Consider the following 120634-nt stretch of genomic DNA (forward strand, 5'->3'; position numbering starts at 1 on the left):
AGTTCGCTTCGTTTACGTTCGTTGCATATGCAAATAAATGGCTCGTCGAGTAGGACGCGAAACACGAAAGATACGGTTCGCGATGTTCTTGTCCGTAACTTCCGTGCGCCGTTCCTAACGTCAAATCGGTTTAACTCGAGCGGGTTCCTCGCGTTCCTCGTTCCATCGAACGAGGCGTTGTCGATTGGGGACGGTAACGAGGCGGCTGCTGCACTTACCCCGACTCGGCTAAAACCCACTCTGTCCACTCGTCCAAGTGCTGTTGGTTCTCCTCTCTCTCTCTCTCTCTTATTTTATTCTCTTCGTTCAACCGAGGAAAGAGGAGATATATCGCGTCGTCTTTCATGGACCCTATTACGATTCAGGATCGGGTCGGTCCTTAGCGGGAGTCGAGCAACTCGATCTCTTCGATCAACTGAAAATTAAAGGGTGCAAGTACCAATTTCCGTCGCAAGGCGCAGCATTTTTCCGCGCAGCCGTTTCAACTTCCGCTCCAGACGTTCCGAGGCGGAACGGTAAAATGGAAAAGAAACAAAACTGTTCTCGCCAACGTTCCTCCTATCCAACGGTAGGAATGGGATGAATCTTTTCAACCTCGATCAATAAATTCTACTACTCCGAATAACGCCCCGAATAACTCCCTCTGTTATTGCCACATAATTACCAATTACTTATCATTTCAAAACTAACCTATCCTCTCCTTTTACGCGAACAATTAAGCAGCCTGAAAGAGCTCAAAGAGAACCGTGTAATCGGAGAAACGATCGAATTATCAGCCGGTTGCGGAAAGCTGATTGCTCACCCACAGGGAAATTAACACGACGTACGGTTCTTGCCGCCAATTAAACGGTTCCGTTCGCAAACATCGCTACAATCGACCATCGACGCCAAACCTTCCCTTCTTTCGTTCCGTTAAGAATTTAGAGATAGCATGTAAATTCCTATTCCGTTCGATATCCTCTAATTATTATCCAAGAGGAACGGGTTCACGAAAATTAATGGCGGATCGGAAGATGAACCAGAGGGTGACACCGCACTCTTTATCATTATTTAAAAGAAAAATTTAATCTCTCCTGTACTTGAAAAAACATCTCCGACCGCGACGATCGGAAACGGCGCACCTGGCTAAGATCGAGAAATCGTAGATTTCCCGAAGGATTTCCCAGTTGAGAGCGAACCTCTGTCATCTCCGCGAGCCCTTCTTATCTTCGGCCCGCGACTACTTACTTTCCGACTACCGCTCCCCGGATATCCGAATTCAATTTCACCTTACGATCGACCACTTTTCATTCTCGCGGTCGAGCTCGAAAAAAATTCATTTCTTTTCTCGATGCACGATATACGATATACACCTACGTACGCGTAAAGTATTGCGGTTGTCTCTCTCTCTCTCTCTCTCTCTCTCTCTCTCTCTCTCTCTATCTATCTATCTATCTATCTATCTATCTATCTGTACTTAACAATGGCACGGGAGTAAATAACGCTAGAAGACGATAAGATTAGATGGAATGAAAATTTTCAAAATAAAATGTCCGATTAAAAGGGACGTCGATATCGAGGTCATTGTGGGGCAGAGGATTAGAGTCCCGTTGGCAGTCGCATAGTGCAGTCTCGTGTTAGGTTACCACGTTCATAAATCGGTTAGAACTCGGAGGGAGAAGTCGTCGACCGTCCAGGTTGATCGAATTACTTACTTACCTACTCGCTTACTTACGCGTTTCACGATCTATCTACGTAAAATCTATTTCATCGGCAGGCTATTTCTAGGAACAGGTTCAATATTTAACTTGACATTAAAATCAGGAAAGATCTCGAAGGGAAACGAAACGTCGCGCGCGTAGAAGGCTGACGGTAGAAGCAGCAGGAGAATTCTGGCGAATCCTCGAAAGAGATCCAAGAAACGTCTTCTACTACGGGCACTCACGGGTGCGAGAAATATGAAATCTCACAATGTCGCTGCCAACAAGAGTCGTCGCGTCTAACTCTTCTCCTCTTCCTCGCGAAACTCGTGCTTTACGTCCATCTTGAAAATTCATCAGCTAGAAAATTGTAACCGTTTCACACCGGTTGTTGGATTAGCAGTAATAACCGTAAATCGAAATTCAATTTCATCCTCGATCCACCTCGAAACTCTTTGTCGTTTATCAGAAAAGTATACGCCGGGAAAACAGGCGTGTTGACATTAATTAAATGGATTCGAGTCGATAGTCACTCGGTGAGGAAGCTCGTCTCTTCTCCGCGAAGAGATCGTTTCTGTTTTCCTTTTTGCCGAACTAACGTTTCCACGATTAAACTCGTCCAATTCCATTTAATCGTCATCTATAGACATACCTAATGAATGTTTCGCCTGGTTTCAGGTAACACGCCATAACGAGTACCGATAACACAGCCAACAGATCAAATACAATGTTGTGCCATCAGAGATATTAGAGTTATCATACGTTCCAAAACAAAAGGATACGTTTCTAAGACGATCTTGTTGCGATAACATTTTTCACGCGTGTGCCGTCTGTTGTTCATTTTCGAGTGCCTAATTACAAGGTCGAGGGGAAGGGGAATTACATGCGGGACCGCCACGATGCGCGTACGTGATCGAAATTCTCCCTCTACGTCTATGTATTTTCCGAATCTTTCTCAGAATAAAAGAACGGTTACGTTCGAGCAATCTTCCGAACAATTTCCATTGTGCTTTCGATTATACAACAAGGTCGCGGTGAATTTTGACACGATAAATGTTATCTTACTCGTTACACCAACGGCACTGGGTATATAATACCGATCGAGTGATCGAAGCGTTCGCTGCGAATCGGTACAGTGCTCGCGACACTCATCGACCAGAGTCAACGAAAACTGAACATTTTACCGAAAATGGCAAACAATCAGGTAAGCGATCGCAACGAGACGCTCGACACAAGCGGCGAAGGAAATTCTCTCTCTCTCTCTCTCTCTCTCTCTTTCTCTCATTCTCGATCCATCGTTTAGAATAAACCCGATTTCGAAATAAAGGACAACGTGATCGTTGGCAAGGAATTGGTGTTTCCTGAAAGCTCACTGAACGTCGGAGAAGTAATTCTTGAAATATTTCGGAGTAAACCGGACGTTGTTGGACAGGTACGCACGCGCGCGAACAATCGTAAATGAAACGTAAACTAAACGTGTCGTTGCCGCGCAGATAGAAGCGAATACGGGTGAAACACGCACGTACAAGGAAATGATGGAGAAAAGTATCAAGTGCGCGATATGGTTAAGGAAAAAGGGAATTAAACCAGGCGATACGGTAGCAATCTGCAGCGGTTGTTTTTTCGATGTCTACGCTCCTGTATTCGCCTGTTTCTACATCGGTGCAGTATGCGCCGTTGAATATCAGCAATTGCCACTGCGTAATTACACATTATAATATTATAATACCTATCCTTGTACGCTTGACAACTAGATTTTCTTCCATTGGGTTTATTTCCAGGTGCGTACAAACACTTTCTCTCGATCTCGAGGCCAAAGTTAATCTTTCTTCACGAAAATGCGGTAAACGATTTCACCGATGCTCGAACAGAACTGAACGTGAACATTGAAACGGTGACTTTCGAAACCGGTTTTAACGAAATTCTATCGATGCGAACACCCTCCACGGAAATTGAACGATTCCGTTGCGAAAACGTCGAGAATCCGAAGGAAGTAGCTTTACTAATTCCTACATCGGGATCGACAGGGTTACCGAAATCGGCCGAGCTCTCTCACCTGGCATTGAGGACCTTGATACACCCGGCGTATACCCGCGAGACAACAAATCGGGTCGATTTATGCGCAGCCGCGGTGCGATGGATCACATACTTTATCGACGCAATGTCAGCGCTTCGCGGTAACGCGACCAGAATAATTGCCGACGATGGGAAAGACGCGAAATATTATTGCGATCTGATCAAGAAATACAAGGTGAGCGACCCTCCTACCCCCTATCGTTTCTATTAAATCCATGCCCTATAGGTAGAGACTTATGCCCTATAGGTAGAGACTTACACAGCCGATTCCAACATAATCAGGCAAATTTACAAATTCGGTTTAATCGACGATTTAAAACGGACAAACTTGAAAATCATCCGCTTCGGCGGTTCACCGTTCGCCCGTCAAGTTCACAAAGAATTAATCAAACAACTGCCGGGAGTAAATGTATTGCAGATGTACGGTACGTGCGTGCGTGCGTGCGTGCGTGCGTGTGCGTGTGCGTGTGCATCCGCGTGACAATAGTATAGAGACGGATCGATCACATTTCAGGATCAACCGACGTAGGGAATTGTATCACTAGACAAGTGCGAGGGTGTAAATACGGTAGCTGCGGTTACGTTTGCCAGGGTGTTCGAATAAAAGTGGTTTGCATGAGAACAGGAAATGCCCTGGGTCCGAACGAACAGGGCGAGATTTGCGTGAAAACAACCTCGCAAATGAACGGATACAGAGATAACCATGAGGCAACCATGAAAGCGATCGACACGGACGGTGAGTATTTTGTTATCGTTTATTCGCGTTTCGCGATTCTTCTATTATAATTTTCTACCTACCAGGATGGGTACACATGGGTGATATCGGATACTACGACGAGGATGGAGAGTTCTATATAGTTGGCAGAACGAGCGAATTTATCAAGTACAAAGATTGCTGTTTGTCGGTCCCCGAAATAGAGGCTGTTCTCGACGCGCATCCAGCGGTATGCAAGTCCGCGGTGATATCGATACCGTCCGATATCGAGGGAGAGCTGCCGATTGCCCTTGTAATTAAACTACCCAACAAACAGGTGGGTATTCCACTCTCTGACATCCAACTATCATTAACTCCGTTTCTTAACGTTCTTTTCCATTCAGGTAACGGAACGCGAGCTGATATCTTACTTCACGAAGAATGCGCCGGAATTTTATGCACTGGCGCGCGTTAAATTCATAGACGATCTCCCGTACACCGCTACGAAAAAGATTGCGAAAACCGAGCTGAAACGAATGTTCATCGATGGATTAATTTAATATTTAAGTCGTTAACTTATCATGGATAGTTTAACATTATGAATTAGCTTTATACAGCGACAATAAAACTGATATACTCTTTTGCAAACAGTAACCACTTGTCGAAAATTGAAAAATTCCTGCCACCTAACCTTACCCTCCTCGCGTCCGAATTCCGGATTCAGGATTCAGAAGCTAAACGAGAGCTAGCTTGCGGATGCATTAAACATTGTACCGAATAATAATCGCGTAAACAGAACAGGCGATCGATGGTAAGAATAGCATTGATCACGCTAATAAATCAGCTGCACACCTTTCGGCGTATGTATTTTAGCGACGCTAATCCTTTTATCATTGTTACCTCTACGTACGTGTACATATTTGGTCGTGTATACGTATGCGATCGTTTCGAAAATGAAATCAGAAGTACTAATCGTCTCGTCTCGTCTCGTCTCGTCTCGTCTCGTCTCGTCTCGTCTCGTCTCGTCTCGTCTCGTCTCGTCTCGTCCCGTCCCGTCCCGTCCCGTCTCGTCGAGTAGAGGTGTAACGTAGTCAACCATCTACATACATACATACATGCATGCATACATACATAGATAGATAGATAGATAGATATGTAGCGTAATATTCCGGTACGTCTATGCAGCAGTAGCTCCGCTAGGTACGTATGCCATTATATGTACGTACTCTCAGCCAATTACTCGCGTTATCCGAGGTAACGATTAGTTTGACGGTAAAACGTTTCGGTCGTCGTTTCAGCGTTTCCATTTCTAGGCAATCTTCCATTTAACATCAACCCGATGTTCCACCAGGAGGCAATCCTTCGAAGCTTGCTGGCAATTTAATTACATTCCTCACAATCGGGCCCGTCTCGGCCAATTAACCGGAAATTTAACGATCCATTGGTAAACGGATCCTCGGTCGCTAAACTGCGTTCAATATCGCGAGCCGTTTTAAACTCGAAATCATCTTTCTTTCAAATATATTGATAAATCGGAGAAGAGCAGCCCTTATCGGTTTTATCGACGCGTCTCTATCCATTATGCGGGCCCATTATTCAAATGTACGACCACCACCAGACTACAAATATCATTACGCGGCGGCCATCCGGTTTTCAATCCACTTGGACTTTTCCTACATTCTATCTAGCAAATAAAACTACTCGGATACTTTACCGCGTGTTTACTTTTATTACCACCCAAACAAATTTACGTTCCCATGGATCCCGAATACCACCGCTCTCGACAATCGCGCGTTACCGTGTATTTAGCCCGGCTGCTAACCGAACCGATTCTATTTCATTTGACCGAATAGCCCGGCTAATGCCGAGAAAACACGAAACGCCACTCTTCAGCGTTTCAAGTTCATCCTATTCCGATCGGATAGTTGCTTGCGTTTCGCTGCACAGTTTCGAGGAAAGCAGCCAGAAGGCTCCGTCTGGGTCGGTACCGATAACGGAACGGAACGGATCGAGAAAATCGATTCGTTCACTGCCAGCTAGATGCGAATAAGTATAGTAATATAATATAATATAATAAAATGAAATAAAATAAAATAAAATACGAGTGGGTTCGGCGTAGTCAGAGGCGAACCGTTCTCGCGGTACGAGGAGAGTAGCTCGTTCGGTTTAAACTCTATTCGAGGATCGGACTCGTGGTTCGCCGCAGCACTTCCTGCTAGAGGTTCGCGGTTCCCTCAGGAATTTCTGGTTCCCACCGGCCATTCCGGAGGGTACCGCAAGACGCCTCGCGGTACGCGACCGATGAGAGAACCGGTCGAAAAGCCGGTACGCGTTACGGTTATCAACCGACGAAAACTGCTATGTACCTGTATAGTTGTTGCGCGCGAATATAATCGGCACCCCTACCAACGTCGATATCGGGAAATGAAAACAGAGAGAGAGAGAGAGAGAGAGAGAGAGAGAGAGAGAGAGAGAGAGAGAGAGAGCACCAAAGTAAAAGATTAATCCTGTTTGTCATTTAAATCGGGAGGGACGCGTGTCACGCGACCGCGGACATTATCCAACCGATTATCGATTTATTGGACCGCGCGCGCCACGCACCGCGGCCGAGTAGAACAGGGTACGAGTAGGCGAGGCGCGCTGCAAACATACAATAGTTAATCGCGAGAGAGTGCTGCGACTCAGGCTGCGTCGATAATAATTGAAATTCGGCTAGCCAAACCGTCTGTTCGATAACCGTCGTTAAAATATTGTAAATATCGTATAATCGACCCGGAAATGTTGATGAGAAAAAGTAAGCTTCTCCTTCGATTCGAGAACTTTGCCCCTTTCCTTCGAACGCAATGGACGCGGTGACACGTCTAACGCGACGAACGGCTCGACGAACCGATAAAACGAGCAATATTCGCGCGATACGATGCTCGCGTTAATGAAAGATCCTTGCGACTCCTTGCCTCGAGAGGAGGAGAGAGCGCGAGAAGAATGATTAACTTCTGAAAATGTCTCCCGGATACGGCCTTCCTATCTCTACGTCCGTGCAGCAAGGTGTACGATTTATGACCGAACTGACTTCTTCCACTTTCATATCTTTTTCCGTCTGTTCCTCGAAACTCGCGCAATCTCCTTCACCCACACACCATCGCCGCCTCTGTCTCCTCGAGTCTCGTCCGAGACCAAGTCCCAACTAGGTTTACCTACCTAGTTTTTTCATCCCATCAAATACATATCGACGATTATTAGATAATCGTCGTATCCATAATCGTTAACAGATGGACTAAAACTACTCTTTCGTATGTAATAATATCGCGGTTTAGGCGTGTATATCTCTACGCGCGTTAAAGCCGATTTGTTGCCCGCTCGGAACAAGTTGGCCGAGATACGGCACGATTAAGGGTAAAAGTTTTCGCAAACCTTCCCACAGCCACGCCAGTTTCGTCTTGTACGTACGCGCGCAGCAGGTTACATACCCAGCTAAGCAGCAAACGCTGCGGAACGGAACGAACCGTTATTTCTTTATTTACGACTATATACTCGACAAATTTACTTTCTAATACAGTTGTATAGTTTTGAAAAAGTTTACGTCACCTAACGCGATCGAGGGACGAGAATCGCAGAGAGATGGAATTCCCCGGTGAACGAACCCTGGCTAGTAGAACACGTACACGGAACCAGGGATGAAGAGAAAGAACAAGTTGAACTCATTGGAAAAGTTGGATGAATTAATGAATCGACAGTGTATGACACGACAGGATTTATTGTGAAAGTCGCGCAATCGTTTCGCGAAACACGGTATTCGCTCGAGAATGACGAACGATGCGCTCTCGAGTCGCGCTGCTCGCTCGAGATGAACGTCGAAACATTCTAATTGGAACCTCCGAACGCGGTCTCTCCAGTTTGCGAGGGCTCCGAATTTTTCACTTCTCTTTCTTTCCTTTTTTCTTCTTTCCGCTTTTCCCCGTGTACGTTTCGGTTTCGCCGAACGTAAGCAAACGGTGCAATAATACTTCCATTCGTCCGCGTAATTTCTTTCCCTCCCAGCGGATTCTCTCTTCGGTTTCTCGGTTCGAGCAATAAAACTTGAATAAATCGCAAACTCTCGTTGAAACTTTTCTCTCTTATTATCGATACCGAAACGGCCTCGTAACGGACCGTTACCAAGCTTCTCTGGATACCGAAAAATCATCGAACGCACGCGAACAGCGATATTATGATAATCCTTGGGGGCGTTCGGCCGGTTTCTCCGGTACAACGAACAATGAAAATTATCCAATCCAGCTGTACGCGTGTACCTATACGTGTACGTTGCGAGAAAACCATTTCTACCATCTATGCCTTTTTCTTCCATTTCCCTTCGAAACCGAAAAGTAGTCTGCCGTATCGACCGTTTCCGACTCGCTGACTTTACTTGCTTCCGGATTCCAATCGCTTTCCGCTTTACGAGAAGGACTTTGGGAACGTTTACCCAGTCGGCAGGTTCCGTGTAAATAGAGGGGGACCGGTCTCGTCTATTTTTCGGATACATTTCTCTCTGAGAATATTTCACCTAACCCAACCCGAGCTGACCTAACCTAACCTAACCGAAAGCATCGAGCAACGCGCGTAAATATATACGGCGTCGAATTCGACTCGATCCAGTGGTTAATTACCGAAATAAGAAGGCTCGTATCGCGCGGTATTTAGACAACCGGTTTCGCAACTCGTGTTGCGAGGAGGGTGAGAAGGGGGAGGAGAAGGATCCTTGGGCACGGGGTTCGCGAAGCTGAACGCGAAGCTGGACGCGAAGCTGGACGCGAAGATTATCGAGCTCGCACGAATCCGGGGCTCGGTTCGGAAAAGTGGGGTGCGCAACGGGTGATTCGGCGCGACGCGGCACCGGTGGCTGAGTTTGGAACGAGGCGCAGGTTCGAACGAGAATGGTATCCGTGCGCGAAAGTTCACCGGTAGCAGCATCCAGTGTAATCGCGAACCTCGGGACGCGCGCTTCGTCCCTCGCGAGAGAAACGTTTCTCCTTCGATCGTGTTTACATCCGACTACGAATGCAGTTCGATCGGATACGCGCATCGAGCAACGAGTAGAGATCGATGGGAACAGTGCGCGGGAGTACGATACAAAGTTGGAGGTGAGTTCGAGTGAGTAACATTCGAACGTTCGAAGAAACGACCGATGAGAGGACGCTACGCGGTTCACGGTTCAGCCAGGACTTGTCACTTGAATCGTGCGACAACTACGTACGATACAAATATCGCGTCTCTTGCCGTCGGTGCTGTCCGGCAGCGAGGCGGAAACGGATACGGAACCGGGACCAAGCGGCTTTCACCGAGCCAGGTACACCTCTAGCCTTTTTTTTCTTTCTTTCTCGGACGTCCTCTCGAATCTCGAGGCGGCATCGCGACCGATCGTAAGCGAACGAGCACCGTCTCGAAATCGTTTATTTCGTTACGCGCGTACAGCTCTATCCGTTTAAAAAATTTCGATCCTTTCTTTTGTCTCATCTTTCGTATACCTTCGCGGAGCATTTATCGGTGCCGGCGATGCGCTGAATCGTTGTCAACGAACAGGAGGAAAAAGGATATTGCGAATTACGCTTTTATTTCTATTTTTGTCCGCGTCGATTGCGCAGGGAGGGTGTTGCCGATGAACGCGGGCTGAGATTCGTCCGGCCGCTGGTCGATAAAAAATAATACGTTTCAATCGGTGATGCGCGAAGCGACAATCACCCTGCCACTTGTTCGTCGTTCGTAGATTCCCGTTCGTTTCGTGTATGCACGCGTACACCTCTACATACCTACGGATCGTCCGTCCGTCCATGCGTGTTTCGTTTACTTACAGCGAGCGGTAACCACGGGATTCTCTTAATTTTAATATCGCTCGCGTAACCTCCCATTACGTTCGCCTACCGCGGACCCTTTTCGAACCTCTCTAACTAGCGGCAGATAAGTTGGAGGGAGATAGATTAGATCGGACGAAGAGTTTGAACGGTTTGAAAAATTGATATTGATTTGAATATACACTGTTATTCACTCGGGAAGGAAAGTGATCCATATACGAGAGCACAGGGGGTGGGTTGTTGAAAACAGTTTAGGGGATATTCGATTCGCATTTGGCTGCTAGGAGAAATAGAACCACCGGGAGGAGTCGAGTTCGATAAAGATCAGGGAGAGGACGGACGGGGGTCGTTCGATCGCATCTATCGCGAGAAAATTGATATCGAATGCTCGTCGAAAAATGTAGCGCGTAATCTAGTGCTGGTCCGTTCTCTGTTGACAGAAGAGAAGAGCGCGTCGCTCGGAGAAAAGGCGAACGTGAACGCCGTCGTTAGGATGGTTCGAGGGTGAAAGTGTCAAGAGAGAAAGAGAGAGAGAGAGAGAGAAGAGAAGTGTCAGTATGCTGTGGATATTGATCGCGGTCGCGTGCATCGAGCTATCGAGCTTTGCGAACGCACAGTCGAAGAAAACGACGTCTAACAGAGAAGACGCAAACAACGCCGAGGAGAAACATCCGAGTAAGTACCTATCGGAGCAAATCCGCTATCCGTCCGTAAGATCGCTCTCGTTTGCTCTCGAACGAGTAGAGATATGTACGTACATGGTGCACGCGTCCGTACACGCGTCCGGAGAGAGGGAAAACAATTTGTTAAGATTAAGGAAGGATAACCGGCTAGCGACGGCGATCTTGTCGCGCGAAAATAGAGTTGGAGAATAACAATCGGACGGCAGTAGAGCGTCGCGTTATTTCGGCGAGCATACAGATAGACGCGTATAATGCGTCTGCGCTTTATAAGTCCCGCTCGAAATATAATGTAATTATTATAGATAGGTATGGTCGTACCAGCGCCGTGGGACATGTATAATTAATGCGACGCGCTGGCTAAATGAGAAATTAATTACGATATGGAAATCGGAAGGATCCCTCGAGTCTACGCGAATACGGGAACCCGTACCAACCCGTTCGTTCACCTCTTTTCTTTCACGCGTACCCTTCACGCCTACACCTACACCTAAACCGAGATCCGAATCGTTTGTATCTGCTTAAATGTAAAAATGTTAACGAACGCGTCGAAGAACAAACAACAGTTTTCCCATGAGAACCGAAATTTACTTCACTTTCTCTCTCTCTCTCTCTCTCTCTCTCTCCCTCCCTCTCTGTTAATCGTTCGATTACACGGCAAAGTGTAAATAATTGCTTTCGCGAGGTATCATTTTTAGCACCATCTTGATACGATATTACATATACGTACCCCATCTACCCTATCGATTTTCGTATATCGCTGCTTTGACAAAGACACGCGTTCGTTTAATAATGTCTCGTTAACGCTATCAAAGGGAGAAAATATTGAAGCTCGTGCGTTATTAAAATTTGAAATTTCACTCGAGCCTTCTCCTAATCATTAATCATGCCTGTGCCTCTGCCTCCGCTCTGGTTTATTATATTTTTCGGTTTATTCTCGTCGAACCATTACCAGACTCTCCAATAAACATTCGTTTGTAACAAGTTGGCTGCGAACGAAACCAACGAATTCCCATTGAATTTGAAAGAAACAAATCGAAAAGAAAATATGAACCGAGAAGAAGAGAGAGAGAGGATGCGAAATATTTGATTCTCCTATTTTTCGAATAGAGATAAATTTAAAGAGAAGGAAACTCGGACGATTGAATCTCTCGATGACTCGCGCCTCGTCAGCTCTCTCCTATCCGTTCCCACCTGGCTTGTGTCCCTCGAGGAAAAAACGGCGCTGATCGCGATTACCGATCTCGATCGATTCCGTCGAGTTTTACGCCGTAGTACACCCCCCGTTAACTGACATCGACGTCGGGTCCGATAATCCGCAGTCAATTAACACGATAGTCAATTTCCGTCCCGAATTCTCCCTATCAACTACAGTCTATGGATATTTGCTCCTAGCACGGAGCTAGCTCTAACAAACATCAACGAGGCTACGAGAGAACGAAAGATTATTCCGCCGTTTTTACGGTGGTAAGTAAGTTCATTGATGTCAATTGGCCGGGAGGAAAATAATTTTTAACGCGGAAAACTACTCCGCGCAACTGGAACGCACGCGGAAAAGAGTAGAGTCGCGTTGAAAAAATTTGCTGAATACCTACGATGGAAATTGTTGGTCGTCAGGTGAGGGGAAGAAAGTGACGACGGTCGCTCGAAGGTAAGTTAGGTTAGGTTAGGTTAGGTTAGGTTAGGTTAGGTAAGGTAAAAGGAGGGAGGGCGAGCTGAAAATTCTGGTCCGAGTTTAGCGTTGCGGTAATTATACTCATCAACAGAAGTGTCAGGAGCAGACTCGGTTTATTATATGACCGCTCGCCGGCGCGGCATCATTGTTTTCGAAGGAATTTCATTTAAATTCCATGGGGAAAAGTCGGGAAAAGTAGAAGTAGATCTTTCGATCGATAATCATTCGTTAGAAGCCAATATCTCCTAGCTAATAGCTCCCCTTTGTTGAAACACACGACATTAACAGAAACGAACGTTGTCGTTTATCGTGAAAATGTTCGGTTACTTGGCAATTTTTTCCTCACCGTCGGGTATAAATTTCGGGCTCGCGGGTGCCCGGATGGAAAGCTAATGCGGTGTGGTACTCGTTCCACAATTCTACCGGGCAAAACGAATTTCTGCATTACCGCGTAACAGTTTGCGAAAGCACGTACCTGCATAAAGTCGTTGTAACGCGGACGTAAATGCGATACGTGTTTCCGCGCCAAAATGCAGAGGGATGAGCGAAACGTAGACGCTCGCGACTAGACGCGACCAGACGCGACGACATCGACTTAAACGAATTTCACCGACAAACTTCGCGACGACGACGACGACGACGACGACGACGTTGACATTTTCTACGGAAACTCGTTTTACGCGACCGTGCCAACGCGGATACACCATCACCGCGTAACGCCTCGAAAGATTCGCACCGTACGCGATCCACCAAATTTAATAAACGATCGAGTAACGATACCGGTTCTCTATAGAGTAGAATGACCAACGACAGCTTTCCTGCTGCTGCGAGCCAAGATTTACGAGCTCGATTCGAGCAATTAGGAGAGCAAGTTCTCGAGATGGCGACGGAGAGAAAAACCTACGAATGCGAAAGGATTATTCATGAAGCTGGGACGGAAACGGGGACGACGGGACGTCGAGTTGGCCGATAAAAATCTGCATTATTGGAGATTGCGGAAATGCTCCGGTGGTGGTGGTCGGTGGTCCCGAGGACCGGAACGTCGCGAGCGTCGCCCTAACCACCCGCTTTGCGTCCAACGAGTAACGCTCGCGACGACCGATTTCCTATTTTATTGCCTCTCGCAATCACAAATTTATATCTATCCTAGTACCACCTGCGTATCTATTCACCTGCACTCGCCTGCACCTGCTTGCTAACCGATCCGAAAATATAATATATAGAAACCGCGAAATATTTCACGATTTAGGAAATACTCGATATATTCCGTACAGCATTTTTCACTGTCGCTGGTTTAACGCCACGACCACGAAACGTACGCGGGAAATTTCCATAGTCCGCGTGATCCAAGTACGCGTTTCACCGTTCTTCCTCTCGACTCGCGTAAACGCGACCGGAAACTCGTTTCAACGCACCTCTCACCCTGTGTTGCAGTATCCATCGAGTCGATACAAGGAGTGGCAGGGCAGAGAGCAACTTTGCCCTGTGACATACAACCCCGTGAGCCGAACGACGCTGTCACTATGGTGCTCTGGTTCAAAGCGGACAGTCGCGAACCACTCTACAGGTAAGGAACCTAACAGGAAAGGATAAATAAGAACGATTTACGAGCAATATCGAACATTCGAAAATATCCGAATCGCCTTCCTTCGTATCGAGCAAGTGAACACCTCGTAGGTTAGATCGTATCCAACAATCAACGGGCACGGCCCGCTTTCTCAGATGGATACTGGACATTCCAATATGGCTGCCGATCAATCACGTTATTACAGCTGTGTCCACACGCATAAATATACATAGCAGATACGTAGCAGAGTTATACGAGCAGCGTGTATTGCTTCAATTTAAAGAAAATACTGATAATAATTCGATTGGTATTATCACTCCCGAGGATGACACGTGCTCGGCCGGTATACATAGACGCAGAAGGCGGGGCAAAGATCACTAAACTGGCGCGTACAAACTTTAATTACTTCTCACGATGAATCGGTGGATTCGTGCGGTAAACTTGTCGGAATTCGATGCCCGCGCACCTGCGAACCATTTCCGGCTCCTTTCGAGTTCTCCTCGACTACTACTCGTATACGCGTTTCCCAATTATCCTACCATTGTCCCGCGCTGTGTGTGTTACACTTTTCCTACGGTGCCGTGCCGTTATTACGGCCTATTGTTACCGATTGTCCGTTTCCCGATTATCTCCTACTCCCTGCGATCGATACTCTTTTCGCTTACAGCAACACATTTTACTAGCTTCGACCGATACATGCCCCCTACACACGCGTATAGTGTACGTCTCTATGTCTATAGATACGCGAACAGAGATCGCCTGACCATGTCCGTCCTACGACCACTGTCAGACACAATGATCGAGTAATCGCCGCGGTCTGACCGCACACGTTCCTCGACTACTACGCGCGCCTAACTGACAAAATCAATCACCGAAACTGGACTCGAATTTACACCCGTCGAACACGTACCTTTGATTGAAAACTGTTACCTTACCACCGATTACCCTTTTACCTCCTATACGTAGCTGATATAACCTAATCGTAATTAGCCGAACCGGCCGAGATTTAACGATAACACGTGCGATAGAGAGTAACATAGTAACACGTCGGTAGAGATACCGACGATGGTGGAAACGCGAACTCCTTCTCCGATCACGCGACAAATCTTACGCGTTTTCCCGGTACACGTTGACAACCGTTAAATTCACCAATAATTGCACAATAATTAATTACCATTTCCTTCTCGTGATCTCGAGATCTTCTTCCTTTACGAACCAATCAATGTACGTATTATTCGCCGATCGCAAACGATCGAAAATCTTGTTCGACGAAATGAATTTTTCTCCCGCGCCTCCTTCGTTTCTCTCAGTTAATTAATTACCGCACGACGCCGGGGACGGAAGTTGCTTTCCGTTCTCCGTTTAACCTCCGCCACGGTCTAACCTCTTCATTTCCCGTCCGTCTCTCACCCCCTTACGTTTCGTCGAGCGGAAACTTTACCTCTCCCTCTCTCTCTCTCTCTCTCTCTCTCTCTCTCTCTATCGGTAACTCTCATTAATTTCACGAAATTCCCATGTACATACCTTCTCGAAACGTTCTCGTCGATTGTCGATCGTAGCGCATCGCGCAAACGTTGCCAACGATATTCGACGTATCCGACGACAGTGCGAAACAAACGTTTGTTTGAACCGACTAAAGTTGGAAAGAAAATGCTGTCTCGATACACGGAGGATCGATGAGCGTTTCAATTCCGTTAAACGCGATTGCGCGAACGAAGCGAGCTGAAACCAGAGAGAGAGAGAGAGAGAGAGAGAGAGAGAGAGAGAGAGAGAGAGAGAGAGAGAGAGAGAGAGAGAGAGAGAGCAAGACGTCGACGGCAATCGCTATTCGTCGTCGCATCCGTCCGAAAGGAGGCGGAAAAGGAAGGAACGCGATAAAAAAAGCCCTTTACGTAGCTGCTTACGGTTTATTTGCATTCGCGCAAACACAGCGACGTTTTTCTCGTGGGGGAGAAGCCAACTCTGGCTACGCGAGCACGTACAATAACACGAATCCGCGTTATCCACCTACTATGACGATGCATACCTCTGAACGATGAATGTAAAAATCTCGGATGTTCCTTTCTTTTGTTCTTCTCATCCATTTATGCACGAAGGGAGTTAATCCAGCACCCACCTCCCCGAATGTCTACCGTCTCTTTCAACTTGTCACGAAATCGAGCGTGCGAGCCCCGCTGATTTCCACCCACCTTTCTCCCAACCTCGATACCGCCATAACGAGCCGCGAATACCTTCGCGTCAGCCGTAATGAAAAACCCGTCCTTTACGATAGATACCCGATGCCATTTTCGCCTTATGGAATAATACTTACTTACTTACATCGATCCTCGAAAAGATAAAAGAGAACTGGGAAAGTATAAAAATAATCCACTTTAAAATCGAAAGAGCTTAAAGATGGAAACCGCGAACGGAGAAGTACTCGATACAGAACGATCATCCGTCTTCCGGGATTGCCTTGGAACGAGTGCATTGTGGACTTCACCACCAATCACCAGCACCCTTCCCAACCACAGCGCTCCTTTGTCACCCACCTACTTTTACGGCGTTCACGCCTTTTGCTTTCTCTTTCTCCCTCCCTTCTCGCGTCTAACCAGTCCCCCCCCCCCTCCCCCCCCCCCCCGCCATCTGATCCAAGTCTTTTGTTCGCGTTCCTCCATTCCGCGAGGCGGATCGCGAACCGTCTATCGTAGGAGATAGTGATATGTACTCGAGTTTTGTTATTTTAATCGTACCGGGAATAAGCGGCGTAATCGGATATTATATTCAAAAATCATTTGATGAAAGTTAACTCGGGCTAATTATATTTCCCGGTCGAGCGGAAACGGAAGAAAAGTAGAGGAGGGAAAAAGGAGAGAAGGGAATCGCGACAGTGGCGACGCCGCGCCGTCTGCAATTACAATGCCTTAATTTTATGCGGCAAGTTAAGCTGCTTTTAAGAGTCCCGAGAGTGGTTAAGTCCTCTTCGTGGCCCTCCCCGCCCCCTCGTATCCTTTTCGGGTTTCTAGCTTCTCCGCGGAACACTCGTTCCGTTTTACCAAAGCTACGCATACCGTATTCATGGGGAAGGGGCGTACTCTCACAGCCTCTTATTTTTTCTTTCCTCCGTTTCCTTCTTTTTCCTCGACCGACCTTCTTTTCTCCCCCCTCTCTCTCTCTCTCTCTCTCTCTCTCTCTCTCTCTCTCTCGTCCTCTTGGAATCATTTCGCATTTCGCGAACATAGCCTCGCCTAGGTATCAGACAAATTCGCTTATCGACTAAGACTCGGACTAGACGCATACTTATACTCTTAGATGGCCGCGTGTTTCGAGTAGTCGTGGCTCGTTAAAAACTAATCCAACTTGTCTGCTGGCTACTAAAATGAGACTCCGCGGCGACCGAAACTTTCCAGGACGAGAGTTGATCGACCGTAGGACGTCTTATCGTCGAACCCGAGACTCTGCGAAACGAACTTGTCGCGCTCGATTAGACTTACCAACTCGACCCATCCAATAATAATCGATGTTCACCGGGGACGTAAAACGCGCAACGCGATAAAAACTGCCCCGACAGATTTCTCTTCTTTTCTCTTGCTCGTCCGTAATTAAAGTAGAATCGCTGCTGACCCAGAACGACGGCAACTCCCTATGGGAAGTCCGATACACCTTCTCGCACCTTCTCGATCTTCCGAGTAAAAGGTTATCGAGTTTCCTCAGAGTTGGTAAACGCTTACGGATCAAGAAGATTGCGGTTCCTATATTTCAGATACGACGCGAGAAATCGACAATTCGGCAAGGCGACTCTATGGAACGCCTCGCATGTTTGGGGAGACAAGGCGACATTTAGAGCGAGCCCGCCCGCCCAGCTCACGATACGGGACCTAAGAGAGACCGACGAGGGGATTTACAGGTGCAGGGTCGATTTTCGCAACTCGCCGACCAGAAACTTCAAAGTCAACCTGACTGTCATTGGTAAGTCTTTAGTTATTTATTTATCTATCTATATCCAGATTCGCAAACTTTCGCCAATCGAACGACCATTCCGAATCGAAGAACCAGCGGTTTCCTCTATCCGCGGTCGATTGGTTCGCGCACACAATCGTTTGTTCCGTCTCCACCGCTCGAATAATTACGCTCCGTTCGAGAACAATCGCGTTCGGCTGATTACTTTCTTCTTCTAAATTCTGTAACTCTTCTTCTTCTTCTCTCAAGCAAGTTCCTCTAATTTACTCGTCGATCGACCAATTGAATCGAGTTAAAACGCGTTCCTAAAATCTGCCGCGAACAAAGAACATTTTTACTCGAGAGAATGGACGAGGAAAGTGTTCTCTCCCAGTGAATCTTTAAACTTTCAACGGTGTCTTCCGTTTGCTGTCTACCAGGCGAAAGTGGTTCTCCCTCCAAACTGGTAAGTGTGTACGTACGCGCGAACACGGATGAAAAGGAGAAACGAGCATGCGCGTTATCCTCGCTTAAAACATCTATACTTGCGCGTCTTTTCCTTTATTTTTCCTTTTTCTTTTTCTTTCGCCTTTCCTTTTCTACCTCTTTTCAACGAAACGTAACAGGAATCGCGCGTACTTTGCACCTCGATTACTGACAAATATCACACCGAGAGTTCTCTCTCTCTCTCTCTCGCTCGCTATGCTCCTATATTCCTAAACTTTTCGCATCGTTGCTGCGAAACAGAGATCAAAAGCGAACCGCGTGGTACGTGTTCCTACGGTTATCGAACGGTCGTCGAGTTTGCGCTCTCGCATCTGTGCATTCAGTTTCTCTACTCGGTAACAGAAATTCGTTTACGGCACTCGAACGGGTTTACGCGTTCTAATCTTCCTCTAATCGCGGAGACGTCTCGAGCATCTCTCCGCCGGTAGTAACCACCACCACCTTCTTCTTCTTCTTCTTCTTCTTCTTCTTCTTCTTCTTCTTCTTCTTCTCCTTGTTCTTATCAGCCAAGCAATCAGACAGTTACCATTATCCGAGGGACGCGACAACTGGGAAAAGAAGTTGAGAAAAGGTTGTCGATAACGTATCGCGTGCCTTTCGAAAGTACACTGGCCTGGGAAACGCAAACCCGGGAAAGCGCAAAGGAATGGAAGGAGAAACACGGACAGCGTTTCCGTATTTCGAAATCGGCGTGCGCGAAATTCAACGTGCGCCCGTTGTTCCGGAGCTCTTTTCATTCGACCGGTTTTCATCGTTCTTTTTCTCGGTCGTTTTTTCGACGAAAGTTCACCGGAAAGTCGCCGGAGGGTAGCTACGAAAACACGCCGGTGCTCATTAGCCGGAAGGACGTCTGCGGGAATTTTAAAGCATCCTGTTTTCCAAGGAAACCCGAGAATCGATCGTTTCGTCGAGTTCCACGACGAGCTGTTTCGTAGCCGGCCAAACGGAAACGAATTTTACCTTTATCTATTATCCAGATAGATTCTTCTCGTCGACGTAATATACGTATCATTTTCAATTCCACGGTCCCGTCGCGACGTCTCCGGTATCCAGCCGGAAAATTGGAAATGAAACACGGTCTGTTGTTCGCCGTTGGTCGAGCGTGTTAGCCGGAACTCGGGAATCGGCAAAGCCGGATCTGTCGATTCGACGGAAATTCGTTGATTACACTCGGAGGAAAAAGATGCTCAAAGTTTCGCGACTCCTCGTCCCGGGCTCGTCGATTATTCGAGTCACGCGTAACATTCACCCCGTTCATCCCCGCTATACTAGCATTTACATTATTTTATTATCCGAAAATGAAAGCAATTAGTTTTTCTCGTTTCTTTTCGAGAAATAGATTCTTCGCTTTCATTTTCTCCGCGATCGTAAGTGGAACCTCTGCGTCCAAGCGCGGAAATGCCTCCTTTTATCGAACGAACGAGCCTGGAACGACCCTTCCGGCAGGGAAACGCGAATTACTTTTACGACGGGACGCGAACGAGGACGCGAACGAGGACGCGAACGAGGAGGACGAAGAAAGGAGACTACTCTCTACGTCTGTATGTCTGTCTGTAAGTAGTCTGTAGCGTACACGCGTCCGATGAAGGATGAGAAATTTTACGGGCTCGTAAACGATTCCGACGACCCCGTAACTCAACGCCGCCTCTGTCCCGCCTCCGCCGCCACTTTCCTACACCGAGGAATTCTTTCTTGACATCGTCCCCTACCCTCATTAATTTCCCGCGTGTGTCTCGCAAACATTCTATTTCTTTCTATCGAGTAAATAATTGTTAACGCGCGTTAGGTAATCGGTTCGACCTCGTAAGCTCGAAAGTTAACCCCTGTGCCCGCGAGCCATCTACGCGAGGTATCCGAAACCCGGACCCCGAATCGTTACCAACCCGGGATTACGCAAATATTTTCCTTCCGCCTCGTTGCTTTTTATCCACGACCTCCGCGCGATCCTCCAACCTTGACGTTTCCATTTATTTTCGTACATCGAACGGGCAGTCCGTACTGTCTAATCAAATTTCGATACGCGTTTCGTACCAAATGATCGATTCCCGATAATAGTCCCCGAGTAAAAAAGGAGTAAAAAAGGAAAGCTATACCGATTATTTCGATCTTTCTCTACCGCGACAACACGAATCTGTCCCGAAAACGGTAAGAGTCGAGAGAAAGAAACCGCTTTCTAGGTCGGTGAATCTAGCAGGCGCGGCTGAAAAATCCACGAAAGCCAACAACAATTTGTATCTCGACCCACAAAATGTCGGAATAAACACGCGCAACTCCTGCCGGGAGGCCGGATATTACCACCGAGAGGCTATATCCGGTTGCAAAGACGAGAGAGCAGCCATTTTACCTGCGGGTAGAAAAGCAGACGATCACGAACTTCCGGGTTTCAGAAAGTAACGGACCGCTAGTCTTTTTCGTTCTCGATACAAGCTAGCTAGAGGATTGCTTGTCAAACGCAAACGTTCGACGTCGCCCGGCAAGAAAAATGGACGATGAAAAGCAACGAGGAAACAAAAGGAGACGCGGGACGAGTAAAGGCACCCGAAGAAAGGAGGAAAAAAGAAGAGAAATGAACGAGAGTAAAAGGCTCGGCTCGCGCTTATCTCGAGTCCGCAGACTTTCCTAAAACATCCAATTTCCGTAGAAGGTGCGTTTCTTCCTATTCGCCTAAACACCTCTTAAATACCACATTATACGTACATACGCGCGATACAGGCTGAAACGCGATTTAATCGGTCCAAGGACGGACAAGCCGTCCGCGATTGTTGCAAACGTGACAACGCGGAATACGTGAAATACCTGAAATAGGCGAAAAATCCAACGGGACGGCAGAATTTTGATCGTCGGACGTTTCGCGGAGAATACACAAAGAAAATACGTGCGATGCATACGCGCGGTGCATGTGTTAGCGTTGCTGCGGCCTGCTGCTGCTGCTGCTGCTGCTACTCCCATCAAAATAACATTGCCTTCTCCGCACCGACGCGACAGAGTAGCAGACATTTTTCGGTGGAACCTGGATAATCGAAGCGGCTCGACCACCGAGTGCAAAATTGAATGGAAATTTTTAAATCGCTCGACGACTCGAAACAACGCGAAAACGTTTGCAGCGATACGAAAAATTTGTCTCGATTACCGTAACAGGTATCGAACCGTAATGGATACGCGGTGCGCGATTGTTGCGTAGAACGCGATCAGGCTGCCGTCGGTACTCCCGCGCGATATATTTTAATCGATATCCGGTAAAACAACGAACAAAAACGCGCGCACGCACACGAAAATAGTAGAGGAAGCGGAGACGCGACGGTGACCGAGATCGCGATCGTAACGCGAACGATAAAAAATCGAAAAAAGAGCCAAAAATCCCGCGTACCTGAAATACGGCGGCGGGGTACAGTAGAGCGATATTCGTAATTCCGAAAATATCGAGAACGTTACAAACCGTCGATAACTTGCCGGATAATCACCGTTGCCGATGCCCCGGATACACCGATACTTTCAGAAGAGAAGAGTTCGTCGAAACGAGGAAATTATTTCCTCGACCAAGTAGTTGGACGTGCATATATTTATAATGGTACCGATTCGACGGCGAGTTAAATCTCGGGAAGAACAGAGGCAGCTCGATAACGAGTGCGCGATACAGTCTCGAAGTCGATAAATCTAACGGATGCTCTGGAAAGTCCATCGAAGAGCGTAAAAGGTAGGAGAGTTCGTTAAACGAGCTTAACCTATACCGCGCCCCGGGAAACATTACTCTCGACTAACGGTCCGTGCTGCAAACCCTATTAGCAATATATTTTCTCGGACCATCGGACCACCTATACACCGGCTGTTGCGCGCTACCGTTGTTGGACCACGGTTTACACGTTGTCGTTCAAACCCGTCGCGCCGCGAGAAATCTTCCCTCTTTACCTCCCCCGTCGAGTAGTCTCTCTCGTTCGGTTAAACTTTCGACGAAGAACGAGAAAAAAAAAGAAAAGAAAAAAAACCCAAAACACTTTACACCCAACAGAGGTAATCGCGTTTAATCGTCGGAGATTCCGCCCGATTTTGTTTCTTATCTACCAGACGCGGCGCATCCGCGGGTATAAAAGTTTACGACCGAAATTCGCCCAGAGGTGGCTGGCGCTCTCTCCGTGGCGTAGAACTCACCCCCCCTCTTTCGAGGCTCGAATCGACTAGAATTTCAGCTAAACTTTTCCGGTTCCTGTCATCTTTCACCTACCAAAGTATTTTTACGAAATTTACGGAACGTAAATAGAACGAACTCTCCTTCTTCTCTGCGACCGGAATGGAAAAGTTTCGCGTTTAATTAATACTTTTTGTTCCCAGTACCGCCAGCCAAACCGATAATCTACGACGCGAAGAGACGAGACATGAGCAAACTCCTCGAGGCCTATCCCGAAGGTGCCGATCTCTTTCTCGTCTGCGAGGTGCACGGAGGTGAGTGTCTTTTGCCTTCCCTGTTAATGGGATTAACGGATTTCGTTCTAGCGGTAGTGGTGGTGGTGGTGGTAGTGGTAGTAGTGGTAGTAGTAGTAGTAGTAGCCAGCGATCTCGAGCGAGAAGATATGTAAATCTCCACGCACAAGCAATCGCGCGTAAATCACGATAGAAGGCGGCGGCGGAGGCGCAAACGTTTTTCGAATCTTGCGTACCGAACGAAAAATCCCATTTCCTTGAACCGCGCGAGTATTCACTGGCGCGAGACCAATTCCATTTGCAGCCGCGGCATTCGCTTACTCGAAGAAACTACATACACACGTAGAGAGAGAGAGACGCGCACCGACGTGAACGAGAAGAAAGAACGCGGGGTGCTAGGTGTCGGGCGGCGTCGATCAATTCTCTGGATCGAGGCCAAGTTTAATCTTAAAAATCGTCGTCATTTCCACGACGCGGGCCGCACCGCTTTCTACCAGCAATTATCAACGTTTCGATTTGGTGGTTAAAAATTAGAATAGTTGGCATCAATCGCGTGGTTCTATCGTGTAGTTGGATCGATCGGAATTAGGTAGCTGTCGCGCAGCAGCGGGTACATCGGGACCGATAAATTGACGAGCAGACGTCAACCGGTTTCTCCATTGAGAGATGGTTACTGCGACCGAATAAGGCCCGTCGGCCGACGTGATTGACGGCAGTAGTAGAGTCTACTCACTGATTAATCCGGATCCTTGAATCGTACTGTTTCCTACGGTTTACCCCAGGTAAGCCCAGCCCTCGCGTCGCATGGTTTCTCGAGTCGCGGATCATCGACGCGCCATCCGAGATACGAGAGACCCAAGGGCCAGGAGGCGAAACGAACCTCGTGACCATAACCAACGTGACGGTGAAGGGTCTCGCGAGGAATCACTACCATGCCAAATTGTACTGCAAGGCGACCAACACTAACCTGATACCGCCGTCCACCACTGCGGTCACCATCGAGATTCACAGTAAGTCTACTCTGATCCACCGTTACATGCGATACCTTCTTTCTGCCCTTCGCCGAGCCGTGAAACCCTCTCTGGACCCCGATTATCTTGATCGAACGATCGATAATTAACCACGCTAATTACCCGCGTAAAGCTCGAAATCATCGTTTCGTTCGGGGCTCGAATGTTTGACCTGGTCGCCACCGAACTCCCTCCGCTCGACCCGTATCGACCCATCGACCGAGAATATATTTTATCGCGTACAACTTTTCCAACGAATTTTTCAAAGATCCACTCGGATTCGCCGGCGTGAAATTGAAACATTTTTCAACAATCGAAACAATCACCCGTGCACCCCGATGCTCGTTAATAACGTTATTTCATTTTATCGTACACCGTAACGCGCTTTCTCTTTAACCAGAGATGGACGAAAATTCTTGGTGTCTACCATGAACGCGGTCAAAAACGCGGTCAAATTTTACTCGATACGTGTGTCTAACGACCACTCGAGCGAAACAGCGAAACTCTCTTCTGCCCCAACTTTGCCCCACGATCCTTCGTTAATTGGGATCCGGTTAGACGAGGAATGTACGCCGAATAATCGAAGAGCACTCGGGTAACAACTACCTACCTACCTACCTACCTACCTACCTGAAAGCTTCAACGAGTTTGGGAGACTAGACTACTGGACGCATGGCAGCGGACACGAATCGAGACGCTTTATTTTTTGGCGAGACATCGCAAATATCTCCAGAATGCTCCACGGAGATTAGTTGTCCGTGCTATTTTTTATTCATCTCTGGTTAATTGGAGGCACAGCCGATGAAACGTACATCGTATAATTGGAGAATTCTTCATCTCCACCGTACCAACTCGAGTGGTTTTCAATCTCTTTCATCGAATATCTCTGTATCGTGTATATGCGTGGATGATCGATTAACAAGACCGATCACGGTATGAAACGAATGCTTTAAAAAATTACGAACGATTTCCTCGTCTACGTTCAACGCGCGACAGAGATACGCCGATCTCATCGGTGCCTCGTTAATTGTTTCCATTAGGATGCATGTTTTCGAACAAGCACGCTAGCTCAGCGATTCGTTTAAGTAGGATAAAACGCTAACGAGAACGAGAACGAGAAGGAAAATTTAAGGGCGGTCTTGATGAGAACGTAACGATACGAGCGGGTTCGCGGGTTTGCCAAATAATGCCAATAATATCCACTCGAAATCGGGAGTGGCATCGGTGAAATTTCACTCGAGTCGACAATTCCCAAGGATCGGCGTATAACGGCCCGTTCTCTAATGCCCTCCCTCGTTCCACAACTAACCGACTTCATCTACAAACGAGCCGTTTCAAGCCATTTCTCTCCAATTATTCCTTTTCTCCCGTTTTTCCACACACGGTTCTTTTGAGTCGCGCCCGTTTTACGCGTCGCATCCCGTCATCCGTAAAACGTATTAACAAACACAAACAGGCTGATTTTCCTCACTCGTGTTTAAACCGCGTCGAACGTAACGCCGGACTAATCTGAAAGACGTTGCGCGAAAAAGAACGAGCTAACGACCGATGCGACGCGTGTGTGTTAGTTTAATTTTTGTTCGGACAGCCAACGAGACCGGTGTTTCGAAACACGCGAAACTGTCAGGATCAGTAAGTACATCAAAATTGTGGACAGAGGAGAACAAAAACGTTGTCCGTGGCGTAGTCTGGCTCTGACACAGTTTTCAGTTGATACCTACCCACGTACATATGTGTACATACAGTGACAGTGCTCAGCCCACCCCGCTCTCCCTTCGTCCCTGCACGTAACGCCGAAAAGTTGCCGCGCGAAATAAAAAAGGCTGAGAGAGAGAGAGAGTTAACAAGTAAATAAATAAAAGTAAAAGAAAGAAACGATGATTATTCGAGGTCGACGGGAAATTTACGCCTCGAAGAACTTTCCGCGGGTCTCGCGGAAATCAGTGGAAAGTTGGAAAATCTTGGCGTTCCACTCTATTTATATCTCCAGAGTCGAACAAGTTGCGAGAAGCGATCAAAATCTTTCCAACGGGAAAACGAACCGTTGCTTGGTAACGAGCCGGAGGTAGAAAGTTTCGCGCAGACCCGTTGCCACCAAGATATCCGCGATCCTCGAGGATCATTCGGGAGTGACCCGACCGCGGTCACTCCGCCAATGACTCCAGATAACTACGTTACTCTGATTATAATATTATTATATAATACCGCAACGAAGAAAACGGTATACCGCTCATCTGTTACAGTGAAACCGTTGAAAGTCGAAATCATAGGAAAGGACAAGATTCTGTCGGCGGGGAAGAGATACGAGACCAGATGTCAGAGCACAGGTTCGAAGCCACCAGCAGTTTTAACCTGGTGGAAAGCTTCGAAGCAGCTCAAACGGACGAGTAAGAATGTGAGTAAGAACCATTTGAACTATCGTATTCGATCATTATTATTATTATTATTATCATCATCATCATCATCATCATCATCATTAGGTATCTAATTTCCTGTGACTCGTTCCACCTTAGTAATAGTATACCTCTATAATAATACCTTCCCCGAGAATTGCCGGAAACAATAGCCGTTAATTAATTTTATTCCTCTGGAAATGGTGTCGTTGGAATCTGCCGAAAAAAGAAGAGAAAAGAAAAAAATGTAACATACACGTATGTATAGCGGATCTCGGTTTTTCCTCCATGCCACTACTCAACGGCGGAATTCGGGAATTCCCGGAAGGCAGAAACGCGACTAGATTTATCTCTCCGAGGGCCGATTTTCGAGTAATATAACGCAGCAACTACCTTTTCCCCGTGGATCTACGTTTTAAGCCCGAATTTGTCGCGTATTATTAGCTTCCTGGATTTTATCGTCGCTAGGTAGTTATTAGTCGGCGGGGTTTTGTCGTGCGAGCGTTCGTGCCAGCTCGTGAAAATTTTCACCGAGAACAAATCCCCATCACCGACAGCTCTTCGCTGGGAAATTCGCGTTTAGCAAAAGGTGGAATCGGACATGGAAAGCAATTTGCGGGAGGCATCCGGTCAACGGACAAACGAAACGAGACGAGACTCCGCGAAAATCGAGCCGATCATTAGCAATGGAAAAAATATACGAGCTTCAGCTCGTTCTACGAGGAGAAATGCAAAACAAGGAAGAATTAACGTGCCCCGAATTCCCTCGAACGGCATTAATTATCATGGAAATTTAATTCTCCATTTCCTTCTCGGAGCGAGTGGAACTGGCTAATTTTTCCAGCTGTAACAGAGAAACGTTTCCGGATGTTTTGTTCGTCTCAGTTTCAGGAAGACGGGACGAGCATCAGCGTATTGCAATGGACACCGTCGATCGAAGACGAAGGGAAATTTCTCGTTTGTCGAGCGACGAATCCGAAGCTGCAAGAGACCGGCCTCGAGGATCGATGGAAGCTAAAAGTACACTGTGAGTAGAGATGCATGTACACGCACCGCGAATACCGAATCGAACGAAATCTGCCAACTACACACAGCGTCGACCGGTAACAGGTCATAGGTGACACGAGCCTCGGAACGCTACGATACGGTACCGGCGCCCAATCTATCCTCCCAACGTTCACCCGCGCGCTACGTAAACGTAAGCCGGAAACGTCTGCTCGCTGGATACAGATATCAGCTATCGTTATCCGTTTATTTACGAGTTCGATCGGGCACTCGATGCATCCCCCATTATCCTTGTTTCCACTGTATTCCGATGCATAAATACATGTACGCGTCTACCACGTCTACACGGTATATACGATATATGCGCGGAAATTTGCCAATTAATCCGATACCGATTTATTAGCTTTTCAATCTTTCGATTTTTTATTAGCCTATTATACAATAACTATTCGAAGGGAACGACTCGAAGAAGGATGGGAGAGAAGAAGAACGGGGGGAATAGTTGGCGATGTGACGTGGTTAACGATCTGTTCGGTTCGGCACGCGAACCGTCGGAACCGTGGTGGAATGCGGAGAGCATAGCGCGTGTTCATTTGCCAGAAAGCTATTTCCTACCTTCGTCCATTACCGAACGATGCCGCCGTACCACATATTTCGATTCGCGCACACGCGCGATCGAATCCCCGGCACGCTTCGAGCTTCGCGCCTACATCTCCTTCCTCTACGCATCGATTACGAGAATAAAAGGCAAAGGGAAATTTCCTGAGGGAGGTTGTGCTAGCTTGTTATTCCGTTATGCTACTACGCGACGAACGCGACCAACTCGTTGGAGCGTGCTTAACGACATCGTACAACTTTGATTGGCTACGCAGACTTCGACTCGGTCCGCAACTTCCGGTTTACCGTCAGCCCATAGTTGCGTGTTGTTCAAACAAACGGGTCCTCCGAGTGTTCCTTCCATAATTCGCGTACGCGACTAGATGTATCGCTGGAATCAACAATGAGCTACGCGAGTCCCTGTTCCTATGTTTATTCGTCCAACGTTATATTCCATGTTCGTTAGAGTTTCCCTCCTTCTCGACAACGCGACGCGAGTATAAACCGTCTCTCGACCAAGGAATCTCCGAGTCGAACAAACGTCGCGCAACTTATTAAAACCAAAACTTATCACCTTTCCCCTTATTTCGAACCCGATATCGTAGAAACTAGCGTGCAACGAACCGCAAAAATTTAATGCTAGTCCAAGTGGAAACCCATGAAAAACAACGACGGGCTCGCGTTCCCGTCATAAGCCATTCCATTAAAACGAGAATGCTTGATACCACCGACGCATTCGAAAGCCAACAAACAAACGAATCTACGTATATTATAGTAGGCGCGTCTATGCGTGTAGGTGAAATTGATGGAAAAGCAATCGTGGACGTCCACCTATGGATTGACTTACCGGGTATCAAGCCACCAGCTACTACCGGCAAGTGTCAACAATCGAAAACAATAAAAATATCTTCTATACAACGGAAAAGAATAAACGTTACCGTTACCCCTACACCGTCGATTAAAAATATTCAATCGATAAAATATTGCATTCGAATTCTGAAGCTATGTAGCTAGAGACACGGTATGTAGGTGGTAGGTACGCGCGTACAGCCCTCGCTCATCGATCACGTTTATCACCCCGTTCATTCGTTCTGATTTTTCTTTCCCGTGGCCGGTTTTTCATTCCTTGTTGACAATGCTGCGTCCGACGAACGCCTGGGACGGACGACAACGGAATAAACGCATATAATAATATATTCGATAAACCGAACGATAAATTCTTTCACATGCCATCGATCCACGATCGCTGAACGTACATTCGAAACCACCCAATTGAAATTTGAAATCGATACGGTATCGATTATTAATCCGATCTCAAATTAAACCCCGTTAGGGGCAGTTTGGTTATTGGCTAAACCATTTAACCCAGTCCACGACTGACTGCAAATAAATTCAATTAAGCACGATCGAACGAAACCTCGCTTAATCGCCTGGAATATAGAGACTAGAAAAGAAAACGGAAAAACCCACGCGAAACAGAGCAAAAGAGAAAGAAAGAGGAGTCGCCGCCGATCACTCGATTGATCGTAAAAATAAACCGAAACGAAACTAAATTACGGTTCGCGAGACGAAGAAGAAAAGATGTGCAAATTCAGAGAGGAAATCGTGCGCGTAAATACATATGAGAGAGAGAGAGAGTTTGTCCAATCGCGGACAAAAGTCGTAGGCAAACGTGACCCACGCCAGTGAATCGAACGCAAATGCCCTTCCGATTCCGGTTCGAGAGTCGTTGAATACGTACAAATAGAAAAAAAAAGAAAAAAAAAAGTACAATTTCCCTTTCTCCAATCTTTTTGTTGACTAAAACTCCCCAAATCCCCGACCCCAATGGCGCCAATCGCTTAGAATTTTTCGATGCGCAACGGAATACGAGAGATCCATCGTAGATCCATCCCTTTTATTATTTTTAACAAAGTTTCCATTCTCGTAGTCGCGAAACACGTAGCAGAAAAGGAAAGAGAGAGAGAGAAAGGAAGTTCCGTCTTGGCAACTCGCGTGTCTGAATGTCGTCTCGACTACAACTGTTGCAGCAGCTACCCGCTGCTGCTAAATTGAACGTGACGGTTAACAGTAACGAACAACTTTGTACACGAAAAGGATGTTACCTACTCAATTCCAAGTGCTCATGCCCAAGGAACGGGTCATTGATTCGTCCCGAAGAACGAATGTAGACGGAACCTTTGCTCGTTCACGTTATGCCACGCTTCGCCCCCATTTTACACCGCGCGTTAAATATCCCGGTAAATATTGCGCGCTAAGCCATTCCGTTCGTTAAAAAAAATTCAAGTCAAAATGCCGCGTAAAACGGCATTGAATATTTCGAGCGGAAACCTTGCCTGCCGACTCTCGACCTAAAACGTACAGTTTTCCTCTTTTCCCCCGACTCGTGCCGTGCCGCGTTAACGACACGCTCCTTATCGCGCCTGTCGTCGTCGATTAAACGTTCGATCGAAATCAGCTCTGGTAAACATGGAACAATCTTCGTGCTATCCCTCCTTCCTACCTGCTTACGATAACCTGCACGCATACGCATTACACTCTCTAAACCGTTAACAAAACGGTCGAGTATAATATTTACGAATACTAATTCACAAACGATACGCGTAATCTATGTACATAGACCCCTTTGGGATAATATGAAACCGGTACGAAGAGTCGAGACACATCCGCGAGTGATAACGCGGCGAGATACGGCTCGTTAAAAGCGTTGTATTAGCGGATAATTAACGTATACCGCGTGACGTTGCTGCTCGTAGGAACGGTGATTATTTCCGCTCTAATGCGTAATATTCGATTGTCACGACTACCGATGGCGCCTGAACGCGCTTCAACCGACGCGTCGTTCGCAAATCAATAACCCTCCCTCCCTCCCCGGGGAGGTTCGTTCGATGACGGCCCGTTCGAAACGACTGATTTTTCAACCTAGCCGTATACTTCCCTTGAACCGCGCGCGCGAATGCTTTTCCGGAACTGCACATCGATCGATGACCACGAGATACGAGCCATCCATATCCTCCGCCGACCGCACACACCCGTCATCCCTTTTTCCTCTCCCCATCCCTTTATCGCGCTTTACCAACCCTTACCCTCCGTTCATCTTCGTCATCAACGTGCGGCGGCGGCGGCGACGGCGACGCACGTGTCGTTGCCGTCGTTGCTTTGACGTTGATCGAATTATTTACTCGACGTGTTTTCAAGCCAGGCCAGAATTTTCTCTCTCTCTCTCTCTCTCTCTCTCCCGTTTATTGATTTTTTCCAGCCGAGACGAAACGGAATGGAAAAAGACTCGTTCGATACTGGAGAGAAATGAAAATGTGTAGAATAATGTTTCTGGAAGAATGAACGTCGAAGAAAGGGAGGGAAACCGAAATCGCGCGTTAACGTCATCCTCGAAGACGAGAACGCCGACTAAACGATAAATCGTGGCATTGTCTTCGTACGCTGAAAAGCCATTATCGAGTCCCATTATTCGCACAGCTAAATGGCTTCGTTTCGAATCGGGCCGCTATCTGACGATTCGATACCTACGAAATACCGCCGAGGAAATTTCGCGTTCTCCGAATGGTTAAGCTCCGCGCTCCGTTCACCCCGCCGATCGACCAAACTCTAAATTCCAACTCTGTCAATTTCACGATATCGCCGTACTAGCGTTCCTAGTGTAACCGAGAATCGAGATTTGATATTAAAACTTCATTGTGTTGCCGTGTCGTCGTTCCGACGATAGATTCGAAACGTAAAAGAAATTAACCGAATAACGAGCCTCGTATCGAATATTTCGCAAAGAATCTCAAACTCGCCCCGAGACTTTGAGGCGATATTAAATCTTTCCTCCCACCGGGATTTCCTAGGACATTGCTCACTTATCGTAGAGACCGATGGAAAATCTCCAATTTTGTTCCGGTCTGGGTAACAGGCGTGGTAACGCGGCGGCGAATGTCCCCTAAGAATATTCCATTATTCCCGATCGGAGAATAGCGCGCGTGGTTCCATTCAGCAGCAGACTTTTCGAAAATTTCACGAGACGCATCGATATCAATCGAATTAATCGAGCGACGGGACCTGGGGACCGGTTCGGTCGATGCCAGTCGAATCGCCCTTTGTTTATCTTCGAGAAGCTAGAAAACTTTCCCCTTCGCGTTCCATGCAACCTCATAATAGTATATACCCGTAGACAAATATTTAAAGAAGAAAAATCGAATACCTACTCGATACTTTCCGAGATCTAACAGAACGAAACGTTATTTTCTAGAAAATACCGAATAGAAATCATATGCAACGCAATATCGTGCCTCTCGCAGCGGAGAGAATAAGAGATGTTTTATTCAGAGAGAAGGAAAGAAAGGAACGTTTACGCGACTTTCGTAACTTTGTTACGAAATGTATGCCCGCCTATAGAATTCCCGGGCGTCCCCCGACTCTCGTTCCATGCTTGTATGCTTGGTAAACGATTACCGGAGCACGGTGAAACGCATCGATTACGAGGGTTACCGGAAATTCAATAGCAATTTTTGTCACGGGAGGAACTACGCGCGATAAAACGTTTCCCGTTAATTCAACCGTGACGTTATTAAACTACGGTGGTAGTGGTTCCGATGTTCGCACGAGCGAAAATGCAAATTTCATTAAACCAGCTCCGCCCGTCTCCGAATATTATTGCATCGTCGCGACCTCTCGATGAGCTCTCGATTCATAAATTACGTTTAGCGATGGACAAGCGACACAATCGTGCATTATTCGCGCTCCCAATAACCGATTCATTTTCCCTTACAGTTGCCCCTCTCGTCACTCTGAAGATGGGCTCGCCGTTGGATTCGAAGAGCATCAAGGAGGGCGACGACGTTTACTTCGAGTGCAACGTGAGGGCGAACCCTAGAGCTTACAAATTGTCATGGTTTCACGACGTACGTCCACGCTTTCTTACGCTTTGTGTCACGCTTTGTGTTACGCTTTGTGTTACGCGCAGAGACGTTCTCGGTCGATCGAAACGAGAAAATATCGTGGAAAAACCTGCTGGCTCGCACCTCGAAAGCTCAACCGTTATCTCCGGTCACTCGAGGAACGTCGAGTTAAGCCTCTTAAGGAGGATTATGCTTTCCATCATTTTCTCTGCCGGGTCGCGCGCGCGGAACTCTCCCAAGGGGCCGCCAGGCGAAATCCTGGAACCGTCCTGCTGAACATCCATCCTCTTACTGCGACGGCATTTCGAGCTCGCGACCTCGCTTACTCCGGTGCAACATTCGATGATAACGATACGGATAAAGATTAAGATTTGAGAAAAGAAAAAAAAAAGAAAAAAACAGAACAGAAGTTGACGCGTTACGGAATTTTCTTAATTAATAGCAGGAGAAAAGCTATAATGGCTAAAAATTATGATCGAATCAAGTTGAATAATCGAAAGTTTGTAAAATCGGATAAGAGAGAGGGAAAAAGTTTTAACGATAGGACGTCTTCCCTAGTGGAGGAGTATGATTCAATGCTGGCTCGAAGAGGAAAATAAAAGAGAAATTCGGTGAATAAGTAACAGAGTTTAAAAGTCTCGGGGAAGAGTTTTCGTCTAGTAGGGGGAGAATTCTGCTCGCGGAAGGGGGAAGGATAATTTCAAATGTCTCGAAGCGTTCGGGCTTCGTACGTTCTCGTCGCTCATTCGTGTGCACTCTGTCGAAATTATTGGAAATTTACGAGCCGCCGTTGTCGCTTCCCGTCCATTCTGCGATACCCCTCGCTCACCTTCTCGCGCGCCCTCCGCAAACCAAACCGATAAATTGCCCGCGACTCCACCGACCGGAATCGGTTTATCGTCACCGTTACCGTTTACCGTTAACCTTAACGTTAACCTTAACGTTAACCCTCAACTTTCGATGTAATCGATACTTATTCAGGAAGAAGAGCTCCGTTACAACGTCACCGCTGGCATAGTACTATCGGACCACTCTCTGGTACTTCAGAGTATAACGCGAGACTCGGCTGGGAGATACACGTGCACGGCCGTCAACGTCGAAGGTCGCGCTAGTTCCAACGCGGTCAACCTCGAGATTATGTGTAAGTGGTGTCGTCTCGTACAAGATTATTTGTTGTATTCGCGTAAATATGCGAGAAAGGTTTCACCGTTCTCCGTTCCAGTCGCTCCGATTTGCAAGCGCGTTCGAAACTCGACTACGTTGCATTCGTCCTCGTTGAACGCGCACGAGAGAGTTCAGGGAGCCTCGAAGCACGAAACCATCAGTTTGGTTTGCGAGGTCGAGGCCAGCCCAACCTCGGTCACCTTCTACTGGACCTTTAACACCACCGGTGACCTCACCGACATTCCGTCCACGAAATACAGTAACGAGGGCACCTCGAGCAGACTCGATTACACGCCGTCCTCCGACATGGATTACGGAACGTTAGGCTGTTGGGCCAGCAACCTCGTGGGCCCCTCGAAACAACCGTGTCTCTATCGCGTGATCGCAGCAGGTTGGTCGGAACTTTACGCCACTAATATTTACTACTATTATTTTACTAATATTTTACTGGTTCACTGGTATTAATGTCCAAACGAGAACGCGATACCTACTTTTCAGAGTAAATTCTGAAAATATCATTTACCACCACCGCGCGCACCGGTCACGAAACAAAGCACGACGCGCGTTAAACAATTTCCATCGCGTATTACGGCAAGAGAATGCAAACGCGCAGCAACAAAGGGACAGAGAGAGAGAGAGACTACAGCGACGGGTGGAGGTCTACCGGAGTCGACTTTGAAATAAATAAAACATTAGAAAAAAAGGAACAGCTTTAATAACCGGAAGAGAATTTTGTTTTATCGTTGCTCCGCTAATCCCCGCGCCGCTTCAAAGAATATTATCCTCGTTAGCCGCGTCCCGCGGTAACAGAACGAATGCAATAAAAATCGCACGAGCATACCGCACCGCGACCGCATTGTCCACCGTTTGCGCAAAACTTTTCCATTGCCTACCATTGTGTGAATTTACCAGCGATCTCGTTAACGCGAGCGCGCGCACACCTATGGTACGATCGAGCAAAGTACAATATAATACATACACGTAGTCTTCCGCTCTTCCGAGTTACAGGGAAACCGTATCCGTTGCAAAATTGTACGGTGCACGATCGGACCGGCTCCTCGTGGATCAGAATATCCTGCGTCGAAGGATACGACGGAGGACTGCCGCAGAGATTCGTAGCCGAGGTAAACGATCAACGAGTGGAATCGGCGAATCCTTTCTGGGAGCTGGAGCTTCGCGAACCAACGACGGTCGCGCTCTACGCGGTCAATATAAAGGGATCCAGCGATCCGGTGATCATGGAAGGAGAAGCGTTAAAAGGAGTGGCTAAGTTCACCGGTGCGTAAGTACCTCTGATGCGAGCTGCACACAGGCTACTCTCTATATACAAAGAGACAGAGAAATGCAACGACCACCATCCGTTCCATAAGCCGCGCAACTTTCAAAAGACGCGACTCGTCAAAGCTCTCTAAACGAGAGGTCGTTTAGAGATGAACAGGGGTATCTCGTGTCTCTCGGTTTACCCGCAAAACTATATGTATATCTACAGCTCTAGTAGCTCCGGGTCCCATATGCGTACGTCCATCTATTTTCCTCTCCGTTCGTTAACCACACGTTACGCACGTGCATACCCCTTTTCTCTCCTCTTCTTCTTCTTCTTCTTCTTCTTCTTCTTCTTCTTCTTCTTCTACTTCTACTCGGTTTTCTTTCACGCGCAAAAGTTTGAAAAAGATCGCGCAGATATTCTCTTTGAGAGACAGAAAAGAGAAATAGAGTCGTCTCGGTGTCCTACCTTTTTTTTTACTTATCTCTTTCGCGTGTACACTCAGCCATGTACCACTTGGACGCGTGTAGGTAGGTGACGCGGAAAGACCTTGAAAACGATCGTTTTTAGGCGAATCGGTGTCTTCGGTGGACATGTCGCCTATACTGATCGGCCTGAGCGGCACCGCGACCGGTTTAGGGTTAATCGTAACTGGAGTGCTGATGGCGCTTTGGAGAAAACACGCGGCCAGCCCAGCGAAACCAAAGCCAGCCCTGCAACAACAGCCTGGTATCGCGACTTTCGCCGGTAAAGCTGACGAAGAGGAAGGAAATCCTGATCTCATACCGACTACAGCCTTGAACAACCATCTCACAGGTAGACATTTTCCTTCGAAACTATTAAGAAGCTGCGATAACGCGATAATGTTCCCAGTAGCTAGTAGAAAGTCGTTGCGTTACGGCTCCCTGCCGCGAAGGCCGCGTCAACTGGAAGGCCGAGAAATGTCCCACGACGTAGTAGAAGATTCCGATTATCCTCGAGCATCGCCAAACGTATGTAATTAATTGTCCAGAGATGCGTTTCACCGGTCAGACTTTGCGCTTTCATCCGGATTAAGGTAAATTGTTCTCCCCGCAGACGTTTTATAGTCTTCAGAGGCCACATCGGTATTCGGAAACGGTGATCAGAAGTGCCGTTATCCAGGAAAGTTGTATTTAAAGAAAAAGAAAAGAAGAAAGGGGTCTTGTAAAAAGAACGCGTCGACGAAGAGCTTGAGAGCTGTCTCGCGAATCGAAAAGAGAAACACGAAAGGGGAAGAAAAAGACTAAAGCCATGCTTATGCTGCCACTGTACACGTTTAAGCGTACGAAAACGTATTTAATAGCGACTCGATAACAGTATGCGTTTGTAAATATTGTATATAAATAAAACACATCGATTTCGTGTTACGTCTGTTTCTCCATTCTCCGTTTCTATTCCATTTTTCTAAACATTCTAAATTCTTCATTGTGACGCGAACGTTTACGGAACGGTTCACAATTCCCGTCGTAGCGGGCGCTACGGTCGATTTCTATACTTTGCTGGTAATATCGTAAACGATACATACGAGAAAGATGGTAGTGGCCTTGTAAAGCACCAATCATTCCAACCATCTGATTCGACTCTCGAAAACACGAATTTGTTCGCGATGGATTTATTTCTCTGCATCTAGAAACAGTTTCCGATATAAATTTTGCGCATTTCCGAATTGACCTATCCGAACGTACCAGTGGAAAAATAATCGTCGTGTCACAAATGAAAGGTACATTGACGACAGTTACGAAATATTTCACTTTTTCTTTAAACTCTCAAACTAAAATTTATCTTTACCATTTCTTTCATTTTATAAATCGCTTCAAACTTTTTCGTACAAACACACGAACAAACACGTGTGTAACGTGCCAAATCTATGCGAATCATCAGATAGTGGTTCTAACCTTCAACAAAATATAAACAAATGTACAATTTTAGAAAGAGCATTCACAATTTCACTTTCTTATTTTATGCCGTTAAATGAAGGAACCGGAAAAAATCGTGGATATCGCAGCAATAAAAAAAACAATTGCGACAAGGGACAAGATGGACAAGTGGAAGAGAGCGTAAATGAAAACAGTATGATTTTACAACAATTTCGAACATACGCGGCCGAATTGGACGACAAGCATGACCGTTTTGAGAGGATAGTGAAAGTTGGCAGAGATATTACTATCGAAAGTAAAAGGATTATTTTCCTTTTACACACCATCGATAAAAAAAGCAAACAAGACAGTGTTCTATGCGAAGCTGAAATCAGACTGCGAAATCTGGCCCAAAATCTGTTTAAAATTATCGCACAAGAATTAGCGAACCAAGACCCGTATCTTTACCTTAAAGCTTACAGCAACGGCTTGGAGGAATACATAGAAGCTGTTACATTCCATCGGTATCTAAGTAACGGTTACATGGAAAGTTGGCTAGAACTGGAAAAGGCATTTACTTATACAATTTCTGATAAATCTCAAACTAAAATCCTACAGACATTGGTCACCCCGTTCGAATACATCTTGGGCATTGCCGACTTGACAGGAGAACTAATGCGCCAATGTATTAATAACTTAGCCACAGGAGATAGGGCTAGTTGTTATGAAACGTGCAATTTTGTTAGGTACATGTACAAAGGTTTTCTTGGCTGCGCAACCGCATCGAATAGGAAAATAAATAGGAAACTTTGTACGCTTAAACAGAGCCTCCACAAGATAGAAAATGTTTGTTACACGATTAAAGTACGAGGTTCGGAAATACCAAAGCACATACTTGTAGACGTGATTAACGAAAAGTATACGGATAGCGACGAAGAATACCAAGCCTATTAAATATTTGGAAGCATTCAAATAAAGCTAAATAATCGCTACAAACATTTTATAGCAACTTGTTCGGTTAACAGCATTTCTATATAAATTATCTCGTTCATAAAAAATAAATCAATCTTTGTAAAATTATAGTTATCAATCCTTTATCCTTTATCCCACCCTCGTAGGATACCTATACGCTTTAACCAATCAAATTTCACGCATTAATATTCCCAATCTAAATCTAGTCCAGATTTCTAAACTCGAGCCTATATATATATATATATATATTATAAAAATAAAAATATTTAAATACGAGTATAATTGAAATGCGAACATATTCATCTCCCTTTAATCAAAAATATAGTCTGATTCCCAATTGTAATAATACTTGTCAATATCATTCGTCTCATTCGTCTGTACTTTCATCGATATCGCTAGAAAGTTCGTAATCAGATTCGTCGACGTCGCTAGAAAGCTCATACTCGGATTCGTCGACAGATTCATCCATAGATTCCTCTGAGGATAAATTTTCCATTATACCTGAAGTATCCAATATTCTTTGCGTCCTTCTCTTTTTACGGCATTGTTCATTACGTTTGCTTGTAATATTTGTGACGGTATGCTTAAATTGCATTTTATGCTGAGGATTTGTACGATAACATTTAGTGCCGTAAGGACACTCTTCTCTATTATTCAGAGCATCGTAATCAGGATCTCCGAAATGACTGAATTCCACTTTATGCTGTGGATTTTCTCTACAAAAAAATATATTCGTGCAACACTTTAAAACTAAAGCGAAATCATGAAATTACCTATAGCATTTCTCCCCATATTTGCATTGTTCTCTTCTAAAACTATTTCCTGTTGTATTAGGAGGATAGACTTTTAATTCGCATGCATTTCTCTTCCCATTTATAGAATCTTTACTAATCGGTTTATTTGCATTTTCAACTTTATGATCATCGTTCGCTGCTGGCGATTGACTCGAATCGCTCTCCATTTTTTTCTCTTCATTTTTCTTGTACAACAATTTATCTTTATTCGCTACCCCTTCTTCGATGTGTACTTTACTCGAATCATTACCGCCGTTTAATATTTCATTATCTCCTTCCCCTGATTCTGTGCAAGGCCTTTTCTCATCCATATCAGAATTTATATCCTCGCTAACCTATAACGTAACAATGGACATGGAGAAATCATTTATATTATTATCAGTCATAAAACTTTCATACTTTTCGTTTCAACGCAGATTCATTATCATTCTCCATATTGTTTGATACCGACAAAATTTTAAACCAACATTTATCTGGCAGCAACGAACAAATATCTCCTGGTTTTATTGCAACCGTAGCACCTAATTCAAGAAGCTGCCATCGCGATGATTCGATAGACTTCATGTAACATGGTGTAACCTGATACTAAAAAATCATTCCTAGCACCATGTATACCTATGCTAATAGAATAGCATAGCATAGCAGTTAACATGTTGGTTAGCTTGAGAGATTGAAAAAATCTTACCTACGGCTGTACGATTGTTCAAGAATTGCAATGCATACTGCGAGTAACAATGCGAAGAGAGAGAGAGAGAGAGAGAGAGAGAGAGAGAGAGAGAGAGAGAGAGAGAGAGAGAGAGAGAGAGAGAGAGAGAGAGAGAGAGAGAGAGTACGTATAAAAAGCTTATTCGAAAAGCAAACACATAAATAGCTCGAGAATACTAGATAATACTATGGATGTGATGAATTCAACCAATCGATTCGGTAAATCATTATCGTACAGGAAATTGGCTTAATTACGAGTATCGTCTTACCGGTGTTATGGTTAGTTCATTGACAGGCGTTACATTTATTGTTACAGCGTGTTTTATTATTCGATCATCGTTACGCTGAAATTTATATTATTTATATGGAAATTACCACGTATTCACAATTGGTAATATACGCACAATGTACAAGAAGGAAAATAATAGTGAGAACATTTTTACATATATGTACTTACTCCACCACTTACAGTTCTACCAATTATATTGTCACCTATTTTCAAGTCCACTTTCTCCACCAAATCGTTATCTACACGAAGTAGTTGTAATTTCTTCATTTCTATCGTTCATTCTATAATCTTCGGTCAATTTTCTAATAACGGTATCACATAGAAAATTTTCATGTCGTTATAATCAGTTAAAAACAAAATTGAATTTTGCTCAACTATAATATATAAAGTAAAAGGGAAACAAACAAGTCGAACCTAATCGCGGTTGGCCTCGCAGAAATGCGCGTACACATGTCCCAGACAACAACGGTGCCGTAACGCCAGAATTAGAACAGCACCCACTGCTGATACCTAACTCTTATTAACTTATAATTTAACTCTATAATTGGGGTAGTTTTATTGTAATTTATTGTGTATTTCTCGCTTTAGAGCTAACAGAGAGAGAGAGAGAGAGAGAGAGAGAGAGAAAGCTATAGGAAAGAGTGAGACAGATGATGGTGACTCTACTCTGGAACCTCTGGCGCCATCTCTGTGAAAAGTGGTCAAACTGCTCGCACACAGTTATCAACAGCGAAATAAACTACTGAACACAACTACTAGCGCCGTCACTTGGAGTAGCGCTGAAACTAGTCGGGCATTAGTTCCACTACTCTCCGCAGAGATGGCGCTAGTACTTCCTCAGCAGTTTACTTCGCTGTCGATAATTGTGTGCGAACAGTTTGAGCACTTTTCACAGAGATGGCGCCACTGGTTCTTGAGTAGTGTTACCATCATCCGTCTTACTTTTTCTAATTGCTCTCTTATACATATTTCTCTCTCTCTCTTACCTCTAAAGCGGGAAATATAATATATATTATTTATAAATAATAAATATTACATATCGTGCAATTTGAATAGGAAAGCTTTTAAATCTCTATTGTACATCATCATATTATATATCATTTTGATAACGATTTAAATGTTGGCTAACAACAATCAAAATGTTAACAAATGTCATCCTACGGTACTGGTTAAAAAAATTCCTAAATGAAGATATAACAGGCGTAATAGGCTAGTGATACGCTGGTGCCCCAGAACGTGCTACTACCGTGTGCTGTGGAAGTGAATGACTATGGAAGTGATGTCACGCGGCGCAAGTAACATCACAGTGCTCTTACTGTGAGTACAAAGTTGTGTTGTCGGGGTACAGGCGTGTAGACATATACACGTACTTACATTATTTATAAATAATCAAACAAAAATCTTGTTCCCAGAGTAATTTCGGGTAATAGTATTATATATAAAGAAAGGTATACACGAAAGCGCTAACAATTAAATTGTTTTCATTTATAATTACAAAGAATGTACATCTTTATAAATAAATAAAGTAAGATGCAACAAAGAATTGAAAATCCAACATGATACCAAGAAATAATCAATTATATTTGTATCCGCATCTTCGTAGATGTAATCAGCCAGACTAATCAGTTAAGTTAATATATACAATAATAAAATTTCTTAGCGTCTCGTTACTCGTTCTAACAATTGTTAAAACAAATTATATAAAGGAATCTTGTTCGCTTTACGAAACAAAAATTCGTGAAACACCTCGAAATAATAATATGTAATATTTACACAAATAATTAAATACCCGTACCAAAATAATATATGCAAATTTAGATAACGCGTCTATACGTACACTCGTCGAATGGAATCAATATACTACAATTAGAATGATAAATTAATAAATTTATCGTTGAAGTTATATAACTTCCAGTCTCCTTATTAATCACGAAATAAAATATATCATTTATTATGGACTCGTTATTCAGCTTACAATGTAGGAACATTATAAATCTTCGATTCAATCAAACAAACAACTCGGTATGCAACAGGCCAGCTTTCCAGCGTTTGTCGTAAACTTTTAAATAAAACGCACGCCAATATAAAAAACGTTTAAGCAGTAAATATAGCTTGAAAATGAATGTTTTCCGTTCGTCTCAACGCCATGTCGGAATATGAATGTATAAGTGGTTTATTTAGAAAAGGGCAACGTTAACCACGACTAAAACTTATCGTGTATCCCTCTTTTTAAATATTGGCAGTTATGACAAAATTTACAACGTCGTTCTCTCGTTGCAGATTGACATTTCCAAGTTTATTTAAAAAAAAAAAAAAAAAAAGAAAAAAAAAAGCTTGTTATCATTTTCTCTTACATACCATGTAAAAGCGTACATTTTTAGTAGTAGTGTTTCTCGATAATTAAAGTATAAATTAAATCTATTATGCGTTTAACAATCGCGCAATCATGTATGAATATTATTTGAACGCGCGTCGTGACAGGTATTATTGTCCAAGAAACACTAGTCCATAACTATCCAAATTATATAATTTACTAATCAACTTTCCATTTTCATAATAAATAAAGTCACCTTATAATTATGATTCTGTATTTCGTTTGTGTTTAGTCACTAAATTACTGCTAGTGGGACGAAGAGAAAAGGAAGAAAACAAAACAAAACAAAAAAAGAAAAAAACAAAGTTCATGGAAAAGGGCGAAAAATGTATCGTCATTTTCAAATTGTTGTTTAAAAATTACAACAATACAAAATGATTTTTATATTTTGACGTTAATGCTATAACGTCTCTTTAACTATCTACTTTCATAAGGTAATAAATAGTATCGCCGTACGGAATACGCAATATGAAATATCGACTATCATTAAGAATATGCAATAACTATGTATTCATATATTCGCAGTTATTCGTTTATCGCGAGAGATAGACTTTTGTATCTGAGACCTATATAAAAATATCTGTCTATTCGTTGTAAAAATGATTCATTGTTACATAGTAATAACCGACAGAACCCATGTAAAAATTGAATTAAAAGACATAATGTTTATCTTATTTACAAGATTTCCCAAGAAACTTCCCATATACAATATACGTACAAAGTTGTAAGTAAATTTGATTTTCAAATAATTATCGTGATACGGTATATACACGGTTATTGTTTAATGTAAACTTAATCGATCGTTCGTATTACCTACCATTCGTACGTGGCAAACGCTTTGTAGCTCTCAGATATAAAGTCGCTGTTTATATTAAGTTTTCAACCGATCGTACATCAACAATGTAGTTACTATAGATTTTCAATAAAGCGAACAAGTTTCTTCGAAACATATTTCTGCAACCATATTATAGAGGGTAAAAGAAAATTTTCCTTACTTAACTTACAATCTTATTAAGGCAATTCAGTTAGCGACAGTCCAATTATTATACATTCGTTATACATTAACAAGAAATGATACATGAAGGTGGAACATTGTAATATACATGTAGTTTTAATTGCTAGCTCTGAAAGTTCACAACGTAAACGAATATTTTTTATTAACGATTCGATTTAAAAGTGTAATATAACTAAAATTGTATTTTACAAATTTTACGGTTCACTAATAACGAATATGCAAATAATGATGTTGCCTCGAAACATTTTCTATTTACATATCGCTCTGACTGATTACAATAGTTGCGCTACCCGTCAAACTATACCGCGAGAAATAAACCATTTAAAACGAGACGATTGCGAATCAAACGTCGATAATATAAAAGTGTCTCACACTATCAACACATCGCGCTATTCAAATTTGCCTTTTGTTAACTAGATCTTGGATTGGAATGATTTAGTACGGTATGTAAGTTCGTACAATGGACACGCAAATTACTTATTACTTTCGCTGCATCCTTTTACAAAATTTAGACGTAGAAAGAAAATAAAATGATGGGAAACACAGGTGGCTGCATTAATGGTATGTATCAAGACTAACTTACCAAAGAAAAAAAAAAAGAAAAAAAAACACCTTTAAGCAATCGGCTATTTTATGCAGATGCTTTTGGAATTACCCATTTTTCAAACGATACTGGAATAATTTTCACTTGGCCATACATAGTACAAATGACGATGATGGGTACATGGTTGGAACTCCATTTTCGGAGGTTGCAGCGTACGCATCAACGGGACGTATTCTTCTTCGTGGTTCGAAGATCTACGAGTATCTGGTTCTGGCTATACTATGGTACCTCCACTTTCTGCGGGGCTGACTACGTGGAGAGCATTTCCAACCTGTCCTAACCCTGGCTGTAATTAAAATATCCATATTTATTAGCAATATTTGCGACGAACAACGATCGTTCGGTTTCTATCTATATAAAAATCTGCGATTCTGCGATTGTCGAAAGCATGTTGGAAAAAACATTGATTCGATATTTACTAAAGGTGCATTAAAGAACAGTGCAACGATAGCAGATCGAGAAGTATGATCGATAAAAGTATGTATAATATATTATAAAAGTATAATAACCGCGAATGCCTTAACGAGGCGCGTACTACTCTCTTCCGAGTATAACGAGCATATAAAAATGTACTATACTACTCTATCTAATGATGCACCGAACACAAGTAATAAAAAAGAAAAAACCTATAAATCATTGAATACGTACCATGCGAATAATTCTGCGAAGATTCATCCATGATTCTCTTGCATCAGCCAAAGCATGGTACAGAACATTAATCTTTCCAATTAAACTAAAAAAATTAATGCCCCATCGGCTTAGGAAACAAGCACAAGCATCTTCCGATAAAATTATAAGACTGTCACTATAAAAGAAGCAATGCATACTATATGAAAATTATCACAAACATTTTAACCGGTTAAACCGCTAGAACATAAAGGAGCGTAGGATATTTCGATGATCGAGATGCTTTATGCGAAACACCAGGAGACTGAATCTGTCACTGTAAATTCACACGTTTCAAACAACTGGATAAACTGCGCAAAGAAGATTGTAGCGCTAATGACATTGCAGTCAATTTTCATGATATCATATTAATGTATATTATATATACGCGTAGCGATTCAACGTTTTCTCTGGAGCTTCAGCATTGCATTCCGTATAAAACTCAAGCAGGAAGCAAGCAGCAATATTTCATTCAAATGTTTGCTTTATTGTACAACAAGGCAATTTATTGTTTTCAACAAAGGATTAAATGTCACATCATTATAATCCAGGACAATTTAAGTTTAACTAAATAACTTTCCGACTTTCTATCGTTTGCTAAGCTAAGCTAATAACACTTTACAGGAAAGAGAGTGTGTGTGTTGGGGGGGGGGGGGGGGGGGAGAGAGAGAGAGAGAGAAAGAGAGAAAAAAAAAGGGTCTTGAGGGGCCTGCCCTGTTACAAAATCTTGTGGGGCGTAAACAACGTTACTCTCAATGATGCAAACCAAACATACATACGTATACATACATGTGTATACATGTATGTATGTATAATATATTTATATTTATATTTATATACACCGCATTCTATTTGTAATCGTATTATTAATGGATTTCTTTAATATTCGTATTGAATATACTTTGACCAGATGATCATTAGGCACAATACAAGTGGAGGATTATACTATGAATGAATTTCTATTTTCAGCAACCTTTTTTTCTTTTTTAACTCGATCTTACACTTAATTTCAGAGTTAAATTTCGCGAAGCGATCTCGCGAGCGTTCGGGTTTCCCTTAAAAATCTAAATCGGAGAAGATCTTGTGGAATGTTTACCGACATTGTATCCTGTATTACACGCAATAAAAAGGACTAGAAATTTGATGAACGTTATCATTGTAAATTGGTGTCGATCGATTCGTTCGTTCATAGTAACATCCATCCGTACATTTCTGTAATCGATATATAATACGGACTAAAAGATATTGCTAGATCATTAATGTATTCCAATGGCACCTTTTAATATAATGTATACTGCTTTGGATTAAATGTAAACTAAGATTTAGTTTGTAAATATAGGAAAAAAATACCATTTATTCTCAAATAAAAATCTTCAAAATTAGCGTATGCAAGTATATAGTATATGTATATACATATATACAGGTATGATGCCGCAAGAACAACATTTGTTACAGTACCAAAGTCAAACAGTAACAAAATTATCTTACTTGTGTCTTTTACATTCGATAAAGTTATGCATCTAAAAGAACAATTTTTATTATTTAACATAATTCAACAGTGAATAACAGAAAATTTGTCCAAAGCGTTATCATCGTACCTTCTATTTTCTTCATTCAATGGTTGATAATGATGTTAAACTCTATTTCTATTCATATATACAAATTGAAAATTGATTTCTAAAACAAAAACCCTACTTCACAAAATTGCAATAACAATTGAAGATGGGTTACATCATAGATCGTTAGATCGCAAGGAATTAATATTGGTGTAAGGATTGCTATGATGATGTGGCCTGTGCAGAGTGCTGCTGATGGTGAGAGGACCTACCATGTGACCAGGCCTTGCCCATGTGTAGACGTATCCATCTTGACACGCCGTTACGAAGCAATCTTCCCTAAACACTAATTCAGTCAACCTCTCGTGCGCCAACTTTTTACACACCAGCGGTTCTAGCACTGGGCACTCGTCGAACCTAGGGCACCAGGCAGTTCCTATCAACCTCATAGGATCGTCCATCACTGAATTGATCTTTTTATTCGCACCTACTAAACTTCCACTGACACTGTTCAAATTACTACTCGCATTCGAGTTGGTGGTAGCTTTATCGTTACCGCTATTCTGCATTATCGTGCTATTAGATGCACCACTACCTCTCATAGTGAGGCTAAAGTTCCTTTTATGATTATCACCTTTACGTTCACCGAAACCAAGGCCTGCTAACCTTTGCGTTAACGAATTTACAGTCGACACCGCTGTATTTGTACTCGTGCTATTATTACTACTTTCATTATTACCACTCGTGTTCTCCTTGCAATTAATATTATTCAAATTGTTATGTTTAGAATTGTTCGAATGATGATTTGTCGTCGAGCCATTACCGCTGTTGACTATCCCTGGTGTAGGGAGACTACCGGAACCTGCCGTGGAAGGCCTCTGTTTTGCACACATTGGCTGCCTTAATACATCCTCCGTGATATCCCACAAACACAATTGAGTATCTTGCGACACGCTACCTAGCCTGTAGCATGTACCACCCGACACTCTCAATTCTGAACCACAAGAGTTCCTGTTCGAATGAACTCCTTGCGAAGTTGTAGACAGACGATTCGACTTTTCGTGGAAGTGATTGTGGTTATTGTGTGGTAACGTTTCGTCATCCGAACCACTGAAGTCGGGATCGTGATCTCCGTAAGATGTAGTATAAGGATCAAACGCTACTACGCTTACCCAACTGTGATGTCCCTGTCCTCGAGCTACCACTCTTTTCTCGTGAAAGCTCCAAATTGTCACAAGATCATCCTCACCGCCTACCACAACGTATCTTCCATCCGGGGACCAACATACGCACAAAAATCCACCGAAATAACTTCTAGCCGAACCCACTAACTCCATAGTATTGTAGTGAAACACACGTAGGAACCCATCCTGGGAAACAACCGCCAAGTTCGAGCCACACGGGCTAAAGGCAAATTCATTTATACAACATCCTTCTGCGCCTATTACCCATCTATACAAAGGGTTCCTTGTAGATTTCGTTTTACAAGTATATATGGCATAACCGTCTCCTGATTTAAAAGACTGATAATGGGGGGCCGTCGTGCCACACAGAAGTTCTTCATTGTATAAATATAATTGTCCGGAGCTATGCGACACCAAGAATAAATTGTTCGATCCTGGAACCCATTTTATGCACGTCACTTTGCTTTTGTCTATCAATCTCTGAAACATTGAACAAGTAATTAAAAATAAACATACGTACATATACGTATACATATACATTCTACGTACTATTAAAATGAGCATAGTTCTAACAATTATATTGTCTGCATATTGAGAGATGAATCGCTGCGGCTGTCGATAACATTACAACTATCATTAACTATTTAAACAAGTCGATAAATGTTATATAATTAATGGTTAAAAATTTAATTCTAATTTACACTTAATACATACTACTGCTAACGCGTAATGCTCTGCGATTATACATTAGTATCATATATATATATATATATATATATATATATATATATATATACTGTGTACGTTAGTCGAATACGTTGTAATGGGGGAAAAAAAAGAAAAAAAAAAAAATACATATCTGTTTATCGCGTTTGAATAATGTATTCGTATCACAGAGTTGGAAAGTTGAAAACTTTTGTATGCATTGTTTCAAAATGTTTTCTTGATAATGATGATAATAATAATAATAATAATAAATATATAATCATGACAATAGCATCTCGAGTGAAATATATTCCTATAACTTTGAGATTGTACATGCTTAGCTCAAAATTTGTAATTTGACATTTTTAATACAAGTTACCTACATCTTCATTATACAATTTGCTGAGTTCCTTTTTTATCGGATCTATCAGTTGAATTTGCCCCGTAGAAAAACCCACTAGTAACGGTGCGCTATCCGCAGTTGCTGTCGTTTGATTGAAATTATGGCAAGTAGGATTAGTTCCTTTATATAATTTCTTATCCACCGGTTTATTTAAGTCCACAGCCTAAAACATTTTTATCAAGTAAAAATATTAACTTATCGCTAACCGATATATTTAAAATAAACAACTGGTAGGTTATAATTGTTCAGTATAGTAAAATACCAGTGGCAAAGCTAATAATTGTTCAATTTAACCATCCAAGACGTATACACGCGTACCATGATTGAGATTAAGCGAAACAAACATGAAAACCACCAAAATCGACCAATTAATTAACGTAATCAAATTTATTAAGGGAATGTAATTTAATTGGGGATAAATTCAATGGGATAGAATTGTGATGCATTCAGCAATTTCGTAGAAAGTAAAAGGATTCTTTACGTTAGGTGTGGTGATGATGCAAAGATGGAGTCTTGGTATGCGGTTTCGAGGTTAGGTTTCAATCATCAATCCGTGCTCAATCGAAGATAAATAAATTAACGAACGTATTAATCGTGGGAAGAGATCGGATTACCTTTTTAACTCCTCGATAAACGTAAACGTAGAGCTCCTTGCCAAAGTTGAAACACATTCGGTCCCCAAGACCTTGCGTACCCGTAGGATCCGCTGGGTCCGGTAAAGTTACGAAAGACACCCTAACGGATGCGCTTCCTTGACTATTCGTGTAACCGACCCTATTTGGCCTTGAATACTCTGATAAAGTCATTAGCTTGTACGTTCCTTCCCGCGTGACAAACTGTGTTTTCAAGTCCTCCTTCCCTCCTCCATCCAACTGTACAGCCATCTTACCACCAGCGGTGCAACGGAGGAGCTCATCAGACACGAAAATACCTTCGTTGACTTCTATCTTCCTACACGTGCCTCGATAATCCCTCGCCCAAAAGCTTTCGGAAGTGGTTTAATCAAACACTGATCGGGCAGTGGCTTGTATTAAGAAACATTCAAAGAATTACAGCTTACCGGGTTCTATACGTAACCACTGTTAAGGGCGCCCCAAGTTCTATATCGAAACTGCCCGTGCATTTATGACCAGCAGCTCGTACTCTCAACCTCGTATAGGATAACTTTGTCTCCACTGCACACGAACATTTCTTTTGTCTCGAGATTGACACGCTTGGCGACGCACTTCTAGATTTACATGTACACGCGATTAATAATCTAAGGACAACGTTTCAAATATTATCAGAGGCGAAAATTAAAATATTTCTCCACTAAAATATCTTCTCCTAAGTAGATTTGAAAATAGATGCTTTCACGCATTTTCCATGTGCGCGTACACATTAATTACTGTACTTGTGTACGTTATTATTTTCATAAACATTATACATACACGCGTATAATATAGAATAATCTCATAATTATTTAAATACAATATTCTACAGACTCGAGTAAAAAAATGTATGCAATTTCTGTTACAGATATTAGAATTTTTTTAATTCTTTTCTTTTTTCTTCTTTTTTCTCCCCTTTTTTTTTCTTTTTTTATTTCTTTTTATTCACACGCACATATTTTACATTTACAGAATAAAGTACTAAAAAGTAAGATCAGAGAACGCACGGCACTGTCAGCGCCGTGTTGTTGTTGCGCGCGCAGCATCGTCTCTGTTCGTCTGAACTCGTTCGCTCTGACGGCTTGTCAGGAACCGGATATTTTGTAAACAACCGAGCAAAGGGTTAATTAATTTTACCCACTTTTTTCTGCTTCCTGCATTTGTCGACTATTTGCCTTGTCAAGAACACTCTAGTTTAAACCATGGATTGATTCTAAATCGGATTAATTCACCGCGCGTTAATAAAAATTATTGCTCGTTGACACTTGCAATAATGTCTCTTTGTTCCTAAATAAGTTTTAGAAATTTTATAATTGCCAACTACTCATAACGTAACGGCTTCCGTAGAACTCTAACTCGTAAGATTGAAAATAAGAATAATATATATATATGCATATATATGTGTACCTATTAAATTCATTAGTCACGTGGCCTTCAAGATGAATTGGTTTTGAAAGTTCTTTATGGCCTATCGTAACATGTATGTATATATTACAAATACAAAATATTATCTTGCTTTGGAATACGTATTTATCAGATATTAATATATCGTTTCATACACTGCCATTGCAACGAACGATACTAGGCAATTTAAATTAAGCGGTCACAGAGGTAACTAGGTCTTCCTATATAATATGCAACAAGATAAATAAGGTGTTGCGAAGTGGATATTAAATTTCATAATTTCTCATGTAAATTAAAATTATACGTAAATGTTAAATATATTTTATCCTAACGTTAACGATTTATACTTTGTACAAACGCAAACGCGTATATAACGCGTAAAGTATTCACGCACATGGATTTACTTAGATATTGATTTTCAATAGGTGGCAAGCGTAATTAAAGAAAAAGCAATCGTTAAAGTAGTTAAAATTAATTCCCGTAAGTTTTTTTGATAATGGTACGTGGTAAAAGACCAATTCGCGGTGGAAAAAGAAAATTCAACCGTCACGATGGTCGACCGAAGGCAAAGAAAGGGAAATTTAACCTAAAAGAAGCTTCGTATATAAAGGATCGTGCTAGCAGATACAAAGAAATCGAGAATCGGAGGAAAATACTTGAAGAAGAAAAATCGCAACAACAAGAATTGCAAAGTGACAATTCTGACGACGAGCAGGAAAATCCAATGCGAAATTTACTATCTACTTTTTCGAATAGTAACGATTTGCTACAACTGACCGCTAGCGAATTTAATTTATCGGAAAGTGATCATTTTAGCGAGGATGATGGTATTAAAAATAATTATTTAGCCGTACAATCAGACAACGTGCACGACGAAGCAGAAGATCCGACGTCTGACAACGAAGAAATTCAATTGAAAGAGGACGACGAAGAAGATCCTGAAACTGCTCGCGAAGATGCTGGCTATTTAAGGGATCCATTTTCGTTACACCTCCACGACGATCTGTCCGATAAACTTTACAAAGCAGTATCCGCTGTTCCGCAAATCGTAGAAACGCAGAAGCTAACGTGGCCCATTTTAGGTAATTTAATATGTCAAATTCCAAGACCTTCCGAGTACGCAAAGAAGCCAGTAGAAGAAAGTAATATTACCATTCTAGAAAATAAAAAGTTTGCCAAGCATGGCGCTGCTCCTCGCTTAATCGACAGCGTCGATTGGAACAAGTTATATGTTAAGTCTCAAATTCACGCTAATATTACAAAAGCGAATTATCCAAATATAAACGATAATGCGAAGAAGAATCTGTGCGGTATAACACCTTTACAGAAGGAGTTGTTTTCCATAATAAATAATTATCAAGATTTGTATTATCCCGAAAGGACATTTTCTAATGCCGATCAAATAAGATTTATATATTGTTTGCACGTTGTTAATCATGCGTTAAAAACACGAACAAAAATATTACATCATAATGCAAAAATAACAAAATCAGTATCTGCGAACATGGCAGAAATTCCAGACGAATATAGAGATCAGGGTTTGGTGAGACCAAAAATTTTAATAATAGTCCCCTTTAGACATTCGTGTCTAAAAATTGTGCAATTATTGATATCTATTTTAATCGGAGAAGACAAAGGTGGCTCGGTTATAAATAAAAAAAGATTCATGGAAGATTTTACCGGTAATGAACTAACAATGTCAAAGATAAATCGAAAACCTGAAGATTATGAATTGACATTTCAAGGAAATACAGACGATACGTTCAAACTAGGGATTTCCATTACAAAAAAGACATTAAAACTATATTCAGAGTTTTATTCTTCGGATATAATAATCTCATCGCTACTAGGTTTAAGGATATTAATAGGCGCTGAAGGTGAAGCGGAGAGAGATTTTGATTTCTTGGCATCCATAGAATTATTGATTCTCGATCAAGCGGAATTATTTTTAACCCAGAACTGGGACCACATGATACACGTGCTGAATCATTTACATTTACAGCCGAAAGATTTCCACGGGACAGACTTTTCACGAGTAAGAAGTTGGTGCGTGAATGGATGGACCAAATACTATAGACAGACATTAATATTCTCAAGTATCCATGTGCCTGAAATTTATGGAGTATTCAATAAGAAGTGTTACAATTACGCGGGCAAAGTAAAGGTAATAAACCCCGTTTCTTCAGGATTCATTTGCCAAGTGGCCGTACAAGTACCGCAAGTGTTTCATAGATTCGAAGCTTCGAATCATTCTCAAGCGTTGGAACGCAGAATGGAATTCTTTGTAACAAAGGTGCTTCCTCAGTACAAAGATATAATTATGAGTCATACGTTAATTTTTGTACCATCCTACTTTGATTTTGTGAAACTACGAAATTATTTGAAAAAAGAGGAATATAGTTTTGTACAAATTTGTGAATACTCCAAAGATGCAAAAGTAGCAAGAGCGAGAGATATGTTCTTCCATAATGATGCACATTTTCTTTTGTATTCTGAACGATTTCATTTTTTTCATAGAATAAGGGTGAAAGGTATAAGGCACATTATATTTTATGCGCCGCCAACTTTTCCCCACTTTTACACGGAAATGTGTAACTTGATGCAAGAAGCTAATCAGAATCCACGCGCAGGTTCTGAAAGTAATATGACAGTTACCATTTTATACTGTAAATATGATGTTATGCAGCTTTCTGCAATTGTGGGTACTGAAAGAGCGAATAAAATGGTCGTATCAGAAAAATCTATCCATATGCTTATGACTGGCGAATAAAGAATGAAAATCTTTATTCTTGTATGTTATACAATTCCACCGATATCACGTGTATATTCCGATTGTTGATGCTGTTTAAATCAATCTCCACTTTAAATATAGATATTAACAATGAAAAACATTTTTATCGCGATCGCTGAATGATACGCTTTCGACTTATGTTCAATAAATAATTGTTACTTAGTTGGTTGGACAATTATTATTTAACTGAGAATTTTCTAATTCTTTAAACTTGAACATCACATTAATTGTCATTTATCAAACAGCAACTATATATGTAGACTAGGTGTGTACTATTAATAGATGGTGTATTAGAAGAAATCTGAAGGATTTTAATCGCACTTTTAATATTCTCCTAGGAAATTAATCGGTGTTGGAATCCATTTTGGTCGATGTCTCTTTGGTTTCTACGTCACTTTGAAAATCATTTTGCGAATTATCGGACGTTAGTGGCGGCGGTGTAACACTCGAAGATGTATTAGCAACCTCTATTAGGGTAGTTAACAAGTCCTTTTGGCGTTGCGTGGTTATCATTCCTGAAAAACGACTTTGTTCATTTGCCAGGGTCACCGACTTTTTAGTCATTCTTTCCATCTGCGTTTCTGAAAAAGAAACGATGATCACTTTGAATTTCTCGCATATCCAATTGCGACCAATTATTATAGATTACGTAACGACGAATAACAGAACAATTTTGAGAGAATGGGACAACTCGATCGATTTCTACGTTTACCATTTACAGTGGAGGAAGTGGTGAAAGAATTTGATAATCTTATATTGGCACACTCGGGTGGCGTTCGCATCTTGGGAGATACGTCTTTGGGGTCCCATAAGAAGGTATAATACAACGATAGCAGGATAGCTGCCATGCTAACAAATATAACGTAGGCCACCACTGTCAATACCCGTACCAATTTCTGTTTGTGCTTGGGCTCGTAGAGCTTGTCCTTCCTTTCATCGCCCGCGAATCGGATTTCATTGCCCGTTGGTTTTTGCTCGCGATTTCCCAACGTACGACTAATGCTTGCCATTACATTTTGAGCGCTCATTTTGCGCGGCAACTGCATCCTCGCGCAGATTTATATATTATATATATTTCAAAGAGATCACTTTTACCTCGATCTCAACATAACATTTCGGCTTTTATTTAATCGAGCCGAAAGCTAAACTGAAATATTGTAATTCTAATCACACTGATTCGATATAACGTCTCGAGGAAAACATTATACCCTTTCTTCGATTCTAAAGTATATTTATAACTTATGTTTATGAACGTTTAAGTAAACCTTACAAGTTTATTACTGCTGAACTATGCGGCTCAAACTCTCTTGTACCGGATACACCCTTATGTAGGATATTTTTACATTCGACAGGTTACGTATTTCTCGAGTCGATCCTGCACCGGTTGCTTTTTTAACCAATGAATGCCGTTGCCAGTCTAAGTATAATACATCGCACGAAGCCACTTTTGCCGATTTTCCAACGTTTTCGCTAAATAAAGGAGAAAGAAACAAAAGAAACGATAAAAAAAGGACAACCAGCAGTTTAGTTTACCGATATAGGGCGTTCCCGTGCAAACACTGTACATATATATTAGAAACGGCACGACAGGGACACGTGCTTAAACATTACGGGAATTCGAAAGAAAGGACATGAGTTCTCGAGGATGTATAGACGTCACCCACTATTCTATATTCTACTATTTCTCTCTCTTAACTAACGAATCAACTGTTTCCTACCAATCCAGCTGCTAAAAAACCCACCCCTCCTATGATACCGACGAGCTTTCACTGCGCAAGCCTGAGAGTCTTGGCTTCGTTTTGCAAGCTTCGAGGGCTTCGTCGTGACGAATACCCTTTTAAACTGGTACACGTACCGGATGGTTCCTTATTTTATTCAGAAAACCTACTGTCCAACCTAATATATATTGCAATATAAGGCAACAAATATTTGTCCTTTTAAAACCTGGATATTTTACCGTTTTATTCCGAGTCATTCTAATTCAGATAATTAGAAAATCACAAGTGTTAGGAATAAAAAAAAATGTTAAATAACTTAGAGGGAAACCTCTGGTAAGGTTTGATGCGAAAATTAACTCGAAAGCGACTTTGACGATACTCTCGTTTTAGAAAGGAGCCACGTCTTTATTTTAATACCATTTATGCGTTGTCGTCTTTCGATCATCTCAACTATTACAATAATACGATCGGCAGCAAAGTTCCAAGGAAAAAAGAGAAAAAGAGGGATCCAAGCAGAAAATTTTGCTTTAACGCACAACTTTAGACTGAACTTTAAATAAATAAATTAATAGATAAATAAGCAGAGCGGTCTATCTTTTATAGAAATTGGAGAAACCATATCTTTACGATGTTTGAACGTTAGTTAAAGAAGCCATAATAGATCGAACTGACCCTGTTTCAGTTGTTACGCGAACAATACGGATAATCATCGTGAGCCGGTCGATCCAGAATTATCCTCGCAATTTCTAAGGTTTCAATCGTAGAATAGTCTCGTTCAACCTCTTTTTTACCCGCGGATAGGGTGCCCATTTTTATTTACCTTTGAAGTTCAGCACAACGTTTGTCACATTTTCAGCGGATAAATCTGATTGTTCAAGATATCCTCGATTGTCTTGCATTGTAATTTTTACACGGTTTTTAATAAACGCTTCCGTTTTTGGTTTAAAATTTGGCGAAACGCTGGTTTCGTATCTCTCTTCGTCGAAAACCGTTCTCTCCGTCAAATTCTGGTTTAATTGGAAAATATTTTTAAACGAATCGCGGCCAGAATAATTTCTGGTACTCGTAAAACGGTCATTATTCGCTTCATCTCCGGAAATAGTCGTCGAAGACTCCACTGTCGGGGATTTATCATTATTGTCGGGCATACGATTCATAATTTCAGAGTGTCTTAAGCCTCGTCCAACTAATTTCCCTGTCAAATTTAACATTTTTCCTTTCTCGGATGAAGTGTAATTTACCAACTTGGAAATAGTCCAGTTCTCTCGAGAAAAATTTCGATTCGACGATTTTGAATCGTTTATCTGCTGCTTATCTTGCAAAGCCTCTACCAAAGAATTTCTCAATAGTAACAAAGATTCGTTCAACTCTTTCTTATGTTTCCTTATGTGATCGTAATCGTTGAAGTGATTATTCGTGTCAAAATTGCGAACAGAGAACGAAATATTCGACGTATTCCAGTCTTGTCGGAATCCATTCGAATCACCTTCTACAGCTATTCGATCGCCAATTAACGATTGCATTCGAGGGTCTCCGTAAAATTGTAACGGTCTCCGTAATTGTCGTGGATTCGGTGCTTCCCAAATAAATAAATAATACGCACTCAAAACGATGGCCACGAAACTGACAGAGAACATGTATGCTATCACAGTGATTAAACGTACTATCTTCTTGGTCCCTCGATTTTCATAGACATCCGCATCTCTTTTCGCTGCATCGCTACCGGTAGTCCCTTCTTCGGGAACTTCTCCACCGTTTTCTTCCTTGCTCATCTTAATTCGAGTTCTCTCTCGTACCGAACCGATGAAATTGGCGAAAAATTAAATTTCTTTTCTAAACTTTACCTTCATGATCCATTGTTTTTTACACTTCCTCTCTCTCTCTCTCTCTCTCTCTCTCTCTCTCTCTCACTCACTCTCTCGTTCTCATGTTTTTTTTCGTGTAGTTGTCATCTCGCAGAAACATGAATTTATATCACATTTCACCACAATTTTGAAACAAAATTTCCTCGAATACGTTCACACGTCTGATCAAATCCAAGTCCATTAGAGAATTTTCCGTGCTTTCTACTATGCTGTCTCATTAGTTTCTATTTGAATGTTAGATGTTTTCACGGTACGCGTTTTACCAGGGAGAAAATAGAAAGAGAAAGAGAATGGATGTTGAGGTGCGGTTCGGCAGCGGAAACACGTAAGACTGCACAGTTCGGAACAAACGTTCGTAGAAGAACGTCTCGCTCGTTTCTTTACCACGTGTTAGAAGCGCGCGCAAGCGTCCTTAAACTTCATTTTTGCTCGAGATCTGTTAGACATTTTAAGCCTATAAGAGGCGGCCGGGGAGGCGGGGGATTTAATACGTTGAACTTTCTATTTGATTATACCGCTAATTCCAAACGCTACCTACACTTCCTCGAGTGCAAAGCAAACTTTCAACACATGTAGAACGTTTCTTTTCCGTTCCTTTTCCAATTTTGTCTCCTGCTCTTCTATCATTCGATATTTAACTGATACCTAACGATATTTATTTCTCATTTGCCCATACAGACAAACAGCACTTCATTGGTTTTCTTCTATTTAATTGTTTCTTGTTATGATTGTTCTTGTTACGATTACGGTACGGATTTCCAACAAACTATTCATTTCAGTCAAACTATATTTGTTTCCAATAATTTTCGTATAACCGAGATGGTCACAAAAGATTCTAAAAGTGTTTAAAAATGGTTTGCAATATCGTCATGTTAGCGCGCGTTTTTTATTATTATGGATTAGATATTTATGATTGAGTAGTACATGACATAAGGTAGTATTGCGAATCTAGAAAAAGAAGAAACGGAAAGGTGAAAAACGATAAAAACGTTATTGTCTATTTTATACCTTCACAATTGAATGGTGGCAGCAGCGTTAGAATCTAGCATTCTAGAAATTGAATTCCCGGCAGGCAACTGTACCTAAGGAGTACAGGAAGTATGAACGAACGTTCTTTCGTTTCTCAATCACTCGCGTGAAATGTTTCGGATCGTCACCGATAATCCCGATTACCTTCAGACGTTTGACCAATTCGTATTCTCAGAAAATTTTATTCCATCGCATATACATTCCATTAGCTTCCGTTAGCTGCTCGAACTCGGATCTTTTTACAGATACAGTTTGTACGGAAATTTTGTTTACCGTTCTTGAAAAATTTTGCTGTATTTGCAGCGTGTTTAGTCTGCGTATCATCTTCGTGTTTATCATCGGAGGTAGTAGGTATAGCGTGACGCTTCCGGTTCGTGTTTCTTGTCGAAGCTTTGGCACATTTTCACCGGCATCTTTCGATCGCCACGATAATTGGAATAATTACTTCGCTACTTTGTTTTTTTATGCCCGAAGTATGTAAACGTCAGAAAACCTAAAATTACCTTCGGAGCTTCAAACGAGTCAGCATCTCGTCGGAAAACATTATTGCCAATTTATATCCGTTTTTGGCTTTAAAACGATAAAGTAGGTTCAACATAATTAGGATAAATAGTATACAGTTGGAATATATTTCCATTCATTTATTCAGTTTTGGTGCACTAATAACGTTTCAACATGTAGATTATTGTAGATCATTGGGTTGGATGCCGAAATTGGTATCGTCGACAAGGATCAAATTGAAATCGACTATTAACTGATCGTTTCTTAAACGCCGTACCCTTGTTAATTCAGTAAGCGATACTCTATATACGCGATCAATTATCGAATAAATCCATTACGTTTTCTACGATCCCGTTGATCAGTTGTAGATTTTTTAGTTTAGGTTATGTTATCGATAAGCATCGTTTCCCTCCTTTTATCGAAAATGAACCAAAAACAGATGTTTTACTTCATAGGCATTTTCTCTATTTCAACGACGACGATTAAACATCGATTCTTCTCAATATATATATATATATAGTTTTTTATGAAGCGAACATGATAGGTATATGTGCACAAAAATTGGAATTTTTGCTCGAAATTTGTAAGAAGTCATCTTAAACTAGTATCAATAAACTATCTATGTTTGAACGCAATTGTATATGACATTTAATGGAATGAATACTCTATATGAAGATTTATTCCTTGTTTTTAGAATAAAGTTCGACGCTTCCTGTGTATATTTGTTCAGCATCATCTGATTAATGCCAGCACGCATACAGAAATGTTGCTATTTCTGGATCATTAACGTTTTATCTTCTATCAAATTGTACACAATTGTACAAATATATTTCGTTCCTGTTTGAAATTATAAACAATAATGTACAGGATTTATTTCTAGCTTTACATTTTTTTAAATGTCGATTAAAAATTTATTGATCATACGCGTAAATATAATTGTGTCGCATTCTTATCTATAGATAATATATAATATTATGTTAAAGATAAATAAGATCGACTTGTAATCCTTATTACACAATATCTACCTAATGTGTTAATAATTGGTTTCTTCGTTTTCGCCCTTCCTTCTACTACGTTCAATCGTATAGTAGTGCTACGTTCCTGAAAAAATCACGTGGTTTTGTTGCGTTTTGCTTCGCATCGAAGTCGAACAGAGGATAACTTATGCGTAAATTAAACGGTACTCAAAGTGTGAACAGTTCGTAATATGCGCTATTCTATAGATCATAACATTCTAGTCGTGTTTACTCAGAAATCTTGCTATGTATCATAAATACAAACAGATACATTGGCTTAATTTTAATCGTGAAAAGTGCCGTTTTCCCGTTTTATCTAATTTCTTATTCTGGAATGGTCAGTCTTATTAGAAATTTGAACACATCGGGTAGTGTGAGTATTACAGAAAGGAATGTCACCCACTAAGCTAATGCTTTATGGTATTCTATCCTTGTCAATCTCGATGTAACATAAACATAACCTCTTTTCATGGCTCAGCATTTACTGTTCGAGTTGTATTAACGTCATGTGGTTCCATCATAAAGTTTTCCGCGTTTGACTACTCTTACGTACATAATACTGAAAATTCATGGACTAATTTATTAGGGAGCTGTATTTTTCGATTCATCTCTCAACATGGACGACGAGGAATATCTTCAACCTGTATTAACTTCTCAAGAAGAAGAACACTTTCAAAAATTAAATACCGTACCGATTGTATCTGTTCCTCTCGTACTTGGCGTGAGTGTCAACTTTTCTAACATGTTTCCAGTGCCAGTTAGAGTATTGTTAACTACTGTTATGTTTGCTTGAAATTTCTTTCAGGTGTCTTTGGGAATTACAGGAATTATATTTGTATCTGTGTGGCCTGAAGAAAAGAATAAGTGCGATACATATTTTATATATCTGTATCTTCATTGCATTTATTGGCTGATAATTCTATTAACAGATCATTTAGTTAAAGCAAAACATCATAAGCTTCGTACTTACGGATACCTTGACTTTTATCAGTCGACGTATCAACATGTAAGAACACCTCTTTTCATAGCATCGTTATGGATAACGTGTTACTTATTATTGGCCGCGATCTTGCATCATATGCATAAAGTTAATTATGAACAATACTGTCGTGCGTCTGAATGGTTCACGCCTCTGAATTACATAGTATTTTTAACTGTACTGGAACTTGTGATTATTGTACCAGTTTATACAAATTATATCAGTAAGTCGATAAGGCATACCTAAGAACTTATAACGTATGTGTAAGCTATGAGGGATGTAAACATTTTTTGTTCCACAGAAAAAGTATCAAGGTTTAATCGATTGCGTCCACCGCCTGATGTTGCCCGAGAAGATTGGCTGTCTTCTTTTACTCAAGACACGTATGCAGGTAGCAGCGAAGTAGGTTACCATCACAGAGGATCCAATTTGGAAGAATTACTTGAAAAACAAGCTGACCTGATAAGATATTTAAGAGATCACAATGATAAACTGAGTCATAGAGTGATGTTGATGGTAACTCAACGTAGACTGGCTGAAACATAAGATTACGATCTACTTTACTAAATATAAATCTTAAACGAAGCCTGTCGGCATACAACTGTAAGATCAGAAGTAAAAGGTGAACCTTTATTTTATCTAAGTTTGTTCGTTTCCATTCTCATGACGATATATTTATTTTATTTCTATGCTCTTTGTTTCTTCTCTTTTCTACCAGAAGTGTAGTTTCTCCCTTTCATCGTGATCTACTGACATTTAACACTTTTTCTGACTTAAATTGCATAGAAATTAGTATTTATTATACCATTAATTTGAAATTTTCTTTGTCCTGAATTGGGATTAGGAAGAATGTTATGTTATAAGATATCGAAAATCACTTCTGTGATAGAAAATGTATATATCCAGTCGAATAAAGTATATTTTTTTCAATATACAATACTTACAATTGTGCAATTGTTCCTAATTTTGTGTAACATGTTCATTTCCATGTTACGAACCTGCCCCTTAATTAGCATAGCAACGACCTTTGAAACGTAACATTAATTTTTCAAAAGTATACTCTCTGCAATCAACACTTTTGTAAATTAATGACAATAAAAATAGCTATTCATTTATTCTGTATTGCATTTTTTTTATTGGCGAGTTGGAAAAATATACGTTTAGTATTAAAAATTAATTTGCCAAAGTTACACAATACACATATGCAGCGTTAATACAGCGAAAACAAACGTGGAAATCAGTGTTGGTCACATGCTCGATTTGTTACGTACGATTGCGTTGAAAAACTTTTTAGTAACAGCAACGTTAATCTATATAGAATATTTCTATTTGTATTTATATTTATTTTTACATATGCATATGTGCATACATATTCTATAAATGCCTAATAATATCTATTTGTGTACGAATGCAAATCTGATGCAACATGCATGCAGAGGCAAGAAGAATCGTACTTGTGATTCGTTGACCCTTTATATTTCGCTAACATTTCATATTTTACAACACACTGCAAAACAAGATTATCCTTAATGATAATATTTTCCTTTTTACTGTATATGACTGCACTATAAGGCTTCTTACGGAGAGATGAACACCGTAGATGATACATCACGTTAAGAACGAAATCTATTTACAGACGGTTTACGCATATTGCTGTAAGCTCAGGGTCCTACGCTATTATCTGTATCTATGCCTATGGCGTATAAAACTATTTACTTATATATATATATATATATATATGTATATGGAACACCCAAAATGTACAACACTATAAAACGTAGAAGCTTGTACTTCGTCAAGATGTACAGCATATAGTCGTGATTACGATGATTCGCATCAAAATGAAAATATTTTATAAACCACAATGTACCGAAAACATCGATGAAATCAAAGCTTCTCGCTACACTGGTTCGTTCTTAAAAGTTTGTACTACGTTTAGGCCAGTCATTTTTGCTGTGTGTGCACAACAGGCACGATAGTCCTTTTATTTTTAAATTTAACAAATTTATGCCATTATTGTCGTAAAGAAGAAGTGTTCCAGACTTCATAACGTATCCAAGTGTCGAGATTATTTCTTTGATACAATCAACTGGTGTTCGAATTAATTTTACCTTTACTGCCGAATTTTTGTTATCTATTCACGTAATCGTTCTTTGAAAACGTTAAGGACTAACAATCGCGCCTCAATTTGTTCCTCTGATGATGATCGAGTTTTAATCATACTCTCCTCTAGAACTAGAAAATAATTGAATTAAAGGTTTAATACCAATTTACTTATACACTTTTTATCGTTTCTGCTCAGAACAGTGCCCTAATCGCCCCTGTTCAAAAATAATCTGAATAAATTTTGTTTCTACGGAAATATTATAAATTAATCTGTAACGATAGAAATACGTTTGTTAAAAAAATACAGCTTTCTTGACGTTTATTGTTCTACTCTATGTTGAATTACGATTTCAGTGTCGCGTAAATACTCTTTTTTTTAGTCGCACAGTTCTTTACGGAACGTTTCCAATGTGCCTTTTTCCATTCAAATAGTCGGCGCGCATCGCCAAAGGCGCAGTGGTCCCAATCCTACGATGCTTTACACACGATAATCACAGATAGAATCAGATAGAATCACGCGTGCGTCGCTCCAACTACGTTTCCGGTCGCCGAGAGTTGCTCCTCGGCCTCCATCATCTTTAACTTTCTCACTACTTGGGCATGCTCCTCGAGTAGCCTCGCGAATTCCCCTCTCCTAGTTTCGGCTTCCACTTGCATTTGTTTAATCTTTTCTCTAGGACCACCTGGACTGTCCAAAGGAGTTTGGGACGATGAATTCTGAGAACTGCTGTCATTCGATAGGCCATCGAAATCCGAGCTGTCGCTCGATATCGAATGGGAATCTACGTCATCCACGATCAAACTGTGAATTAAGAATTACATATATTTAATGATAGAGAAATAGAGCTACGCAATATTGATATTACGGACGGACACGTACACGCGCACACAAAATGACAAGTAAAAGAGAAAAAAAAAGTTCATACAACTGTTATTAAAAGATAAACTTCAAGTTTCAAATTGTATAACGAAAATCGAAGAGAACATTGCGTTTCTCTCGAATTTTAGTTTCGTGATTAAACAGCTCAACTCTGCCTCTAAGGAGGACGTGATTTTCGTAGTTGGTCTGAACTATCGACATTCTGCCCTGCGGCATTGTAGTGGCAACAATTGCCGCTTGCGTCAATGTTACGTCATTGGTACTGGAGCACGTAGTCTAGGCTATGGATAACGGATTGATTTTACGTGAAATACTGTCTTAAAATATCATTAATATTTCAGGAACATTCAACGAGGGTACAAAGTGGATACATGACTTTTCATTATCGAAACGAAAGTTTGTAAAATTTTTTACAGCCGGAAAAAAAGAAGTGTAAAAAAAAAAAAAGAAACAAATTCGTTATCCATAACCATTAGCCATCCAAATGCTGACATTTCTTTGTTTACCACAAACTTAATGGTTAGGGATCTCGTGCATCAGATCGGATCGGGTAGGGCATCAAGATGATATAGTATAATTTCACGATATCGATTACTACCCACGCTGGTATTTCCGGTAAAGCTACAGAAAGGTCGTATTGGAAATTTACTCCTACGAAAATTCTGGAAATAACAGACTTTCGAGTGCGCGTTTGTAAACGCGTGCATGATTGGGTTAGGATAACCGAATCTATTCCCAGATACATACACGTTCCAACTGGAATCCAGGAGTTTAACATTTTTTTTTTACTTCTCTCACACGAAATACATTTCATACAACCTGCATAGATTAGTTCATTAAAAGAGATGTTTTGGATACAATTTTGCTAGCGCTTACCTGAATGCCCCGTAAATTTCTCTTCCCGATGCCATCGTCACTGCGATATCAGGTAACGACCCTGGAATAAAATTTTCTAGGACGTAAATTCGTTACTTTTGATGAACAGAAAGTCAAGTTTACAGATTTGATTCCGCGAATCAAACATGCGCACGAGATTTTTAATACGATCATTTCGTGGAGAAGACAGGGCGCGAAGTGACGTTCAATAATTTTCCCGCTTTCAATCTCTATGCCATGCTGCTACGAATACTGTTAAATCTTTCATATCTGCATGCTATTCAATTTTAATACGGATAACTTGCCCCGTTTAGCTTTAGCCGGCAATAAGATTATCAGTCGAGCAAAGTAAACCTATTAAGATCGGCCGATGATTTATATACTTTTTGGCAATCTAGTCAAAGATTATCACACATTGACTCGATTGTTCGTATTGCATCTCACGTACATGTATAACATGTGCACTATATATGATAACACGCATCACTGGCAAAGACACGAGGCGTGAAAGGAGCCTAATTCGTTTTGAAGCCAACGAGCATGAAGAAGTGTCATTGTTCGTGCTTGATATATCGGACGTGTAAAGCAATACCTCTTACAATCTTACATTTTATCACGAATTGTTTGCGGAAAGCAATTAGACACAACGGATAATCACTAATTCATATTCTTATCATTTTTATTTCCGAGTTTGTAACGAAGGATAACAAGATTTCAATCAAAGCGTGATCGATGACATTTACATTGACACGCTATCCTCTTTTCGTTTGTTATTTATACAGCCGCTGGGCCGATGTGGTTTCCAGTGATTTTCTTATGCAATTTGCAACGCTTAGTTCTATTTAACGAGGATCGATCGGCGAGCGGTAATTGTATCGGATCGTTGGTCATGAAGAAAACGATGACACCGAAAAATTATTCTCCGTTTTTCCTTTTTGGCGAACGGTTCTAATCAAAGATTAAATTGATAACCACGGGCCTGTATCAAATCGTAACGAGCCGACAACAATTTTATGTGAACGAGCGGGTATGCAAACTTGCCGCGATGCCAGCAAATCAAGTCGGGTGCATTTACACGTGTACGCTGCACGCGTCATTTCTTACGTCACTAACCACGTGAACTTCAATTATATTTTACTGAATACATTTTACCCTTGCCACTAATAGCAACGTTTAAAAGTACTACAAGATCGAAATGCATGCCTCGCGAAAGGAGGCGCATTATTTCTGGTAGCTCGTCCGCGATGGATCACGATTATCGGCGGCTAGTACAAATCTACCAAAATATGATCGGTGATGCGTAGCTAAGGTATTCTGGGCAATCTTTTTTCTAAAACAAAATTAATAAATCACATGAATTACAGATACTTTTCGTTCGCTATATCGACGATAAATCACCTTAAACCACGTTTAACCACGTTTAACTACGTTTAACAAGGGTGTTCATTGCGATGAAGAGGGTACACGGTCTTTGGTATAGTTCTTCTAACGATATACGTACAAAATGGATTCTCTTTTTCTCTTTTGACAGAATCGACCTTCGTAACTGCAACCGGGAAAGAGGATCGGACTCGAGCGGAGTCGGTGGAGTGCTCCGCGACCTTAGACAATGCGACTTACACATGAAACGTCCACGAACCGTGACCACTTTCTCGTTAGTTGAAGAAAGAGGCACCCCGGGAAGGTGGAAGATACACGACGAACGAATCGAGGGAAAACTCCCTCGCGCGACAGTTTCAATCTGAATATTTTCACACCGGACGATCAAATACACTTCCGTTTTAATTCTTTCCACCGGAATATTCATTTGAAACGCGTGCATGGAGTAGAGTCAAGTTACATATTTAAATAGGTAACACTTGAAGCACAACACCAAGCGATCCGAGTTCGACAATCTTGTAAACGTAAGTTCTACCATACCGTTTACAAGGAATAATTTACACATACCTCTGACCATTTGGTGCTCGAAGATCTCTGACGTATCAGAAACTGTACGAATCGACTTTTCTCGATTAAGTAAAAGTGGAAACCAGTGGAAACCTTGAAAAAGTTTTCTTTCTCATCCAATAGTGGAAAGCGTCAGAAGAAATAAAAAAATCCGTTAAGTAGACAGATCGCTTCGATATAAAAATATATCGAACCGAAAATGTATCCAAAAAGCCGACCGAGTACACACGACACTCACCACTCGAAAGACTCGCGCAGACTGATCAGCTCGGCCTTTATTGCCGCGTTACGAGCCACAACCTCAACTGCAGGTTACCGCTCCACCGGAGAAGGGGATGCAACCCACAAATTTTCTTTCATATTGTCCCCACCTTTTTTTTTCCTCTCCTCTCCTGTGCCGTTTTCCACCATCCGAGGGACTGTCCGGTTTCGATTTCGTTACTATTGTTTACTTACTATCTACATACACGTACCTTTACATGTATCGATGATTAATTTATAAAATTCCCCTCTTTTAAAACTGCCTATATTTCTATCCCAGTATAGATCTTGTTTTTAATTTGATCCATCTATTTTCGAACGGACGACTGGCCTTTATTGTCTTGAAATGACTCAACAAAGCATTGACGAGCATGCGTGCAGGGACAATTAACAATTGTCTATAATTGTTCCCTTTGCGACTTTATTCGTTAATCTTGCTACTAATCGAACCAGCCGAAGGGAAAAGTAACACGATCGAGAAAAATCTTCTCGGTATAACAGACTTGACGGAAGAAAGATGATGAGATGATGGATACCGGAAAGTTATTTAACTATACAGGTGACGTTTTCGTAGTGACGTTTGCGCTTCTCTCTTTCGATATACGTACATGTATCCCCTACGCAACAAAATTGTACTTTGCACAGGTAACTGGAAAACGTCGATAAGGTTGTTATTGTTGGATCGACACAAAACTCACTGAAAAGAGAGTAGTCGGAGAGTATGTCTCAATTTTACTTTTTACAAAACTCGAGTATGAGCGAACAGTGGAATTCAAACAATAGGCGAGAACATTTTCAAACGGTAAATTGTTAATAATATTTGTAGAAGAAATCCTATGCACATACATGTAAATATCCGTGTAATGTTGGGATGACAATGAGAACAGATACCTCGCGAGGGGGCCACAGAGAGAACTACATGTGTACATCGGATTTCAGGGTCACCGCAGAACGAAGACCATACAACTCTTCAGGGAGTCTCGGCGGTAAATTATTTCGGTTGGTCGCTAATTTTGTCACGGTATGCCATACCGCGCAGGGAACGCGATGGTTAACCATCGCTGCGTAGAACGAAACCGTCTGTTCGTTCTTTGTGTCCTTCCACGCTTATCTCGTCATTCTTTTTTCCCTCTCTAGCACCTTTCGTTCCTGCCTCGTAGTTGTCAGATTTTTCGGGAGCGTTTGCCGACTGTCTCCCTATTTTCGCTTCTTAAAGACAACCGTACGATGTACTATGCTTTGCAAATCATCCTCCTTCGAGTTGAGAAAAGTTTGCAGTGTCAATCAGGCGTAAATTACACGAAATGAAAAAAAGAAACTATTTACACATCTCGTTTATACTTTTCTCTACAATTCTCTCTCCCTTTCAAATCGGAAACATACTTTTTTTTTCTAATCGAGACGATGCCAAGAGGATTCGGCTCATGCGTAGTGAGTTGACCGATAAAAAGGTTAATTGCAAACACATGACATTTATTACATAAATTATAGAACACGCTGGAAAATCATGAGAAGTTAATGAACACCATGTGCGTCAGTGATGGTGATCTTTCTGAATCCGCGCGTATCTGCACATCCAATCAGAAGCGAATCAAAAAGAAATTGTAATGCCGGTTCTTTGCAGAAGCTGAAAACTGTCTGCGAGATAAGTCAGTGCGTCAATACTGATATTGTATCTTATCGAGCTATTCCGCTTTTGCACAGAATTCGCCAATCTCTGATCACTGTAGAAAAATTATTACGTCATGAGAAAGGTTCGCGTTGATTATCTTTACGCATTTGTTTCCTATAGCGAGTAATGAGTATATAAAATTTGTTCAGTTTCAATTATTACACGAGATGTTCCCTTTCATTTAAAAAATTACAAATGTCAAAGGGATAGTTTACAGTTTACACACGAATGGATGAAGGTTACCGGAGAATGAAAAGGGATTAAAACTTTCGTTTGTTACAAGGCCTTGGATTCGGAACGCTCCAGACATTTGACATCGCGGTTGAATGCTCCTCTTTTGTCACTTTTATTCGTCGTTCCGTACACAATCTGTCCTAATCAGTTGAATACGTTTTGCATCGTTCGAAATCATGGCTGCTAACTAATTTTCCTTTATTCGAGGAGATTAACGAAATGAAATGCTTGTAACATTTTTATCGCAATGACTTTGAAACTGTGTTTAAATGTGTAATACAAACATTTGCTAATAAAAACTGAGTGTGTATGAAAATCTTTTCCGGCAGATTGGAACGTCCGGTCATGCCACGACGCACGATAAAACTCTATATAAGCCGGTGAAGAGTATTTTTGTCCGTGGATATTATCGATTGCATATACCCCTGGATTCGCGTTCTCTCTACCTCTCGCACATCGAACGTATACGTTCTCTTTGTCTTATTTTTTTCCCTTATGTATGTACATACGTACCTGATTTCTAAGACCGTTAGACAAGTTTTGTATCAACACGAATCTGTTTGCATACTGATACGAGACAATGGAAAAAATTCAGGTATCGTTATCGAGTATTTTGTTTTTAACAACATTTAATTGCATCGAAATTGTTTATTTCCGATCGATCTTGTATACAGAGTTGTCACTAGAATCAGGGTATTTTCAAGTAAATGTAACAACAAGTAGATTTCGATGCAATTCGTTGATCAAATTCCATTAGGGAGACGAGGTCGGCTCACAGTTCGTAAATTCGACGGTGAGTGACGTGTCTCAATTGTGATTCACTGCAATGCGTCATAGTGAATAGAGAATCTTATTCTTGGCTCATCGAGGCTCATTGTTCGCAGTCACCTACTTTCATTTGCCCAATTGTATCGTTTGCTTCGCGTAACACTCTACGGGGGCTGTACGCACGTATCTATCTATGTAGATCTCTTAGAGCAGGAAATGTCACTCGATGTCTGGAACACGCTTCCTTGAAATATCTGTTCTTCAACTTAAACGTGTTCGCATTTTTTCCAATCTTCCATCTAATAAACGCGTAGGCTTTTTAACAAAGTTATTCGCGCAAAGTGAAGTCTACCCGAACGCTTTCAGCGGTTCGATGAAAAGTTCTTGCTCGTGATTGGCGGAATTTCGTCAGTTTACTGCTATTTGACCGCATCACGTACTATAAATAGATTAAATAATCACGTGACGCTTATATACCACGACGTACACGTGTAGTATATCGTACAGAGTTAGTTAACCATTTTCGAATACACTGGCATTTTTGTTGCTTTATATCTTAAATCGATGCTCTCCTCAGTTTCATCGAGTCGATTCCTTTCCACGTAGCCTTAAAATGTGTTTGCTTTTTAAGCGTTGCTCTTTTACACATTACCACGAATGGCACGAAGATTCTCAATTGCACTTGTCGTTTCGACGTTTTTCTCTGATTTTTACTTTTAGACAAAAAGAAGAAAAGACCTTTTCTACATGTATTGCACTGTTTCGCCCCCTTTAATCCACGAAATTGATGAGAAACATCGAATTTCTGATGCTCAATTCCCAAATGGATCACCTATTCGATGGTATCCTTCCGGGAAACACCGCGAAAATGAATGCATGCTTTACAAATGTCTACGCCACTGGGTTCGCGCTAAAGACTCGGTAAAATAACGCAGGCTGAGAGAAAGATTCGAGTGGTACGAAGTGAGATTATATAGACGAGAGAGGATGAGAGATCCAACTTCAGCACCAAAATGGCGGAGGCGTGGAGGGTTGGTGGTAGGCACGTGTTTGACAGTCTAACCCAGTGGCGTAATAATTCATTTACACAACTTTCATTTCAAGCATTTAGATATATGTATAATATGCGATCCAAGCGTTGCGAGAAAGATTAATTAGAATTTAATTAGAATTACATCGTTACGATCCGCATAGAGGTAAGAGCACGAAAGTATTCCTCTCTCTTATTTTTCTTACCCTTAAGCACGTTTAAACAGAATCCGTCACAAAACTTGAAAGTAACAAGCATTTCGCTGTGCTACGCAACAACTTTTTTACTTCGATTTATAAAAAATTAAATATCCCACGAAATATTTTTCTCGCGCTGCCTGCTGAACGCTACGCCTCTGGAACCCAACCACCGTAGGGTACCACCCCAAGTACACCCCTAATGACGTCATAGGAGTGGCACAGTGGCGCCAACAACGCCGGACTGACGTCAGCTCTGAATATTAGGCTAGCAATTCACTTCTGCGCTCTAAATTTCATAGTTCTCCTCTGCCCCGTCTCGCACGTGGAAAAAGGAAAAGGACGCGATAAAATCCGCGCCTTCGTTGTTATCTATTATTTTTCTCTTTCAATTTTCTCTTCGTGAAAAACTATATAGCCAGTACAACCAGCACACGTTGTACGTTTGTCGAGTCGCACAGCGTGAAGCAGCACCTCCGTCATCGATTCAACATGACGACAGCAATGACGATTTCAGTCGTTACTCGCCACTAGGACTGCCACTGCAATTACGCTTGTACCCGTCTAGTCGGTTAAAGCAGTTTATTTTTAAATCGAAACGGTAACGTTATTTTCGATACCGCTTATCGAATTTACCGTCCGCCTTATTACAAATCTACTACAAAGATACGTTCACTTTGTACATCTACTTGTAGATCGTTTTACGTTACGCGTACATTTTTTTTTAAATAATATTCACCGATAACGTAACATCGTTGCCTCTTACCTCGTACAGTCGATTCTCTAAGTCTAACGCGAACCAGAGTTACATTCGAGCCGTTCTTTACAAGATATTTCTATTTGTGCAAAAATAATGTACGCACGAAACGATTCGTACAATCTAACGTGGATAATTTCTACGACATTAATTTAGTCGTGCATTTTCAATAAAAATAGGTATCAGTTCAACGTTCATAGTATCGCGATTCACGTTTTTGTTAGAAGAGGAAAAGAGAGCAACGATATCGTAATTGCGAAACGATCGATACGTATTCATAAATATTTTAACGAAAGAAGCAAAATGAAGACATCAAACGAATGTTCGAAGGAAGTTTGTTGGTAGACCGAAGCGCTTACCATTGATGTTTCTTAATTGAGAAATAATGTGTTGAACCTGCGCCCACAGTATACTCGGTGTGTAGATGGGCATTTACGTACGTTACATCCGCAAGCACGATACGTTACATGCATACTTTTGCTTACGTCGAATCCCGCTTTCTCAGCGATTCACTGTCAATGATGTGCGAACGGTTAAACGAATGCGAATCCTTCTTTTTATTGTCGCTACGCTGACGTCAATTCTATCTAATAACTCAGTGTTCATTTCCGAAAATCATGATAGCACCGGTAAGTCAATGTCGAATGCTGTCGACGTACGTTCAGGACCGATCATCGGTTTCCGGATTACGACCCTCCTGACTTTTAGAAACTATTTTGTCTTCTCGCTAACCTACAGGCTCACTGTCGTTTCTCTTCATTCTATTTCTAATCGTAAATAATAACACATGATTTTCCTATATTGCCAGTGATTATCTCTCTTTGACAAGATTAAACTCTTAAATAATCAGTGCAGTTCATCCGTGTATATATCTTTACGTGCACACGGTTATTACGATATACGTTACACTGCCTAAAAGTTATACATGTCTGTACACAATTAATATCGATACGTTAAAAGTATAATATGCCTTACAGACACCTGCTGACATCTATCGGGTTATCGAACCTCCAATATCGATTGCGTCGATGCGTTGATCGGTATTATAACTGTACGCTACATCATACCCGTTCGCATTATTTTATATTCGATAACAAATTCCGTCATAAACGCTCTACCATTCATTACATTGTAGAAACTGTGATAGTTATTATTAAAACCGTGGAATATTATCATGTCTCGAATTATCATTCGGTTTAAGAGAAAGGCTAGACAGGTATAGTGCTATAACTTGGAAATCGATTATGTTGTATCCTTCCTAAGAAAGCTTGTATCAGTTATTTTCAAGCTATTCAATTTACCTTCTACAATTCATCAGTGACAATGATCGTGCAGTGAAGTGAACGATACACACGTATGTATGTACTTCGTAAGCATTGCTTCTAAAAGAGATGATTAGCCGCTATCGGTAACTATCCGGCAAGGTACCAATCGGATCGCATGCGTTCAGTTAATGCTTTCATTATCGATTCGTTTGCTCTTGATATTAACGATAACATTACGTAATATTAATCAAGATACGCTACAACTACATAATTGATTTACCTCTAAGTAATTGTTTTACCTACAAGGTTAAATCTGACCAGAATAGAATGTCTACTACATGAGTATTAAATATATATCAAAATTAACAATTGATCGATAGTAATTTGCCAATTGTACACCTATTGTTTCATTCGGCTGTCCGATTTGAACAACGTTTCTTACGAACTTCTTTCTTACGAACAACTTTCCGGGAAGATCGGTAGCCGCTGATCACAAAGGGTCTCAATCATCATCTTTTATGCCTGGGTGGCAAAAGCATGCGCCGATTATTGTGATACCTGATGGTCGCTTAACCGGTCATCGTCGGCACGATCAAAACACGTGTCGGTTCGTCTTTGCAACAGAATCTTTTTCTTTTCTCGCCCCACAATTCAATTCTTAGATTTGAAAACACTAGTGACTCTACTTACATTAGAAATGTGCCTCTAAAGCAACGAGCGTCAGAACGATACATAATGTATTCGTCGGTGTGACAGAAAATAAAAAATTTTTTCTTTTAAATAACGATAATAAGGACGATTCCCTTTATTTGAATGAAAAAGAAAAGAAATTTTACAATTAGAGCTGAACTGCGGCTTACAAAAAGTAACGGATACCTTTCGTGAAATTGAAGGAAAATCGATACTATCCTGGTTCGTAGTAAATAATTTTGAAGTAACTTATAAATATTGAACGAAGAAGGAAATAGGAGTGTATGATAATATATATTCTTTTTAACTATTCAAATGTTAATGTTTATTGATGTAAAAGTGTAGACAAAATACTTGTTATGTGAATAGTGCAATGTGAATTGAAGTATAGGAAAACTGTAAAAGACATTAATAAACGTTACATTAGTTTTCTGGTTTCTCTTCTTAGGAAAAACAGAAAACGACTACGATTGAATGTACTGCAGATACAATTATTAACCGTTACGAGATTCGAGTTTTTCGTTCAAATTGTGGTACACATTATGCATACGCTATGTGACGAGAATCAAATGTGATTAGGAGTGGCACGTTCAAAGTTATAACATCTAGATTAATATATATATATATATATTAATCTATATTAATAAATCTATATTAATAATATAGAAAAATCTATATTAATAATATATATACGACACAATGAGATGTAACAAGAGTAATTATTAATGATAGTAACAATTAATTGTGATTTACAACATGTAAAATTGCAAAGAAGAGACGCGTTTCCTGAGACGTTTTAAGCATCTTCGTTTCCCCATTGGAAAGTCCCTTCTCCACCGGATGTCACGTCTTCAATTTTTGACGATCCTTCAACAGTGTTCGCGCCAGTTTCGGGTTTGCTTTCCGCTCCTTCTGGTTCTTCGACGAACGGGTCCTCTGCCATCTCAAACTGTTCCTCTTCTTGCACATTCTCTTCCTCGATCTTTATGAGAAAGCAATACGTGTAACAAGGTTGATAATTTACATATAAGTGTAAAGTAACGACTGGGAATGTTACGACATTTACCCTTGTGTCCTCGTCTGTGATCGGATCATAGGGCCTTTCTTCTTTTTCTTGATCGGTAATGTCGCACGTTATTACTTCGTCGCAAGAACGGTCGACGTCTTGTATTTCATCCGGATCGTTAAACGTTACATTCGCCAGCCTCTCTTCTTTCTCTTCCAGTTCTCGAGCTTTTTCAAGCTCTTCTTCAACGATCATTCGCTCCTGTTCTTTCAGCAAAGCTACTGTTCTAGCTTCTGCTATCTTCCTAAAAACACATGAAATTATATTACGCGTATTCGAGAAACACACGATTTGACGTCGAAAATTACAAAACCATTGCGTAAATTACCTTTCTTGCTCGAGTATTGTCTCAGTCTCCAGCCGCTCAGCTTCGATTTTTGCCTCCTCGGCTTTCCTCCGAGCTTCAACGTTTTCTTGTTCAATGATATCATCAAGATGAGCTACACGTTCTTGTGCCACTTGCAGCGCTTCCCATGCCTTTAACTCGTCCATTTCGAGTTTTACCCTCTCTTCCTCAGCAGCCTGCTTTCTTTCTTCGTCGCTTCTACGATAAAGCGTTGAACGATTTTTACATTTCTAATATGATTGGCCTACCGACATTATCGTATATATATATATACACTCGTGTCTCGCTAATTTAAACACGATTCAACGTTAAAAGACATTAATCGAATTGTTGGATGATAATCTCGTACCAATATATATTTTGCGTGTAAATTTTAGTTAAGCTAATTAATTACACACCTGGCCTCCTCGGCAGCCTTAACAAGGTACTGTTCTATTCTTTTTACCGCTTCCTCCTTGTCTTGTCTCACTGAAACGAACATTTACACACCGTTGGTGACAGATTGCTATTCGATATAAATTTCGAAACTTAAAGTTAAAAAATTTCCGTTACGGAAAAGTGAAACGATAAGGTCCGTTCGTTAACGTCGAGCAAGGAATGATAAACGATATCATGGAACAAATACCATGCGACACGGGACATATTAGGAAACAGATATATGCAATCATAAACATTTGTATACTCATTGTATACTCGCCGATTCGTTTGTCATGCTTATCCATTATTTAAAAGTGAATTCCTACCGAATTTCTCAATCGAGATAACACATACCGTTCTTATCCGATGCCACCTTTTCGTCTGTTTCTTGTTTCGTTGGTTCACTTACAGCTTCCGCAGTTCGAGGTTCGTCAATTGCTTCCGGTGTAGATTCTTCTTTGAATTCTGGTTGGATTTCGGATGTCGGTGCTGGTTCTGGAACTGCGTCCAATTGCTGCGACTCGTGTACCGCCTGCGCCGTTTCGACAACTGTTCGCGTTTCTTCGATTGATGCTGGCTCTGTTGCGTTTAATCCCGGTTCATCCGGCGATTTCACAGATTCCGCAACTAATTCAGCTTCTTTCACGGGTTCCGGTTCTTTGGCAGTTGCCGGTTCCTTCGTAGTTTTCGGATCTGTTACGGGCTCCTGTTCTTTCACAGCTTCAACTTGTTTCACCGGTTCTTCTTTCTCGGAGGTTTCTGATTTTTCTACAGATTCGACTGCCTTTGCGAGTTTAGCTTTTTTCACAGGTTTCAACTCTTTCACGGACTTTGATTCCACAGATTCTGGCTCGTCCAACGATTCAGGTTCTCCCGTGACGTTCAACTGTGCGGCAAAATCTCCTTCAGGCTGAGTTCCTTGTACACTTTCCCACTCTTTCATTCGGGGAGCTTCAACAACTTTACCCTTTGTTTCCTTCCCGTTGTTGTCCGTTTTTACCCGCTGTCCTCCGCGCTTATTTTCTCGCTTCGACTCTTCGGTTTCTTTCTCTGTTTTAACTGCTGTAAGAAACACGAAACGACAAGAACGTCACATTTGCACGAAACATGGCCAAGGAAAGAGTTTCAAAGAAACGCCCGCGTACCTCTTCTCGGCGTTGATTCATCCAGATCAGGTTGCAACGCTCGGGCTAAAATTCGTCAGACTACGTGAACATGGATAATGAAAAATAACATAGATTTGATTTACCGATGTCAGTTAAGCAAATTTACCGACCCTTTCGTAATTCTCTTGCTGTCATCGGCTCATCTGGCGCTATGCAATACATGAAACATAAATACGTATACGGTTAACGAGACAACGTTAGCGACGGGAATTCCAGTGTCACTGCATTTCTCTATCTGAAATGAATGCAAACCGATATACGCATCGTACGTGGAACGAAGCTGTTCGTAGTTAGAAAATGTTAGCTCGTGAAATATCGAGGAAGGCCTACTACAATCCCAAAAACACATTTGTTAATCCGTTATGTCCGTGTGGTTATCGACAGAAAAGCATCGTAAACGTCGTGTGGATTAATATTTCAACGTACGATGGTGTGCGACCCAATGAATTAGCATATATTAGAAAACTTTCAGCACGATAGTTTTAAATAACACTTATTATTGTTACGACGAAATCAATTATACTGCGGATGACGATTTCCGCAGGGATGATAAATCGAATCACTGTTCTCGTACTGCTTCGATGTTGCGATAATTTCCGATTATAAACGCGATGATCGAGTGATGAGAAATTAAAGACACACACGACATACTTAACGATAACGTGTCTTCGCCGCATCTGTTTCTGCGATGAAAGTTAATGTTCGTTTGCATTACAATTTTCATTCGTAATCATGTTTAAACAGAACTCGCAGAGTGCGACTGCGATTCGTGCGTTGCGAACATTTTTTTTCTTTTGCTACCTTTTACGCAAGATTTTTACAACAATATTGTTATTATCGTTGCCATCGTGGTATCGTTGTCGATACGATCAGAAACAAAATGTCAGCTGGCCTAATTTCATTAGAAATAGAAAATCAGTAAGGAAGCTTACCTCGGAACAACGCATTCATTCACTAGAGCCAGCTCTCGTTACTTTCCAATTTTCTTATATACAAAGAAAACAGTTACGTACGGTATCATTTTAATCGTAGGGTACGATCATTTTATTTTGTTACCTTTTGATAAATTTAAACAAATTCAACGATACTCGAAAGTTAAGAAACAATTTCCGGACTTTGTTCAACTTTTCGTTTCCTGTCTTTCGTTACGTTTTGCGCGGTGGTTTCCTCGTAACCGGCGTTTACGGCGTCGATTAGAAACTGGGAGATAGCCGTTTATTATTAATAAGAGATGCCCGTTTATATACAAGTTGCGTCGATCTTGGCATTTTAGTGCGCGTAGAAATATTTTCAGATAAACATTCAGAGGTAATCGGTTTCAGAACAATGAACATGGACAAAAACATTTTCGCGTTTCTCCAAATCGGGAGGCTGAATTTTCGTAGACTTGGACAACAAAACGGTATTTAACGCGAACGTAGTCACTCCTCGGCGGGTGCCTCGTTTTTGTTTCCATCCTCGTCCGTCTTTTTGGTTTTCGTTGGATCTTCGTACAGCTCTGGAACCCGATCTCTCCACCCCTTGCCTGAAACGTTCAAAAAAGCCGAACTGGTTCTTCTGCCGTTTCTATCCGCGCGTACGTGTCCCAGTCATCTGGTTCTGCCTGACACTGGAGTCTGCCTTCGTGTAAAATCTTGCTCTCTTTTCAGTTTTCCGTTTTACGCGGTATCGTCGATTGCCTTTTACGTTCCGTTCGTATACGCACGCACACGTGTATACGACCAAGATCCGCGAACCGGAAGCAACGCCGCGAATCAAAGACGTAGAAGTGCAAAAAAAAAAAGGAAAGAAAAGAAACAGAAAAAAAGGAATGAAAAAATTAACGAAATCGTTCCGTACAGAATAGTCTCACACCTTCGTCATTACGTACATGATTCATTAGACACAATGATCAACAGATTTATACAGCTACGAACGAGAATATAAATAAAGAAGAAAAGACAAACAGGAAAGTACGTAACGAACGAGGAAAAAACGAGCCAAAATAAAAAAGTAACACAGCACAGCAAAAAATTATCAAATAGAGCGAATAAATGGCAATCCATCCAAAAAATGAGAAGAAAACGTAGAGAAACGAGCGGGAATGAAAAGAACCAAAAAAAAAAAAAATAAAGGGACACACAAGAACGGCGTCGCAGGGCCGCTTTTATTTTCAAAATTTTTCTTCAAAATATATTTAATTATGGTAGGAGCGCGAGAACAGTTGAATATCGAATAATTGGATATCGACGTATTCAACACCGTCGTCTTTCACACTGTGTGGATTTGCGAATGCGAAAGAAGTCGCTTCCGATAATTCGACGTTGAGCAATAAATAGTACATTCGTTATTAAACCTTTCTCGCTGTAACATACCGCTACTATCTCTACATGTTCGTTTTACGGTATTGTAAAAGAAAAACAGGGTATAAAGATTATCGAGGGTTTTCATAATCGTCGTAGACATCGTTTTCGTCTCAGTTACCGTGCGCATAATCGTCATCGTCATGGTAATCGTAATCGTAATCGTAATGGTAATCGTAATCGTAATCGTAACCGTAACCGTAACCGTAACCGTAACCGTAATCGTCGTCGACGTATAACGAAATTACTCACAGGCGTTAGCGGCCGCCTCACGATTCTTGCTGTAGTAACTCAACAAATTGACATCGTTTTTGATGTCCGCAGGACGTAAATCGGCAACCTTGAAGTAGGGTTTCCTGACGGATTGTGGCTTGCCGGCGACATACTTGACACACGCCAGATTACCGAAATTACCTCGGTCAGGTACGTCGTACCAGGAAACCGGTTCCAGCGAATATTTCTTTGCATTCTGCTTGCCGGATATCAACCGACGAACGTAATCCCCGCTACGCATACGTTCCGGAACTATTTCCTCCGCGAAGTCGCTAAAAATAAAAACGATCCACACGTTACCGTGTCGCTCAGACGATAGGTATATACATACATACGTAGGTATATATATACCATAATATCTTTAAATAGGTTTCGTAGAGGTTCGTCGATAAGCGATACTTGGAATCGCGTAGTTTAAATACCTTGCCACGGCTCGTGGAATGAAGACGTGAACTCGCCGAAGAAGAGAATCCACTCTTGCGCGTATTTCCCTCGCCTCGTCGTCGAAATACTGCGAAGAGAGATACGTGAAATATATCTACGACGAACTGAGGAGCCCTCACTTACTCACTCACTCTCTTTCTTTCTCTCTCCTACACGCATACACAAAAGAGTAATTAGTGGTGTTTACTATGGACAGTTTGTTATTCGGTTATTGCGACGTACGTGGTGCTTTGCGAGACTACGTATGTATACGATAGTTTCCGTGTTAAACATGCTTCGAACGTAGGTAGTCTTTGAAACGCGAAATTTCAACAGCGTGCCCGAGGAATTCTTCGGTATCATCATAGATCGATCGATCCGATAATACGTCCATAGAGAGACGACGACGCGATTCCGCTGAACCAAAGTGACGTCGAAGACGAGTTGAAATCGTGGTGAGGTGCCTGAACGAGAATGGCGTGTCGATGAAATGGGCAATGAATCGAATGACGCTGTTACCAATGATCACGAATGGCGAACCATATCGTATCGCTCTGAACTGAGATATCGCGACAGACGTAACGACAGACTTACAATGTAATCCCTGGATTGAAGATACTTTTCCGTGTACGATTGGGTCGAGGGCCTCGTCAAGTTACGTATCCTGTTGATCTCGGCTGCGAGGACGCTGGGACGTACGTGAGCATGAACTCTTATCGGTATCAGGCTGCCGCCGTGGTATACGGTATGGTACGGCATGTGGATTACAGTCACGAGCCGTTTGTGAGCCACGTATGGCATGCGAGGAATGCTTCTCAACTAGAGAGGCACGAACTCTGCTTTACCAATTTGTCGACTAATTGTTACATTCCCAGCGGCAATTAGCTTCGAAGCGAGCGTGCTCTTTTCAAGCGTTTTATCTTGCAAGCATCTGCTGTGGTGTCCTTTCTCGTCCGTCAGCTTTTCTTTGCCTCGAAGGATCAGCAGCGATAGCGTGTACGTATGGGTACAGCAGTTAACAATTGTAAGAATGAATAGCGATATATTATGTAGATGGATCCGATTAGTCGGAAAAGAGAGATGCGTGACGTTGAAAGTGATCTGTTCTTCGTTCGCTGTTAAACGTACGATACATATGTAGGTATAATGGTATGAAGCAGGCCGAAAAGCGTCGTATCGTATAGCATATGCATATAAAGCAAATAGAAAGAAACTCGCGAAAATTATAAACATTCCACAGCGTTTCCCGTCAGATTCCGCAGACGCGCTTTCTCTTTTGCTGTTGCGCTTCGCATTCGCAGTTCAAACATTTCTAAAAGTACACGTTACACAGACACAAATTATTCTCTCGTCTATCGGCGAGAATACTTACCTGAAGAATCGTAGAGATCGGTAAGACAATCGGTCGATCCTGCACTCCCGTTTTTCGTAGCAGATATTTATAGAGATGAATTTAAACGTGCGTTTCGTTTAACAGATTGCGACGATATCGGGCGTAATCCGGCGGCGACAGAGGACGAGGAGTCACGTAGGAAGCAGAATAAATAGAAAGAAGAAGAACAACACCCGGTTAGTAGTGTTCGTGGTACAATAATCGTTTCGGCACTCTCTTCTCACGTCTCTGATTATTTCATATTCTTTTATTTATTCGCTTACACACGTGCATGCTATCAAATGGCGATCCTTGGTCGCGTTCGACCGCCCTACCCTCGATAGAGAGCGTTGCCATTACAGACGGAAAGAAAAGCGAGAGCAAGTATTACACTTTCGACGAAAGGTGTACCAGAGATACGTATATAAAAATGCCTCGATAAATTTTCGATTATCCGCGAACACAAGGAACGTGGCCAATTGTCGCGTTGTGTGTCTATCGAGATGAGTTTACTATTGTTAGTCACGGTTAGTAATTCGATACACGTCTTCTTTACCGAGCAGGGTGATGTACGAAACATAAAATCGAACGCTCGCATCGTATTGAAATGTATATTTTGCTCTTGATGACATAACAATCAGTACAATGTGACCGAATCGCTCAAATTTATTTCTAATTTCAAAAAGTGTTCACATCGCGTTCTTTCTAATCGAATTCGCGTTATCATTGCGCACGCCAGAAGAAACGTAAGTATGCTTGCGAGAGTACTAAAGTAGTCTCAGTTCGTTATGCGAAAGCGAAAAAACAATCCCACACGCATAGTCCATAAGTGGAAAGAAACGGAATACAAACGAGGTCCTACGTAAAACAGATACAGCGGAGAATATTAATAAAAATGTAAACAAAAAATATATTTGCGGCACAAGTAGGGCTGCACATTCGAATTTGATGCAATCGTTCATACAGGTACTAGCAAAGATCAACGAAAACATGGCTACAATATTCATATAATTGTCGATACAATACAATATCCTGTTACTTAAGGTGTTCAATGTTTTCAACCATTTTCAATGATACACGATAATTGGCAAGACTGTAGTTTGGAAACGTCTAAATGCACAGGTATAGAACTCATTTCCACGAAAACATGTATTACAACTGGGTATTGCGTACAGTGGCGACTCGGATGCTAACAACAGAGGAAAAACGCGAACCGTCTTCTTGTCACTTCACTTTCGTTCTAACTAAAAAGAAAAGGAAAAAAAGAAAGAAAGAGAGAAACAGAAAAATGAAAACGGAAAAGAACGATGCAACGAATAGTTGTCGGAATCAAATTCAATCGGCTGTTTCGGTTATCCGGTCCAGATAGATAGACGGTTTTATCGTTTCATCGAAATCAATCCCCGTTCGTAAGCAATAATAATTTAGAGACGTTCGTAATCGTAGCTAGCTCGAACAACATCGAACGCTACGTAACAATGTCTCATTGATCGAGATCAAAATCGTTGAAACGAGAGTTGTCGACGGTCGTCCACTACAGAATTTAGACGCGGTAAGAGAAATGACGGTAGGTGGTACCGCCAGGTAAACGACCGGAAGTGTGAGACTCGTAAGAGGAACGATAGCCTCCGGGACCGCCGCCGGACGATGTCCTGGACGATCTCTCGGTTGAATACGATCCGTACGGTCCGCTCTCCCTCTTCACGACGCTCTCCTCGGTGTAGCTAGTCCTCTGCGGACGACGACTGTACGGATCCGTAGAGGAGGAAGAACTCGACGAGCTGGTGTTCGTGTAGGCATAGCTGTACTGCTCTTGAGCAGCCCTCACTCCGACATCCGGATAGTCACGGACCACGTAATGCCGAGGCGTCTATAGATTCGGGTTACACAAGGTCAACAATGTGGAGAACAGCCACTTCCGGAGAACAGAACTTGTCGTTCGGGGAATCGAAACAACAATCGTGCGACAAACAACGAGAATGGATCGAGAGTTTTGCCTCTCGACAAACAAAATGCTTAGAACTTTATTATTCGCTTTCTTTTCGCGTCGAGATCGTTAATTCGAACGACTGCGTGACATTCGATATCGATTCGATGGAAGTAGAATCGAATCGAGCGACACACGTATACTCGGTTCTATCCTTTCACATTTCGTAGGGTCAACAAGGTTTCGGTAAGGCCGAAATATTGCCAATCGGGAAGTGGACCTTTGGCTCTGTTCTCCGTTTCGGAATAGCGTGTGTCGGAGAAAAGAGGAGGAAGACAGCATTCTAAGGATTTCTTTCTTTTTTTTTTTTTTAGGCAGGAACTGAAAGAAAGTTAGGTACGTACGGTTAACACGAAACTACAACGGATCAGTGTTCGTCCGTGTTACAGTGCAGTAGAAGAAAGTAATAGGATCTCGCTGACATGTCTCGCGATAATATATCGATCTATCTGTAGACACACAACGTGCGGGGGCCAATTATAAACATAGAGCGGTACACGTATGCATTAATAATGTCTCCTTGCCGAGATATTCAGGACAGTATAGCGTGCAGCGTTGAGCAACTGAATTTGCCCTTGCCAAGAAACACACGTATATAACGTAACGCGAATATGTGTACGTTATGCTCGTGTTCTTTGCCCATATACGCACGAGTGCATCTCGGTGTCTCGTTTCGACGAGTCGGTCTCCGACTCGAAAGCTCTGCTCGAAACGTCTTTCAGCTTCGTTTAATCACCAACGCCTACGCGTCAACTTAATTTCATCCGACACCAACGATGATGACGACGACGATGGTGGCGATAATTAAAATAATGGTAATAATAGATATCAGCGCGCAGATATACCTCTTCGGTTTCCGCCCATTCTTTCCTTTTCATACCAACGATATAGATATAACTTTAGACGCGATTATTATAGAACACGGGTGTTACGGAACGAGAACCGAAGTTATTTCTAAACGTACGTTCTGGGAACGGATCCAGTGAAGACGCTTATTTTTCTTTCAATTCAAAGCGTTTTATTCAAAGACGGTAGAAAGTAATTCAAAGACGTAGAAATCAACTAGTGTATTTTTCGCATAATTAATCGTAATTATGAAAGACAAGGCATTCGTCTGCGTATATTCGTATTCACGTTTGCAAAATTAAACAAAGAAACAAAAATGAAGAGGAGGACAGGCAAATAAAAATGCTACATCAGCAGGGTTGTTGCGATACCCCCGGGTGAAAAGGAAAAACTTTCCATCCCACTCTACAATCGATAAACGTATTCATTCGACAAGCACTACTATGAGAGACACGATAGCGGTGAAAATCAAATAACCTGAAATATCGATAACTAGTAAAATTCAACGAAGCAAGGTATGAAAAATGTATCGAGTTCTCGTATCATTGTTCACGAAACGATATCTTCGACTGCGCATCGTTGCGCGTTCGTTGTACGTCGTATCTTTTTCAAAATCGATACCAAGAAGGCGTTTCAAGCGCCATTAATATCTTCGTACGACCACTGGCAGGAGTTACGACGCGTCTCTTAACGGTCGGTTGTCTGGAAAGCACGCCTTTCTCGAAAACGTGGCCCTTGGTCGCCAATTCGGCCGCAGCGTCCAGGCTGACCTTCGATACCGCGCCACCATCCACCAGTCGACGAGTATGTTCCTCTTTCGCCGGATTTCTGCCACGCACGGTACCCTCTTTATCCTTCAGGGTAACGTATTGGTAAAATTCCTTTCTCGGATCTTGTTTCTTGCGACCCCATACCGTGAACGGTTCCGGAACCAGAGACGGCCGTGGAACGAACGGCACTTTTTCCCAAGGAAAGTAGTCCTGCTTCTGGAAATTTCATCAGGTTCGAGATGCGTTTAAACTCTGCCCCATTCGACGACTTCTTCCTTTCGTATCTAGGATATCTGGCGATCGAGAGACTGCGTTCCTTTCGACGTCCTCACTTCCACACGATTCCCCCGTGTTGTCACTACGCTACGTCGTTTGCCGATACACACTATCTCTAGCACGTAGAAATCGTTGCGAATGAAAATTTGTATTCGTCATTACATTTAGACAGAAAGCATAAATATCATCTTCCTTTCGTTCTCCGTAACGATTCTTGACGCGAGCTGATCCACGCTAGTCACGCTCTACGTTTTTCTTATTCCCGCGCAAAAATAGACCGATACGATGCGAACGATACACACCGAACACACCGGATATTCGCCTCCGCACATTCCGAATCGTTGATCGAGACATTCCTACGAATATTATCGTGCCGAGCGACTTTATTACACGTGACTCATTTGTGTCAAAATATCAACGTTGCAACGCAATCGTAGTCGAGCACGAGTGTTATATTTGTAACGCTCTCGCACCCCTTCGAACGCAGAACTTGCTTCGTCACGGGAGATATAGGTCGATCGTCATCGTTTTCTTCGCGAGATGCGGCACGAATCGTTGTTTCCAACACTTTCGTTCTCCATTCGTCTGTTTCGTTTCTGTGTATGTGTGTGTGCGTGTGCGTGCATGTCTGTGTGACCGATCGATTCAGAGAACAACGATTCCGAAATAATAGCCGCCGCGGTATTCAGATTTTTCGTTGCTAAGTAAATAGACGGCGAGCAGAAAGCACGTATGAATTTTCGTGACGAATTTTAGCACCCGTGGTGGGAGTCAACATCGCTGGTAAGTCGTGAGTCTAAATTAGGGCAGAGTAACGCAACACCGATGCTCGCAGATCCCCTCTACCGAAACGAAGGAAGGCGAGAAGCATCTCGATATCTGGAAGCATCGTACCAGGGAAAGACGTTTCCTCGTCTATCGATTCGTCAACCCTCGTCTTTGAGATTCGTCATTCGAGATTCGTCTCGAACTAGAGACCTCGTGTTAGAGGATCTTTCGAAAGCTGCTAGAGTCACCGAGGTGCGAGGTATTTAGGTCAGCTTTCAGCGGTACCATTGATCCACGATCAACAATGAAGCGGCCCGTTAACCGAAGCTGCCAAGAAAACAATGGAAAATTTGTTTTTATTTTCCTTCACGAACGGCTCGTTTCGTTTCCGAGATTTATTTTCGGCGCGTACGTTACACATATGTACACATATATAGCCTGGTCGAGCCAAATACGTTCTCCTGTTCATAGATCGAAAATTTGCCGGGTCGTACGTACACAGCATCTAAGTTTAACGCTGCAGACTCCCGGAGAATGGCTGCAACGCTACGAATAGGATTTTCTCTAATTCCTTAGCTCTTTGAAACACCGGTTCTCGGTACCGAGTATTCGGTAACAGCATAAACGGTGTTTTTTAATTTAAAGTTACCGTAGGCTGTAGCGTATACGTTGGTAGGTACGTACAAAACTGGTTGAGTAGGAACACAACGAGGGAAGGTATCGTCGAAAACAAATCATTCAACAGGTATTCCCTCTCGCCCGTCGAATCGGACGTGTAACTCGTGTCAAAGATGGTTCGACACGGGTAAAATGGATTCCGTAAACTGGAGGTTATTATTATCGTGCAGTGAAACGTGCACGTTAGTCCAACTGTACAATCGTGCGTAATCGATTGGTAGGACAGTTTCGTTCAACTTGGGAGACACCGAGCGCACGTATCGAGGTCCGAGAAATGATAAAGTAAAATGTAACGGTAGCAACAACGACGGTTGGAACACAGTGTGGAAGTAGATACTTCGAAATGCATCGAGTTCGATTCGTTTATCGTAACGAAGGAACGATCAATGCATGAAATGAGCAATGTTTCGCCGTGTAAGAAATTTGAATGTAAATATATTGTAAAGGAAGGGTGCGAACAAGGGTGGCTAGGTTAAAGTGTTTCCGGTGCGACACTCGACGCTCGTATTCGACGTTAGTGCCATCCAGCAAAACATTATTAAGACATACTTAATCCCGCTCTTTCGGCAATCCCACATAAATCAATGTATGTACGCGCGTGTGTACTGACCGTGACGCTGTAGGACGAGACGAGGGGCCTCGAGTAGGGTCGTCGGGTGGTGTAGAAGTCGCTCTCGTAAACCATTTTGTTTCCTTTTTTTGGGGGGTTTATCTACGAATTCGTTGCGTTCGTTGGTTGAAAAGTCACTGATGAACTTTCTTTCGTTAGATCGAACGTGCGCACCGGAAGAAGGTTCGTACGGTTCTGTTCGCTCGTCGTAGCTCTTCTTCGGGTACCGGCACGACCGTATCACCCCACTTCGTTGTCACGATTGCGCGATTTAGAGCACACGGGTTGCGATGTGGGAAGAAATAGAACGGTGTTAAGGTTGCAGCTTCCAATATTTCCTTCTTTTTTTCTTCTCTCTTCTTTCCTCTTATTTATTTTTCGCTCGCCAGATTTGGTTTGGACGTAATTTTTGACAGACGCGTCGTCTTTGTTTCGTTTGCACGTGGAATATACGATCGTCCGACGGTAGTAGCGATTACAAGTTAAAAAACCTTTACGAACTTATTCGTCCTTGCTTTCTCTTCATTTTTTGCTGTACTTTCGTTTTTGTTCGTTTCCCCTTTTTTCTTTCTTTTTATCTTCTTTTCCGGTTCGGTACTTTCTTTCTCGTGCGTGAAGAAAAACTGTAGGGTTAAGGCTGGGGGGAGTGGTGAAAATTTCAAGAAGGTGGAAATAATTGTTCGATTGAAGGTGGGTCGTTGGTGACCTCCTCGCGGTCGTGATGATACAAATGACCTAATCAAAAAACAAATTTTGTTGGTCTTTCTTTTGGGGCAGAGGGGGGGGGGGGGGAGGGGGCAATTACGTTTTCTTCAGTAGTCATTTAGCGTAGGCGACCGCCTTCGATAGCCACGAAAGATCATCATAACGTGACTAATGCTTGCGGTACCTTCGAAATTACGTTGGAATAGGCAGTCTGAGGATCAGACTAGCGGTTTTCTTTCTAAATTTTCCCGCCACTTATGTTACCAACTGCGAACTGATTATTACTCAATAACTCCTGCAGCTATCGACTTATATTAAAGTTAAGGCGAGATACTTCTAAAATACCATCCTCAGACAAATAAATCAATCGCTTGCGACAACGTGTGTGGAGATTAGTTGTGAACGCATCGAATTTTATGGACAGATTGCTCGTGCCTTCTTCTTGCGTGTGTATCTAGAAAAATGAGCACAGAACAGAGTAACTAACAGAAGTAGGTATAAAAGGGAAAGAACAGAATTTTTTTTAGAACTATTGAAATTCTCAATATGTACAATATGTACACGGGTATGTTGGAGTCACTGTAAGAACAAGCTATTAATAATAGTTTGGAAGGGAATAAAAGCAGACTCGTTCACAGCCATCTACTTCCGAGGGACGTTATCGACTTGCACATCTCAGCAGACTCGTTTACTGCCATCTACTTCCGACGAACGTTATCGACTACCACATCTCAGCAGACTCGTTCGCTGCCATCTACTTCCGCCCCTCGGAAGATACATTTTCGTTAGGAAATTGTTTAAAAATTAATTCGTGCCATCTATAAAAAAGAGACTCTCGTTTGCTACGTCTTTCAAAGTTACACGTTTTTAAAATATATTATTCACTTATTTCTGCGCCATCAAAGACATCACATCATAATTTTTCTTTACAAAATCTAGATTTGTATTTAGCTTACATTTGTACGCTTTCTATAAGAAACATAAAAATATAAGAAGTTACTTTTTACGCGACGTTTAATCCTGTATCACGATTATCAACTGAGAACCAGCACCATGTTCCAGGAACGTTCTCTCGAGTCCACGTTCAAACAGTGCAAATATCTCTGTCAATAAAGTCGAAACAAAATTAATTACGTACACGGCGACAGGCAGTGATTGTACGGTTCGTGGATAAGTTTTTTGTTACCGCAGCTAATAACCGAAGCCAGTAGCGAAGACTGCAAGGCCGCTGGACATGCAATTGACACGATAGCTCGTGCGGCTACGTTAGCTGTGTTGAACCCTTAGAGCTCTATGGACGCATATACGCGATTTTTCTAAGCTTCTACTTCAGTTTACCTTACTTGTTAAAGACTTATTGTTTGTAGGAAATTGTACCTTCCGAGGGGCGGAAGTAGGTGGCAGCGAACGAATCTGCTAAGATGTGGAAGTCGATAACGCTTCCAAATAAATTTATATTAATTAATTAATTAATCAAGGATGTTGGAGATTATAATGAAAATTGTAGGCGTATAACCATCTAAGTCCTAGTAATATATTATACGTATGTGCATTATAAAGATAATTTATAAAACAAGACTTTTGTATTCTGTCAATTGACAAGAAGTTGCAATAAACGTTCTGTTATCTTTAATGATCGGTTTAATTATTCAATCACCTCCATAACGTTCCTGAAAAGATCTATTTTAATGTCTGAGGCAAAAAGATAGTAGAATGCTGTATTAAACGCAAATAAATGAATTGCTTGCGAACACGTGTGCAGAAATTAATTGGGAATGCGTCCAATTCTATGGACAGATCGCTTATATTTTCTGTTGAAGCGTATATTCAGAGAAACAAGCACAGAACAGTGAAACTAACAGAAATAGATGTACGAGAATGGGTATAAATCTATACAAACATTATAGAGGTATGTTCTAATCACTGTAAGCACGAGAGTAATGACTGGAAGGGAATAAAACAAACGAATCATTTTTTAATAACATCTTATTTACGTTAACTATGAAGTTACTGCTTCTCCCTTGAACATTACGTGACAAAAGAAACAGCGTCCTAATTAATTAATAGTTGCAGCGAGGAATGTTTTATGTTTATTCACATTTTTCCACACTACGTTACAAAATATGGCGGGAAGACTGGTGGTGCCATCTCTGTGGAAAGTGCTGAAACTGTTCGCTGTTCAGGGTTCAGTCATTTTTAAAGAAATCGCACTACTACGACGTCAATTGTGGCGATATCGACTTCCACATCTCAGCAAACTCGTTCACTGCCATCCACTTTCGAGGGACGTTATCGACTGCCACATCTCAGCAGGCTCGTTCACTGCCATCTACTTCCGAGGGACGTTATCGACCGCCACATCTCAGCAGACTCGTTCACAGCCATCTACTTCGGAGGGACGTTATCGACTTGCACATCTCAGCAAACTCGTTCACTGCCATCTACTTCGGAGGGACGTTACCGACTGCCACATCTCAGCAGACTCGTTCACTGCCATTTACCTCCGAGGGACGTTATCGACTGCCACATCTCAGCAACCTCGTTCACTGCCATCTACCTCCGAGGGACGTTATCGACTGCCACATCTCAGCAGACTCCTTCACTGCCATCTACTTCCGAGGGACGTTATCGACTGCCACATCTCAGCAGACTCGTTCACTACCATCTACGTCCGAAGGACGTTATCGACTGCCACATCTCAGCAAACTCGTTCACTGCCATCTACCTCCGATGGACGTTATCGACTGCCACATATCAGCAGACTCGTTCACTGCCATCTACCTCCGACGGACGTTATCGACTGCCACATCTCAGCAGACTCGTTCACTGCCATCTACCTCCGAAGGACGTTATCGACTGCCACAACTCAGCAGACTCGTTCACTGCCATCTACTTCCGCCCCTCGGAAGGTACATTTTCAGTAGGAAATTGTTTAAAGATTAATTTGTGCCATCTATAAAAAAGAGACTCTCGTTTGCTACGTCTTTCAAATTTACACATTTTTAAAATATATTATTCGCTTATTTCTGCGCCATCAAAGACATCACATCATAATTTTTCTGTACAAAATGTAGATTTATATTTAGCTTATATTTCTACGCTTTCTATACGAAACATGAAAATATAAGAAGTTACTTTTTACGCGACGTTTAATCCTGTATCACGATTATCAACTGAGAACCAGCACCATGTTCCAGGAACGTTCTCTCGAGTCCGCGTTCAAACAGTGCAAATATCTCTGTCAATAAAGTCGAAACAAAATTATTTACGTACACGGCGACAGGGAGTGATTGTACGGTTCGCGGATAAGTTTTTTGTTACCGCAGCTAATAACCGAAGCCAGTAGCGAAGACTGCAAGGCAGCTGGACATGCAATTGACTGCTACGTTGAACCCTTAGAGCTCTATGGACGCATATATGCGATTTTTCTAAACTTCTACTTCAGTTTACCTTATTTGTTAAAGACTTATTGTTTGTAGGAAATTGTACCTTCCGAGGGGCGGAAGTAGGTGGCAGTGAACGAGTCTGCTGATATGTGGAAGTCGATAACGCCACAAAATAAATTGATATTAATTAATTAATTAATCAAAGATGTTGGGTATTATAATGAAAATTGTAGGCGTATAACCATCTAAGTCCTAGTAATATATTTTGCGTATGTGCATCTATAAAGGTAATTTATAATCTAAGACTTCTGTATTCGTTGAATTGTCAATAAGTTACCATAAACGTTTTGTTATTTTTAATGATCGGTTTAATTACTCAATCACCTCCGCAACGATCCTGGAATAACCTATTCCAATGTCTAAGGCAAAATAATAGTACGATGTTGTACCAAACAAATAAATGAATTGCATGCGACCGCGTGTCTAGAAATTAGAAGTGAATGCTTTCAATTGCACGCACAGATTGCTTGTACTTTCTACTAATGTGTATAATCAGAGAAACAAGCACAGAAGCAGAGAAACTAATAAAAGTGGATGTAAGAGAATGGGCATAAATCTATACAAATATTACGCAAAAACGTTGTAATTACTGCAAGCACAAGAGTAATAACTGGAATGGAATAAAACGACGAATTATTTTTTAATAACATCCTATTTACATTAACTATGAAGATACTGCTCCTCCCTCGTTAATTATGTGATGAAAGAAACTGCGTGTTAATTAATTAATAGCCGCAAGAACGAATGTTTTATGTTTATTCACATTTTTCGATATCTACATCAGAAAATATAGTAGAGAGACTCGTGGCGTCATCTTTGTAGAAAATGCTGAAACTGTTAGCCGTTGAGGGTTCAGCCCTTCCACAAGAGATGGCGACACCATTACGTAAATAAATTAACGATGGTAGTAATTAATGAATTAATCAGCAATGTGAGGATTTCGGCGATAATGGAATGCGTTTCTATAGCGCGACTATGTTCCAAATGGTGGATACTTTAAAATGATTGAAAGGATTTGATTGATTAAACAATTATGTGCATTTAGAAGGTAATTTATGAAACAAGAATTGTGTATTCCGTAAATTAACAAGAAGATGCAATAAACGTTTTGTTATCTTTAATGATCGGTTTAATTATTCAATCATCCCCGCAACGATTCTGGAATGATCTATTTTAATGTCTGAGGCGAAAAAATAGCAGAATGCTGTATTAAACATAAATAAATGAATTGCTTGCGACCACGTGTATAGAAATTAACTGGGAGTGCGTCCAATTGTATGGACAAATCGTTGATGCTTTCTACTAAAGCGTATATTCAGAAAAACAAGCACAGAGCAGAGAAACTAATAGAAATAGATATAAGAGGATGGGAATCAATCTGTACAAATATTACACAGATATGTTGTAATCACTGCAAGCACAAGAGTAATGTCTAGACGGGAACAAAACCAGGAATCACTTTTCAATAACATCTTATTTAGATCAACTATAAAGATTCTGCTGCACCCTCGTTAATTTCCTGACGAAAGTTACTGCGTTTTACTTAATTAATATTCGCTACAAGGAATGTTTTATGTTTATTCACATTTTACATCTTTTTCAGAAAATATAGTAGAGAGACTGGTAGCGTCATCTTTGTAGAAAATGCTGAAACTGTTCGCCGTTGAGGGATCAGTCGTTTTTAAAGATATTGCGACACTACGACGTAAATTGTGGCGTTACCGACTTCCACATCTCAGCAGATTCGTTCACTGCCATCTACTTCCGAGGGACGTTATCGACTTGCACATCTCAGCAGACTCGTTCACTACCATCTACGTCCGAAGGACGTTATCGACTGCCACATCTCAGCAAACTCGTTCACTGCCATCTACTTCCGCCCCTCGGAAGGTACATTTTCGTTAGGAAATTGTTTAAATATTAATTCGTGCCATCTATAAAAAAGAGACTCTCGTTTGCTACGTCTTTCAAATTTACACGTTTTTAAAATATACTATTCACTTATTTCTGCGCCATCAAAGACATCACATCATAATTATCCTTTACAAAATCTAGATTTATATTTAGCTTATATTTCTAAGCTTTCTATAAGAAACATAAAAATATAAGAAGTTACTTTTTACGCGACGTTTAATTCTGTATCACGATTATCAACTGAGAACCGGCACCATGTTCCAGGAACGTTCTTTCGAGTCCACGTTCAAACAGTGCAAATATCCCTGTCAATAAAGTCGAAACAAAACTAATTACGTACACGGCGACAGGCAGTGATTGTACGGTTCGCGGATAAGTTTTTTTTTTTTTGTTACCGCAGCTAATAACCGAAGCCAGTAACGAAGACTGCAAGGCCGCTGGACATGCAATTGACATAACAGATTCGCGCGACTACGTTAGCTGTGTTTAACCCTTAGAGCTCTATGGACGCATATATGCGATTTTTCTAAGCTTCTACTTCAGTTTACCTTATTTGTTAAAGACTTATTGTTTGAAGGAAATTGTATCTTCCGAGGGGCGGAAGTAGGTGGCAGTGAACGAGTCTGCTAAGATGTGGAAGTCGATAACGCCACAAAATAAATTTATATTAATTAATTAATTAATCAAAGATGTTGGGTATTATAATGACAATTTTAGGCGTATAACCATTTAAGCCCTAGTAATATATTATGCGTATGTGCAATTATAAAGGTAATTTATAATCTAAGACTTCTATATTCGTTGAATAGTCAATAAGTTAGAATAAACGTTCCGTTACCCTTAATGATAGATTTAATTACTCAACCACCCCCGCAACAATCCTAGAATGATCTATTTCAATGCCTGAGGCGAAATAATAGTACAATATTGTACCAAACACAAATAAATGAATTTCATGCGACCACGTGTCTAGAAATTAGTAAGGAATGCGTTCAATTGCATAGACAGATTGCTTATACTGTCTGTTAATGCGTATAATCAGAGAAACAAGCACAGAAACAGAGAAACTAATAAACATAGTTATAAGAGAATGGGCATAAATATACAAATATTACACAGATACGTTGTAATCACTGCAAGCACGAGAGTAATGACTGGAAGGGAATAAAGCAACGAATCATTTCTCAATAACATTTTATTTACACGAACTATGAAGCCACTGCTCTTTCCTCGTTAATTACGTGACGAAAGACACTGAGTGTTAAATAATTAGTAGCCACAACAAGGAATGTTTTATGTTTGTTCACATTTTTCGACACTACGTCAGAAAACATGGCGGGAAAACTGGTGGCGCCATCTCTGTGAAAAATGATGAAACTGTTCGCCGTTCACGGTTCAGCCGTTCCACGAGAGATGGCGCCACTGTGTCGTAAAAAATTAATGGTGATATTAATTAATAAATTGATCAGCAGTATTAAAACTATAATGGTAATAGAATACATATAATCATTAAAAATGCGTTTCTATTACGAGAATATGTTCCAAGTGGTAGATGCATCAAAATAATTGAAAGGATTTCTTCGATTAACTGATGAAAGTTAATAATGTACTGACATTTGTAATCATTCCTTTTTCTGACCTTTCCTTTGTTTAGCATGCTACATCAAACGATTGCTTACATGTGTATGCTTCTAATTTTATGCACAGATGTCTGACGATTCATCCCAAAGGACTTTATTATTCAAGCAACTACATGTCTACATCGGATAAGAGTCACAGAAATGAAATTATAATATCCATGCAACGAAGACTAATAGTTGGCCTATTATTACTATTCAGACAAGAATCGCAGAGTCCTGAAGCAGTTATAATGGACTATTTAATCAACGACAAAGAAGAAGCTTCAGAAATGGCTGATCTACATTATCTCCTTGCAAATTGACATGAGTGTTAGGCGTAGATGTGTCGTACACTGGCTTCCTGAGATTCTTTGTAAAATGCATCTACTAAGTCTTACCATTTAAATTTTAGTAATATACTATGCGTATGCGTATTTATTAAGTTAATTTATAAGCTGACACTTTTGTATTCTGTAAATTGACAAGAAGTTGCAATAAATGTTCTGTTACCTTTAATGATCTGTTCAATTACTCAACCACCTTCGCAACTTTCCTGGAATAACCTATTTGAATGTCTGAGGCGAAATAATAGTACAATATTGTACCAAACCCAAATAAATGAATTGCATGCGACCACGTGTCTAGAAATTAGTAGGGAATGCGTTCAATTGCATGGACAGATTGCTTATACTTTCTGTTAATACGTATAATCAGAGAACTAAGCACAGAAACGTAGAAACTAATAAAAATAGTTATAAGAGAATGGGCATAAATATACAAATATTACACAGATACGTTGTAATCACTGCAAGCACAAGAGTAATGTCTGGAGGGGAATAAAACGATAAATCATTTTTTTTTAATAACATCCTATTTACATTCACTATCAAATTACTGCTCCTTCCTCGTTAATTACGAAAGAAAGTGCGAGTTAATTAATTAATAGCCACTATTCACATTTTTCGACACTTAGGAAGACTGGTATCGCCATCTCTGTAAAAAGTGCTGAAACTGTTCGTCGTTCAGGGTTCAGCCATTCCATGAGAGATGGCGCCACCATTTCGTAAATAAAGTAATGATGATAATTAATAATTTAATCGGCAATGTTAGAATCCTAACGATAATAGAATACGTATAATCATTAAAAAAATGCGTTTCTACTACGAGATTATGTTGTAAGTGGTGAAAAAATAAATAATTGGAAGGATTTCTTCCATTAAACAATGAAATTTAATAACATTCTGACACTTGTAATCCTTTTTTCTGACTTTTCTCTTGTTTAGTATGGTATCTCAATCAATTGTGCACATGGGTATGCCTTTAATCGCGTGTACAAATGTCTGCCGAAGCATCTCCAAGGACTTACGACTAACAATTACATGTGTTCAGCTGAGAGTAACGGTGCAAGAACTACAATAACCAGATAGAAGAGATTAACAGTCAGTCTCTTATCACAGTTAGAAGAAGATTTTCTATGTCTTAAAGCAGTTACGAAGGACTGTTGGATCAACGACGAAGAAGAAGCAATATAAATTGTTAATCTACAGGTTCTTATTATAAATTGGCATCGCTTTTAGTCACGTGGGATGTATCTTACACTTGTTTACAAAGACTATGCGTAAAATGTACTTGGTAAGCCTTACCAACAAAATTTTAATAATATACTATGTATACGTGCATTTATAAATTTAATTTATAAGCGTACGCAGGTACGGACACTTTTTGTATTCTTTAATTGTCAAGCATCTGAAATAAATGTTCTATTATCACCAATTAATCGTTAATAACACTTGTAAGTAACCAAGAATGACCCATTTCAATCCTGAAACACAAAACAACTTGTAAAATGCACTTTCTGAAAGAAATTAACGAATCGCTTTATACAACGCGCATGCAGATTACTCAGGAATGCATTGATCCATATGGAGATTACTTGCAGAACACAGAAACCAGCAGAATTGAATATAAAAGTAGAGCTACAGATCTAAAAAATAATGCACATGTTACAACTATAAGCACGTGCATTCAATAATTGTTTGGAACGGGATAAAACATGGAATCACTGCACAATAACATACTCTTTACATTAACAATGAAGAAACTGTTTACATTTACATTTTAAGTAAATAACAGCTACTACAAGGCATATATTATAATTATTAACTTTAATCGAAATGTACAAGAAAGTATTGCTGGCTGACAAGTGGCGCCATCTCTCGTGAAACTTCTCAAACTGTTCGCAACATTGTTTCGAAAATTGTCGAAGAGATGGCGCCACGGTGGCGCCAAAATCGAATTGTAATTATGAAGATATTAATTAATCATTAAATTATGTAATGATTCTTGAGTAAATAAAGGGGTAGTGCGCCCTTGGTAAGAAATGATCTATACATCAATGAAATTGGCCCTACCAATGACACAAAATACAAGTAGTAATGCATTAACCGCTTGCCAAACGCATCCGGAAGTAAGCCAACCTAACCCAACCTATCCTAAACCAACCAGTACCTCCCCGGATGTAACCAAACCCAGCCTAACCTAAACTTCACCCCTCAGGACCATTCCTAACCTAACCTAACCCGAAACTAGCCCAACCTAACCCGAAACTAGCCCAACCTAACCCGAAACTAGCCCAACCTAACCCGAAAGTAGCCCAACCTAACCCGAAACTAGCCTAACCTAACCCGAAACTAGCCTAACCTAACCCGAAACTAGCCTAACCTAACCCGAAACTAGCCTAACCTAACCCGAAACTAGCATAACCTAACCCCAAACTAGCCTAACCTAACCCCAAACTAGCCTAACCTAACCCCAAACTAGCCTAACCTAACCCGAAACTACCCTAACCTAACCCGAAACTAACCTAACCTAACCCCAAACTAGCCTAACCTAACCCAAAACTAACTTAACCTAACCTAATCTAACCTAACCTAACACCAAACTAGCCTAACCTAACCCCAAACTAGCCTAAACTAACCCCAAACTAGCCTAACCTAACCCCAAACTAGGCTAACCTAACCCCAAAATAGCCTAACCTAACCAAACTAGCCTAACCTAACATAACATAACTTAACGTAAAACTAACCTAACCTAACCAAACAGCAGCCTAACTTAACCCAAAGCTAGCCTAACCTAACCCAACCTAACTTAACCCCAAACTAGCCTAACCTAACCCGACCTAACTTAACCCAAAACTAACCTAACCTAACCCAACAGCAGCCTAACTTAACCCAAAACTAGCCGAACCCAACCTAACTTAACCCCAAACTAGCCTAACCTAACCCAACAGCAGCCTAACTTAACCCAAAGCTAGCCTAACCTAACCCAACCTAACTTAACCAGAAACTAGCCTAACCTAACCCAAACTAACTTAACCTAAAACTAGCCTAACCAAACCCAACCTAACTTAACCCCAAACTAACCTAACCTAACCTAACCTAACCTAACCTAACCCAACATAACTTAACCTAAAACTAACCTAACCCAACCCAACTTAACCCCAAACTAGCCTAACCTAACTCAACCTAACTTAAACCAAAACTAGCCCAACCTAACCCAACCTAACTTAACCCAAAACCAGCCTAACCTAACTCAACCCAACATAACCCAAAACTAGCCTAACCTAACCTAACCCAACCTAACTTAAACCAACGGTAGCCTAACCTAATCCAATCTAACTTAACCCAACAGTCGCCTAACTTTACCCAAACTAGCCTAACCTAACCCAACAGTAGCCTAACTTTACCCAAACTAGCGTAACCTAACCCAACCTAACTTAACCCAAAACTAGCTTAACCTAACCTAACCTAACCCAACCTAACTTAACCCCAAACTAATCTAACCTAACCCAACCCAACATAACCTCAAACTAGCCTAACCTAACTTAACCCCAAACTAGCCTAACCTAACCCAACCGAACTTAACCCCAAACTAGCCTAACCTAACCCAACCTAACTTAACCTAAAACTAGCCTAACCTAACCCAACCTAACTTAACTCAAAACCAGCCTAACATAACTCAACCTAACCTAACGCAACCTAGCTTAACTTAAAACTAACCTAATCCAACCTAACTTAAACCAACGGTAGCCTAACCTAACCCAACCTAACTTAACCCAACAGTAGCCTAACTTTACCCAAACTAGCCCAACCTAACTTAAACCAACGGTAGCCTAACCTAACCCAATCTAACTTAACCCAACAGTAGCCTAACTTTACCCTAAGTAGCCTAACCTAACCCAACCTAACTTTACCCAAACTAGCCCAACCTAACTTAAACCAACGGTAGCCTAACTTAAACCAATGGTAGCCTAACCTAACCCAATCTAACTTAACCCAACAGTAGCCTAACTTTACCCTAAGTAGCTTAACCTAACCCAACCTAACTTTACCCACACTAGCCTAACTTAACCCAAAACCAGCCTAGCCTAACCTAGCCTAACTTAAAACTAACCTAACCCAATCTAACTTAACCCAACAGTAGCCTAACTTTACCCACACTAGCCTAACCTAACTCAACAGTAGCCCAACTTAACCCAAAACCAGCCTAGCCTAACCTAACCCAACCTAACTCAACCCAAAAGCAGCCTAACCTACACCAACCTAACCTAACCTAACCCAAAACTAGCATAACCTAAACTAACCTACCTCCCCCTCAAACATATACCCTCCCTCCCGAAAAAATACAATCCCCCCGCAAAAATATAAACACTTATCACCCCCAGAAATATGAACACCTCCCCCCCCGCAAGAACATAACACCCTCCCCGCAAGAATATAACACCCCCCTCCGCAAGAACATAACACCCCCCCCCCCCGCAAGAACATAACACCCCCCCCCGCAAGAACATGACACCCCCCCGCAAGAACATAACCCCCCCCCCCCCCCCCCCCCCTGCAAGAACATAACACCCCCCCGCAAGAACCTAACCCCCCCCCCCCCCCGCAAGAACATAACACCCCCCCCGCAAGAACATGACACCCCCCCCCGCAAGAACATGACACCCCCCCGCAAGAACATAACACCCCCCCCCGCAAGAACATAACACCCCCCCCGCAAGAACCTAACACCCCCCCCCCCCGCAAGAACATAACACCCCCCCCCCCGCAAGAACATAACACCCCCCCCCCCCGCAAGAACATAACACCCCCCCCGCAAGAACATAACACCCCCCCCCCCCGCAATAACCTACCCCCCCGCAAGAACATAACACCCCCCCCCCCTCCCGCAAGAACATAACACCCCCCCCCCCCCCCCCCCGAAAGAACATAACACCCCCCCCCGCAAGAACATAACACCCCCCCCCGCAAGAACATAACACCCCCCCCCCCCCGCAATAACCTACCCCCCCCCGCAATAACCCCCCCCCCCCCCCCCCCACCGCAAGAACATAACACCCCCCCACCCCGCAAGAACATAACACCCCCCCGAAAGAACATAACACCCCCCCCCCCGCAAGAACATAACACCCCCCCCCCCCCGCAAGAATATAACACCCCCACCCCGGAAAAATATAACACGCCCCCCCCCCCGCAAAAATATACCTCCTCCCTCCTCAAACTTAAAACAACCCCCCCACTCCGCAAGAAATACAAAGTACCCACCACAATTTTAACACCCAAAGAAATTAAAAGAAATATACAAATATAAGAAAAAGCAGTCCCATCCCCCGTAAGAATATAAACAATTCCCACAAATACAACAACCTAACACCAACACAATGCCCACACAGACACTGTCAGTTTAGGTTAGGGTATATTTTTATAACCTTTCCAATGTCAAACTCCACCTAACAGGAATATACGTAACCCCCCAGCCCGCTCAAATACAACAACACAACGCCAACCCAATGCCAACACAGACACTGTCGGTTTAGGTTAGGTTAGGTTAGGTTAGGTTAGGTTAGGTTAGGTTAGGTTAGGTTAGGTTAGGTTAGGTTAGGTTAGGTTAGGTTAGGTTAGGTTAGGTTAGGTTAGGTTAGGTTAGGTTAGGTTAGGTTAGGTTAGGTTTATTTTGCTGCTGGGGCGGTCTTGGTAGCTCCAATCAGAGGAGATGCGCAGTTTTCTCCTCTGCAACGCTACACGCGAAGAAACGCGAAGAAACTGATGATAACTTCATCGGAGGACGTCAACAAGGACCCATTGGCTGCGAAGAGGATCGAGGTGGATTGTGCAGTGCGACAAGTGAGTGCTGTGTGCGTGTGTGCGCGTTCGGTTACTCGAGTGCGTGAGTGCGCGAATAATTTTCGTGTGCGTGTGTGTGCGGTTCGTGCGTGATCGTGTAATAGTGCGTGGCGAAAAATCAAGCCAGTGGTATGCTCGCAAGAATATTATATGAGCAAACTAGCCTCAAGTGCGCCCTGGACTTGGGATAAATTTCGCGAACGGGTTAAATGTGATCGACGCAGCTAATATTACAAGGATAAGCACTAAAAGCATACAAAGTGGTGAAAATACAAGTATACCAGACAATTAATTGGTCAAATAATGACAAAAATGACAAAAACACTGACAATAAAGTGCAGTGACCCGGCTACCTAATTACTTGTTTTAAATAATAACCCTTGGATTGATTTTAACAAGGAAGCTAGGAAACAAAGATAAGGGTCTGACACTTAATAAGTGCAAGAAATTGTGGCAGAAAAAACAAAAAGAAAAATTCTGCACACGAAAACGCACCGGAGACAGAGGGCGGCTGGCCGACCACAATGTGCAGAGACCCGACTACCTAATTGCTCACTCAAAATAACAACTGTTGAATTGATTCCAACGAGCAAGGCAGGAATTAAAGTCAAGGGTCTGACATTCAATAATTGCAAAAAATTACGGCGGAAAAAATAATAGGAAAAATTCTGCACACGGAAATGTACAGAAGACTAACGGCGACTTACCGTCTAGAAAGAGAGAGACCCGACTACCTAATTATCTGCTTAAAACAACAATCGCTGAATTGATTTTAACAAAGAAGGTAGGAAACAAAGTCAAGGGTCTGATACTCAATAATTGCAAGAAATTATGGCGGAAAAACAAAAAGAAAAAATTCTGCACACGGGAATGTACCGAAGATTAACGGCTACTTACCGTCTAGAAAGAGCAGAGACCCGACTGTCTAATTATCTGCTTAAAACAATAATTGCTGAATTGATTTTAACAAGGAAGGCAGGTAATAAAGACAAGGGTCTGACAAATCAAAAGTGCAAGAAATGATTGTGGAAAAATAAAAGAAGAAAAAACTATGATCATGGAAACATACCGAAGGATGACGGCGACTTGCTGGCTTTCTGCGATATTACACGCTAAGGCAGTGAATGAAATTAAACTACGGAAGAAATAAACAAGGAAGGCAATAAAAAATACAAATAAGAAAGATAAGAATCAGCGATAAATGAAATAAAAACGGGCGTAAAGTAAAATGATTGTTAAAAACAGGCGTAAAAATAAAAATAGAGGTAATAATAAAATAAAAGAAAATAAATAAATAAATAAAATAAAATGGAAGAGCGAGATTTTGACTGCCTATTTAACATCCGAATAAATAACAATCGAGCGGAACTCTACGACCAATAGTACGATATATCGCGAAGATAACAATGGTGACAGTAGACATAAGCAAAGGTCTCAAATAACACCTGCAAGATTCGGCTACCTAGTTTACTAATAAGTTATCAACGCTTTAAATAACGAATTAAGAACTAAGGTACGCTATAATGACTATGAAGGAATAAAAATTAAAATAAAGGCGGAAAAATAAAAATAAAAAAAAAATAAAAAAAAAAGCAAGAATAAACGCGTATGTGCAAAAACGGACTTGGAGTTGACACGAGCTCACGAACTTCCTTGCGGCAAAGTTAACATGAAAATAAACGCGCGGAAAGTATAAAGCACAGTGGGCAATAAGCTCAAGTAAGAATCTAAAACAGTATCTTAAACGAACCAAAGAAGGACGTTATGAGGAAAGAGAACATTAAACAGAGGAGAAAGTCCTACCTAATTAGTATATTAAAATATTAATATATTAAAATTAAACACTCGTTTAATTTGATTTTGGTTTTAAAATTTAAAATTTAAAAAATTTGAAATTTAAAATTTAAAGTTTAAAATTTAAAGATAAATTAAAAATAAATTAAAAATAATAAAATAAGGTGGGCATACATTAATAAATAGGAAAAGGACAAGCAAATAAAAATGAATAAAAGTGAAGAAAGAGCTAGTGCACGCTAGAATGACTATGAAGGAACGAAAACTATAAAACTATAAGAAAGGCGGGAAATAAAATAAAAATAAATTAAGAATAACGTGTATGTGCAAAAACGGACTTGGAGTTGACAAGAGCTCACCAACTTCCTGGTGGTAAAGTTAACATGCAAGTTAACAGGAAATAAACACACGGAAAGTATAAAGTAACAGTGGGCAATAAACTCAAGAAAGAAACTAAATATATAAAATATAAAAATATAAAAATATAAAATATAAATATATAACCAAAGAATGACATTATAAAGAAAGAAAAAACAGTAAACAGAGGAGGGAAAAGTCCTACCTACTTAAATATTAAATACTAAAATTAAAACATCCGTTTAATTTTAAAATAAATTTAAAAATAAATTAAAAATAATAAATAAGGTGGGAATACATTAAAAACAGGAAAAGGACAAGCAAATAAAATGAATAAAAGTGAAGAAAAGAAAAAAGGATTAAGTTTTGTACGAATGATGGGATTTGAACGCGGCACCGTGCGTAGACGAACCCCGTACGGTGGCGGGTTCAAATCTCGGAAATCTGACTTGGGACTTTGTGACTTTTTTCGTTTTTTAATGCGAAAATACATTAAAATAAATTGCAAAGACTATAAATAAGCATATAGGACCATAAATTAAAGAGAAAGAACAATAAATAAAATTAAATAATTAAAAAATAGAGGTGTTAGACATTTAATTGGTGATAAAACAACTGTTTGCTCATCCATCCGCTAATAAATAATTAATCTTTAAAGTCAGAGGATGAATAAACAAGGCAAACATTAAAATACAGAAGAAAACAACAAAAATAAATAAATAAAAGTGGACGAAAAATAAAAATGGGAAAGTCTCGCTCATACGATGGGACTTGAACACGATACCGTGCGAAGTTTAATTCCGCGCGGTGCCGTGTTCAAGTCCTGGAACTCTGAGTCGGGACTTTGGTGATTTTTTTCGCGATTTTAATTTCGAAAAGTCAGTAAAAAGTAAATGAGAAGGTCATAATTAATAATTAGGATGATGAATAAATAAATAAAAGTGCAAGGCAAATAAATAAACAATAAATAAACCATATTTCGGCCAATATTAACGAAGATGGACGATAAATGAGCAAGATAATAAAAATCTATTGCTGCTAATATACTAGTTAATATAGTAAAATAAATATTAATAGGTAATAAAGCATATATATAGATAATAATATATAATAAGTGAACACTAAAAAACAGAGAAAGATGAAGTAAATAGAGAAATACGATAACCATAAGCTTAAAAGTTGTTAAGTGATAGACTTAAGTCACTAGTATAACATAACATAAAAATAGCATACATATAGCATAAATTTCACGCGTATGTGTGTACACATAAGTACATTAGTACTAATTAATTATAATTAGTGTTATAATAATAACACTTTATCAAGTGACAAGTTAACTGTGGAGATAATGTAATGTAAAGAAGAAGAATGGACAATTGGGGCTTTGAGTCTTCTTCAACAGCTGTCGTCCAGAGACTGTGTCCAACAGCATATAACGGCAATAATAACAACGAAGTGGGTAGTTCGGACGGTAATCTGCCCCATGTTTTACCATGTTTTAACATAGTACTCGTCCGAAACACGCGGGTCCCAAGGACCCAGGGATTGTCCTTTGGCCCATTGCACGCGTGTTGCGAGGGAGAGGGTAAGGTGGGTGATCACACCTAACCCTCGATACCCCGGTATCCGGGGACGTTTAAGTGCGCGAGTGCGCCGGGAAGAGGGCATCCTCAAAACCTCGAGGGGCCCTGAGCGCAAATGGGGGGGGGCCTGATGTAATCATCGTTAAGTTCCGGGCCTCCCCCCGTCCCCCCCCCCCCCCTCCATTCGCGTGAGGGGGGGCGAGTAGCGCTGAGTTTGATCACCGTTGGGTTTTAGTCGGTAGGAGTCCGACATAACCTCCCGGTCAGTTAGTCCCTACCGGGGGGTATCCATGAGGATTTCCCAACGAAAAAAAAAAAAAAAAAAAAAAAAGGTTAGGTTAGGTTAGGTTAGGTTAGGTTAGGTTAGGTTAGGTTAGGTTAGGTTAGGTTAGGTTAGGTTAGGTTAGGTTAGGTTAGGTTAGGTTAGGTTAGGTTAGGTTAGGTTAGGTTAGGTTAGGTTAGGTTAGGTTAGGTTAGGTTAGGTTAGGTTAGGTTAGGTTAGGTTAGGTTAGGTTAGGTTAGGTTAGGTTAGGTTAGGTTAGGTTAGGTTAGGTTAGGTTAGGTTAGGTTAGGTTAGGTTAGGTTAGGTTAGGTTAGGTTAGGTTAGGTTAGGTTAGGTTAGGTTAGGTTAGGTTAGGTTAGGTTAGGTTAGGTTAGGTTAGGTTAGGTTAGGTTAGGTTAGGTTAGGTTAGGTTAGGTTAGGTTAGGTTAGGTTAGGTTAGGTTAGGTTAGGTTAGGTTAGGTTAGGTTAGGTTAGGTTAGGTTAGGTTAGGTTAGGTTAGGTTAGGTTAGGTTAGGTTAGGTTAGGTTAGGTTAGGTTAGGTTAGGTTAGGTTAGGTTAGGTTAGGTTAGGTTAGGTTAGGTTAGGTTAGGTTAGGTTAGGTTAGGTTAGGTTAGGTTAGGTTAGGTTAGGTTAGGTTAGGTTAGGTTAGGTTAGGTTAGGTTAGGTTAGGTTAGGTTAGGTTAGGTTAGGTTAGGTTAGGTTAGGTTAGGTTAGGTTAGGTTAGGTTAGGTTAGGTTAGGTTAGGTTAGGTTAGGTTAGGTTAGGTTAGGTTAGGTTAGGTTAGGTTAGGTTAGGTTAGGTTAGGTTAGGTTAGGTTAGGTTAGGTTAGGTTAGGTTAGGTTAGGTTAGGTTAGGTTAGGTTAGGTTAGGTTAGGTTAGGTTAGGTTAGGTTAGGTTAGGTTAGGTTAGGTTAGGTTAGGTTAGGTTAGGTTAGGTTAGGTTAGGTTAGGTTAGGTTAGGTTAGGTTAGGTTAGGTTAGGTTAGGTTAGGTTAGGTTAGGTTAGGTTAGGTTAGGTTAGGTTAGGTTAGGTTAGGTTAGGTTAGGTTAGGTTAGGTTAGGTTAGGTTAGGTTAGGTTAGGTTAGGTTAGGTTAGGTTAGGTTAGGTTAGGTTAGGTTAGGTTAGGTTAGGTTAGGTTAGGTTAGGTTAGGTTAGGTTAGGTTAGGTTAGGTTAGGTTAGGTTAGGTTAGGTTAGGTTAGGTTAGGTTAGGTTAGGTTAGGTTAGGTTAGGTTAGGTTAGGTTAGGTTAGGTTAGGTTAGGTTAGGTTAGGTTAGGTTAGGTTAGGTTAGGTTAGGTTAGGTTAGGTTAGGTTAGGTTAGGTTAGGTTAGGTTAGGTTAGGTTAGGTTAGGTTAGGTTAGGTTAGGTTAGGTTAGGTTAGGTTAGGTTAGGTTAGGTTAGGTTAGGTTAGGTTAGGTTAGGTTAGGTTAGGTTAGGTTAGGTTAGGTTAGGTTAGGTTAGGTTAGGTTAGGTTAGGTTAGGTTAGGTTAGGTTAGGTTAGGTTAGGTTAGGTTAGGTTAGGTTAGGTTAGGTTAGGTTAGGTTAGGTTAGGTTAGGTTAGGTTAGGTTAGGTTAGGTTAGGTTAGGTTAGGTTAGGTTAGGTTAGGTTAGGTTAGGTTAGGTTAGGTTAGGTTAGGTTAGGTTAGGTTAGGTTAGGTTAGGTTAGGTTAGGTTAGGTTAGGTTAGGTTAGGTTAGGTTAGGTTAGGTTAGGTTAGGTTAGGTTAGGTTAGGTTAGGTTAGGTTAGGTTAGGTTAGGTTAGGTTAGGTTAGGTTAGGTTAGGTTAGGTTAGGTTAGGTTAGGTTAGGTTAGGTTAGGTTAGGTTAGGTTAGGTTAGGTTAGGTTAGGTTAGGTTAGGTTAGGTTAGGTTAGGTTAGGTTAGGTTAGGTTAGGTTAGGTTAGGTTAGGTTAGGTTAGGTTAGGTTAGGTTAGGTTAGGTTAGGTTAGGTTAGGTTAGGTTAGGTTAGGTTAGGTTAGGTTAGGTTAGGTTAGGTTAGGTTAGGTTAGGTTAGGTTAGGTTAGGTTAGGTTAGGTTAGGTTAGGTTAGGTTAGGTTAGGTTAGGTTAGGTTAGGTTAGGTTAGGTTAGGTTAGGTTAGGTTAGGTTAGGTTAGGTTAGGTTAGGTTAGGTTAGGTTAGGTTAGGTTAGGTTAGGTTAGGTTAGGTTAGGTTAGGTTAGGTTAGGTTAGGTTAGGTTAGGTTAGGTTAGGTTAGGTTAGGTTAGGTTAGGTTAGGTTAGGTTAGGTTAGGTTAGGTTAGGTTAGGTTAGGTTAGGTTAGGTTAGGTTAGGTTAGGTTAGGTTAGGTTAGGTTAGGTTAGGTTAGGTTAGGTTAGGTTAGGTTAGGTTAGGTTAGGTTAGGTTAGGTTAGGTTAGGTTAGGTTAGGTTAGGTTAGGTTAGGTTAGGTTAGGTTAGGTTAGGTTAGGTTAGGTTAGGTTAGGTTAGGTTAGGTTAGGTTAGGTTAGGTTAGGTTAGGTTAGGTTAGGTTAGGTTAGGTTAGGTTAGGTTAGGTTAGGTTAGGTTAGGTTAGGTTAGGTTAGGTTAGGTTAGGTTAGGTTAGGTTAGGTTAGGTTAGGTTAGGTTAGGTTAGGTTAGGTTAGGTTAGGTTAGGTTAGGTTAGGTTAGGTTAGGTTAGGTTAGGTTAGGTTAGGTTAGGTTAGGTTAGGTTAGGTTAGGTTAGGTTAGGTTAGGTTAGGTTAGGTTAGGTTAGGTTAGGTTAGGTTAGGTTAGGTTAGGTTAGGTTAGGTTAGGTTAGGTTAGGTTAGGTTAGGTTAGGTTAGGTTAGGTTAGGTTAGGTTAGGTTAGGTTAGGTTAGGTTAGGTTAGGTTAGGTTAGGTTAGGTTAGGTTAGGTTAGGTTAGGTTAGGTTAGGTTAGGTTAGGTTAGGTTAGGTTAGGTTAGGTTAGGTTAGGTTAGGTTAGGTTAGGTTAGGTTAGGTTAGGTTAGGTTAGGTTAGGTTAGGTTAGGTTAGGTTAGGTTAGGTTAGGTTAGGTTAGGTTAGGTTAGGTTAGGTTAGGTTAGGTTAGGTTAGGTTAGGTTAGGTTAGGTTAGGTTAGGTTAGGTTAGGTTAGGTTAGGTTAGGTTAGGTTAGGTTAGGTTAGGTTAGGTTAGGTTAGGTTAGGTTAGGTTAGGTTAGGTTAGGTTAGGTTAGGTTAGGTTAGGTTAGGTTAGGTTAGGTTAGGTTAGGTTAGGTTAGGTTAGGTTAGGTTAGGTTAGGTTAGGTTAGGTTAGGTTAGGTTAGGTTAGGTTAGGTTAGGTTAGGTTAGGTTAGGTTAGGTTAGGTTAGGTTAGGTTAGGTTAGGTTAGGTTAGGTTAGGTTAGGTTAGGTTAGGTTAGGTTAGGTTAGGTTAGGTTAGGTTAGGTTAGGTTAGGTTAGGTTAGGTTAGGTTAGGTTAGGTTAGGTTAGGTTAGGTTAGGTTAGGTTAGGTTAGGTTAGGTTAGGTTAGGTTAGGTTAGGTTAGGTTAGGTTAGGTTAGGTTAGGTTAGGTTAGGTTAGGTTAGGTTAGGTTAGGTTAGGTTAGGTTAGGTTAGGTTAGGTTAGGTTAGGTTAGGTTAGGTTAGGTTAGGTTAGGTTAGGTTAGGTTAGGTTAGGTTAGGTTAGGTTAGGTTAGGTTAGGTTAGGTTAGGTTAGGTTAGGTTAGGTTAGGTTAGGTTAGGTTAGGTTAGGTTAGGTTAGGTTAGGTTAGGTTAGGTTAGGTTAGGTTAGGTTAGGTTAGGTTAGGTTAGGTTAGGTTAGGTTAGGTTAGGTTAGGTTAGGTTAGGTTAGGTTAGGTTAGGTTAGGTTAGGTTAGGTTAGGTTAGGTTAGGTTAGGTTAGGTTAGGTTAGGTTAGGTTAGGTTAGGTTAGGTTAGGTTAGGTTAGGTTAGGTTAGGTTAGGTTAGGTTAGGTTAGGTTAGGTTAGGTTAGGTTAGGTTAGGTTAGGTTAGGTTAGGTTAGGTTAGGTTAGGTTAGGTTAGGTTAGGTTAGGTTAGGTTAGGTTAGGTTAGGTTAGGTTAGGTTAGGTTAGGTTAGGTTAGGTTAGGTTAGGTTAGGTTAGGTTAGGTTAGGTTAGGTTAGGTTAGGTTAGGTTAGGTTAGGTTAGGTTAGGTTAGGTTAGGTTAGGTTAGGTTAGGTTAGGTTAGGTTAGGTTAGGTTAGGTTAGGTTAGGTTAGGTTAGGTTAGGTTAGGTTAGGTTAGGTTAGGTTAGGTTAGGTTAGGTTAGGTTAGGTTAGGTTAGGTTAGGTTAGGTTAGGTTAGGTTAGGTTAGGTTAGGTTAGGTTAGGTTAGGTTAGGTTAGGTTAGGTTAGGTTAGGTTAGGTTAGGTTAGGTTAGGTTAGGTTAGGTTAGGTTAGGTTAGGTTAGGTTAGGTTAGGTTAGGTTAGGTTAGGTTAGGTTAGGTTAGGTTAGGTTAGGTTAGGTTAGGTTAGGTTAGGTTAGGTTAGGTTAGGTTAGGTTAGGTTAGGTTAGGTTAGGTTAGGTTAGGTTAGGTTAGGTTAGGTTAGGTTAGGTTAGGTTAGGTTAGGTTAGGTTAGGTTAGGTTAGGTTAGGTTAGGTTAGGTTAGGTTAGGTTAGGTTAGGTTAGGTTAGGTTAGGTTAGGTTAGGTTAGGTTAGGTTAGGTTAGGTTAGGTTAGGTTAGGTTAGGTTAGGTTAGGTTAGGTTAGGTTAGGTTAGGTTAGGTTAGGTTAGGTTAGGTTAGGTTAGGTTAGGTTAGGTTAGGTTAGGTTAGGTTAGGTTAGGTTAGGTTAGGTTAGGTTAGGTTAGGTTAGGTTAGGTTAGGTTAGGTTAGGTTAGGTTAGGTTAGGTTAGGTTAGGTTAGGTTAGGTTAGGTTAGGTTAGGTTAGGTTAGGTTAGGTTAGGTTAGGTTAGGTTAGGTTAGGTTAGGTTAGGTTAGGTTAGGTTAGGTTAGGTTAGGTTAGGTTAGGTTAGGTTAGGTTAGGTTAGGTTAGGTTAGGTTAGGTTAGGTTAGGTTAGGTTAGGTTAGGTTAGGTTAGGTTAGGTTAGGTTAGGTTAGGTTAGGTTAGGTTAGGTTAGGTTAGGTTAGGTTAGGTTAGGTTAGGTTAGGTTAGGTTAGGTTAGGTTAGGTTAGGTTAGGTTAGGTTAGGTTAGGTTAGGTTAGGTTAGGTTAGGTTAGGTTAGGTTAGGTTAGGTTAGGTTAGGTTAGGTTAGGTTAGGTTAGGTTAGGTTAGGTTAGGTTAGGTTAGGTTAGGTTAGGTTAGGTTAGGTTAGGTTAGGTTAGGTTAGGTTAGGTTAGGTTAGGTTAGGTTAGGTTAGGTTAGGTTAGGTTAGGTTAGGTTAGGTTAGGTTAGGTTAGGTTAGGTTAGGTTAGGTTAGGTTAGGTTAGGTTAGGTTAGGTTAGGTTAGGTTAGGTTAGGTTAGGTTAGGTTAGGTTAGGTTAGGTTAGGTTAGGTTAGGTTAGGTTAGGTTAGGTTAGGTTAGGTTAGGTTAGGTTAGGTTAGGTTAGGTTAGGTTAGGTTAGGTTAGGTTAGGTTAGGTTAGGTTAGGTTAGGTTAGGTTAGGTTAGGTTAGGTTAGGTTAGGTTAGGTTAGGTTAGGTTAGGTTAGGTTAGGTTAGGTTAGGTTAGGTTAGGTTAGGTTAGGTTAGGTTAGGTTAGGTTAGGTTAGGTTAGGTTAGGTTAGGTTAGGTTAGGTTAGGTTAGGTTAGGTTAGGTTAGGTTAGGTTAGGTTAGGTTAGGTTAGGTTAGGTTAGGTTAGGTTAGGTTAGGTTAGGTTAGGTTAGGTTAGGTTAGGTTAGGTTAGGTTAGGTTAGGTTAGGTTAGGTTAGGTTAGGTTAGGTTAGGTTAGGTTAGGTTAGGTTAGGTTAGGTTAGGTTAGGTTAGGTTAGGTTAGGTTAGGTTAGGTTAGGTTAGGTTAGGTTAGGTTAGGTTAGGTTAGGTTAGGTTAGGTTAGGTTAGGTTAGGTTAGGTTAGGTTAGGTTAGGTTAGGTTAGGTTAGGTTAGGTTAGGTTAGGTTAGGTTAGGTTAGGTTAGGTTAGGTTAGGTTAGGTTAGGTTAGGTTAGGTTAGGTTAGGTTAGGTTAGGTTAGGTTAGGTTAGGTTAGGTTAGGTTAGGTTAGGTTAGGTTAGGTTAGGTTAGGTTAGGTTAGGTTAGGTTAGGTTAGGTTAGGTTAGGTTAGGTTAGGTTAGGTTAGGTTAGGTTAGGTTAGGTTAGGTTAGGTTAGGTTAGGTTAGGTTAGGTTAGGTTAGGTTAGGTTAGGTTAGGTTAGGTTAGGTTAGGTTAGGTTAGGTTAGGTTAGGTTAGGTTAGGTTAGGTTAGGTTAGGTTAGGTTAGGTTAGGTTAGGTTAGGTTAGGTTAGGTTAGGTTAGGTTAGGTTAGGTTAGGTTAGGTTAGGTTAGGTTAGGTTAGGTTAGGTTAGGTTAGGTTAGGTTAGGTTAGGTTAGGTTAGGTTAGGTTAGGTTAGGTTAGGTTAGGTTAGGTTAGGTTAGGTTAGGTTAGGTTAGGTTAGGTTAGGTTAGGTTAGGTTAGGTTAGGTTAGGTTAGGTTAGGTTAGGTTAGGTTAGGTTAGGTTAGGTTAGGTTAGGTTAGGTTAGGTTAGGTTAGGTTAGGTTAGGTTAGGTTAGGTTAGGTTAGGTTAGGTTAGGTTAGGTTAGGTTAGGTTAGGTTAGGTTAGGTTAGGTTAGGTTAGGTTAGGTTAGGTTAGGTTAGGTTAGGTTAGGTTAGGTTAGGTTAGGTTAGGTTAGGTTAGGTTAGGTTAGGTTAGGTTAGGTTAGGTTAGGTTAGGTTAGGTTAGGTTAGGTTAGGTTAGGTTAGGTTAGGTTAGGTTAGGTTAGGTTAGGTTAGGTTAGGTTAGGTTAGGTTAGGTTAGGTTAGGTTAGGTTAGGTTAGGTTAGGTTAGGTTAGGTTAGGTTAGGTTAGGTTAGGTTAGGTTAGGTTAGGTTAGGTTAGGTTAGGTTAGGTTAGGTTAGGTTAGGTTAGGTTAGGTTAGGTTAGGTTAGGTTAGGTTAGGTTAGGTTAGGTTAGGTTAGGTTAGGTTAGGTTAGGTTAGGTTAGGTTAGGTTAGGTTAGGTTAGGTTAGGTTAGGTTAGGTTAGGTTAGGTTAGGTTAGGTTAGGTTAGGTTAGGTTAGGTTAGGTTAGGTTAGGTTAGGTTAGGTTAGGTTAGGTTAGGTTAGGTTAGGTTAGGTTAGGTTAGGTTAGGTTAGGTTAGGTTAGGTTAGGTTAGGTTAGGTTAGGTTAGGTTAGGTTAGGTTAGGTTAGGTTAGGTTAGGTTAGGTTAGGTTAGGTTAGGTTAGGTTAGGTTAGGTTAGGTTAGGTTAGGTTAGGTTAGGTTAGGTTAGGTTAGGTTAGGTTAGGTTAGGTTAGGTTAGGTTAGGTTAGGTTAGGTTAGGTTAGGTTAGGTTAGGTTAGGTTAGGTTAGGTTAGGTTAGGTTAGGTTAGGTTAGGTTAGGTTAGGTTAGGTTAGGTTAGGTTAGGTTAGGTTAGGTTAGGTTAGGTTAGGTTAGGTTAGGTTAGGTTAGGTTAGGTTAGGTTAGGTTAGGTTAGGTTAGGTTAGGTTAGGTTAGGTTAGGTTAGGTTAGGTTAGGTTAGGTTAGGTTAGGTTAGGTTAGGTTAGGTTAGGTTAGGTTAGGTTAGGTTAGGTTAGGTTAGGTTAGGTTAGGTTAGGTTAGGTTAGGTTAGGTTAGGTTAGGTTAGGTTAGGTTAGGTTAGGTTAGGTTAGGTTAGGTTAGGTTAGGTTAGGTTAGGTTAGGTTAGGTTAGGTTAGGTTAGGTTAGGTTAGGTTAGGTTAGGTTAGGTTAGGTTAGGTTAGGTTAGGTTAGGTTAGGTTAGGTTAGGTTAGGTTAGGTTAGGTTAGGTTAGGTTAGGTTAGGTTAGGTTAGGTTAGGTTAGGTTAGGTTAGGTTAGGTTAGGTTAGGTTAGGTTAGGTTAGGTTAGGTTAGGTTAGGTTAGGTTAGGTTAGGTTAGGTTAGGTTAGGTTAGGTTAGGTTAGGTTAGGTTAGGTTAGGTTAGGTTAGGTTAGGTTAGGTTAGGTTAGGTTAGGTTAGGTTAGGTTAGGTTAGGTTAGGTTAGGTTAGGTTAGGTTAGGTTAGGTTAGGTTAGGTTAGGTTAGGTTAGGTTAGGTTAGGTTAGGTTAGGTTAGGTTAGGTTAGGTTAGGTTAGGTTAGGTTAGGTTAGGTTAGGTTAGGTTAGGTTAGGTTAGGTTAGGTTAGGTTAGGTTAGGTTAGGTTAGGTTAGGTTAGGTTAGGTTAGGTTAGGTTAGGTTAGGTTAGGTTAGGTTAGGTTAGGTTAGGTTAGGTTAGGTTAGGTTAGGTTAGGTTAGGTTAGGTTAGGTTAGGTTAGGTTAGGTTAGGTTAGGTTAGGTTAGGTTAGGTTAGGTTAGGTTAGGTTAGGTTAGGTTAGGTTAGGTTAGGTTAGGTTAGGTTAGGTTAGGTTAGGTTAGGTTAGGTTAGGTTAGGTTAGGTTAGGTTAGGTTAGGTTAGGTTAGGTTAGGTTAGGTTAGGTTAGGTTAGGTTAGGTTAGGTTAGGTTAGGTTAGGTTAGGTTAGGTTAGGTTAGGTTAGGTTAGGTTAGGTTAGGTTAGGTTAGGTTAGGTTAGGTTAGGTTAGGTTAGGTTAGGTTAGGTTAGGTTAGGTTAGGTTAGGTTAGGTTAGGTTAGGTTAGGTTAGGTTAGGTTAGGTTAGGTTAGGTTAGGTTAGGTTAGGTTAGGTTAGGTTAGGTTAGGTTAGGTTAGGTTAGGTTAGGTTAGGTTAGGTTAGGTTAGGTTAGGTTAGGTTAGGTTAGGTTAGGTTAGGTTAGGTTAGGTTAGGTTAGGTTAGGTTAGGTTAGGTTAGGTTAGGTTAGGTTAGGTTAGGTTAGGTTAGGTTAGGTTAGGTTAGGTTAGGTTAGGTTAGGTTAGGTTAGGTTAGGTTAGGTTAGGTTAGGTTAGGTTAGGTTAGGTTAGGTTAGGTTAGGTTAGGTTAGGTTAGGTTAGGTTAGGTTAGGTTAGGTTAGGTTAGGTTAGGTTAGGTTAGGTTAGGTTAGGTTAGGTTAGGTTAGGTTAGGTTAGGTTAGGTTAGGTTAGGTTAGGTTAGGTTAGGTTAGGTTAGGTTAGGTTAGGTTAGGTTAGGTTAGGTTAGGTTAGGTTAGGTTAGGTTAGGTTAGGTTAGGTTAGGTTAGGTTAGGTTAGGTTAGGTTAGGTTAGGTTAGGTTAGGTTAGGTTAGGTTAGGTTAGGTTAGGTTAGGTTAGGTTAGGTTAGGTTAGGTTAGGTTAGGTTAGGTTAGGTTAGGTTAGGTTAGGTTAGGTTAGGTTAGGTTAGGTTAGGTTAGGTTAGGTTAGGTTAGGTTAGGTTAGGTTAGGTTAGGTTAGGTTAGGTTAGGTTAGGTTAGGTTAGGTTAGGTTAGGTTAGGTTAGGTTAGGTTAGGTTAGGTTAGGTTAGGTTAGGTTAGGTTAGGTTAGGTTAGGTTAGGTTAGGTTAGGTTAGGTTAGGTTAGGTTAGGTTAGGTTAGGTTAGGTTAGGTTAGGTTAGGTTAGGTTAGGTTAGGTTAGGTTAGGTTAGGTTAGGTTAGGTTAGGTTAGGTTAGGTTAGGTTAGGTTAGGTTAGGTTAGGTTAGGTTAGGTTAGGTTAGGTTAGGTTAGGTTAGGTTAGGTTAGGTTAGGTTAGGTTAGGTTAGGTTAGGTTAGGTTAGGTTAGGTTAGGTTAGGTTAGGTTAGGTTAGGTTAGGTTAGGTTAGGTTAGGTTAGGTTAGGTTAGGTTAGGTTAGGTTAGGTTAGGTTAGGTTAGGTTAGGTTAGGTTAGGTTAGGTTAGGTTAGGTTAGGTTAGGTTAGGTTAGGTTAGGTTAGGTTAGGTTAGGTTAGGTTAGGTTAGGTTAGGTTAGGTTAGGTTAGGTTAGGTTAGGTTAGGTTAGGTTAGGTTAGGTTAGGTTAGGTTAGGTTAGGTTAGGTTAGGTTAGGTTAGGTTAGGTTAGGTTAGGTTAGGTTAGGTTAGGTTAGGTTAGGTTAGGTTAGGTTAGGTTAGGTTAGGTTAGGTTAGGTTAGGTTAGGTTAGGTTAGGTTAGGTTAGGTTAGGTTAGGTTAGGTTAGGTTAGGTTAGGTTAGGTTAGGTTAGGTTAGGTTAGGTTAGGTTAGGTTAGGTTAGGTTAGGTTAGGTTAGGTTAGGTTAGGTTAGGTTAGGTTAGGTTAGGTTAGGTTAGGTTAGGTTAGGTTAGGTTAGGTTAGGTTAGGTTAGGTTAGGTTAGGTTAGGTTAGGTTAGGTTAGGTTAGGTTAGGTTAGGTTAGGTTAGGTTAGGTTAGGTTAGGTTAGGTTAGGTTAGGTTAGGTTAGGTTAGGTTAGGTTAGGTTAGGTTAGGTTAGGTTAGGTTAGGTTAGGTTAGGTTAGGTTAGGTTAGGTTAGGTTAGGTTAGGTTAGGTTAGGTTAGGTTAGGTTAGGTTAGGTTAGGTTAGGTTAGGTTAGGTTAGGTTAGGTTAGGTTAGGTTAGGTTAGGTTAGGTTAGGTTAGGTTAGGTTAGGTTAGGTTAGGTTAGGTTAGGTTAGGTTAGGTTAGGTTAGGTTAGGTTAGGTTAGGTTAGGTTAGGTTAGGTTAGGTTAGGTTAGGTTAGGTTAGGTTAGGTTAGGTTAGGTTAGGTTAGGTTAGGTTAGGTTAGGTTAGGTTAGGTTAGGTTAGGTTAGGTTAGGTTAGGTTAGGTTAGGTTAGGTTAGGTTAGGTTAGGTTAGGTTAGGTTAGGTTAGGTTAGGTTAGGTTAGGTTAGGTTAGGTTAGGTTAGGTTAGGTTAGGTTAGGTTAGGTTAGGTTAGGTTAGGTTAGGTTAGGTTAGGTTAGGTTAGGTTAGGTTAGGTTAGGTTAGGTTAGGTTAGGTTAGGTTAGGTTAGGTTAGGTTAGGTTAGGTTAGGTTAGGTTAGGTTAGGTTAGGTTAGGTTAGGTTAGGTTAGGTTAGGTTAGGTTAGGTTAGGTTAGGTTAGGTTAGGTTAGGTTAGGTTAGGTTAGGTTAGGTTAGGTTAGGTTAGGTTAGGTTAGGTTAGGTTAGGTTAGGTTAGGTTAGGTTAGGTTAGGTTAGGTTAGGTTAGGTTAGGTTAGGTTAGGTTAGGTTAGGTTAGGTTAGGTTAGGTTAGGTTAGGTTAGGTTAGGTTAGGTTAGGTTAGGTTAGGTTAGGTTAGGTTAGGTTAGGTTAGGTTAGGTTAGGTTAGGTTAGGTTAGGTTAGGTTAGGTTAGGTTAGGTTAGGTTAGGTTAGGTTAGGTTAGGTTAGGTTAGGTTAGGTTAGGTTAGGTTAGGTTAGGTTAGGTTAGGTTAGGTTAGGTTAGGTTAGGTTAGGTTAGGTTAGGTTAGGTTAGGTTAGGTTAGGTTAGGTTAGGTTAGGTTAGGTTAGGTTAGGTTAGGTTAGGTTAGGTTAGGTTAGGTTAGGTTAGGTTAGGTTAGGTTAGGTTAGGTTAGGTTAGGTTAGGTTAGGTTAGGTTAGGTTAGGTTAGGTTAGGTTAGGTTAGGTTAGGTTAGGTTAGGTTAGGTTAGGTTAGGTTAGGTTAGGTTAGGTTAGGTTAGGTTAGGTTAGGTTAGGTTAGGTTAGGTTAGGTTAGGTTAGGTTAGGTTAGGTTAGGTTAGGTTAGGTTAGGTTAGGTTAGGTTAGGTTAGGTTAGGTTAGGTTAGGTTAGGTTAGGTTAGGTTAGGTTAGGTTAGGTTAGGTTAGGTTAGGTTAGGTTAGGTTAGGTTAGGTTAGGTTAGGTTAGGTTAGGTTAGGTTAGGTTAGGTTAGGTTAGGTTAGGTTAGGTTAGGTTAGGTTAGGTTAGGTTAGGTTAGGTTAGGTTAGGTTAGGTTAGGTTAGGTTAGGTTAGGTTAGGTTAGGTTAGGTTAGGTTAGGTTAGGTTAGGTTAGGTTAGGTTAGGTTAGGTTAGGTTAGGTTAGGTTAGGTTAGGTTAGGTTAGGTTAGGTTAGGTTAGGTTAGGTTAGGTTAGGTTAGGTTAGGTTAGGTTAGGTTAGGTTAGGTTAGGTTAGGTTAGGTTAGGTTAGGTTAGGTTAGGTTAGGTTAGGTTAGGTTAGGTTAGGTTAGGTTAGGTTAGGTTAGGTTAGGTTAGGTTAGGTTAGGTTAGGTTAGGTTAGGTTAGGTTAGGTTAGGTTAGGTTAGGTTAGGTTAGGTTAGGTTAGGTTAGGTTAGGTTAGGTTAGGTTAGGTTAGGTTAGGTTAGGTTAGGTTAGGTTAGGTTAGGTTAGGTTAGGTTAGGTTAGGTTAGGTTAGGTTAGGTTAGGTTAGGTTAGGTTAGGTTAGGTTAGGTTAGGTTAGGTTAGGTTAGGTTAGGTTAGGTTAGGTTAGGTTAGGTTAGGTTAGGTTAGGTTAGGTTAGGTTAGGTTAGGTTAGGTTAGGTTAGGTTAGGTTAGGTTAGGTTAGGTTAGGTTAGGTTAGGTTAGGTTAGGTTAGGTTAGGTTAGGTTAGGTTAGGTTAGGTTAGGTTAGGTTAGGTTAGGTTAGGTTAGGTTAGGTTAGGTTAGGTTAGGTTAGGTTAGGTTAGGTTAGGTTAGGTTAGGTTAGGTTAGGTTAGGTTAGGTTAGGTTAGGTTAGGTTAGGTTAGGTTAGGTTAGGTTAGGTTAGGTTAGGTTAGGTTAGGTTAGGTTAGGTTAGGTTAGGTTAGGTTAGGTTAGGTTAGGTTAGGTTAGGTTAGGTTAGGTTAGGTTAGGTTAGGTTAGGTTAGGTTAGGTTAGGTTAGGTTAGGTTAGGTTAGGTTAGGTTAGGTTAGGTTAGGTTAGGTTAGGTTAGGTTAGGTTAGGTTAGGTTAGGTTAGGTTAGGTTAGGTTAGGTTAGGTTAGGTTAGGTTAGGTTAGGTTAGGTTAGGTTAGGTTAGGTTAGGTTAGGTTAGGTTAGGTTAGGTTAGGTTAGGTTAGGTTAGGTTAGGTTAGGTTAGGTTAGGTTAGGTTAGGTTAGGTTAGGTTAGGTTAGGTTAGGTTAGGTTAGGTTAGGTTAGGTTAGGTTAGGTTAGGTTAGGTTAGGTTAGGTTAGGTTAGGTTAGGTTAGGTTAGGTTAGGTTAGGTTAGGTTAGGTTAGGTTAGGTTAGGTTAGGTTAGGTTAGGTTAGGTTAGGTTAGGTTAGGTTAGGTTAGGTTAGGTTAGGTTAGGTTAGGTTAGGTTAGGTTAGGTTAGGTTAGGTTAGGTTAGGTTAGGTTAGGTTAGGTTAGGTTAGGTTAGGTTAGGTTAGGTTAGGTTAGGTTAGGTTAGGTTAGGTTAGGTTAGGTTAGGTTAGGTTAGGTTAGGTTAGGTTAGGTTAGGTTAGGTTAGGTTAGGTTAGGTTAGGTTAGGTTAGGTTAGGTTAGGTTAGGTTAGGTTAGGTTAGGTTAGGTTAGGTTAGGTTAGGTTAGGTTAGGTTAGGTTAGGTTAGGTTAGGTTAGGTTAGGTTAGGTTAGGTTAGGTTAGGTTAGGTTAGGTTAGGTTAGGTTAGGTTAGGTTAGGTTAGGTTAGGTTAGGTTAGGTTAGGTTAGGTTAGGTTAGGTTAGGTTAGGTTAGGTTAGGTTAGGTTAGGTTAGGTTAGGTTAGGTTAGGTTAGGTTAGGTTAGGTTAGGTTAGGTTAGGTTAGGTTAGGTTAGGTTAGGTTAGGTTAGGTTAGGTTAGGTTAGGTTAGGTTAGGTTAGGTTAGGTTAGGTTAGGTTAGGTTAGGTTAGGTTAGGTTAGGTTAGGTTAGGTTAGGTTAGGTTAGGTTAGGTTAGGTTAGGTTAGGTTAGGTTAGGTTAGGTTAGGTTAGGTTAGGTTAGGTTAGGTTAGGTTAGGTTAGGTTAGGTTAGGTTAGGTTAGGTTAGGTTAGGTTAGGTTAGGTTAGGTTAGGTTAGGTTAGGTTAGGTTAGGTTAGGTTAGGTTAGGTTAGGTTAGGTTAGGTTAGGTTAGGTTAGGTTAGGTTAGGTTAGGTTAGGTTAGGTTAGGTTAGGTTAGGTTAGGTTAGGTTAGGTTAGGTTAGGTTAGGTTAGGTTAGGTTAGGTTAGGTTAGGTTAGGTTAGGTTAGGTTAGGTTAGGTTAGGTTAGGTTAGGTTAGGTTAGGTTAGGTTAGGTTAGGTTAGGTTAGGTTAGGTTAGGTTAGGTTAGGTTAGGTTAGGTTAGGTTAGGTTAGGTTAGGTTAGGTTAGGTTAGGTTAGGTTAGGTTAGGTTAGGTTAGGTTAGGTTAGGTTAGGTTAGGTTAGGTTAGGTTAGGTTAGGTTAGGTTAGGTTAGGTTAGGTTAGGTTAGGTTAGGTTAGGTTAGGTTAGGTTAGGTTAGGTTAGGTTAGGTTAGGTTAGGTTAGGTTAGGTTAGGTTAGGTTAGGTTAGGTTAGGTTAGGTTAGGTTAGGTTAGGTTAGGTTAGGTTAGGTTAGGTTAGGTTAGGTTAGGTTAGGTTAGGTTAGGTTAGGTTAGGTTAGGTTAGGTTAGGTTAGGTTAGGTTAGGTTAGGTTAGGTTAGGTTAGGTTAGGTTAGGTTAGGTTAGGTTAGGTTAGGTTAGGTTAGGTTAGGTTAGGTTAGGTTAGGTTAGGTTAGGTTAGGTTAGGTTAGGTTAGGTTAGGTTAGGTTAGGTTAGGTTAGGTTAGGTTAGGTTAGGTTAGGTTAGGTTAGGTTAGGTTAGGTTAGGTTAGGTTAGGTTAGGTTAGGTTAGGTTAGGTTAGGTTAGGTTAGGTTAGGTTAGGTTAGGTTAGGTTAGGTTAGGTTAGGTTAGGTTAGGTTAGGTTAGGTTAGGTTAGGTTAGGTTAGGTTAGGTTAGGTTAGGTTAGGTTAGGTTAGGTTAGGTTAGGTTAGGTTAGGTTAGGTTAGGTTAGGTTAGGTTAGGTTAGGTTAGGTTAGGTTAGGTTAGGTTAGGTTAGGTTAGGTTAGGTTAGGTTAGGTTAGGTTAGGTTAGGTTAGGTTAGGTTAGGTTAGGTTAGGTTAGGTTAGGTTAGGTTAGGTTAGGTTAGGTTAGGTTAGGTTAGGTTAGGTTAGGTTAGGTTAGGTTAGGTTAGGTTAGGTTAGGTTAGGTTAGGTTAGGTTAGGTTAGGTTAGGTTAGGTTAGGTTAGGTTAGGTTAGGTTAGGTTAGGTTAGGTTAGGTTAGGTTAGGTTAGGTTAGGTTAGGTTAGGTTAGGTTAGGTTAGGTTAGGTTAGGTTAGGTTAGGTTAGGTTAGGTTAGGTTAGGTTAGGTTAGGTTAGGTTAGGTTAGGTTAGGTTAGGTTAGGTTAGGTTAGGTTAGGTTAGGTTAGGTTAGGTTAGGTTAGGTTAGGTTAGGTTAGGTTAGGTTAGGTTAGGTTAGGTTAGGTTAGGTTAGGTTAGGTTAGGTTAGGTTAGGTTAGGTTAGGTTAGGTTAGGTTAGGTTAGGTTAGGTTAGGTTAGGTTAGGTTAGGTTAGGTTAGGTTAGGTTAGGTTAGGTTAGGTTAGGTTAGGTTAGGTTAGGTTAGGTTAGGTTAGGTTAGGTTAGGTTAGGTTAGGTTAGGTTAGGTTAGGTTAGGTTAGGTTAGGTTAGGTTAGGTTAGGTTAGGTTAGGTTAGGTTAGGTTAGGTTAGGTTAGGTTAGGTTAGGTTAGGTTAGGTTAGGTTAGGTTAGGTTAGGTTAGGTTAGGTTAGGTTAGGTTAGGTTAGGTTAGGTTAGGTTAGGTTAGGTTAGGTTAGGTTAGGTTAGGTTAGGTTAGGTTAGGTTAGGTTAGGTTAGGTTAGGTTAGGTTAGGTTAGGTTAGGTTAGGTTAGGTTAGGTTAGGTTAGGTTAGGTTAGGTTAGGTTAGGTTAGGTTAGGTTAGGTTAGGTTAGGTTAGGTTAGGTTAGGTTAGGTTAGGTTAGGTTAGGTTAGGTTAGGTTAGGTTAGGTTAGGTTAGGTTAGGTTAGGTTAGGTTAGGTTAGGTTAGGTTAGGTTAGGTTAGGTTAGGTTAGGTTAGGTTAGGTTAGGTTAGGTTAGGTTAGGTTAGGTTAGGTTAGGTTAGGTTAGGTTAGGTTAGGTTAGGTTAGGTTAGGTTAGGTTAGGTTAGGTTAGGTTAGGTTAGGTTAGGTTAGGTTAGGTTAGGTTAGGTTAGGTTAGGTTAGGTTAGGTTAGGTTAGGTTAGGTTAGGTTAGGTTAGGTTAGGTTAGGTTAGGTTAGGTTAGGTTAGGTTAGGTTAGGTTAGGTTAGGTTAGGTTAGGTTAGGTTAGGTTAGGTTAGGTTAGGTTAGGTTAGGTTAGGTTAGGTTAGGTTAGGTTAGGTTAGAGTTAGGTTAGGTTAGGTTAGGTTAGGTTAGGTTAGGTTAGGTTAGGTTAGGTTAGGTTAGGTTAGGTTAGGTTAGGTTAGGTTAGGTTAGGTTAGGTTAGGTTAGGTTAGGTTAGGTTAGGTTAGGTTAGGTTAGGTTAGGTTAGGTTAGGTTAGGTTAGGTTAGGTTAGGTTAGGTTAGGTTAGGTTAGGTTAGGTTAGGTTAGGTTAGGTTAGGTTAGGTTAG

The 120634-nt window shown here is 41.2% G+C and overlaps 10 protein-coding genes across 17 annotated transcripts; 5 read left to right on the top strand and 5 right to left on the bottom strand.

Annotated features, from left to right (window-relative positions):
• The first annotated feature begins 2868 nt into the window (after positions 1-2868).
• On the top strand, positions 2869-5009 carry LOC143428544 (luciferin 4-monooxygenase-like). Its single transcript, XM_076903543.1, has 8 exons — positions 2869-2883; positions 3007-3111; positions 3173-3380; positions 3551-3930; positions 4003-4180; positions 4270-4491; positions 4557-4786; positions 4854-5009. The coding sequence occupies exons 1-8, from the start codon at positions 2869-2871 to the stop codon at positions 5007-5009; spliced, it is 1494 nt and encodes a 497-aa protein (XP_076759658.1).
• On the top strand, positions 3010-36539 carry LOC143427776 (nephrin). 3 transcript variants are annotated; one of them, XM_076902241.1, is made up of 15 exons: positions 3010-3111; positions 10718-10952; positions 14067-14199; positions 17942-18147; positions 22951-23061; positions 23823-24050; positions 26294-26445; positions 27329-27470; positions 32816-32946; positions 33925-34084; positions 34166-34498; positions 35116-35385; positions 35942-36187; positions 36248-36363; positions 36449-36539. In XM_076902241.1, exons 2-15 carry the CDS (start codon positions 10835-10837, stop codon positions 36527-36529), a joined length of 2427 nt encoding a protein of 808 aa, XP_076758356.1. In that variant the 5' UTR covers positions 3010-3111; positions 10718-10834; the 3' UTR covers positions 36530-36539. The 3 variants fall into 3 exon arrangements, 2 of the variants coding, with proteins under 2 accessions (XP_076758356.1, XP_076758355.1); XR_013102362.1 differs by lacking the exon at positions 36449-36539 and having other exon boundaries at positions 35116-35389; positions 36248-36359; XM_076902240.1 differs by having other exon boundaries at positions 35942-36363.
• A 551-nt stretch (positions 36540-37090) lies between these two features.
• Trax (Translin associated factor X) lies at positions 37091-38230 on the top strand. Its single transcript, XM_076902253.1, has 2 exons — positions 37091-37112; positions 37370-38230. The coding sequence occupies exons 1-2, from the start codon at positions 37106-37108 to the stop codon at positions 38200-38202; spliced, it is 840 nt and encodes a 279-aa protein (XP_076758368.1). The 5' UTR covers positions 37091-37105; the 3' UTR covers positions 38203-38230.
• Positions 38231-38533: 303 nt separating this feature from the next.
• LOC143428607 (uncharacterized) lies at positions 38534-40283 on the bottom strand. The gene is made up of 5 exons (XM_076903663.1): positions 40177-40283; positions 39989-40063; positions 39414-39599; positions 38994-39349; positions 38534-38936 (listed from the first exon to the last, which is right to left on the bottom strand). The coding sequence occupies exons 1-5, from the start codon at positions 40273-40275 to the stop codon at positions 38588-38590; spliced, it is 1065 nt and encodes a 354-aa protein (XP_076759778.1). The 5' UTR covers positions 40276-40283; the 3' UTR covers positions 38534-38587.
• A 3720-nt stretch (positions 40284-44003) lies between these two features.
• LOC143423625 (WD repeat-containing protein 20) lies at positions 44004-49697 on the bottom strand. 3 transcript variants are annotated; one of them, XM_076895094.1, is made up of 6 exons: positions 49576-49697; positions 49130-49499; positions 48496-48678; positions 46496-47887; positions 44650-44721; positions 44004-44287 (listed from the first exon to the last, which is right to left on the bottom strand). In XM_076895094.1, the coding sequence occupies exons 2-6, from the start codon at positions 49397-49399 to the stop codon at positions 44216-44218; spliced, it is 1989 nt and encodes a 662-aa protein (XP_076751209.1). In that variant the 5' UTR covers positions 49400-49499; positions 49576-49697; the 3' UTR covers positions 44004-44215. The 3 variants fall into 3 exon arrangements, with proteins under 3 accessions (XP_076751209.1, XP_076751219.1, XP_076751229.1); XM_076895104.1 differs by lacking the exon at positions 44650-44721 and having other exon boundaries at positions 49130-49665; XM_076895114.1 differs by lacking the exon at positions 44004-44287 and having other exon boundaries at positions 44671-44806; positions 49130-49664.
• A 1364-nt stretch (positions 49698-51061) lies between these two features.
• LOC143432775 (U3 small nucleolar RNA-associated protein 25 homolog) lies at positions 51062-53532 on the top strand. Its single transcript, XM_076909669.1, has one exon. It carries the CDS (start codon positions 51066-51068, stop codon positions 53337-53339), a length of 2274 nt encoding a protein of 757 aa, XP_076765784.1. The 5' UTR covers positions 51062-51065; the 3' UTR covers positions 53340-53532.
• Positions 53533-53616: 84 nt separating this feature from the next.
• Positions 53617-57276, bottom strand: LOC143432784 (uncharacterized). 3 transcript variants are annotated; one of them, XM_076909680.1, is made up of 2 exons: positions 55899-57276; positions 53617-53941 (listed from the first exon to the last, which is right to left on the bottom strand). In XM_076909680.1, exons 1-2 carry the CDS (start codon positions 56848-56850, stop codon positions 53703-53705), a joined length of 1191 nt encoding a protein of 396 aa, XP_076765795.1. In that variant the 5' UTR covers positions 56851-57276; the 3' UTR covers positions 53617-53702. The 3 variants fall into 3 exon arrangements, 2 of the variants coding, with proteins under 2 accessions (XP_076765795.1, XP_076765802.1); XR_013103061.1 differs by lacking the exon at positions 55899-57276 and adding an exon at positions 54251-54420 and having other exon boundaries at positions 53806-53941; XM_076909687.1 differs by lacking the exon at positions 53617-53941 and adding an exon at positions 54527-54830 and having other exon boundaries at positions 55899-57275.
• A 2305-nt stretch (positions 57277-59581) lies between these two features.
• LOC143426751 (transmembrane protein 192) lies at positions 59582-61094 on the top strand. Its single transcript, XM_076900379.1, has 4 exons — positions 59582-59862; positions 60076-60210; positions 60295-60691; positions 60770-61094. Exons 1-4 carry the CDS (start codon positions 59824-59826, stop codon positions 61012-61014), a joined length of 816 nt encoding a protein of 271 aa, XP_076756494.1. The 5' UTR covers positions 59582-59823; the 3' UTR covers positions 61015-61094.
• A 1776-nt stretch (positions 61095-62870) lies between these two features.
• Positions 62871-71686, bottom strand: LOC143424610 (uncharacterized). 2 transcript variants are annotated; one of them, XM_076896777.1, is made up of 3 exons: positions 71556-71686; positions 64331-64391; positions 62871-63376 (listed from the first exon to the last, which is right to left on the bottom strand). In XM_076896777.1, exons 1-3 carry the CDS (start codon positions 71626-71628, stop codon positions 63088-63090), a joined length of 423 nt encoding a protein of 140 aa, XP_076752892.1. In that variant the 5' UTR covers positions 71629-71686; the 3' UTR covers positions 62871-63087. The 2 variants fall into 2 exon arrangements, with proteins under 2 accessions (XP_076752892.1, XP_076752901.1); XM_076896786.1 differs by lacking the exon at positions 71556-71686 and adding an exon at positions 66278-66404.
• A 2209-nt stretch (positions 71687-73895) lies between these two features.
• Positions 73896-86839, bottom strand: LOC143427804 (uncharacterized). The gene is made up of 12 exons (XM_076902263.1): positions 86492-86839; positions 80557-80595; positions 79779-80003; positions 79184-79272; positions 78741-79033; positions 76257-76295; positions 76126-76170; positions 75335-76042; positions 74962-75031; positions 74546-74761; positions 74218-74461; positions 73896-74133 (listed from the first exon to the last, which is right to left on the bottom strand). Exons 1-12 carry the CDS (start codon positions 86564-86566, stop codon positions 73948-73950), a joined length of 2229 nt encoding a protein of 742 aa, XP_076758378.1. The 5' UTR covers positions 86567-86839; the 3' UTR covers positions 73896-73947.
• Positions 86840-120634: the final 33795 nt, after the last annotated feature.

Source organism: Xylocopa sonorina, chromosome 1 (genome assembly GCF_050948175.1).
Source record: "Xylocopa sonorina isolate GNS202 chromosome 1, iyXylSono1_principal, whole genome shotgun sequence".
In the NCBI taxonomy this organism is placed as follows: domain Eukaryota; kingdom Metazoa; phylum Arthropoda; class Insecta; order Hymenoptera; family Apidae; genus Xylocopa; species Xylocopa sonorina.

Excerpts from the sequence above, each read along its gene's own strand:
- LOC143428544 (XM_076903543.1), top strand. Across the intron at positions 4,181-4,269 it reads AAATGTATTGCAGATGTACG|GATCAACCGACGTAGGGAAT; the intron begins GTACGTGCGTGC and ends ATCACATTTCAG. Across the intron at positions 4,492-4,556 it reads GAAAGCGATCGACACGGACG|GATGGGTACACATGGGTGAT; the intron begins GTGAGTATTTTG and ends TCTACCTACCAG.
- LOC143427776 (XM_076902240.1), top strand. The coding sequence starts at position 10,835 with ATGCTGTGGATATTGATCGCGGTCGCGTGCATCGAGCTATCGAGCTTT. Across the intron at positions 32,947-33,924 it reads AATTGTCATGGTTTCACGAC|GAAGAAGAGCTCCGTTACAA; the intron begins GTACGTCCACGC and ends ATACTTATTCAG. Across the intron at positions 34,499-35,115 it reads CTATCGCGTGATCGCAGCAG|GGAAACCGTATCCGTTGCAA; the intron begins GTTGGTCGGAAC and ends TCCGAGTTACAG.
- LOC143428607 (XM_076903663.1), bottom strand. The coding sequence starts at position 40,275 with ATGAAGAAATTACAACTACTTCGTGTAGATAACGATTTGGTGGAGAAA. Across the intron at positions 40,064-40,176 it reads GTAGAACTGTAAGTGGTGGA|CGTAACGATGATCGAATAAT; the intron begins GTAAGTACATAT and ends TATAAATTTCAG. Across the intron at positions 39,350-39,413 it reads AATCTGCGTTGAAACGAAAA|GTTAGCGAGGATATAAATTC; the intron begins GTATGAAAGTTT and ends GTTACGTTATAG.
- LOC143423625 (XM_076895094.1), bottom strand. The coding sequence starts at position 49,399 with ATGGCTGTACAGTTGGATGGAGGAGGGAAGGAGGACTTGAAAACACAG. Across the intron at positions 48,679-49,129 it reads TTTATCGAGGAGTTAAAAAG|GCTGTGGACTTAAATAAACC; the intron begins GTAATCCGATCT and ends AAAATGTTTTAG. Across the intron at positions 44,722-46,495 it reads GGGCAAGGCCTGGTCACATG|ATTAATGTTCTGTACCATGC; the intron begins GTAGGTCCTCTC and ends TTAATTGGAAAG.
- LOC143432775 (XM_076909669.1), top strand. The coding sequence starts at position 51,066 with ATGGTACGTGGTAAAAGACCAATTCGCGGTGGAAAAAGAAAATTCAAC.
- LOC143432784 (XM_076909680.1), bottom strand. The coding sequence starts at position 56,850 with ATGAGCAAGGAAGAAAACGGTGGAGAAGTTCCCGAAGAAGGGACTACC. Across the intron at positions 53,942-55,898 it reads CGTTGTGCTGAACTTCAAAG|AAACGCAGATGGAAAGAATG; the intron begins GTAAATAAAAAT and ends TTTCTTTTTCAG.
- LOC143426751 (XM_076900379.1), top strand. The coding sequence starts at position 59,824 with ATGGTCAGTCTTATTAGAAATTTGAACACATCGGGTAGT. Across the intron at positions 60,211-60,294 it reads CTGTTCCTCTCGTACTTGGC|GTGTCTTTGGGAATTACAGG; the intron begins GTGAGTGTCAAC and ends AATTTCTTTCAG. Across the intron at positions 60,692-60,769 it reads AGTTTATACAAATTATATCA|AAAAAGTATCAAGGTTTAAT; the intron begins GTAAGTCGATAA and ends TTTGTTCCACAG.
- LOC143424610 (XM_076896777.1), bottom strand. The coding sequence starts at position 71,628 with ATGCCCATCTACACACCGAGTATACTGTGGGCGCAGGTTCAACACATT. Across the intron at positions 64,392-71,555 it reads TCAATTAAGAAACATCAATG|GGTCGTTACCTGATATCGCA; the intron begins GTAAGCGCTTCG and ends ATTTTATTCCAG. Across the intron at positions 63,377-64,330 it reads GAAATTTACGGGGCATTCAG|TTTGATCGTGGATGACGTAG; the intron begins GTAAGCGCTAGC and ends CTTAATTCACAG.
- LOC143427804 (XM_076902263.1), bottom strand. The coding sequence starts at position 86,566 with ATGGTTTACGAGAGCGACTTCTACACCACCCGACGACCCTACTCGAGG. Across the intron at positions 79,034-79,183 it reads ATTCCACGAGCCGTGGCAAG|CGACTTCGCGGAGGAAATAG; the intron begins GTATTTAAACTA and ends TTTTATTTTTAG. Across the intron at positions 74,462-74,545 it reads ACAATACTCGAGCAAGAAAG|GAAGATAGCAGAAGCTAGAA; the intron begins GTAATTTACGCA and ends ATGTGTTTTTAG.